At 40.5% G+C, this 144,179-nt stretch overlaps 1 protein-coding gene across 2 annotated transcripts; it reads left to right on the top strand.

Annotated features, from left to right (window-relative positions):
* The first annotated feature begins 77,658 nt into the window (after positions 1 to 77,658).
* PTPRO (protein tyrosine phosphatase receptor type O) lies at positions 77,659 to 143,032 on the top strand. Of its 2 annotated transcripts, XM_066319537.1 has the most exons (26): positions 77,659 to 77,926; positions 86,938 to 87,096; positions 88,903 to 89,055; positions 90,673 to 91,122; positions 92,160 to 92,321; positions 97,065 to 97,264; positions 99,982 to 100,102; positions 101,963 to 102,156; positions 104,607 to 104,718; positions 109,990 to 110,141; positions 112,501 to 112,621; positions 116,086 to 116,225; positions 118,888 to 119,020; positions 119,939 to 120,059; positions 121,640 to 121,708; positions 125,196 to 125,279; positions 128,470 to 128,505; positions 129,482 to 129,563; positions 130,590 to 130,680; positions 131,186 to 131,262; positions 133,979 to 134,113; positions 135,527 to 135,649; positions 136,806 to 136,960; positions 138,429 to 138,564; positions 140,471 to 140,591; positions 141,595 to 143,032. In XM_066319537.1, exons 1-25 carry the CDS (start codon positions 77,887 to 77,889, stop codon positions 140,573 to 140,575), a joined length of 3,351 nt encoding a protein of 1,116 aa, XP_066175634.1. In that variant the 5' UTR covers positions 77,659 to 77,886; the 3' UTR covers positions 140,576 to 140,591; positions 141,595 to 143,032. The 2 variants fall into 2 exon arrangements, with proteins under 2 accessions (XP_066175634.1, XP_066175633.1); XM_066319536.1 differs by lacking the exon at positions 125,196 to 125,279 and having other exon boundaries at positions 77,825 to 77,926.
* Positions 143,033 to 144,179: the final 1,147 nt, after the last annotated feature.

Below are 144,179 nucleotides of genomic sequence, written 5' to 3'. Positions count from 1 at the left end.
AAGATTTGTGTAATTTTTTTCAGTGACAAGTAACTGAAAAAAACTCATTTCAAGACACGGCATTTCCTCAGTTTAGCACTGTTTAATTTTACCAACTTTTTGAAGCAATACTAAGACTAACCAGGCTTGATTTTTTTAAATTGGTGCTTCACCTGGAAGTTAATCTTGTTGAGAAAGCAGTGGCATTGAACTGATGAGTCTGAAGACAGGCAAAGCTGATGGCTATGTGCTTGCTGTTTCACTGTTAGCAGCCCAAATGTCACTTGCTAAGCTGAATTTGCTTGATGTGGTCTCTATGCCCATCTGGCAATTTGTAAAATCATCACCAGACTTTGCAAAGCGATAAAGCTGCTCAAAGCACATTTTTCTCTTGTCTTCCAATTGTCATTATTTTGTGGTGTGAAGTAATAGTGCCAACTTTTTCCAACTCCTGATGCTCTCTGAGGCTGCTGGAAGGGTCGGTGACAAGAGGAGGTCAAAAAGGGATATTGCCCACTGCCCGTCATCTGCCTGATATGGTTGCCCGTGGGCTAGTAAGGTTTAGTTCCTTCTTTCACAGGGTGATGGCAATGCTTTCTGCTCTAGGGTAGGAGCACAGTATTATTTTTAGAAATACAGCAACTTGATCTTGAACCTTTACCATTCTCCTTCTTTTGCAGTTTGTTTGGTTTTTTTTGTTTGTTTTTTTTTATGTGATGCCTAATTTAGAATTTAGCAGAAGAAAGGCATTGTATGCGAGCTCAGACACCAGGATGGATTCACAGTACTTGTGAGAGGGGCAGGGCTGTGTGTTTTGCTTCAGAAAAGGCATCAACCACTCTGCTGTAGGAATCTCTTAAAATATTGCCATTTTGCAGTGGGTCTGCGTTCTCTCTTAGCTTGTTTCAGTCAGAATGGCTGGAAGGCAGAGTCTTCAGCAGCTTGCTCTGTAGTCATCTCATTTTGGCATGGCAAAGACAGGGCCTAGCACAGCCCAAAGGAAAAGCTGTACTTCAGCTAAATAAATAAGAATAAAAAGTAGACACATTCCCTCATTTCAGTGCTTGGTGATATGTTTCCTATCTTTTCTAACTGCAACCCAGAAACCTTCCCTTAGTCATGACTGAACTGAGCTTTGGCCAGCTGAAGTTCTTCTCTGGATGATATGCCTGATGTGTCAGATGTTCCATGCTCTTGGTAGCTTGCACCTGGGAGATTTAAGGTTGCTTTGTTGTATTATCTCTGGGGAAGAAGGTGAAGCTTAATTAGAAGACAAAAGCATCTTGAAGAAGCCAAACCTGATGCTGGGACATTGTTTACAACCTGTTACACCTCCAAGATGTTCTGAGCAAGGCTCTCAGTAGGAAAATAATGAGAAAACTAGTTATCACAGTGCTTCCATGTCTGAGCTAAATAGAAGCAATGACACTCTTCAGGAAAATTTTTCACTTATTTTCAGGAGACTGAGGTCTTTGTATATTAGCCTCTTTATATATGCTCTTCATTTAATGCATCTCCATCCTATTTCTTTCTCTTAGCAAGGACAACATTTTGTGTCTAGCAGAGTAGAATTTTGTCCAATGCTACATCAGTGTTTGTAGTTTGGCATCGTAATGAAGCCTCAATTCAGCTTTACATGGACCAAGGCATTCAAAGAGACTGAGGTTCTGTAAGACTTTATTCAGCCTGATCCAACAAAGGAAATGTGTTTCTGCTGGTGTAATTTTCAAGAATATCTACATCTTCAGATACTTCAGTACCCACTAGGGTACTAGGAAAGGTTTTTGTGAGGGAAAAACCTTTTTGAGAGAGAGACTGATTTCACAGCTGACAGCCCCAATGTGTCACTGCTGTTTTCTCCTGCTGGGAAAAGCAATGAATGCATAATTTGAATTTTGTTATGTAGTCCTTTTGAGATGGTGGCTGAAGCTCTTATTGAGAAAAGTTTTGTTTTCTTTACTCATGGTCCTGTTCTACTAGTGTCAAAATAAAATAAAGAAAGACCCAAACCTTACTTGCTAGCTTAGTTTTGTTTGCAAAACAAACAAGTGGGACGTGAGTGGGAGTTCCTCATAGTGGGACAGGCCCAGAGGTAAAAATCTTTTCTTCCTACCTACTCTGGGACTGTCCAGCCTGTATTGGAGAGAAAAGCATCCTCCCAGGAAAAGCAGGAACTTCTCTTTTTTAAAAAAGCTAGTTACGAATAGTCACCCTATGCTCAAAACTTCTTCGAGTCATGTTCTCCCTCATGTCTTCATTTTCATGGATGATACCTAGATCAGGATGATTCTGGAGGGCAAAGCCAAAGAAGAGGATGCTCATGCCAAGTCATGTTTAGAGAACTGCAATAGGCACTTGCAAAGCCCTCTCTGGCAGTGAAATAAGAGTCTTCCATTACCCTTTGGCAAGTGTCCTTGTGATGAAATGACAGGGGACCACTGAGAAGATATTTCGTGCCTGTAGGAGTTATGAGCCCCAGACTCAAAGTGCACAAGGTCAGTCAGGCAATTTCTAGGCTGTATCACCTCGGTCAGAAGCTGCGCTCAGGGGTAATCCCTCATCCAGGTTGAGATGGGCTGTGCTGAATACAGACTTACCTGTGGTGATCCTGTGGCAATTCATTAAAGGGCTCTTGGGCAGGCTGGCTCAACTTGAGAATCCCACTAATCTCTGCATTTCTGCTGTCACCACACAGAGCAATCCAGGCAGATCATTAAATGACCTTACAGAGCTTCAGAATGAATGCTAAACTGAACAGAGTCTTCTGTAAATCCATCTTGAGACTTATTTTACCAGACAGTCTCTGCTCTGGGGAAGGGAGCTTTTTTTTTACTTAGGCATGAGTCAGGAAAATAAATGTCAAAAAATAAACCTTTGAAAACAGGTCTGTTTGCTGAAGAACTTAAAAGACTCATAGCTAACTTTGATTCTAAGTATTCTTAAAAATTATTTGCCTTTGCCATTGGAGAAGTATGCATTTGTCATCCTGAACACTCTTATCTTCTGGTAAATTAGTGATTCCATTTTTGTTACTTAAAGTTTTAAAGATTCTCTTATTGAGACAAACTGAATTGGCTGCAACATGAAGAAAAAAAGAAAACTCTAATAAATATTAAGAATATTCTGAAATTTAAATCTTTACTCAGTTGAATACCTATGAGTGCACTAACATAAATTAAGAAACTGGTTTATTAAATGTCTTGCACATGAAAGTTGTAACTTCTTTTCCTTATTAAATTTCTATCAATGTAGAGTTGAAAAGGGGAAAATCTTTGAGAAAAATGTGGTAACATATGCTAGCTGCCACATATGGAGTATAACAGATGAACAGAAAATGGGAAATACTCAAAACAGAAAGGTTACCTTGCTTTTCATAGCACTCTGTAATCTCAAATGAATAGCAGCCAGTGAAGGGAGCAACTCTTAAGGAAGGAGTTTGCCATCATTACAGCAAGCCAAACGTGATGCATTCCATTTTTTGAACCCCCTCGTTCTTATGCTGGGAAATTTCAGGGGCTTTTAGAGGGAGTTCCAGAAATAAACTGATCTGCATGGTGTCTGGCTTGCCGTGAAGATAGCACATTGTATCAAGGCTGTGCTGGAATGAGTGTGGCAAGCTCTGCAGTCTCCCTTCTTGTTGAATGAATGTTTTTAGGGAAGAAATGCTGTACAGTAAATGTGGGTGATGGGAAAGATGGCTACACAGCTGACAGTAACAGGGAAGAGAGTTAGCAGGAGAAGTTTGAAGTATGTTGGTCTTGAGGTGGTAGCATGGACATGAGAAGAGAATATGTGGGATATTTGAATAGAAAACGTAATTTGGGGACAGCAAAATGGGAGCATGGTATTTAAACACAAGCACTGAGTGTTTCAGAGATAACTGAAGTAAACAACTCTGAGCTATTATTCTATGTCAGCCCAGAGATTTAACATGAGGTAGCTGTTTGGTAGATATGAACCTCTTGGGGGATGAAAATCCTAAATTCTTTTCTAAGCTCTCTGTAAAAACAGATAAGGTTGCCTGTCAATCTACATAGTTGTGATTTTGAAATGATTTGGCCTCAGCACTTTACTCAGCTGTTGAGACAAGGGCCTTGTCTTGTCACAAGGGCTTGAACAACTGTAGCTCCTTTGTGTCCTATAAACCTGCAGGTCCACAGGGTAGTTGTGTTGATTTCCAGCTATATCACAGGAAGGCCAAGTCTTTGGGTTAAAAGAGGTAGGTCCCAGTCTTGAATTTGTCAGTCTGATCAGCAACTCCTTTCAATAATTTCCTTGTCACATCCCCTAGAACCAGCTTGGAGGGGCTGTTCTTCAATGCTGAGAGGAGCCCCCAGAGCAGGCAGGCAGTCCCAATTGTCTTATTCCCTTTGCGTCATTTGCCTTTTGTCTTTTATCTGTACCACAGCTCTTCTGGATCATTTCCTATTTGTTCATATGGAAGTCATTTGGGCATGGGAAGTCTCCTGTCCTCACTGATCTATTAAATGAGAAGGAATTGTTTCATTCTGCTTACAAACAGCAAAGAAATGTAAAATTTGAACAAGGGAAAAAAGCCAACAAAACACTAGAAAAATCCCCATACACCCAAAACCCCAACATCTATTAAATGTGGTGAAGAACAGTACAGGGAATTGGGGAAAGGAAAAAAAAAAAAAAGCGAACACATGGAGCAAATGCTAATCGGTGTTTTCCTAAAATACTGCAAGGCAGATTTAAGGGGAAAAAATTAACATTTTCCGAGAGCAATGAAATTAATTTATTTATTATTTGCTTAGCGCTGCTGTGCCTAGCTTTGTTCTGTACGCAAAATACCTGCAGACTCTGCCTGGAGTCTGGAAGATAGACACATCAAAATAAGGATGCTCTAGATAACTTAGAAATGATTATCATATATGCCAGTTGCTGGTATTCTCCAAGAGCTGTTGTACCTTCCAAACAGAAGTCACAATTGTTTCCCCCCCAGGAGCTGAGGGTTTTTTATTGTTGTTGCTGTTTGTTACTTTTTCTTTTTTAAAATTCGGTATTGATTTCTACAGAATGTTGTTCTTCAGAGCTTCTGGACATTTACATCAGTTTAAAGCATCAAAAATAATTAATAATCAATGTGACTTTAATCCCTTCAAAGAGAACCCATTAACCTACAAAAAATGCTCTAACTCACAATAGTTTAATGAAAGTGAGTGCAAGCAGGGCAAGAGATGAAAGAAAGAAACATCACTCAGATATTTTCCTTTTTCAAAGGGAACTTGTATTTGAAACAGAGAACATAGCTAATATTTCACTGTACTCAACTTACTGTAAATTAGGAGGTTTGGGGGTTTTAAAATAATTTTCTTTCTCTAACTTGCCGGCCTAATCTTGTACTGGTATTTTCTTGAGTCATCAGTGTCTGCTTCTGAGGAAAAGATGATGATGTCACAAAATCAATATCAGAGGATCCTATACTGTAATCCCTTTTCAGGGAAGTCCATTAAATCAATGCCTCTCTTCTGTGAGTAATGACTGTAGAATGAAGCCCTCTAATTTTGCTGTGTGAAGGAATAAGCAGATGGGATGGGATTTTACATAATTAACTAGCAGTTATTAAATACAACAAGAAAAAATATGATGTTTTCTGAAGGAGAAATGAATGCCTAGTGAATATCTAAGTGTGTTTCAAAATGATCTCTGGTATAAAATTACTTCTCAGTTGCGTTGCAGAACAACATGTTAAACCAAAAAGGCTTTTTTATTTCCAAACCTTTTGAAAACTTACTCAGGACTCCATGGGCTTCGAAACCCCATCAGGTTTCCTTTAGCAGCATCAGGGGAAATAATGAAAACTAGAGAATGGCAGCATCATATGATGTCACCAGCATTTCACTGAAATTGGGGCACTCTGGGAGTAGAGACAGTAACTTTGCCATCTCACCTGTTGTTTATGTGCAGAATCAATGTCTGTTTGCTGGAACTAGAACTGACAGATTCCCTCTAATTCTTAGGAGCTATCAGAGAGTCTACTGTGCTTCTGGGAACGGCTCCAAAGCCCAAGTGAAGTCAATGGATGCTTTTATGTAGCTTTAAATGGGCTTTGGAGCGGGCTGCAGTGGGCAGAGCTGCAGTCTCAGCCGGGGGTTGCTCTGGGGGCTGATGTGCAGCACTGAGCCAGCAGTGACCAGCAGGGTGGTGGCCCTGGGCTCACTGCAGTGCAGCAGCACAAACTGCAGGCTGTGGCATGGGTTTGATTTTTAGGATCTGAAAGTCTGATAGCTTAAAGACACTCCCCATCAGATAAATCATGAGCAATCTTCTTGTTTAAGGGGTAGTTGAATTGGCAAGTGTTGGGGTGTTGTCATCCACAGCTGAAGCCAGTGTAGGAACTAACTCGAGTGCTTCTACTCTTTTCCTCCAGACAGAGCCATCAGTCTCCTCTTTCTCTTCCTCTGTTTGTTTCAAGGATGCTCAAATCACATTTCAACCTACAGCTCCTGTTGCTGGCATTGCAGCATTAACACAGACCTGTGGATGGATGGAAACCAAATTCCGCGTCAATATCAGGTTCTTGTATCTGGATCTGAAAAATCTGGCTGGTCTCTGCTTCTTTAACCATGGTACCAAAACCCAGTGACCGTCTGAGGCCTTTGAATTTCAGAACATAAACTCTCACCCTGCTCAGCTCAGGTGCAATCAGAACACAGCTGTTATTTCCTAGACTCTTCCACTTATATCTGTGCAGCTAACTAGAGACCAGCAGACTGCCATAGGTGTGATAATAGAGATGGAAATAACAGTTCAAAACATACTTATTTGACATGCAGAAATGAACCAAAATTTGAGAATTAATTTAAGGTCTGTGTCTGGAGTAATTCTTCTCTAATGAGCAAATGCAGAGCCAGTGATTATAAGTTACACATTGAGTAGGAGAAATGCTCTTGCTTGGAGGAACTCATGGTGAAGTCAAAGCTTTTGAATTCTTTCCATGAAGAAAACTGGATGTGTTCTTAGATGTCCATGCAGAGTAAATGTAGAGATTAACTAAGTACTGTCTGTTTCTTGTTTCTGCATGGACATATTTCTGTTTGAAACTTAAGAATTAGAGGGCTGCATTGTCAAAAGGAATTGACAATAGCGGTAAATAAATAGACTTTTGGCCCTTTGACTATAGTGCTTCACAACACCTTTAAATGGGATCTATATCATTATTTACTCCATATTGTAAATATTCCTTGAAGTATGATATTTAAGTTTGGGTGGTCTTTAAAAAATATTTAGTCATTGATGAACTGAAATTTGTAGGATCATTTTTGCAGTGTTGTGGCAACAAAATACCATGCAGTCGCTGTCACCCTGTCTGGTGGGATGGAGAGGATAATCAGAAAAAAAAAACAAAAAAGTGTGGGTTGACATAAGAAAAGTTGATATATGGGCCCCAAGCTCTGTGCATTGAGTCACAGCCTAATTGACCGACAGCAGCTTTTCCTGGTAGGCATTACTACACAAGGTGATGGGCAGCCCAAGTCAGGATGCCAGTAAGTGTCCAGGAAACAAATTCTGGAGTATCTGTTGCATGAATGTTCAGCTTAGAGCAGAGCCACAGTGCCTTCCCCATGGCCTCACCAGAAGGGCTGGTGTGACTGGAATAGTTGCAGATGACATTCTTTCAAGCACAAATAAAAGATGTTCGTGGACATTATGAGGTTAGGAGATAAAATGGGAAAGAAGCAGAAGCATTTTGGAACGTGCCACAGCATATCTAGCCAGCTTTGTCTGTTCCAGTTATGTGCAAGGATATTTTTGCATCCCTTCTGCATTTGATAGATAGTCTTTAACAAAGATGTGACTTGTTTGGAGACTGGCTTTTAGTAATGATATCCTGTAATGATTGTATGGGAACAGCTGATTGTTGCCAATATGTACTGTGAGTAAGAGTCATCTCCTGATCTGAGCATTTTCCATTTTTATCTGAAGCACTTTTATTTCTTTCTCCCCTCCCTGGAGGGAGGGATTTATTTCCATTACGAGTGCTGGTTATGTGATTAAAGCATATGAGAGCTGCTGGACTATCCCAGGTCCTGTCCATCCTTCTAGCTGGCTTTAAGCTGACAGCAAGGCTGGTATTGCTCACCACATTGCACAGCTGGATGGGTGTAGAGGGCAACTGCAGCACATGAGGAAAGGGGGAGGCAATGAGTGGCACTGGGGGTGTTGAGAAGCTGGCTCTTCAGGATTGTCCTTTGGTTGTCCTCAAATGGGCAAAGAATGTGGTGTGAAGGAGGGGCTCTGTGCCTCTCAGAGGGTCAGGGACAGTGTAACAGTTTGAGGTTGTACAGTAATTTAGGATGTCTGCAGAGCATCTGGTCTGAGCCTCTGCTCAGAGTGAGGCCAAGGAGGTCAGGGGCTCAGGGCCGTGTCCAGATGAGTTCTGAGCATCTGTGAGGATGGATATCCCACAACTTCTTAGGACCCTGCAGGAGAGGAATGACAGCCAATTAAATCCTTTGAAAGATCATGAATTGGGACACAAGTATGAAATTTTTATCAGCCTGACTGTTCCGTTGTTTTGCAAATACATTTTTAAATAATTTGGGCTATCCTTCTCTGTAGAATTTCAAACTCTGGGTTACAGTCTGGTTACAGCTTTTTGCTGAACTCTGCTTGTTTTCCTGCATTTATTAGTGCCTTGAAGCTTGAGCTTTAAATATTATATCAAGGATAAAATTCTTAGAGCTGCCAGTGTAAGAACACACCTTAATTATCACTTAAGCTTTCTGCAGAGTCAGGCAGGTATCTGCCATCACTGCACATTCTCTTCACAGGTTCAGAATTCTCAAGGAGGCTTTTTGATTTATTTTTTCCCTTTAATTTTTTTTTCTCCTCCATTTTTTTTTCCCTGCCTCTTCTGAGTTACAGTTCTGGGAGGAGAACTATGAGTTCATATATTTTACAAGGTTAGGTCTTAGGCATGCAGGAAAGCATTAAAACCTCACCAAGGGGATATTTGGGAGCAATATGAATTAAATGCTCTTGGTGTAGGGCTGGCCTCTGTCCTGGCAGGCTTAGTGCTGGAGCAGAGGAGTCTGTCATCACTGCACTCAGTTACCAAAATTTGTATAAATCAAGGTGGTGAAATGCATGTCTTGAGTTAATATGTGGAATCTTTTTTAAAAATCTCTTACACTTTTTGTATTGATAACCAAAGCACTGCTCCTGAAATCAATATAAGATTACAGGGACTCAATATATTTAATGAGCTCCAAAGGAACACTTTGGACTGTGATTACAGCTTCTGTTGCCTGACTCTGCATTATACTAGGATTTTATTCCTAATGATTTTATAATGTTGGAGGGGAGGATGAGTTCAGAATTCCTTTTTTTTTTTTTGTTCCTACACAGATTTTGCCTTGAAGTTATGTTAGCTCATACTTTTAAATGTTTACTTGTCCATGCTAGAATACAGATTTCTGGTATTTAAGTACAGAATACAGAAAAAAAACCCAAACTTACCTCTTCTCCCTTTCCCACCTCCAAAAAAATCAAACAAAACAAAACAAAAAAATCCACCACCACCCCCCCCCCAAAAAAAAACCCTCCCCAAGTTTAAAAATTTCCTAAGATGGTGAATTGTCCTGTGGCCCTTATATCTTCCAGTCTATTTTCCTGAATCCTGATTTGCAAGAAATATCACCCTAAAAAGACCTTATTCTTGTATCTTTATTAAAAGTCAGATCTTCCATTGAATGATACAAAAGCCTACCTTACAGTTCAAAAAGTTATTAAAAACAATCTCATAATTTCATCTGTTAGAGCAACAAAGCAATGCTTTCCCCCTGGAGGCCCTACAAGGCCAGTTTTAATTTGTTTTGGAAAGAAAGATTATTCTGCAGAGTGTGTTTACCATTTGTGACCTAAAAGGTGTCAGCAGAGAGTGTGAGGGTGTCTTGGAGAGCAGAGCTTGTACAGAAGCAGGTGAGTTTACAGAGGAAAAAGGAAAAAAAACTTCTGGACTACTTTCTATTTAACAGAAGAGAAGTGGAGAGATGGGATTTTGAGATGTCAGGCACGATTTATACAATATTATATTGTTCATTTATTTTATAATTATGTTATTTATGTATTATTTATATTATTTAAATGCATGATCTCAGTTGGTAGCAATATTTTGGAAGGCTCAGGGGTGATTAACACAGGGATTTCCTGACAGCTGTGTGGATATGGGAGCTTCATACACACTTCTGTTTTTCCAGGGCATGTTGGGGCTTTTTCTGGTGTTTGGCAAGCTTAAAGGACAAAATCTAGAGGTGCCAGAGGATGCCTGGGGTTGATCCTTTCTGGTTTTGTCCAGAACATCCTGGAGGTTAAACATCTTAGGAACTTTTTAAACTTGGGGGAGAGGGTTTTTTGGAGGAGTTTTTGTGAGGGTTTGGGTGGAGGGTTTTTTTGTTTGGATTTTTTTTAGGTGGGGGTGGTGGGGAAGAGAGAAGTTTGGGGGTTTATTCTGTATCCTGCAGTTAAAAACCAGGGACGGTCCCTTCAGCACTGTGTGAGAGATGGCTGGGAATTGCTGGATGCCCAGTGTGAATTTTTGCAAGGGCAATGGAATGCCTTTTTTGCATGAGGAGATGAGCCCTAGCCTGTGTGAGGGGAAGCAGATGGGCTGCAGAGATGTGCCTGCATCCTGCACCCAGGGATGCACGTGCTGTGTTAGGAAGGCTAATAGAGGGGAAGAGGAGTGTCCCCTTCTGGCCCCTGATAAATCCATCCCTGTGCTGTCACAAATGGCTGTGAAATGGGAGCGCTGTGATTTTTCTCTGCAGAATGCTCCAGTCACGTTTATCTCCTTTCCTCTTTGCACACTGGCATATTCTTTCTGTGTGCGTATTTATCCAAAGTCTCTACTTGGAGTGTCGGACTAAAGGTCATATCAGTTTTTTTCCTCTCCTTCTCTCTCTCTTTTTTTTTTCTCTAGTCCCTCTGTTTCTAAAGATGTCAAGCAAAATAACTGATGATTTCTTCTGATGCCAGAAGGCCTTTGTAATTTGCATATTAGGGTTTAGTGTGTTTTTCTTTTTCTGCATCTCAGTGCTCTCAATTTGTATGCAGAGCCATCCTCTTACCATGAGCTCCTATGCCCAGAGCTGAGGATTATGTTCTTATCCAACATATGTACACAGCCTGAAATGCTAAATCGCAGCTACTAGAGGAACAGAAAGATGTTATGGTTAAAGGAACTGTGTCAAAGCAACCAGTCAGATCAATCTATATATAATTTTTTTTTTTTTTTTTGAGAGGCAAGATCAAGATGCACTTTGAATGTGTGTTCCCTGACCAGTACTAATTCATAAATTTAAATATTGCTACTCTGACTGTGAGGGATTAAGCAAATACCAGTTCTTATTTAAAATAATAAACCCCAGTCTTGTGACAGTGATAGAGCAATCTTTGTGGCTGCTGTTTTATGCAGAAAGGGCCAAGTTTTGGTAACCTGTAGCATGGGGACAATGGAAACAGCATGGCAGTGGCATAGTGGGTTGTTCCCTCGCCCCTTCAGCCAGCCTTGCTGAGAGACCAGAAGCAGTTCCTGCAGGACTCGAGCTGCTGATGTCCGTGTTCCATCCTGTCCCTCCTGCCACAACTCGTGTAGGAGGAGAGGGCAGAATAGCTCACCTGGCCTTGTAGCTGCACCCATTTGTGCATCCATGGATATACTGTAGGCTAATCTGATTTCCTGTACTTGAGGGCGAGAGGAGGAACACCTCTGAGGCAGCATCTTGTTGGAGAGTTGAAAGAAATTTCTAGGGAAATGACAAGATTAATCTTCTCCTCTTCTTTTCCCTTGGGACTTTAATACTAGAATTTTTTTTTTTTTAATGGGCAGTGTGAGGATGTTTTATTTATTAATCCCGTGCAAAAAATACTGTAAAGTTTGGATATTCAGAAGGATTTAAAAGCAAAATAATAATTTGCTTTGGATGCCAAACATTCTTTTTATACTTTTTGCTATGATAGAGAGGCCTAAGAAGCTTCTCAGCAAATATTTCTATTCTCTAGAAAGAGCACTTCAGTCGTAGGCTTTCAGCTCTCTCTAAAGGAAAAATGAGGTAGGGGCAGTCAGTCAAGGAAAATTCAACAATTAACAACCATTTGAAGTTATCTGCAAATAGTTGCAATTGTCTGAGATCTGTATTCTTCCAAGAATAAAATGCTATCCCGTTTTTCACATTTATCCTCTCCAGTGTTGGTCCCCTTGCTGTTGTTTCCTTGGCCTCTTTCCTCTCCAGCCCGTTTCTTCCCTTTCTGCTTCACTTGTCATCCCCGAATCTCCTCCATCTGCGCTGACGGGTCCCTTTGGCTCACACCCTCCTCACCTACACTGAGGAACCTCATCGCTCGAGTATTTTGCGTTTAGCTCCCCTGTGAAGTCGAGTTTCTCCAGTAAACATTTTGGGATTGTTGTTCTGTAACAATCAGAGAAAAGGCTCCTCTGCACGCTCCATTTGCAGCCATTTAGCTCCACTGTTAACTTCTAGAGGAATGCTAAATAGTCACAAAAAAAGGCTGTGATTACATGAAAAGACTATTTTAGTGAAGCTAGCTGTTATTCAAATAGCGATCATATTTCTCGGGGAAAAAAAAAAGGCCAATTACTGAGCTTTGTCACCTACACTGTGAATTCAAATGAACTTCATCTAAAGCAGTGTTGTTACACCGATTTTTACCAAACTAAACCCAGCATTAGTCCCTGTGACTTTCAGCTCAGCTGGCTGTAGCTGTGCTGGATTCCAGAACCTTGTCTTGGTTACAGTTCACAGAATCTCGACACCGTTGAGGCTGGAAAGGACCCCTGGAGGTCCAGCACCTGGTTCAGGCAGGGTCACCAGAGCTGGATGCCCAGGACTGCTTGCAGGCAGCTTTTGAAAGTCCTTTAGCAGGAATCTCCATAACCTCTTTATCCCAGAACCACCTCCAGCTGGTTCTGGAATACCAGCACAGAATCAACACACAGCTTGAGATACACTACTGTAAAATACAAATAAATTAATTCATCTATTAATGAACTTCCCCCCCCCCCCCCCAAATTAAAAATTATTACTTCCTTAGAAATATGTGGTCAATTGTCTTTAAAATATTGTGCTATAATCTTAGAAGACTAGGAGCTCCAAGTCTTTGTGAAGAGCTTAAAATTGATTTTTATTCCTCCCCCCCGCCACTACCTTCACCTTTTCATGTGAAACATTTAATGCAAGTTTGTTTGGGTACTTTTGTCTGTCTGAATTATATGTGTTTCTTCCATTTATCATACTCTAAGCTTTCTGGTAGATAAATTGGTCCTACTCTACGTCAGGACAGGTTGATGGCCCATAAAATAGATTTTCTAGGACTATTGCTGTGGTTATGTGATTTATACCAAGGCCCTCCCTGAGTTCTAAACCCACCATCGCTAACAACAGTGGGGGTCCCACATAGAGGAATTTAATCCATCCCATTTTTAACAAGCTGGGATGCTTTCCCTGGAAGGGAAATTACTTTGCTTGTGAATATCCCTGTTTTAAGTTCATACAGTTTTTGCTAGAAAACCCCAGTCACTCTGCCAGTTTGTGAAGGCAAATAAGTAGTAGACTAAAGCCACAGAGGCACATTTTGTGCAGGTCACCTTCAGAGTTCCATCCATGGGCAGAAAATGGCAGCTCTGACAGCCAAGAAATTGAGCAGTGGCTGTGAGCTGCAGCTGGGGATGGTGATGAAGGACACCCCCTTCAAGAGAGGTGTCCTTTTAAGGGCACAATTCCTGTGGCCTCTGGTGTTCTGCTTCTGGAGCAGGTGGTGCAGCTGGGCAGGTGGCTCTGGAAGGGTGATGAGTGGCACGTCATGGAGCAAGTGGCACGTCAAGGGTCATGGAGCAGCAGAGAGGGTGAAGCTGTGCAGGTGAAGCAGGGACATGTGCTAGGGCCAAATGAGCAAGCCTCAGGTGGCTCTGCAGATGTCTCCTCTTCTTCCTTGCAGAAATTCTGTCAGGGCACATTTGACTTCAGAAGTCTTCCTCAATTTCTGGATATCTGATGGCCAGAGCATGTTGGAGGCTGCTCATAGGGGCTGCTAAGCCATAGGGCCAGCCTGCTGAGAGTGCTAAAATTGCTGTGCATGTGCAGAATTACTTGGAGCTGAGAGAAAAGTGTTGCCTTTATGCTTCTGAACGTGTTAGGAAGAATTGCAAATGCCTTCAGAGACATCTGCCTGTGTGTTTCTATACAAACCCAGCAGTTTGGTTTCCTTTATGTCACACTAACATAATCAGAGGTGGAGCAGCGAGGCAGGAACCTAGAGATTTGTGAGGGAAGGATGCTGGGTCTGCTGCCTTTCAGGTCTCCTAACACATTTCCTGGATCACCTCTGTTAATGAGGACAAGGACAGTCAGCAAAGAATGGCCAAAATTTTGATGAAGACCAGATCACTTTGAACCATAGGAGTTCAGTTGCCTTCTGGCCACCTCGAGAAATGATTGATCATTAAGTAAGGCTGTACATCTCAGCTGTCACCTGAAATAGGGTCTGGAATTGAAGTACATTCAAAGTATTTTCCCATTATTAAGCAGATAAAGTGACCTGAAATGGAAGCATTCACTTGGTCAGCAAACCAATTACTAACATAAAATCTTGCTTGTCTTTGTTTTGGTAGACTGCAGTTCTGCACTGCAGGTGGTGAGTTTTAAGTTTTTATTTCAATAAAGACAGATAGGAGTTTCTGCTGAAGTGGAAACATCTTTGGAGATTAGCATTGGACAAAGAATAATTAAATCCTGGCACCTAAAGAAGCTGAGGGGTAGAGAGTATTTGCACTGGTGTTCATATACTTGTTCGTGTCTGTCTCATTTCCAAAGAAAACTGAAAATTAATGATGCAGTATTTTATATTTTAATGATTCCATATCTATGTTTAATTGCAGTTTGTAAGCCTGCAGGTTGAAAACCTGTCATGATTACACAATTAATATTCTGAGTTTATTCTCTATTTTGCTGTATTTTTCTAATTGTAGGTTAACATGTCCTTTTCAGACAGCTTACAGCTGGGTATCCTGCTGCCCATGACACACCTAATGCACTTGCAGGAAAGGGAATAAGGTCCAGGAGAGGAAATTGCTGCCTGTTCTGATCACAGGAATGGGCAATTTACTGAATACAGACTAAATTTCAGTCATAAGTAATGCATTAACATCGGTATTACACCATCAGCATTGCCCTTCTGACCTTAGTAAAACTAAAGAAAGTTCACCTTTTAAATTGTATTCAGATTTATAATTGAGCACTTTGAGTGATGGGTTCATCTAATGCAAGCAAAAGGAAGTGATTTACAATGTCTGTCAGTAGAACACTGCTATGTGAGGAGAGATTAACAGTCGTAATTTCAGACTCAACAGTATTTAGAATTCTGAATTGTCTGTTTCAATGCAAATGTTCTGTCTTTAAATACTGTGCTCTGTCTTAATTATGTGAAATAACCCTTCCTTGCTTGGCTAGTCCCCTAAATTAGGGACCAGCCTAACACCCTCAGGATCGTGCTTTTGCATTGTTTAATCTACTCTGATCACACAAAGTGAAAGAAAAAAAAGCATAAACCGGTCTCTTACATATGGAGCCCAAGAGGCATGCCTTCAGATCTAAACTCCTCTGGATTCATTTCCAGTTTTGTTTTTTTATTTTAAGAGGAAACTGATAGGCATCAGCGGGCTCAGATCAGACTTTGCCCAGCTGAGCAGCTTCCTCTGTGTGCTCTTTGGGAATTTCTGCCCTGAAGAAGTGGTGTCAGCGGAGTTAAGCACAGCAGCAGCAGTGTGAGCCAGTGCACTGCTGACAGAAAGAGCAGAGGAGGGAGTAAGAACAGGCAAGGCAGTGAGATCTGGGACTGCTCCCCTGTGCTGGCAGCAGGAACTCACCGGCCCTCTGGCTGGATGGCTCTGCAGTGCACTGATTCCATCTCAGGTGCTTGTGCATAAACTGCCTTGAATCGAATCAGGTCAGCTGCCGTCAGCAGCAGAGCTGTGGGGATGTGGGGCTGCAGCTGCTGAGTTTGCAGCCCAGGTGTGGCCTTTGCCCACATTTCCATGGGCACGGGGCCAAACTCCCTGCCGTGTGTAATCCTGTTGGGCTGAGTGGGACCACTTCCACCAGGGCAGAGCAGCAGAAGCTGACTGGGAAACAGAACCACATGAAAAGGACTTGGCAGGGGAGTGCAGCTGTATTTGCAGCAAGAGCAATGGATAACCAGCCCACACTGGCACTGTACTCCCCTCACAGAAGCACAAACTGCTTTTGGGGCTTGGCCATTGCAGCTGGGCCTGTGTCTGGGATGACATTTACCTCCCATTAGCCATTAAAAAGATGGGTAGAGCCTGGGCATGAGCTGTGTATTTTGCTCAGTGGAGGGCAGTGGGTTATTTCATCCCAGGTGCTTCATTTTGGTGCTAAGGTGTGATAACTTACCCTCCACTCTTGGTCACCTCCATCCAGACAACATGATTCCAACTTGCTCAGAGCAGGTGCCCCAATATGAAGAGTTTCAGCTGAGGATGAAAGAAACCCAGTGAGGAATCTCCAGGTTTCCTGGCAGCAGCCAGCTCCCATGCCCAGGAGTCTCTTCCTGCATGGCTTGGGTTGTCCTGTGATGGTTTTTCTTTGTGTGACAGCACAGGCAGAGGGATTTGAAGATAGTAGATACCAAACAAAATGTAACATTGAAAATTACCTAGCACCCTTGATTGAATATTCAGATTCAAATGAAATTTCATTTAGAAGCTGTTTGTAAATGATATGGAAAAGTGAGGGGTACAGTCTTTCTAGCAGTGCATGGCTTGCTAACATTTGTGGGGGTTTTGTGCTTCAAGAAATCATGATGTTTTGTGAACTGACAACTTTAAACTTTCACAGATATTACAAGCAGTATTTCTAATAATGATCAGACATCACAGTGAAACCTGCTTGGCCTCTGGTTCTACTCTAATTTTGAAATACCCGTTAGGCTCTTTGGATGCTATAACTGGAGTTCATATCTCTTAAATGCACCTTTCAGGCTGCATACGATTTTATGGTGCAGAAATCAGAGGAATTTCAGTATTTCTTGTTCGTGAAAGCTCCTGGGTAATTTCAGCAGTTTTGAATAAAGTAATTTGGATTACGGTTTTCAGAGCTCTGAGAGAGATTTAGAAGACCATTATTGGGAGATGAATATTAAAGCATCAATCCTATGTTTTAAGTCCATAATTGATTTCAGCTGCCATCACAGATTTCACCCTGAAGTCTTAGTGATGAAACTAGCCTGAAGCCTAGACAGTCTTCTTTCCCTTTATCTTGGTACAGGCTAAGCCAAGAAAGCATGGATGAAAAAAAGAAATATTTATGAGAGACCTTCCACTTGCTGGTTGGAGATAGAATTTGGCTTTTAGGGTGCATACAAAGCCATGTGATCGTTCAGCTCTGACTAGAGGAAATATCACCTGTGTTGAATCCTCAGTGTCACAGACAAATTCAAAAGGCTTGGAGCACAGTCCATAATTACCTTACCTAATGAGGTAATTTATTCCATCATCATCCAGCCTTTGGGTCTCCTGGGACCATAGAGGTTTCCAAATTATTTATGTTGGTTATTGTATTTCTGTTTGTAGACTCCCTCTTCTTGTGTTAACCTCTATACAGGTCGCTAAGAAAATGTCACTAATTTTGGCAAGCACTTGGTTATATTTCTTGGAAAATACTTTAATTTGTGTTATCCAATCCATGAAAAGTGCTGCAGGAAATGGCACAGAGATCTCATGTTAAGCTGAGGGAGAAACAATAACATTGTTTCCTTTTATGCTTAATTACTTATTAAAAATTATTTGAACTCGTACAAGATTGATTTGCAAAACATCTTCCCCACAAGGTGAAATATTAACACCACAAGTAAAATTAGCCTAAAAGTGCTTTCTTTTTCATTGATGTATCTACCTAGATGCTTCATACAGTACACAGTGAACCCACTTTGTTTCACTTTGTATTCTTTGCTGGGTTCCATTTAGTTGTTGGGATACTTTTACTTGATTCGGATGGTCTAACACAGTGCTGTGGTTGTTCTTTCAAACAGAAGAAAAAGGTGGGGGTTTAGAGATTTCTTTGGTTATTTGAGTATATTTTTTCTGATTTTATTTTTTTTCCTTTTTATCATGTTTATTGTGCGTTCTTTAAATGTAATATTCCTAAAATATTTGTGTTCACATCAGGCTCCATAGTATTTTTCCTATTCTCTTTGTTATTGTTACTGATGTTTTTACAAAAAACCAAATTGGTATGCACCTTTGAAAGGCTGAAATTTGTGTTTGAAGTGTAGTGTGATATAGACTTGACAGCTCTTTGAAAGAAGCAAGGCTGGAGATGTAGTTTACAGAAATCCTCCTGGATACAACCCATTTCTGGTGCCTGAGTTTCAGAGAAGTGGGTCAGCAGATTGTGCTGGTGGATGAAATATGTGGTTAGGATTGTTTGCTTGCTTAGGTTTTTGAGGGTGGCTCAGATTTGTGTTTCTTCTCTGTGTTTTTTTCACAGGCAATTTTATAATCTAGATTTTTGGTTCAGGTGTCCTATTCCTTTTCAAATCAGGATAATAGATTGCTTTTATTTCAAGTTGTTCTTAAAATAAATGCAATGTATTATCCTGATTTGAAATGTGCGTATTCAGAATTATCTGTATGTATTTCTGTTATTCACAATGTGGTATAAGTCTTATACATAAAATAATAGGAGTAAAGGGGAAAAGAGCTCACACACTGATAATTTGGCATACATCAAAACCCATGAGCTGTGGAATTTCTTAAAGTAATAGCTGAATCCTGTGGTAATATGATTTTAAACAACTATTTATTGAATAAACTGGGTGTCTAGGAGTGGTTTTATCTCTTTGCAAAACTGAATAATACCAGCAGTACATGACAATAGTTAATACCCATGTGAATATTTCCATTTCAGCTGCCAATCTCCCCCTGCTTTACACAGAAGTGTGAGTAGCTTTTCTCACTGGGTTTATGGGAGGGAGTTTGCTGCACCACATACACCTCACAGATGGATCTGATTTCCAGAGCCATCACTCAATTGAGCTTGATTGTCATTTAGCCCATGGGAATCCTTCTCACTCATGTTGTTCTTCCCTTTGTTAACATTGAAAAAGAAAACCAAGAAATGGGTAATGAACACGAAAGTCTCTTTTCCTAATTACAATACATTATAAGGGTTTTTAGCTTATCAGCTTTTGCCACATGACGCTGCTACTGCTTTTAAGCAATCTGTTACCTCATATGAGTCCTACTACGATACATCTTTCATAGTTCTATTTCTCTAAAATACCTAATCTATTTGCAAAGTCATAATTTAAAACTTATTTCTAGCTCAATTTCTCTCTCAACAATGTCTGTCCTATTCCATAACCTTTCAAATCAGCATATTTTATCTCAAAGTTTACATACAAATATACAAAACTATGTAAACTTGTCAGTCCTTAAAAATGCTCTACAAAACCATTTCCCACATCTCTTTTCTATGAAAAAGCAGAATTTCCCTCCTGCATTATGCCTCCGCCCTGGACCATCAACACATCTCTGTGCAGACACAACTTTATTTGGTTCTTTTGGGCCAGTGAGCCCTGGGCTTTTCCATAGAAGGTATGGGTGAAAAACTTCCTCTGATCTTCTCTCAGCTCCTCTGCTGGGGCTGCTCCTCTTGCAGCACCCCTGGTTTTTAGGGGGGAGCCTCACAGCCTGGCTTATCTCCTGCCACAAGAAGGCAGCAACATTTGCTCTCTAATGCCCTTGGAGCTGGATTAAGTAGGAACCTATAAAAGAGGCTGTATATCCCTTTCCACTACCTTGAAGCCATTTATTCCCATTAGCATAACTTTTTTTGGCGTCACATTATTTTCACCCGCTAAGATCATTATCAAAACGCAGCAAAATTAATTCAGAAAAGAATATGCAAAGGAAATGAAAATATGCTAATCCCGGGGAATTACTTTTTCATGGCTCAAATAAAAGCAGCTTCCTTCTCTTCCTTTCTCTGCCTTTCTGCTTTTTATTTCACTTTTATGGCTGCAATTTGAAATCTTAGGCCCTCATTTTTGCTGAGCGTGAGAAGAGCTTACACGTTTCACTGGCACATGCAGAGGTCTTAATGTGACTATATCTTCACCTTGTCAGAGGGGTATTAAGAGGCTTGTGACAGATGTTCTGGTTCTACCAGAACGAAATTTTAAGCAGCCTGCAAGTGAACATGACATGGATATTGTAACTGGTTTATTCCTGGTTTATACCCCTCCTTTTTTTTATTTTTTTTTTCTCTACTTCTCCCTAAAGTTCTTTCCCCTCTTTCTTCAGAAGTCAGAAAAGATTTGCAATTAGCTGGGCAAGTGAATGTTTAGTCTCCTGATTTCCACCAGATATACGTGCTGGGGTTTCTAAATACAAGCAGAGCTTTGGACCAGTAACACTTTCTGAATTAAAAAAAATTAAGAAAAATCAAGGACATACCTCAGATTGTAATCTGAATAAAGTATGGGGGTCCTATAGTATCTCAGGGTAGATAATTGGTGTTTCATGACTTTTAAGACTGCTGATGTATTTAGAACACTTTATTGCTTTGTGCAGCACCAACAAAATTTTATTTCAGCTTCAGGAGAGAGGCATCTGTGGATTCCTATTTTGCAAAACCCAAAGCCCCTTTACTGTGAGGGATCATAATGTAAGTCAGTGCCAAATTAATTTCATTCCCCTTGGGTTTACGTGTTGAGTGAGTGAGAGCAAACATTTCAGCACCTTGGAATTCTTCTAGTTACTTGCCGTTTAATGCTCTTATCAGACAAACTGTAAATAAAAGTGTAATTAATTATTCTCTACTTACATGACAAGTTGGATATAAGTTCCATCCCCCTGGGAGTCTGTTATTTACTTGATAGTGAGGGGAAATTACTGCAGGGTTATCTGGAGACTACCTGGAAGATGAACATGACTTTTGTGTTCAGCTATTTGTACATCCTTCCCAACCTGAGAGCCAATTTCACTTAGGACCCCCACAAAGAAAGAAGAATTTGGGAGGCACCAGTTCTTATAATTACAGCTGGCTCATTTTCACTTGCCTGGAAGAATCACCATATGGCAAATTCTTTATTCCTAACTAAATTTTCTGCCTAAGGAAGCTGCCAAATTGTTAATTCTGGAGGTAAAATTGCAGTCCTTACCCGCACTAAAGGTGCCACTGAAAGCAATGCCAGCTTCACTGTTGCAATTCTTTCTCAGAGGCAAGTTTTTGGGGTGAATCTGTACTTTGTGTCCATGGTAAGATCATCTGCTTTCTGCTGCTGTAACCACATGTGGAGGGTCAGGGACTACATTATGTTGCTGAATGTAGATAAGTCATGATGTAGATAAGAAAAATCAGTAAGTCTCTTTGTCTTTCCCAATAGTAGTTGAACTGCAGTCTTATGTTTTCAGTTCCCTGGTTTTGGCCTCTCTCTTCTTTCTGATGTCTTAAAAAAAAAATTAGGCAGAAAATTGAAACATTGTTAAGTGTGAAAAGTCCTCCAAAATGTGAGACGGGAGAGGAGTGAAGACATTTGCAGAAGAGAAAAAGAGGGAAGGGTCTAATTAACCTTTCACTTTGTCATTTTCATGCTTTTGCCTTGAAATTTTTATGCACCTTCCAAATTTCAAAGCAAAGATCTAATGCATGAATAGCTACAAAAATATCTCTCCCCTCCCAGCCCCAACTGTAATTTGGGAGCTGGGAAATAATATTTTTAAGTGAATTTCTCCTGCACTCCTCTAAATTAGAAAGGGTTATATAGACACCATAGAAACCTTAATTAGAAAACCTCATTAATAACTATTGTAACATTAACAAATGCTGTAGGGTAACCCAAGTGTGAAATAAGTAAACCTTTGTACAAAACTCTTCCCAAGTGCAGTTGGTGACAGCATTAGCACTGGCCTCACAAGAGGTAGGACTGAGTGCTGTAGCGTTTCAGTATGCAATCAATGTAATTCAAGGTTGTGTGACATAATGATTTTTCTTATCTTCCTCCAGCTATTCTGTCTGTCTTGTAATTACCTGCTGCTTCTCCAGGCACTGGAAACAAGATCGTACTTCTAATAGATGTTGAGAGATTTGGGGCTTTTCTTAACAGAATACAGAATGACACTTAACATGTTAATAGTACGCCGTGATCTGAAAACACTCTTTTTTTAGAGATTGAGTTCACAGTTAAATCTCTTAAAGTGTTTCCATTTTGTTCAACTGGGCTTCATTTCAAAAAAGAAATCTTGCAAAGAATAAGACTGGCTCCTGAGTGGAATTGACAGTTTGGGTTTCATCTGTAAAGGAAGGAGATTCATTGACCTTAGTGATTCATTGACATTAGTGATGTCAAATGTGCCCTGTTGGGGATGGTCTCTGAGACTGAAAGATGATTATTGTGCATCCTCCCAACTAGCTCTGGCCACTTCTGCTCTTCCTGATTATCCATAATTTACAGCACCAATATGGCTTGGTGGAGCAGGCTGTCTCAAGACCAACTGGTGTACTAAAAGCACCTTCTCAACCCCAGCATTATCAGATTTTTAGCTCTTTGTCTTCATGTAAATTGAATGTTCACATAAGTGTAGGAACCAACTTTCTGTGGTCTTCTGTCTGGGGAAATTTTTTCCTTGCTGGTTGTCTCAGTAGTGTTGCAATATTAGCCATTCCAAAGGAGAAAAAAAAGGACAAAAAAAGGTAAATGTCTAAATCTGAATGCTGCTTGAAAGGGAAGAGGTAAATGAAGTAGAAGAAAGGCTTTACAGATTAGAAATAGGCTAAAGTAAAGCAGCTTAATTCAGTAACCAATTGCCCAGAGCCAATTTTAACCATGAAGAGGTTTGTCATTTCAGCTTAGAATAAAATTGGGGGGGGGGGGGAAACCCCAAAACAAACCCAAAATTGAAACGTTTTAGCCTTTCAAGGTGAGAAGAGAGCTGTGAGACAGTGGCAAACCAACACATTTGCACACCACTGGGTAGCAGGAAGCAGCCAGAATAGCATTTCTAATTTACCTGTATGCCTGGCATGATTCTGACTACAGCTTACCAGGTTCATGGGAAATTGGTCCTCAAATCTCATTGCAATTCAGTTGGAGACAGCTGTCTAATTTCCTCCTCTGCAAATCTCATTTTCTAGGAAGGACACAGCCAGAGAGGGCCAAAAGCAACATCCCTCAGGTAAAAGCGCTGTGTTCAGCATGCTGAGCTCTCTGCTCAGGAGTTTACCCTAAGAGAAACTGTGGTTTAAACCAACAGCACCAACAGGGATATAACAAGGGCCTTTATTATTATTTAAGGATGTGATTTTTATAGTAATTCCACAAAATGAAATTTTGGAAGGGAGAAAGTAATGCTTTACACACGGGAAAGGGAAAGCTGCTGAATGGAAATGCTAAATTCCCATCAACCCTTTGGCTGTGAAAGGACATCTTAGAAGCTTCAAAGTTCTCTGGTATTGTGTATGAATTTGCATAAATCTCTCATCCCAGAAATGAAAATACCAAATGCCTCCAGCCACAAAATACTCTGTGTGTTTCTGATTTCACTGTGACAAAGAAGCGTTGGAAATCTCAAGGAGATGAGTGCTCGCCAGGGACTCCACTCTGATTTCCTTTAGAAGTTGGCACAGCAAAGGTGTAAAATGGCTTCAGATGAAATGATCCATGAAATAATTAAAAAAAAAAACCAAATCAGCCTGGTGAATGAGGTATCATCAAACCATAGTCCTATATGTAGATAAGAATTTCATCAGTATTCAGAAGTGAATTTTATGTCTTGCATTTTTCTGGGGTTAGGTCATGGGCTCCTTGACCTCCACTCTCATACTTCAGGGGCTGAGTACTCCCTTTCTCTTTACACTGCAGTTGGTTCTTTGAGTTACACCAATTTGTCCTTTCTCAGTCCACTAAACAGCCTCAGCTTCTTCTGAAGGTCAGGAATATGGAGAAGATTGCAATAAAACTGCATTGTTCCAAAATGTGCTTTTTTATTAGCATTCAATCTGGCAGCAGCTGCGAAGGGGAAAGGATCATAAACATTATTGGGCACTTTTAATTACAGTAAAAGACAGTTCCAGGTTGTGTTATCCTATCTCTTTTGTATTCAGCTTGAGTCTTTCTAGGGTAGAACTATGATATTAAGTTCTGTCAATATAGTATTCCTGAAATCATATACCTATGGAGGACAGATGCTCTTTGCTTTCAAAGCCAGGTAGACCTATCAACAGAAATATCAGGTGAGTTAAGTGAGAGGAATGTGACACTTGCTTTTTTTGGCATGAAGTGAACAGTGCCAATGACTATAATTTACAGCCTGTAAATATTCATGGGGAAAAGCTTAGTTTCTGTAACACATACTGAAATTGGGTTGTTCTGTTGAATTGTTGAATTTTTGCATCAAACTCTGGGGAAATTCAGATAAAATAAGAAAAGAAAAAAGTAAATAAACTCAGCCAAAGTGGGTTTGTCTGTGATTTCTCTCAGTATGACATCTGTTCACATTCCTTGAGTTAGAGCCTGGGGTTTAAACACTTTAAACACTAACTTGACTTGTGTTTAAATTACTGGAGTGACAAGCCTGGACTTCAGTTCTACTGACCCAGTTCTCTCTTCAGAAAATCTCTTTTCCCTGCAGAGTGAGTGATATGTTTGCAACAGGGCAAGGCTGTGCTCCACTCCTTACATGATCAGAATTAGCCAGTATGTTTTGTATATTTTAATTTTCAAGCCACTTGCAAAGTGTTGTGGTGGATTTGTTTTTTATTGTTTGGGGGTTTTTGCTCTCTGTTTTGTACATTTATCTTAGACTGACGTATTTCTCAGCATCGCCAGTACTTACCTGCCACTGCCCAAACTGATTTCTCACGCACAAACAAACAGAAAACCAACTCGGTGGGGTTTCTAATGAAGTGAAATCAGGCAGCTGAAAATTAGCAGTTACATGCCAGTCCTGGGATGTGAGATTGTGAGACAGGTAAAGAGAATTGGCCCCTGAGTTATTCCTAAGAAGGAATAGTCCACAATTGTGTTGGTTGCCTTGCTGCCTTGGGCCCTGCTCACTTCACCTCTGCCCAAAGGGTCACAGCAATCACCAACCTGTGCAGCAGCAGACCTGGGTCTGTGTGGGGTATTTGTACCCCATTCAGGGGTTCTGCTGCAGAGTTTTATTTTCTCTCTTGGAGGCAGACAGCATATCCAGATGCAGATGTAACAACCCACACACAAGTGGCCCCATTGTCTGTTACCATGGCACACGTGCAGTGCAATCCCACCTCACTGTCAGAAGTACCAAAGTGCAAATCCTGGTCCCCAGCTTGGCTTCCTCTGATCAGTCCTGTATGACATGTGAATGACTTTTTCCAAATGGAAAATGTGATGGTTTTACTGAAGGATGCTCATGGAAAAACTGGAGCAGAGGTGGTGACCTTGACTGTTGAATGTCATTCTGTTTTCCCCACAGTTAGTACCTTCCCACTTCCAAAGAGGTGATGGAAAGGGGCCTTAGCAGTGTTTAATAACTTGCAAATTCATCAGTTTGAAGGCATATTTTGGAAAAGATCTGGTTGCAACTTATCAAAGCTTTTTCTCTATCTTGATTAAAAGCATTTTCAAGGACAGCTATAGGAAAAGGAAAACCACTATTTGCCTGGCACTAATTCGAATTTACGAGAAAAAAAGAGGAAAAGTCAAGTAGTTAGGAAGAGAAGCTCTTGTCTAATCATGCCCATGTCTACAGAGCATTGGCACTGCTGCTTACAAGAGATCCTCTTCTGACAACCCCATGCTGCCCTGGCTGTCTGCAAACTTTTGGATCTTTTTTATCGAGATACTAGATAATCTCAGGTGTGCTCAGTCCAGTTCCCAACTGCCTGGTTATTCTGCAGCTCTGCATATCCTGCAAGCCAAGCCACATCCCTGCTGCCCAGTGCCTTTTCTTTGGTGAGGTGGGAACACTGCACTTTTTTAAAATTTAATTATGGAATTCAGCAGGAACCTAGAACAAACATTTCTCCTATAAATCACCAGTAATGTAACCACTGGCATGGTGTAGTTAGGATTTAAAGACATATTCTCAGTGTTTGTTGGTTGGTTTGCCAAAATCACTTACTCTTTGTTAGATTCTGGCTTTCAGAAGGAACTTGTGTGGATCCTAGAGCAGGGACAGCTGTAGGAACTGGTGATGTGGTTGACAATCATGACAAGATCTACAAATTATAGACATTTTTTATTTCTCAGAAAACATTACATCTTGATGAAATTAGCAAGAAGAAGAGGGAATGACTGAGAGAGAATTACTCTTGGACACACCAGAAAATAGACAAACTTTGGCATTATTTTTTGGTTTTGTTCATTTTTACTTTCCATGGGACTGGTCATATTACCTCACTTGTTGAGCACAGGGGCATTTTTGTTTCAAAGTAGTTCATCAGAGCATGGCAGAATCTGGCTGACAGTTCTACTGCATCAAACATAGGAATTTTAGGATGTTAAATTTAAATATTACCAGCTGTCTTCCACGCACTCCCAAATGAGTGTTACAAATTTAAAGACAGTCTTTTAGCTCTTGTGCCTCTTGGCAAGAATTAGCTGGGGAATTTCCTAGGGGGAGTGACACGGGGAAGGTGACCCAGGAGGGAAAGTGGATCTTCGTGCTAATCCTAAGTTAAAATCTGCTGAAGTAAATAAAAGCTCTCTATGGACTTTAAAGCATTCAGTCAGGAAGTGCAAGTGCATTTGTACATGCAGAAGCAAAAAAGAGGTGAACAATCTGCTTGTGTCAGCTCTGCTCATCCTGAAGATACATGCATGGCTTTGGCTTCCTCTTTGTTATTTCTTTTTCCTTCCCTCTAACAAGAATATATATCCTGGGAGTGACACAAAGAAAAGATTATTGTTTCATCTGGAAATTTTTGTTACAGGTTTGTTTTCCTGCTCCTTCAAAAGCCCATTGAAATGTAAAAAATTCATCCATCTCCTTTCATTTCTCTATTAGCATCCAGATTCCACGCTGAGGTCATTAGGCTCTCAGGTGTATTACCTCACCACAGTCTGTTGCTATGGAAATAGCTCCAAGCATTTTCAGTGTCTTGGCTGTACACTGCCTGTGCATCTTGGCAGGAGAGGCTGCATGCAGGGGAGCAAAGAGTAATTTTAAAACATAGCCAGCAAAATTTAAATATTTACAGGTATTTCAAAATCTTTACCTACCTGTAAATCTACCCATGCTTGGTGGTGATTTTATGCAGACATATTTCCTTCTTACCTGCCTGATTTTTATCCCTTACTTTTGTATGAAAGTGATTTCTGAAGAAAAGGAATGGCCTCTGCAGAAAATAATCACATAAAGAAGTTTTTCCCCCATCTGTCACTCAGTTTTCTAGGTGCTCCTATGCACATAACTTCTATAACTATAGAAGCATTATATCTAAAATGCCACGGTATTTAATAACAGACCAAGTAGCAGATAGTGTCATGTTCTCCCTGAACTTAATGGTTTGGCTTATTCTCTTTATCCTGTGCTGGTAATTATTGTCTGGCTTAGATACAGCTGTTTTACACCTTTCATTTAAGGATCTTCTTGGGCTTTATGCAAGTTAGGACTGAATTGAGCTGCTCTTATCTCTCTGAGGGAATATGGAAGAATTATCATGATATTTTCTCTGTTGCAGCCTCAGGCTGTAGGTGCTGACTCTGTGGCTTACAGAAATAACCCTTGGCATAAAGGAGAGGGGACATTTTGTGTGGGGGCCGTGTGAGTGGTGCTGTGCCCCAGTGAGCTGGGAAAGGTGACAGATCAGGGAGGCTGATGATCCCTGACATGGCCAGGATTCCCTTGGAGAACTATTTGCTGTTGCAGCCAAGTTAAAGGCACTTGTGAAGGCTGATCTTAAATTTCTTGTAGACTGTAGTGGTCTTCTTTCCTTCACAAGCTTCAGGGTTGGGACAGCCTAAAGGCAAAATGAAGCAGAAAGAGAGAAATTTGTCTTTTTTTTGTTGTTTATTTGTTTTATTTTCCCACCCAAGCTCCTTCCTTTAACTATGACTCCTTCCTATAACTATAACTTCTGATTAGCCCAGTGGAGAAGTTTTGGATATTTTCAGTAGAGAGAGTCAGCCAATACTTATACATAGGAAGGCAGCCAAGGCATTAGCAGGAGCATCTCCTCTGTGGGAGATGCTCAGTAAATGTCTCTTGCCTGGTATGCTGGCTTTGCCTTTCTGCTCCTGTGCTGTTCCCTGCTGCCACTAAAACTTTGAAGCTTTTATTAATTTTTTTTTCTTCTTGTCCCTCTCTAGAATGCCTTTCCAAAAAGCCCAGACAGTGCAATGAGCAGGACTTATGTTTTTAATCTGTTTGGTTTGAGACGCACAGCGAGCAGTCCTCTTGTCCTTCCCGCTCATTTGATTGTGCTGTAAGCCTATAAACTTCTGTTGGGTACAGTGCTCCGGAGATTTTGCTAGTAGCTAATAATTTCTATAATCCTATCTCCCAGACCCAGGAGTCTGGGTTATATTCTGTTTCCACCTCTTTTCTCTCACTTCCAGTGGCGTCAGACAGATGTAACAGGGAGAAAATTCAATTTGCACAGTTTTGGAGACCTTGTGAGGTGTTTCAGCATGAAACCTGTTTATCAGTGATTATCAGTGGGTTGAATTAGTATTACAAATGGTTTCCTAGTCCTCTTTCCTGGCTGCTGGTGTATGTAATTGGCCCATTTAGGGCAGCAGGCTGGCTCAAGCAGCAGCCATGAAGCCTGAGATGATGCAAAACCCCAGAAAAGCCCCTAGAGCACAGGTTTGTTTGAACCATAGCAGGCAGAGCAGAAATGTCTGCAGGATTTCTTGCTAACCCTTGTTAATGATAGACTCAGGCTTTGAAGCTGTGAGATTTGATTACCTTGTTTCCCCTCCTCTTCACCTAACACACACAAACACACAAATTTTCTTCAGCTTCTCCTCAGCATAACAGGCTTGGAGGGGGCAGGAGGGATGAAGGGGCAGCAGTAGCACACAATACTTTTCCTTATGAACATGCAATTCCCCATCTTGCTGTTATCCAAGCATGTATTTGATGCTTGCACTTGAAAGGGAAGACTTTTTCAAGCTCTAAAATTCCCTAGAGACGAAAATGCTGGGGTTTTTTATTGCCTGTTCTTTCATGTGTCGTTTTTAAGATGTGCAGAAATGGAGAGATCCTGGCCTGAAAGGGCTGGTAGTACTCTTAACTATGAGGAATCTGCCAAATAACACCAAATATGATCTGGATCATTTTGGAAGGAACTCTGCTAACAAATGATCATGGAGTGAGACGGTGGAGTTTGTGACAATATAGAATGTTGTACCTAATATTTAGCAGTGGAATTTGGCTTGATTTGCAGTGTTCTTGCAGAGTGAGGTCGCTGGCATGATGGAAGCTTATGGCCATTTTGTAATGTTTAAGGAAAAGCATTATCAAATTAATTCTCATGGCTGCTACCTTCAGTTCCTGACGTGGTTGGTGGGATGCAGGGATTTTCCCGGGATTATAAAGACAAGGCATTGCTCTCATGCTTTTTGCAGCTGATGATCTGTCTGTGGCCCCAAGGGTCACTTAAGGTCACAAAAAAGAGTGGAGAGGTGGGCAGAGAGCCCTGTTGCTCCCAGAATGTTGACTGTAAAGCATCACCTGCAAATATTTGTTGCAGACCAGAACTATGCAATAATAGGAATTCCTTCTCTGAAGGAGCATATCCATCCTGGGACAGTCTTTTTTCTCTTTTTTCTTTTTTTTTTTTTTTTTTATTTGGAGAGAGGAAATGCTGACTACTATAGGTATCACTAATGCTGATTATTGGCAGTAATAGATGTGTGAAGCCCAAGCAAAAAGACTAACACCTTAGTAAAATCTTCATCATTGTTTCATATAACTTTAGATAATTATAGCAGGTACCTGCAGGAGATTGTCATGCCAAGCTCCTGCTGATCTTGCTGTCATTGGAGCTGTGCCATTACAGGAAAAAGTGGGCAGTCCTTTACAAAATAAAGCTCTTGCAAAGGAATATGCTATTTGTGGAGATCATTGAGGGGATAAAATTGCATTTAGAGCAGACTAGAATGGGAAAGGTGCAGTTTGGTGGTAGGGATTCAGGAAGTCCATGTATTTCTGGGTTTTTTGACGAAGATACTAGAAAGTGACTTCAGGCAAAATAATTTTGGATCCTCAAACAGAGATGAGTTAAACATGCAAGTATTAGGCACTGAACACCTTATAATAGTGTGGGCACATATATTTTTCTATTTATAGCTTACTACACCCTTGGCACTTTCCAGTGATACAGGTCAATGCCGTGCAAACCCAGATCCGAGAAAAACTATGTGTAAGAGAAAAAAATAACAGAGTGACTGTGCTGTCTCTAATGTCAAAAGCCTTGGAAAAGGATCCCACCTGATTCTCTTTAAATTTCTATGTCTAAAATCAGAGTCACATTTATTTATAGAACTGTGCTGCATTTTCCTTTCTTTTTGACACAGAAGAAAATTCAAAATCTAAGCAAGAGTTTGAAGGAGGTGAAAAAAACCTCAAAAGCCACTTCCCTCCTATACCAATACTAAATTTCCATCACAGAAATGCAGCCAGATCAAGTGCAAGGCCATTTATTTCCTTCAGCTGTCAGTTCTGTAGCTTTTTGTTTATTCTTGCAGGGGATGAAGAGTGCATACATTTTTAAAGCACTCTATATAAACCACTAGTCTACCAGTTCTGATCCTGTGGGATTGTTTTTACATTAAAATTTTTACTAAAGACATGAGGACAAAGAAGAACCCAGAATCAGGACCTTAGCCAGAAATATGTGAAAACTTAAAAGCCAAGCAGAATAATTGGATTTTCACTAACAAACTGACAGAAACTGTCATAGATAATCAGATTAACATGGCAGAGAGCCCTGAAAACAGTGACAGAGTAATGTTCATTTCTTACCCACAGGAAACTTGGGAGTTTTACAAGCCAAAGAACAGGCTAACTAAGCATAATGTCTTTATAAAAAACAGAGTGATGTTTGATGTCACACCTATAGCTCTCTCTTAAGCCTTTTGGAGAAAGGCAACACCTGCAGGTGCTCTTCAAAGGATCCTGGTTATTTGTCTACCCCAGTGCCACCCTTCACTGCCACCTCATTTTGCATCGTGGCCACAGCCAGAGCTGGACCCCCACAAGGGACAGTGACCATCTGAACCTTTTCTCAGAGTGATGTATCCTGAAATAACTGCAAAAACAGGAATGTATTTTTAGCACAGCCGAGCATGTTGGAAAAGCTCTCCCAGAGCTGCTGTCTGCTGATAAGATATGTGTGCAAAAGTCTTGTGTGACTTATTTGATTGGGCCTTTCAGAGGCAAAATTAAGATAGGCTAGGGAGGAAGAAAAGGGTAAAAAAAGCAGCTAAAAGACAAACATAAGCCTATTTCCAAATCCTTCCCCTTTAGATATCCAATATGGTGATAGCAAAATCCTAATTTGTATTTGGGGGCGCTTAATGTGTGAAGAGACTTCTCTTTAAGCCTGAGCTTTGTGGAAACCTGCATTCAATTCCTTCAAACTGCGTCTGTTGTCTTAGGCAAATCACTTTAATCTTCCCCTGCCTCAAATCTCTGTAGTGTAGCACAGATAGATTAAGTTTACTGCAGATATCCAAATTATCAATGTTACAAACCCTCCAGGAAAAGACTGCTTTGATCTTGCAGTAAGCAGAGCACTAGTGAAGCTAATGAGACTGAAAACGCTGGATAAGTGTTGCTGTAGGTGTAATAAAGCTGCTGGCAAGCTGGGAAGGACAGTAATTTTTCCTCTGCTTTAAGATTGCATTTTGTTGGTGGAAGGATGGTGGAAATCCAGGTTGGGTCTGTGTTTGTGTCTCTAAAATGCCAAGTTGGTGGTTTTTGGTTTTTTTTGACAGCCCGCTTACAGATGCGTTCAGCTGTCCCTGTGTTCCTCATGAGTTTGTAACCCACCCTCCTCCATCCTCCTGACTCACCCTCAGTGATGAATTACCTCTCCTCCACATGGTTTCATCACACTGGTATTTCACATGGCACAGCTGTGTCGCTCTGGCTGCTGCTGGAATGAAACAAATGTGCTGCTGCTGGCTTTCTCCTGCCAAAGGGCTGACCTGCAGCCTGCCCACTCCCCGAGAGGTGAGGGAGGGCAGAGAGGAGCAGGGCTGCTGCAGGAGCACTTCAGTCACAGCACCATGGCCTTGGAGCTTCTCCACTGGCTGCTTTGTCTAAGCTGGACTCTGCACAGCTTTTCCTTTGCTGCTGGTGAGAACCATGCCAGAAATGGAGCCCCTCTTGTACCTGCTGTGCCCTTCACCTGCTCATTCCTGCCTCTGCTATCCTGTCCCTGTGCCTTCATTTGTGTGGCTACACAGAGAAGGAGACTGGAGGAGAGTTTTGGCTTGAAAACAACCCACCACTCTGAGCGAAACAATGCAGTGTGTGAGTACTGTGCCTCCCAGCAATGGCACAGGCTTCTTACTTATCATTATTCCTGGAATAATTGTAATTTGTGCCACAAGAGAGAGCGTGTCATTGTTATCCAACCTCTGTCCTTCTCCAAGTGGCTGAGTAGCACATCCCTAGAGCTACCACCTGGCTCAGAATTCAAAGGGCTCCGTAACAAGGTTTCTAACTGAACATTTCTTCAGAGAAGAATATTAGATTTCTTTCCAGGAGTGTCTGGCTGTATCTTTACCCTGAAACATCAGATACACCCAGTAACTGACCCTGCAGCCTGCCCTGCTCCCCAAGAGGTGCTCTGGGTGACACCTCCCAACTCAGCTGCAGCTTACCAGGGCCAGAAGTTGGTGGGTTGAAACCTGTGGTTTGTGTTGTGAGGGATGTTAGCTGAGGAGGTCAGAGTGCCTCCAAGATGTGCAGTCTGTGCAGTCCTGACACTGAGGTGCTCAGATTGCCCAGGCTAAAGCTCTTAGCAAAGCTTATTCCTCTGAAAGGGTGCTTGAAGAGTGGAGAGCACTACAATGTCACAGGCTGTTATTTGATGTATTTATTTTGCTAACTCTACTGTCACTCCGCCTATGTAATTTTGATGGAGCTTTGTTAAGTGCTGCCTCTGTCATGCTTTCTTTATATTTTGAGTGCTGTGGCAAAGACACACAGTGTTTGGCCATATCCTTTTGTGGTGGTCAGGCACGCTGTTCAAAGACAATTCCTGAGAACAGAGATGATGGAAAATAAATTTATTTTTTAGTTTTTGCTATACACTTTTTGCTGTGCACTTACTTTTATTCTTGATTGACAGGGAGATCTCTTATTATTCATCAATGGAGTTAGAGGGCTACAGAATAATTAAAACAGGAAGGGATTTCTGGTGATCATCAGCAAAACCCCATTTAAAGTGGTGAATCTATTTTGTAAAAATAATGAACTTTTAGTTAAAAACCAGAAAGAGAATTTTGAAGATGTGCACTGACTTTTCTTTTCATCCTTAGGCTTCTTTCAACAATCTCTGTTATATTATTTCTAGTAAAAAATCCTACAAATATTTTATTGTTCAGATCTTTTTATACTGTTCTTGCTACTTTGCTCAGCTAGTGCTTCCTTTTCCTTCACTTTGTCTATTTTTTGGCAATATTCATAGTCCTTTAAGGAAAGGACTAGTTGTTACTCAGTCCAACATCTAGTACATATGAATTTTGATTGTGGTTAGATTATAGTAACAATACTCCTAAAAAAATTATGACACCACCACCTGCAGGCAGGCTTTTCATAGGGATGCTAGATACTAATTTTCCGTGGCAGAACTGTAGGACATCCATCATAAAATGTTCTTTATTGAAGCAATGAACATTGGTGATGAATAGTCACCACTGTGTCTTGTGCATGAAAGAAAATGAGTGTTAATCAGAGTAGTGAATAATGACCCCAGGATGCATCTTATGGAAACAAACTTATGTTATTTTGTTAGCTTTGAAAATGGTAGTGTTTCCCTCAACAACAAAATACAAAATGCTACAAAATAATTCTTCTCTTAGCTTTGCTCTTAGAGGCTTGTCTGCCAAACATCAGAGGAGCATTACTGTGTTGTGGTGGTGTTACATGAAAAAAAAGAAGGTATACAGCATATTGGACCCCTGCCTATGTGGAACACTTAAATGAGAATCGTGTGCCAAGGCAACTGCAGGCAGCTTGTCAGGCTGAGGTAAAACCCCTTTAAACATGTACAAGTTGAAGCAAGCTTTTTTTTCTTTTTAATAAGCAAGTGCCTGTAATTGCAGTTTTCACCAGCTGCTGACCTGCTTCCTTTGCAAAGCAGGGACTCCCACAAATTTCTCCGTGGACCAGAAGGTGTCTTGGTCTAGGCTTGTCTTCCCTCCAGGAGAGAGAAGGGCATGCCAAGGCCCCTAGACACAAGAGGATTTGATGCTGCAGGTCTGCTGTGCTTCAGCCAGCATGTTCCAAATTTGGCAGAAATTGAGACATCAGGGCCCTGTGGGGTCACCCTCACATCCTGAAGTTCAGCTGGGCTGTTTACTGGGTTGGTCTTTTCTACATATTACAGCTTTACAGCATAAATTGACAATGCCAAGGGGGTTGCAAATGACCTTTTAAGCAGTCCTAACCATCAGAGCAGTCTGAAGGCTTAGGGTCAAGGACTGTGAACTATTTTGGTTGATTTTGGCTAGCATGGATTGCTGATGCCATATGTGAGCTTTTGATTTGGTGTAGTTTTATTTCTGTTCTCTGAAACAACTACTACATAGCTAGTGCAAAGCAGAACTACAGGTTAATACGTGAACTAGCTGGGCTAAGATCTCTTAAGGCTCTGCCTACAGCAGGAAAAGTACATTTCAACTTCCTAATTTGAAAAACAATCATTTGGAATCTCTTTCAGTGTTTCGTATTTTCAGACTTCGAGACGTTTTTCTGTGCACGCAGTTTGGGTGCTGCTCAAACACAAACAGACAGGCAAGCTCCACACCAGACACCCACCTAGGAAAGACAAATCCAGGCAGCTCGATCAGCAATCTTGCAGCTGCAGGTGGCTGAAGATGGAGAGACGCTGTGATAGGAGTTGACGGGACTAAGCAGATGTGCAGTATGGCTTAATTATTGGATACAGGGGGAGAACAGTACCTGCCACCAGCACAAACATCACGTTCAGAAAAACTGACTGGCAGCAAAAGAGGCTAGCCAAAAATAAAATACAGAAGCCAGAAATACAGAGCCACCACTGTGTGAGAGTGGGATTTGTTGGGTTTGTTTTTTGGTTCAGCTTCAAAGACACGGGGCAGTTCTTCATCTTCCTATACAAACATCTGTGTGTATATGTGCCTCAAATCTAGTTTTATTCTGAGAATAATCTCTTGGGCTAGCTTTTTGCTGATCAATCAGAACTTTACTTAGACCTGTATCAGTTTCAAGCAGACTTTCATGGAAAAAAAGTTACTAGACTCCAAATTACCCCAAATGATTTTACTTTTGAAGAAACACTGATTCTGGGAGAGAGAGTATTTTAAGAACCTGAGTGTTGATCTGAGGTGTGCAGCCCTGAGGTTGTCCACCTGTTTCAGCAAGCTGCCCCTTGACAAGAAAATGTCCCCAGTTATGGATGGTGTCATGATGGGGTCTCAGCCTTTCTGGCTGGAGCTGCCACAGTCTGTGTTTATAATGTTTTGTGCTCCAACATCAGAGTAACTGATGGAAATCAAGACTTTTGTGTGGGATGCAGTGAGCAGAGGGATCTGAACTCTAGTTTTCCACCACTTATCCTTATTCTTTTGAATCTTTCTTTCGACTATAAGCTCAGTTTTGGTAGGCCCTGTTGTACATGTTGTACATGTGTACATACAGAAAGTGATGACTCCAGGAGATGAAACACATGAAACCTACATCAAAACAACAAGTTCAGTTGCAGTTAAAGGCAACAAAACCTTTCAAAGGGGCATGTCTTACTTTTGCATCTTTTCCCTTTTCTTTTCCCATGGCTTTCCCTCCTTTTCCTGCTCCTCTCTTCACTTTTCTCCCACCTTGTGTTTCATGTCTTCCATGGAAAACTTTGCAAGCTCTGTGTCATCTTAGTGAAGAATAGGGGGAAAAAAATCTCAGTTTCTTTCTGCAAGGTGAAAGAACAATGTCTCACCACTTCAAATGATGTTCTAGTCAGGCAAGAACTAAAGAACCTGCATATTCAGAAAGCAAAACAGATCGTAATTAGTACTCCCACTAAAGACAATAATTTTTGACAGCTGCCAAGCAGATCTTAGGAAAGTGAGAAATTACTTATTAACACTAGTGAATGAAAAATGCAAGGAAATGTTTCTTGGCGTGGTCCAGCAATTTTGAGAAGAGGGGAGAGAAAACCAAGGATGAGAAACGGAAAAGGGCACAGAAAAAAAATACTCTCCTAGGAAGGAAGATAGGATTATGCTTTTTAGCAGTGCCAGTGCTGACATGATTAAGCTGGTGTAGAGCCTGATTTGTGAGTAGTTGCTACAGAAGCAGCAATGTTTTCTTTGTATCAAGTCTTATTCCTTACCAATGAGTTCTTACTGCTTCCACTCCCTTTGCAGAGGTGTGAGCAGCTGCACAAAGCCTCCACAGAAGAGCTGGGCGAAAAGCATGGAGAGGTACTGGTGAACAGTGAATGGAGTGGCAGAAAGAGTGAATTGTTTAAGCCAGCAAAATTTTTAACACCTTACTTTAAATTGGTGGGCAGGATTTGAATAGCTGGGGATGATTAATCCAGCAGACTGTCTGCAGAAGCAGGGGCCTTGGCAGCAGTGCAGGCTTTGGGTTCCCCCCACTTCCACTCCTTTTTTTCCCATCCCAGTGTCACAGCAAGGCCTGACCCTCCTGCTAGCCAGTCTTTGCTTTGGACAGCATCGTGGTTATCCTTTCCTCTTCAGGCTTTTTCTTCTTTTTCCATGTGGGTTTGTTTTTTTCTTTGTTGTTTTTTTGTTGTTGTGTTTTTTGTTTTTTTGTTTGGGGAGGGTTGTTTGTTTGTTTTTGTTTTTTGTTTTTTTCCCCTTAAAGCCAGATCAGTGTAATGGTTGGGTTCAGAGCAGGGCCTCAGAGTGCTGTTCCTTGGCAGGGCTGTGGGATGGAGGGCAGAGAGGAGCAGGGCTGCTGCAGGAGCACTTCAGTCACAGCACCATGGCCTTGGACCTTCTCCACTGGCTGCTTTGTCTAAGCTGGACTCTGCACAGCTTTTCCTTTACTGCTGGTGAGAACCATGCCAGGAAAGGAGCCCCTCTTGCACCTGCTGTGCCCTTCACCTGCTCATTCCTGCCTCTGCTATCCTGTCCTTGTGCCTTCATTTGTGTGGCTACACAGAGAAGGAGACTGGAGGAGAGTTTTGGCTTGAAAACAACCCACCACTCTGAGCGAAACAATGCAGTGTGTGAGTACTGTGCCTCCCAGCAATGGCACAGGCTTCTTACTTATCATTATTCCTGGAATAATTGTAATTTGTGCCACAAGAGAGAGTGTGTCATTGTTATCCAACCTCTGTCCTTCTCAAAGTGGCTGAGTAGCACATCCCTAGAGCTACCACCTGGCTCAGAATTCAAAGGGCTCCGTAACAAGGTTTCTAACTGAACATTTCTTCAGAGAAGAATATTAGATTTGTTTCCAGGAGTGTCTGGCTGTATCTTTACCCTGAAACATCAGATACACCCAGTAACTGACTGTTCAGAGATTAAATTCATAATTTCCAATTTCCATGCAGCTGGGAGTTTCTCCTCTCCAAGCAAATGCCTCAGTGAAGAAAGGGAGTCACATGGGACTGGGGAAGACTGACTTCTTCCCCGGTCCGAGGATGGTGAAAAGAACGAGCGGGTTGGCAGAGGGGCATCAGCATCATGGGTCCTCAGGAGGTTCCATATGTTGTCAATCAATACAAATGAGTAATAAAGAGGGTTTCAGAAAAATCAGGAGACAGAAAGATTGTCTCCTCCCTCTCCCCAAGCCAAAATTCCTCCTTGCCCCAGCAGCAGCTTTAGGAAGCCCCTGTCTTTCCTCTTACCTCTCAGAGCTGCAGTGGGTGCACAGCCTGTGAATTAGTGGCTGGTGTTCTCTGCTTTCCTGAGGCATAAAATGCATCAGCCCAGAATGCAGGCAGCCAGGGCCAGTGCAGAAATGCCAAAATTAGTTTGCAAAATGTGTCAGTTCGTGCATTTTTAAACAGGTGTCAGAAAGGGTGGCTGTTGTTTCAAGAGGCGTTTAATTGGCATTCCAGTTTGCCTTGTTTTAATTGCACAAAAATGCAGTGAAGAGAAAACCTGTGAGTGGGAGATTAAATAGGACAGTCTGTCTACAATAAAATGGAGTTTCCTTAATTAAATTTGCTCAGAAGTTGCTAAAATTTTGTCACTTGTTTTATTTCACCATTTCGTTTCTGGAAAGAGGGAAGGAAGCGGGTATGTTCACATAAAACAATTAATTATTATCATCTTCTGTAGGTGTCTAACAGGCTGATGTTGCAGGGTAGAGTTCCTGGCAGAGAAATGGTTGAGTCACAAAGGCTTTTACCTTCTTTTAGAACTTCTGCACAGTAAATCCAGGAATTCTTTGAATTCTCAGCATCTGCATGTGTCATATCTGAATCCATGTATGGACTTTGGAAATGCACTTGCTGTCCAACAGTATAAAGCAAGACTGTAAAAAACTAAGGAGCACGACCCTAATCCCTGGCTATTATAGTGATATATTCCCCACTGTTTGCAAGGAAATGCCATGAATCTGCCAAATTCCACCACTAAACCCTTGTCTGTAAGAGTTGCATCTACATATAGTTTTAAATGCTTCCAGGAATGGTGGTGGCTTAACCACTTCCTTGAGCAGCCTGATCCAATGCTTGACAAGCCTCTCTGGGAAGAAGTTTTTGAAAATATGCAATCAAATTCTCTCCTGGTGCAAATTGAGATCATTACCTCTTGTCCTGTTGTTTGTGAGAAGAGACTGAGCCCCACTTTTTTACAACCTTCTTCTGATTCTCTCTGTTGAGCTTTTCCCATGGGGAATGGGGTGGGTTTTTTTCACAGTATTTTATCCAGAATGCTGTGTTGATGCTTCCATAGAAGGAAACCAATAAATGCAGGTGAAATTTGCATAGGCCTCACCTGACAAGCAGCACATAATGAGTTGGGTTAATGATACCACTTCCTTGGGAGCAAATTGGACACTTTTGCTGCTGCAGTTGGTAATTAGGGATTTCAGCTGTTCTGTACAGAATGAGGTTGAGCTGACAAAAAGGTAATTACACTGCAGTGCATTAAAAAGCAGGTACTGCATGTACAATTACTCAAGAATTTGTGTGTGTGTTTTCTTAGCTTCACAGTCATACCCTAACAACAGAACCAGGGACGGCTGGTGCAGGGTGCTTGCCAAGAAAAGCAAATTAGGAGGGTTATTACAAACCAATGTTTTCCCATGTTCAAAGCCAAATTTAACAAATGCTCACTCCCTCTTGAGAGAAGGAGTAAGAAATGGAAAGAGAACCAGAGAGTTGAATTTCTGAAAGAAATTAAAGTACTTTGTTTATTGTCTGTATGGTTACGTTCTGCCTTTGCTTTGCCACTGCTAATGTAATAACACAACAGAATGGCAGTACATGGAGGAGTCTCAGAAAGCCTTCAGAATTTATTTTCATGTAGGGTTTTCTGGCATGCTGTGGCCATCTCTGTGGAGCACCAGTAGCCTCTGCCTTCGTTTCAAACTGCAGCAGCCAAGCTGTGCAGGGCTGGATGTCCCTTTCCTGGGGTCTCTGCTGCAGGGCTCGTCCTGTGAGGCAGAGAAACACCAGCATTTCAGTGATGGATGTTGTTAGTTACCAAAAGTACTCTTGTGTCTCTTGTGGCCTTTTGGCTTTGGCATTTCATCTGTTTTAGGTTTGAACTGGAGCTTACATTCTCATTTGGTATATGTCACGCGATGCCTTCATCTGTAACATCCCCAGCCCTTTTCCTTTTGCTTTATGGGCACAGCTCTGCTCCCACTGTCAGGAGGAGTGATTCCCTTTTCCTCCTCTCCTCCTTTCCAGCCTCTATCTCTTGAAAGGGTCAGGGACATGACAGTAGCTCAGTTCACTTCCAAGACCATTGATATGCAGGACATCTTTGCCCATGTGGAGCTGTTGACACTGCTGAGAGGAGAGGCCATCTGTGTCAGCAATGACAGCTGCTGTCTGTGAAGATTCATTTGGAAGTTCCCATTGCCAGGACCTCTCAGCTGTGTCCTGAGTGTCCCCTGGCAGTGGGGTGTTTTGATGGTGGTCTGGCAGGTCACCTCCTAGTGAGTGACTCCAGGGCACTGGGCTGCTCTGCCACACCATCTCCCCACTTCGCTCCAGCATGGGAGATTTGGCATAGCCTGTCCCTCAAGTGTTTGAATTACTGAGAGAGTCAAGGCAGAGATTGGTTGGATGGAGAAATTTGTGGTGCTTGTGAGCATGTGCAATGGATATTCCTTTTCCTGCAAAGCAAGGCAGTGTAGCCTCTCAGATTGTGTGGAAAGGTGAGAAGCTCTGGGCTGGGTTTTCTCACCAACTGTGATCACTGACCTGAAGTAACCTTCCTGATGTTTTGCATGGCAACTTTACAAATTCAGCAAATTAAATGCTGCTAAAAGAGACCAACTGCTTGTGAAAGGGTCCCCAGCAAGACACCAGGCAGTGTGCTCTGTCTCCCCAGGCCAGAGAACAAATGCTGCTTTCCTGAGTAGGAAGGGAGGATGCAGAAACATCCCCTGGAGCTCCACATGTTTTCAGTCTGCAAACAGAGATGATCAGGAGTGACTGCAACTAAATTAAAAGGGAAAGTGATAATAATGTGCTGGTACCATGATGGCTGCTTCATCTATACCTGGGTAGATCAAATTAGCCTTGCAAGGCATCACACAGCAAACCACTTCTAGGTAAATAGGAAATGAAGTTGTAGTTGCCTTCTGTAGATAAAGTTGAGGGCTTTAGATGCTGGAGATCACAACTTGTACACTTTTCTCACACAGAGGTGTAAAGGAAAAGGAGGGCTAGTCTTCAAAGACACTACATCTGACTGTGGACAAATTCCTAGAGGAATTATGCTTCTTAAGAATGTGCTCAAGGTATGACCAAAGAATGGAGATGGTGACATTCTACTTCTATATCTGAAAAGCTGCCAAAGGTCTTTTCACCAGGAATGCAGGGAGAACAGCAAATACTTCTGTGATTTTTTTTTCCCTTATGCAGGACACACATAAATGTAGAGAAAATAATAGACTAGTGAAACACTTGCTTTATGTATCTGTCAAACTACGCCCAAGACCTAAAACCCATTACTTAAATTTCCTAGGCTCAGGCAAAAGAATGCTGACTTGCATGCTGAAGCAAGAAAAAAAGGCAAAACTTTTTCATGATATAGATACAAGTGTACAGTAAAATTCTTTTCTCAGTAGCCAAATAAATCACAAAGAATGAAATATAATATTTTATTCTGTCTACATTAACTTTTCACAGAAAGTAATTTCCACCCAAGGAAAAGCGCTGCTTTATCATGACCAAAACAAGATTAACAATGAATGCAAAAAAAGTCATCTTTTTCCTGATGGTCCAAATTGTGAGTCTCTTGCTGTAGATGTGGCAGGGATGAGTATCCTGCCTGAGCAAGGAGGCCCAGCTGCATTCCGAGAAGGTGGCACTGAGGATAAGGAAAGTCTGCTCGTGCTTCATATCCTAAATTATTAATCTATCTCTGCTGCCATGCTGAAACTGTAGCATTATTTCTGAGGTCTTCAGGCAGGCAGATTTGCTCTACTACGTGAAAAACCTTAGTTTCTATAGTCTTCCACTCAACCTCCCCTTTAGAAAAAAAACCAAACCAAAACCAAAACAACAACCCCACAAAAAAAAAAAAAAAAAAAAAAAAAAAAACCAAGAAATTCCCCCCCCCAAACCAAAAAAAAAACCACTAAGAAAATCCCACAAAACACACAAACCACTAAACCCCGAACCTAACCTACAGCTCAAAACTGGGGAGGTTTTTATAACCAGCTCTAGTGAGCTACTCCCAGCTGTGTTTTCTTGGTCACAAAGCAGTTACCTGGTACTCCCCTGGCTTTTTTTGATGTAGAAAGTCTTTTCTCTACAAGTCTGCATCCTTTCCAATGTTGAATCTAATTGGAGTGTGCTCAGATACGAAGTTGTCCAAAAGCAAAACTGCTGGAAATTGGATTCTTAAGAGGGCAAAGCACTTGCAGCAGAATAACTAAGATTATATCTGCAGTTATCATGGTACACTTTACATCTTCGTAATAGAGGAATCTTTGCTGATAAAATAAGAATGCAGTTCTACATTCCATGATGAAAGGCTCATGGAAATGCTGTTTACTTGAGTCTGTCATATCTGAAAATTATCTAAAAGTTTTAGTGCAGTATAACATGATGTTTCCTGTGGCATCCTGACAGTCCTATTGTCATCCAGTAAGGCTAGCAGTGGTGTGGGGGGAGGAAATGCTTTGATTAGACAGAAGGGAACAAGATGATGCTGATGAAATTCCTCCAGATCAATAGGTCCTGGGTTAAATATTGCCAGGAGATTTGTCATTTCAGTGTCTCTGCAGACTCAGCTTGTACTGCACAAATGTTTGGGTTAGGTTTTTTGGTGGGTTTTTTTTGTTGTTGTTGTTTGTTTGTTTTGTTTTGTTTTTTTATTTGTTTGTTTTAATAGACACATTCTCAATTATTTCTTGATCAGGAGAGTTTATAAAATATTTCTTTTTTCTCTCTTTTTTTAGCAAAGGTTTAACTTTTAGTGCACTTACGTAACAGTAGCCAACATCTTGATGTGTCCTGGCCATAACAGCTGGCCATAGTCCATCTGGGAGTTTAGTTTAGAGGGTATAGTGGGGAAAAGGAGTTTTAAACAATTGTTTTAGTAAAAAGAATGAAATGTCACTTTAGATTCCTTCCCTCCTTCCTCCTTGCTCCTTCCTTTTTCCTTTTCCTTCTCCTCATACTTCCAGCCAACGAGCCTTGAATCATTGATGTGAGCAAGGCACATTTACATTTAACAGTTGTATAAAGAATGAAGGTTCCTCACCAAAGGCAGTGCAGAAAGAGGCAATTTTCCTTCTTCAACGAGAGTTGGTAAGTGGTTTAAACAAACCAACTCTTGCTAATTCTGAATATCTCTAGAGATGAATTTTCACCCTTCAGCAAAATGTGGAAAAAAAGATAATATTATACAGAATAAACTTTCTTTTCTTAATGTCTCTGCTTCTTCCTAGATCTCTTTCTTCTGTCTTTGGGTAGGTTAGGTTCATTTCAATCAGTTCTCCAATACATGTTACTTTATCACAAATATGCAATTTTTATTTTTTTTTCTGGACTAATAAGAACCAGCTTCTGCTGGATCTTCTAATGACATCCAACCAATTGGTCTTATTACTGTTCAGGCTGCTTTTAAGTTGTGTTTTTAATGCAACTTAAACCAGAATGCCACAAATTTGAAAAAAAAGCTTTGGGAAAAAGGTATGAGAGTGATGCTTGGGGAACATCACTTAGAGTGGGAGATTAAAGACACTTGGTCTATTTAGTTTATCCATGGGAAGGGAAGGAGTCACTTTGGTTATAGTCTAGAAGAACCAACATTGATAAGAGACTTCTGATACTCAATAGTGTTTTGATCTCCATATTTCTTATTCTGTTAGATCTAAGAATTTGATGCTGAGTTTAACATGCAAAAAAAATGCATTATGGATAATTAATCTCTGTAGATACTTGAGGGAAACATTCTTCCTCACTTTTAAGTCTTTAATTCAGTGATACCTACCTCTTTTATACATGTTTTTCTTTTATAAGGCAAGGGAAACTTTTTTACAGATGATGCCAGGAGTCTGTGTAAAACTGTTATGGTTCAAGCAGAGGTTTAGGCTTAGGAGAAATTGGACAGTGTTCTCTGACCTGAGCCGTGTAAAAGATCATTATAGATCATAACAGAGGACAGAATGCTGCCTTCTTTCCTTAAAAAAAATAAATCTGAGAATATGATCAGTAAGTAAAGTGAGCTGTTACAAATCAAGGGGTACTACTAAGCAAAGAAATACGCAGTAACCACATACACTGAGAGAGAAATGGCCAGCTAAGGATTTTCCTGCCTTATTTCCTTCTGCCTTAGCAAACCTTGTCAATTGGAATGACTGCTGTTATTGAACCAGTAATGGCCAGTTGTGCTTTATTGTCTCTGTTAACACCCAACAGCTGTTCAGGAGTGAAGCTCCCAGGCTGGGGCTGGTTACCCTGTCAGGGAAAGGCCAGTTAGCCCAATGACTCTGCAGGGATTGATTAAGCAATGCATCTTGACAAGCTTTGCAGCATCACTGCAAAATAATCAGGCCCCTGGGAACTTTTAAGTTTACCACCACAAGGCTTGGATTTCCCCGGTGTATTTATCACATGGGAGCCTCACCACAGAGTGGTTCTTTAAATAGAGCTGTTTGTGTTAGAAATATTTTGCTGGTACTGGTGTGGTCCCTTGGAACGTTCATCAGCTCTGTTTGACTTGCCATCAAAGGAGACAGTAAAGCCACACTGCTGGTTTTAAATCTCTGCTTCTTAAGCTTAGTGTTGCTTTCCATCAACACTCAGGTACAAGCAGAAGTCCCCAAGTCACCTATCTCATCACATTTACACTGCAAGTCAGAAACACTGGCTCCAGCAGCAGGGCTGTCAGGGATCAGTGGCCTAGCACTGACAACACATCCCTTGCTATAAAGCAGTCAGCAGGTGAGAAGCTCTCCTATAAATGACCTAAATAAACCGAGATAATGTGGTGGTTTGGCAAGGAAGTGCTTCTTTCTGAAGAAGTTATAGTAAAATTAATCAGTGATTAGGTATGAAAACTCACCAAGAGTTCTGAGTTTTGTCTCTTTATGTTGTCAGTGGGAAAGGGAACAGTTTATGGGGAGGGGAAGTTTTCATTGAAGGTTTCATTTTAATTCTCATTCTCTTCTGTTAGTGTTTGTTAATATATCTAGCTTTATACCCTTTAAGTTTGAGCCTGCTTTGCTTTTCTCACAGCAGAAAAGGCGTAAATAATTCCAGTAGACACTCAAACCACTGCACTAATTTTAGAAAACAAAAATTAGCAAACATGAAACCTCTACAGATGCCCTGTCAGTGTCAGCTTGTTTCCCACACTCTGCCAGAGACAAGAGTTTTACATGACTTCATGGTGCAAATCTGTTTCACAAACTCATTTCTGGTATGGCAGAGAAGAAAGGAAAGAGCCTTCCTTTCTTTCTTCATTCTGTGCAACGGCAGGAGGCTTTCCAGCAGTATGCCACAGCTGCAGGCTGCATGAGGGGGCAAAAAGGACTGCCTGCATGTCTGTCACCCCTGCAGCAAGGCTGCCTCCTGTGCTTTCTTTACCCTTTGCTTTCTACACACACTTCATGTGATCTTGTCTATGCTCTGGTCTGGCAGAAGGTGAGCATCAAGTCAGCTACTGAAAAGTTCATGTGCTGAAATCCCATTTCTCTGCTTGTTTTTACACCTTTTTAGAGCAGAAGGAAATAACAGAAGTGAAACCATCAGTCTTTGTGTGGGTTGATAAGGTGTCACATGAGGAAAGTTCTTGGCAGATCTTGATTAGCTTAAGCACAGGGTCGTGTCACTTGTGTGTCTGTGGCTCCTGGATGAAGAAAGGCTGCAGAAGCAGCCCAAAGCCTGGGCAAACCATTTTCCCATCCGTCTGCAAGAAACTTCTGTGGACAGCCACAGAGTAACTCAAGTTCTTTTGATTAAAAAAAAAAAAAAAAAAAAAAAAAAAGGTTAGCAATTATCCCATTGTTTCAGTGAGTTTTGCCTGGGGTTGGAGGCAAGTCCACGTGCAATACCTGGGAGATACCTGAAATAGATAGAAAAGAATAGATAGAAAAGAGCTGCTGCTCAGCAGCACTAATGAGGCTGTGCAAAGGTTGCTCTGGCATGGTTTCACTGCTGTGATTCCCAGGTGCCCTCCTGTCTTGTGTGGGTGTTCCTTGGAGCACAGTGAAGGAGATAAAACCCTGTGTAAGCAGTCCCCATTCATGCAGATAATGCTGCTGTCATCACTGAAATGATTTGTGTAGTGTGAGGCTTGAAGTTTGATCAGTCTTTTCTCCTAATTTAGGATTTCTGTTTGGCTCTTCTAGGAGAGTTTCCAGATTATGCATTAGGAGGAAAGAACAGGACAAAAGGCATCAGAATTTTCTAAAAGCTGGAATGAGCATCCTAGCTTAATAAGTGATTACTTTTGTATGTCAGGCTGTATGAAATTTCCCTAGTTGGACCAGGAAATTTCTGTAGACTCAAGATACAAACTTTTGGCTTGTGTAGATTCAAGATTTTACAGACAAAAGGTAAAAAAGCTTGAGAGTCAGATTTGAGATTGACTTTTCCTCACTTCATATACAGGAGTTTTTGGGGTGGTGGTGGGTGGGGGTTGGTTGGTTGGTTGGTTATTTAAAGTTCTACAGTAAAAAAACTGGGAAGAGAACTACCAAAACAGATTATAGAATACAGATATTATGGAGGCCAGCTTTGTAACTTAATCAGATTCAAATAATAGAATTTAGCACTGTTTTCCTCACTATTGCATTGACTGGATTTAAGATCATTTTACTGGAAGGGAGGGAATGTTAGAACTGGATGATGTAATCTTAAACTGTAATAAAATGTTAGTTCAGTAGCGCCCCATAAATGAGAATGGCCTTTGCAAAGCCAAGTTAAATTATTATCTATTGAATAATGATGCAGTGAGCAACTATTGCCTTCTTGCTCTTAGCATCCGTCAGGTTAAATAACTTCTGCATCAGTCATTCTGCAAAATGTCATTTTAATAGGGCAATGACATGGGATCAATAGTACCTTCTCTGAAAATGAATTGTATTTGTCTTGTGCTGCTTGCTGTGGATCTTCAGGAGGTCACAAATAAAGCAGGAAGTATTCAGGGTAATAAAAAAGTGAATAAAACTGTGTTTCAGTGATAGTATTGAAATATCTAACATTAGGGGATTTGGTGTCCTGAGACAATGTTCTAATTTTCTGAGACAGGCTTAAGTGTACATAAATGAATTATTTATGTGTTTGCTGGATATACATGCATGGAGAAAACTGAGGAAGAGTTGCAGGCAGTCAACAGAACTGATGTTGTTCTGGTGCAGGAACACGTGGTGAATCCTAATTCAGTGGGAAGAAACTCTCACATCATAGGAGAGAATTAGGTCCAGTGAATCCATAAATCAGCTGGTTGTTGCACAGAAAAATGTCTTTAGACTTCCACCACGGTGGCAACATCACTGCCAAGCAAGTAACTTCTTACAATCTTCTGTCTTCTCCCAGTTGTTCTCCACAAGTCAGTGTCTCGCTTAAGGCAAAACTTGCCAATAAAGTTAATGTCTGGGTGAGATGAAGTAATGAAAAAAATGTGGGGAAGGATGGCTTAGACTTTGCAGCAGGTACAGAAATATGGTAATTAAAAGAACTTACACTGCCCTAAATTGCTCCAAAGCAAGCTGCAGGGCACTGGAAGCAAACATGAAGTTTGGTAAAAGAGAGATTTAGGGAGCAGAGGAATAACACAGAAGAAAATAACCTGCAGGAGAAAGACCTGAATTACTGTTATTAAAGCATAATATATTCTATTTTCCATTATTTTTTTACTGATTTTCACAGTGTAGAAATTTTACTTTTATTCATCCCATAGTATAGCCTCAAATACTGAGATATGCTTTTATATCCTTACATTTCAATAGTATTTCATCTTCTTATCTTTTACTTACCGGTAATGAGCATTCATCAAGTTTGGATAGGACAGTGTGTGTATTTTGACCCATGACAATATCTGTGAATGCTCCTTCATGTCATCTTCATCATCAGATCCCATAACTTTTCCCACAAACAGAGTAAATTGGTCCATTTAAAAAAAAAAATAAAAAAAGGCAGAAATTGTTTATATCTTTAAAAAATCGACATGAAGTCTACAGTTCTTGAAAATGAGTAAATACAATAAATACAATAACAGAAGTTTGGGTGCAGAATTTCAGGAAGTCAATCAGGAACAGGTATATACATTTGAGCATGTGAAAAATGGTTCTAATTATGGAAGGATTGAGGGGTAACTTGCACTCAGGTGTGGTCAGTCTAAAACACCTTCACTAGTCTGACACTGTGCTTTGTGTGTCGAGTGTGTGTGGCTATCTGTATATACTGAGAGCTGGGCAAGGGGTGGAAAACATGGGCATTTCTCTGAAAGCAATGGAGATTAAGGCACCCTAAAATGCTGTGTGTGAGTGAAAGCACTTTTTGATGTTGTTTCATTTGTTTAAAAATAGATATTCTGGTATTGCATTTATCTAGGTATTGCATTCAAAGCAGAAATGAGCTCCAATGGAGCAGGCTAGCAGAGGTTTTTGGAACTTGGTGTTTGTTCTGAGAACCGGAATGGGAGATTTTAGTTAGAGGTAGAATTATTGTCTGAAAGGTACCTGAATGAGCAGAGGCAGGGCGTGCACTCAGCTTTCAGATTCAGGCTTTCTCTCCTCAGAAACCCAGTTCTAAATTGAGAAGAGGATGCCTGAAAAGGCTTCTTATGTTATTTCTGGGCTCATCATTGCTCTCAACATGTCAGTGTGATGAAAGCCAGCATAGAAATGTAAAATCATTATGATCATTCTTGTTTTCTTCAGTATGGAGTGAAAAAGAGGTCACGGAGAATAATGCTAACAAAAATGACTGGAGAAAGGCAAATGAAATGCAGCTATTTGACTTCTAATGAACATTTTGACAGATTAGATTGGAAGCAGGATATTTCCTTATTCTGACTGAAATCACTGCTGACCAGAACAGCACAAATAATAGGAGAGAAATGTCAATGCTGGGCCCACGTGCAGAATTGTTTTCCCTCATCTGCTCTGGAAACGTGATAATAAAACAGGTTTAAGATAAAAATCAAGAGTAGAGCCACCAGTGATTCCCCCCATCCTGTCCCACTTCCGTAGTTCTTACATGGCAGTGAGTTGCCTGGAGTCACATCTGCTTCCTGCTGCTGCCTGTGCAGAGCCTGGCACAAGGGGCACTTGGTTTGGGCTCTGTCCCCACCTTAGACCCTGGCTTGAGCCTTGACCTTGGAATGGCTCATCCTTCTCCCTTCCTGTTGTGAAAAATCTGTATTAGGATAATTCTGAATTACCTTGCAAGGCTGTTGGGAAGGGGGATCTTAATGAATATTTGTACAGCACTTAGAGACCCTTGAATGAAAGAAGCTATAAAAATGCAAGATGTTATTATTTATTTATGAAGGTCCTTTGGGTTTTGGCCAACAGCATGAATTGTTGACATTTAATTATTGAAACAGTATGCCTATCAGACCCCTTATGGTAGGAAGAGATAAATAATGCAGAGACTTCAGAAAACCTGGTCAATACCCTCTTGAGATCTGAAGCAAATATACCAGAGACATAGCTCTAGCCTAAAAAGAACTGAATAATTAAACCAAGGAATGAGATCAGTTGTTTGGAATGCTTTTTATAATTTGTGCACAATGTTCTACAAATTATTCATTGTTAGTCCATTACTTCCAAGCAGCTTTTTCTAAATAAATCCAGTTTTGCCTATATGAGTGTCTTCATTGGGTGATTGTATCAAGAACCACTGAAAATGTCTGAGTATTTTAAGTTATTTGAGCAATTACAATGTTTCTTCCTGATATCTTGGAAGTGTTAAGGGATTTTTTTAAAAAAACTTATCATAGAACCAATTAATACTTTTAAATATGCAATCAGTCATTTTCATATGAAAAGAAAAAAGGATTTAGATGCTTAGAATGCTTTTGAAGAAGTCGCTTAAAAAGAGGGAAGAGTCTGTGCAGTCACATTAATTATACAGTATACTTTAGATGATGTTTTCATCCAAGCGTGGCAAAGTTTTTACAACTGTGGAGGCTTAATGTCACTGCAAGGCAAAGTACATAATTTACAGTACTGATGGATAAAGTGAGACACTGCTGTCTTGTATAATTGCTCAAATAACTTAAAATGCTCAAATATTTTCACTGGTCCTTGATACATTCACCCAATTAAGAGACCCTTACAGAATTTCAGGTGTACAGCAAGGAAACCACAAGAAAATTCTGGTCTTCCTCTCCAGGGAATATTTCCTTCTCTCCAAACTGCAGAAAAGAGGTGGTATTAGCATTTACAGAGGATTACTGGAAGGGAGAGAGACTTCAGGAAACCAACACCTTTTGCCCCACCTTCTCATTTGCTTGCTCATTTTAATGCCTGGATTTGGAGGCACAAAGGTTTACAAATAGGTGCAGTTGAGTGGCTCCAGGGAGTTCTGGCTTATCTGATGCTGTGCTGCATGCAGGCTGAGTAAATTTGAGATTAGAGCTCCTCCATTCCACGGCAATGCAGTGATGTGTGGACATGGTGTTAAATGAAACCTCTGACTGAGCAGTGGGATTTTTGCTGTGATTTGAATGGACGGGCTTTTCTGCCAACTTTCTTGAAGGACATTAATTCAGGAATTTATCCATCACAATGGATCATGGCGATTTTGGCTAATTTAGAGCTGTTCATCAGATGATTACATTCTGCCTGTCTTTTCAGGCGGAAGCAGTGCTTCTCTTTGTTTCCAGCTGTGTCAGTGGTATCACAACTGGCCGTGCTGAGGGAATAATGCTCTGTGCAGAATCATGCAAAGTGTAATTTGCTGTCCATCGATTAACCAGCATCATCTCCATAGCATCTCTCCTCTCTCTGGCTGTCTCTTGTTAAAGTACTGACTGTGTCTGGCCCTGCCTCAGTTATCAGATATGACAAGCTCACAGCCCAAGGTAGTGTGACTCAGAAATAGTTGGGGAAAGGGAGAACAGCCAATTTCTGTGACAGCTGTAGAAGAGGATTAGTAAATTCCACAGATGTGGATGATTCCTTCCAGCAATGCAACTACTGGGCTAGACAATACTGGGGGAAACTAATAACTCAGGCTGAAAATCCTCTGGCTGGGACAAGTGGTGCTGCTGGATGTTGCTCCTTATCTGAGTGGGGGCTGAAAGAATGAAAAATCACATTCACCTTCACTTTTCTCTTTTTCTTTCTTTCTATTTTCTTGATCCTTGGATGCTGGAGTTCATGGTAACCATTATACATTTATACATTTGATATTTCCAATATATTTGTAAAGTTTTGGAAACAGAGCTGAAGGTTAGTATTTAATCGGACACCAAAAAAAAAAAAGAAAAAAGGGCACATGATTTTCTCAGACTGTTGAATGAGTTTCCTTTGCTTTATGTTATACAAAAGACTACAATGAATGAAAGACTTTTAAATTCTTACTGATGTGTTGCTCAGCTCAATTTTTGCAGTTAAGCTTTCAAAACATTTTCTCTGATACTTAAACAATAAGCATTTCATGTGCTGCAAGTATATGTCATTTCAGAAGAGTCTAGTTTACAGCACTGTTAAGTATGTGCCTGCCATTTGACTTTGTCACCAGTGAGCACTATGCTTAGTATGACGTCCAAAAATTAAATTGTGGAATATTGAAAAGAGAAACCATATCCCAAAATACATCCCATACTTAAAAATCCAATGTGTTCTGGGATCACTGACAGAATGCAAAATGTTCTCATGATCACCTTTCTCTAACGATTCTGCTTAATTGTCCCAAAGATTAATGACAATCTCAGGTAGGGAAAAACTGGGGGAAGGGACAAGCTTAAAACCATGAATGAGAAGGTCCGGAATCAATCTGTGGCATTGACTTAGCTTAGTGTGCCAAATAAATCAGATTCTCATCCTTTCCTTGCTGTATTCATTGAGAGGGAGGAATGAGAATGTACCTGCCTGAGTAGAAGGAATTCCTGGATGGGGAGAGAGTGTTTCCCCTACCTTGAATGATGCTGTGAATTTTACACAGACTTTAGGAGTGCTGTGGTGTGGGGTATAGCAGGGGAGGCACAAAGGGGATTGTGGATACTAAGATTACTGCAGGTTTTGAGAAACTCAGGTCTTGTATTAATTTCTTCCTGTCATTAACTTTGTCTGTCTCACCAGTATTTTCTGTAGGATGTGAAGTCATCTCTGATATTGATTGCTGTGTATTCCAAAGCCCAGATCAGTGTCAGCTTGTATTAAGCTGTAGTTAGACCTCTCCCCTCCTCCCCAGCCCTCCCCCTTCCCCTCAGTGCTTTAACGCTGTAAGTAGGTCATTGCAGAACTGGAAGCTGTATTTTTTCTTTCTCCCCCATGTGGTTGCTGGAATATATTTAATTGAAAGCAGAGCATCAAAGCTGGAGTAGCCCAGCTCACCTCCAAGGATAATTAGTGACTCTCTGCTAGTGCAGGGTGCTGCAGGGTGAGCTGCAAGTGGAGATGGATAAATAAGCTGGCATTTGGAATCCTCACGTTTTTAAAAACAATTCCACTTTGAGACTTCAATAGATGTGTGTTTTCCTGGGCCACAGCAATGCTTGGATTTCCAGCTCAGATGCTCTGATGAGTACACAGGGAAGTAATGGGGACGTGGCTGTCTTCAGTGCTGTATTTTGGAGGCCTGGCTAAAACAGAAAACAGAAGTAACAAACTCAGGCTGAAGAGGAGAAGAGAATTGAGGTTTTACTCAAAACTATGCCAGGTGAAGTGCAAAGTGCCAGCTTCCAGCAGACGTGTGCTGAGGCTGTGGTACAGCCAGTGATGCCTTGGCACCTGCCAAGGTGTTTGAAAACACTTGATTTCTGGATGTGTTTAACATAAGGACTAGTTTTGGAAGACTGAGGTGAAGAACTGATCAGAGTGGAGTTTGGCTGTAAAAGTTTAGACAAACTCCTAGGTTTAAATATAGAAAAAGAAATTAGGATATCGAGAGCGTCTTCAAAGCTCTGCTAGGAACTTCCTAAATTAACGCCCTGTATGAACTTATACAGTAATGTTGTTCCCCAAATAAGGATTATAGTATTATTTTAAATAATTTAGCAAATCATTCCACTTTAGTCATTATGAGATAAACTAGTAAGCATTGTCACAAAAATCACTATTTACAACCTAAATATAGTATCTCATTTTACATTTTAAGCACCTTACCAACATATTTTATGGGGTTTGGTTGAATTTGGTTTGGCTTGGGTTTTTTATGAGGGATAAACTTCCCCATCTTGGTCATGCAGATTGTCTTAATAATTGGACAGTTAAATGATGGAAGTTTTACCCGGAATTCTCCTCTCCTGTGGCCATAAATGCACATGTTGTCATTCATCACTGGAAAGGGCTATATCTGCAGGGACAACCTGTCACACATTAATACTGTTAATTAAGCCTCATTGGCAGCTGCAGCCAGAAGATTTTAATCCAGATGGCTTCCTTTCAGGTCAAGAAAAAAAATACACATGGTCCTAAAATTCAAAAAGTTAACTTTTACTTATGCACAGGATGATGAGCACTCAAGTTCCCATTAAATGAGAGGTTTGGACCTGAGAGGAGAGTTTGGCAGTGCCCATCAAAACTGAGAGGGTGAGTCAAGCTCAGAGCTGAGGTGAATCTCCCTTGAACTTGTGCCAAGCTGGAAGTGACCCTATGTGCTGTAATTCCTTGGAGCAATTATATTAAGGGTCTTTATATGGATCTTTATCAAGCTTTGGAATAATATACCTGCTGGCTCTTGGCTGCTACACTTTACCCATTTTCTGAAATAGGGTCATAATTTCATGTGGTGGGTTTTTTCTTGTGCTGGTCTGCCTTGTCAAAAGCAAGGCTGGTTTATTCACTTGCAGCTGAATACAGATTGAGAAAGGCAGGAAAGTTTTAGCCCAGAGTCAAAGACACCCTGCTCCACTGGAAAATGTTTTAAAATGTGTAGACTGTTCTCTCGTTTTACCATCAGACCAGCTTTGCTTTATTTGGGCATAAAGCTGCTCAGTTCCTGAGTTTTCTGAGCCATTTTTCTGTAGGTTTCCAATCTACCCTAAATCCTTGTGGATGTCTTTTTTTCTTGCCTTTTGAGAGCCTGTCCCTGGATTTGCTACTAGCTCTGCTGGCTGCATGTTCCTTTTTGTGCCTTAATTTGTGGAACAGGGTAATGCTGCTTTCTTCCTTTTTAAACCCATTGAAGAGTCACAGCTGAAGAGCGAACTTGCTGTCATTATTTTTTTCTTGCTGTGTGGCAAGCTCCTTTTCTGTGGCAGAAATAATAACATTCGTTCTTCATTAACTTAAATTACAGATGGAACATGGGCAGCTTCTGTGCAGAGAGAGCAGCGTGCAGACTCAGGCCCTGGGCTGGTACAGCTCAGCATATTCCACTGGAGGGGATGAAGCTGTGATCTACAGCAGATAAGCTTTTACAATATCTCTGAAAGCCCTCTCCACAGTCTGTCACCTGCTATTGCTGGCTCAGCAGCAGGATGAGATAACAGGAAGGATAAGGAATGATGGAAAGGCTTGTTTTCTCCAAAAAGAGGAAAAAAGAGTTTGGTCAGAAGAGCAAGGCATAGGTTAGTCCATCTGTGCTCCGAGGATCAGTGGCTCCAGACCCTGTCCAATATCTTTTCATTCTGGGCCTCTTGGGGTTTTCCCAGACTTTAGGGTCAGATTTCCAGGCCAACCTTCTAGGCACTGGTTAATGGGAAGAGCACATGGAACCAAGTGCACTAAAATGAGCTCCCTGAGTGTGCAGCATGGATATCCTTCCCTGTAGGCCAGGATAGCTCCGAGGTTTCCTAGGACAGCTCCTACCTTTTCTACCCTGTCCTGGTTTGGAAAGAGAGGTGTCTGCTAAAGAAGGCAGGAGCCTCCCTTGGAATGGAGAATGTAAACTCCTGCCCCCACCCCCCGAATTACTATAATTTTGAAATTAAGATGATTTCAGGCAAAGATATAGGGATAGGAATAACAGTTCTTTACTAGGAAAGTTAAAATTAAAATGTAGTTGTACAAAAAAGCGCAAACAAACAAGAAGAAAACAGTGACAGAGTCAGAATACAACCTGACACCTTGTTGGTCAGGGTGTTGGTAGAAGTCAAATCAAGTCCTTCTGGAGTCACAGATGTGGGTCTGTTGGAGCAATGATCTTGTATAAGGGCGTAGTTTTTCTCTGAAGTTCCAGTGGTAGTGAGATGGGTCTGGTCTTCCACTGGGAATCCAGTGAATAAGGGCTGACTGTGGCGGTCCAAATCACAGGTTTTATCCAGGTAGGAATACTTGGCTCCACCCCTTGGGTGGAGCATCTCCCAGTGGGATGATGTAATTGTATCAGCCATGCAGTGAGCCTCAATGGCCCATTAACAGCAGCTATCCCCTGGAGGGAAGATGGGTCATGGAAGAGATGAAGAACACTGCTCCTCCTGCTTTTAACAGTTGGTGGTAGAATACATACTCTAGGTTACACCTTTCATTGCAATCTAAAACACACCCACAGCATTCAAAGCCAACCACTCCTGGGGACAGCATTCCTATGTCCCAGTCCCTGGCTCCATCCCTAGATATGGTGGCAGCTGCAGGATGGGCAGAGGAAGCTGCCTGTGTTGCCTCTGAGCTAGCCAGAAAATCCTGCAATTTCCCTTGCCCTTTGCCCTGCTGGAGCAGCTCAAAAAGAGCAGATGGCTTTAAGTAATTTGGTCAATGCTGGTTTTATTATTCATTCTGCTGTAGAGGTTTCACATGGAATCCATGGTTTAGCCCTTGCTCTAAAGAGATTTTGAGAGGAATTGTTTTCACATAGCAAAAACAAACTATTGAAGAAACAAGGTTTTTTGTATTTCTAGCTGTCTTAGAGTTGAGATGTGTCACCTGCTGTACTTTTAGCTGAAACTTTCAAACTTTTGGTGTTAATTTTTACGTTGTGGTTTTTATTTTTTTTTTCTACATATATTTTTGAGAAAGAAAGTTCAACTATCAATAGCTTTTTGGTTTTCAACAATCACTTAGAGTTCAATAGCCTTAGAAAAATACAAATTTTGTTTATTTGAAGATAGTTGTTTTTTTTTTAAACAAGGCAAAAAATATGTGCTTTACCTTTAAAAGCAAAACTTTTTTTCCCTAAGGTCTGAAAACCTGCTCTTCCCTTGTCTTCAAAGACAAAAAAATGTTGAATGACATTATTTAGGATTAGTTTTTGAAGCTGTGTTTCTTTATTTTTTATTTCCATTGAGTGCCATGGAAAGGTAGTTATTATTTGCTTTTACTGGCTGAAATGTGTAAGATATCTCTGACAAGAAAGTGGTGCTCCCTTTTCAGTGGACATCAAAGAGATGCTTCATCATCTTAACACCTAATCTAACTAATTTCCTTCCAGACGTTGTATTTCTTTAATTTAAACTGCAAATATACCACAATTTTTCCATTTGCTTATTCTTTCAGACATCTCCTGCTCTTTCAAAAAACTAGAGATCATTTAAAAAGCTGCGAGTTTCAGATCTTCAGGGAACTGCCTCTTGGGCCATAAAGAAAAGACCTGAAAATTATGCTTTTCCTGTAGAGTATAATTATACCACTTTAAGGAAATTCTATCATGAAATAGGATCCTGAGTTAGTGTACAAAAGCACATTAGATGTTTTCTTAAACTGGCTTAGAGAGCACAGATAATTACTACTACTATTATTATTGTAGTTGTTATTATTATTATTGTTGTGGCAGTTGATGTAGCATTGATGTGTCTTTACTTTTTTTTCTGAGGTCCTATAATTAAGGCAGAGCTATGCACTTTCAAAAAAATTAAGATTTTTTTTCTCTGTAGTCCTTCAAATAATCTTTGCATCTTAAATCTGAACTTTTTCTAGACAGTGAATTTTTTAGCTATTTTGTACTCCATCCTTGATATCCATTCAGTACAGGAAGTGGAAGTACCAGAAAGCCAATGAGAAAATTGGATGAAGAAGTGTAATAGCAGAAAAAGTATCTGAGATTATCAGCTGAAAATTCTTTATTTACTATATTAAGCTCAGGTGGCATAAATTTGAGCCTGACTTTTGATCCTCAGCCTACTCAGATGTACAAAAATCTGTTTGAACAGACAGAATCTTTAAGTGCTTGTTATACGTATATATGGCACATTTAAAATTATGCATTTCCTTGACTCTAGGGGAGTTTTTTTGTGATCTCAACATATATATATATATATATATATATATATTAATACTAAAATTTGCATTTCTGAGTCATCTTGAGCTGTGCATCTCAGGTCTTGTTTTATGGATATTAAAAATGATAACAAATTCACAGTTTTTCCCCTCCCCAGAGTCTAAGGAACAGAAGCTCCTCTGAAGTCAGCTGGAGAGCCAGCAGAATGTCACTGGCAACTTTAAGTATCACCCTTGACCCTTAGAGGTGCACTGAGGTCCACTCTGAGACACACAGGGCTACATGTATCAAAACTCAATAGAAAATTCTGTCTGATTTTTGTACATGGTCAGACTTCCCCTGCAAAATAAATGTAATCTGTTGAGGCTGTGTAGATAAAGCTGGCACAGAGACCTGGCACTGAAGTAGAGAGTTTTATAATCATCTAGAGAAACTTTATTCTAAAGTTTTCTGCTTTTGGGACATAAACCACTTTAATGCTGTACTGGTGCTGCAAACTTCCTTTTGCTGTCTGCTGACTCAGCATCTTGATAGGGGTGTGGAATGAAAATGTTCCCCACCTGCATAAAATTTAAAGCATTTAAAAAGGAAACCCACCTACTCCTTCCTCCTGCTGGAGGGCTGGTAAGATCTTGAGGGAACAAGCAGTCTCTTGCTCAATTTTGGGAGAGGTAATATTTTCTCTGTAATAATTTTACTTGTTTGAAACTTTCTTTTGTATCTTAATTGATCTGCCGTGAGAAAGGAGCTGGTTTTTGAGGTTGTAGTTAGTGCTGATCTCTGACTGATCCATGGGGGGACTACTGACCCTTGATTCACTTTGTTGCCAAGTGCTGAACCTTCTTACCAAACAAATTTTGGTTGTCTCCTTTTTTAATCCTGTAAAAAGAAAAATACTGGACAAAATTTGCTGCAACCTGGTTGTATCTTGTTCTCCACAACAGCTGCAGAAATCTGAAGGGGTGAAATTGGTAGGGAGTTGCTGTTTTTAATGCTGTGAGGAGTATGACAGGAATGCAGCAGTCCCTGGCAGCAGTGATTTATGCTAACATCAATGCAGACAGTTAATTTAGGTCTTCCTGTTACTCCCAGCACAGAGTATAAAATGCTGTAGGCTCTGCAAAATGCACACTTGTTCAGGTTGCTTCACGTTCTGTATCATTGTTGGATGCCCTCATGATCATAAGGGGTTTGACTGTATTCTGGGGATTTATGTTCCCTTCTGAATACAGACTCTATTGCAGGGTATATATCCTCTATAAATGTCTAAAGAAAATTAGAATATTCTAAAGCCTATATGGACAAAGCCCTTTATTTAGCTAACCAAAAGGTTTGGGATCTGGAGACACACTGCTTTTTATTTTTTAAAGTTGTAACATGAGGGTGTGTAAGGATCAGGAACAAAAAGGTTCAGAAAGGCTGAGAGCAGTCACCAATAGATCCCAAAACCTGACCTAGATTGTCAGTTTATCCTTTTTAGTCTTCAAACTCACATTTTTAGCTGCTAAGACCTTCTTCTGTCAGATTTTTTGGGGCTTGGGGATTTGCATTTATTTTGAACTAGTCATCTGAATACTCTCTGTGGTTTTATGGGGATAGGCACACACACACACGCAAATATATAAGATGCTCTTGACAGATTTGCTGGGTTGTATCACATACACTGTTTCATGCTTTTCTTTTCCTTCTGTGGTACACGTTGTTTTGTGCTGTCTCACAAAGGATAAATTGGAGGTGACAGTAAACAAGAAGCCTGACTTAGTATCTTGTACGTGATCTGAGGGCAATGTCGATTCCATCTTTCACAGATTTCCCTCAAGATCTCTACCTCAGCCTCAGATGTGCCAGGGCTAAAAAATGCTTCCTGTCAGAACCCAATCCCCTTGCACAATAAAACTTACAGATAGGCTTGCAGCAAACTACATTAGGAATCTGTCAGGTTTCCAGTGGAAGTAGAATAAATTTGATCAGTTTAATGCAAAATGCAAAATTTGTTTCCAGCTGCAGAAATGCCTTCTCCCGCCTGTCCTGCAGAGGGAAGCTTCCTTTTCAGGGCAGAACATTACTACCCTGGTTTACCTCTCATTTTGGAATAATGATATGTGTGCAAAAACTCTATCTATTCTGATATGCCAGCACACACCACACCACGTGCCATGGTAGAACTTCAGTCATTGGATTGTTTTTAGTTTTGTTGTAATAACCTCATTGTTGTAGGGTTTTGTTTTTTTTTTAGTGCTCACCTTGCTGTGAATGGAATCCAGGTTCAGTCCAGCAATATATGCAATAGTGTGATTGAATATTCACTGAGACTGATGCATAATTATTATGGGGAGTAGACAGATAATTTCCATGGAGGAGCAGGACTGTGTGCAATTAAGTTGCTGAAGGAATTACATGGACAATTATCATATATTTTGGGTAATGAAGAAATGCCAGCTCACTAAATGGATGTCTTCTGAGTAAACAGTTATGTTCATTTCAAACCTCATTTATATAATGAATTATATGCAAACTGCATTTGGACCGTAATAGATACACTTCAGGTCACCAGCTAATTTAAAATACATGTAAATAATACAACTCCCTTGCAGATATAATTAGTGGAAAGCACCAAATTTGAGGCTTTTGGTCTTGGAAATGGGAGCCTTCACTTCAAAAACTGGTAAGAGTTATTTGGCAAATTGCTGCACAGCTTCACCCAACCTTCTGCTGGTCAAAGGAATAAGTTAGTCTGCATGAGATTTTTCACCTTGTTTCTTGACCTCCTTAACCCCAAACTGTCTTTTTCTTTCCTCCCCTGAAATACAGCAGGCTCTTAAGGTCATTTCCCCCCTCCTCAAAGTTATTAACTCTTGTGGATAGGGACCACTTCCATTTTAACTCCATCAGGTGTTTCACAAGAACACTGATTCTTCCAAATTGTGCCCTACGAGAAATGGTGATAAATCCTTTCAGGATCCTCTTCAGGCTGTGGAAGCTGCTGTTCCCCAGACAGTCCATGACTGACTGATCCCAGTGCACAGCAGTTTCTCTCAGGTTCTCTCTGGATGATTGCATGTGTCCTGTTACCAATTTTTTTCTTAGCTTTTTTGTGGATTGTTCATGTTTGGCAATTCAAAGGCCATTAGACTGAGGACATGCAAGCAGATGCGCTTGAATTTCCCCATGTTCCTCCCACTGTTTCAGACGAAATTCTTGGAATGTCAGAGCATTTTTGTTCTGACAAACAGAACACATCTATGTGCACTACTTGCAGTACAGGAGACCAGGCTGAGATAGAAATCTTTTAAGCAGCAAAGTTCTTAATTCAGTCTTTAATTACTAGAGGAAAGGTTTAAGCACATCACTTAAATAGGTTTAAGCTTCAGTGTGTTTTTTGAATTTACAAAGGCAGAGAATTGACATTTTTCCATTTAAATCTAAATTTGCAGGCTTGAATTCTAAACAATTGTAGCAATTACAGAATGAAACTCGTAGTGGATATGGGTGGCTTGGAGTTCAGAGGTGTACTCTAGCTACAGAATGGAGAGGAACCAATAACAAAGACAAGAAATGAGTATGGGTTTCAGTGTGGGAAGAGCTGCTGGGTTTGACTGACACCTAGGAAGCTGCTGTCTCTGTCCTTCCTCCTGTTTGGAGGACAGGAAGCATCTTCATTTCCACTTTCTCCTCATTTTTTTGCTGTGAGAAAGCAATACAGTTCCTGGGGGTTTCTCCTTTCCCTCCACCCTGTCTCAGTTCTCTCACCTCTGCGAATGCTGCTGGTGAAATCTGCCTGCCTTGTTTGTGTTGAATTGCACCACACCAGTCATCCTGTGTGCAGGAAAGACAGAAATCACCCTGAAATGGGTGGTTTGATCCACCTTCCTTGATTCCACTGAGACTGGGCAAAAGAAATCTAGTTATTGTAGTTTCAGGTCTGTTATTTACCCTCTGGGGGGGGGGGGGGGGGACTTTAACCATTTGTTAAATATGTGGTAGTTTACAGCCAGCCATTATTTTACCTTCCCATCCTCTAAGCCAGCAGGAAGCAACACTGGCTAGTACTAACCTGATGCTAATATACTTGACCTCTCATCAACCTGTATGAGCGCAGGGTCTTGTTAATCTCAATTAAAAAGCGTCTGTCTGGCTCACAGCTCCTGTAAAGTACCAAGCAAACAAATCCTTCATGTGTCTTCATCACTGCTCTGCCTGTGGAACCTCTTAATGGGGTAATTGCCAGAGGAGTAGAGTGAACACTTTGGAATTACAAAGGGCTCTTCTGGAACTCAGTGTTAATAGTTAATTAAGCTAAGTAAAAATGTCATTCAGTTAAGGGCATAGGTAAATTTAAGAGATTAAATGTTGCTTTTCCCTCCTCCCTTTTTTAATTAAAATTAAGTCCCATTGAGGATCTATGTCTTTTGGATCCATATCCATCCCTCAGAAAAGTTCCTGTTCTTCCTTGCATGCAGCTGTAGACCACTGGCATGGTATGGGATGTTTAACCTAGGATCTCTTATATATTGCTTTAGAATTTATTTTCTTATTAGAGAAATGCCCTAAATTTTTTTCAAGGGGACTGTACAGGGAGGGCTATAGTAAGCAGGGAACATTTCTCTCAGCCTGAATCTCACTAACTAGAATCAGCCTTGAGGCAGATTGACCCCTGAAGTCATAGGTACTGCTATTTTGGCTAAGTTCTCACAGAGGAATTTGCCTAAATGTTTCTCTGTCAGTCTTGCTCAAGCACCAGGGTAGGTGACATAAAATGAATAAGTCACATGAGTCATATACACATGATACTGTATTTATAGCAATCTTGTGAGGGCTCATTAACATGTATTAGAAAAGTATTTTGATGTTCTTCAGTGAAAGATACCATATCACAGAAATAGAGAGCATTTTCCAATCTTGGTATCAGCTTCAGTAAGTTCTTCAGTTTAAGATTGAAGTGCTCCCAGACTTCCTGGGTAACTGAGTGATGGCCCAAAAAGTCTATGGATTGAGCACTTCCCACGTTACATTTGTACCATAAACCACACAGATTTTCTCATCTTCCCCAGTCAGCTGCAAGAGCAACAGTAGAGCCACATAATTAACCAAAAATATTCTTTCATTGCTATTTGTTAACATAGTCCTTGGGAATGTAGGCTCAGCTAGTGAACCAAAACAAACTCCTTTGCTGCTGAATTGGGAGTGGGAGGAAGCGTGGTGGGGGAGATAACATGAGTACAAATTGCCTTTTTTCCTCCACTCTCATTTGTTTTCAGGACTGAGCTGCCTTCTGAAAGGGAGAGAGACAGAGTTAAGGAGCAAATTGGGATTAGTCACTGCAGCGGTCATGCGTAGAGGAACACACGATTATTTCAGGCTGACTTTTCCTGGTCTCTTGTCAAAAAAGCTCTGTTTCTGTGCACAAAATAAGAGGAAACTTAGAAGGATTTTTCTGGGCTGCCATGACTGACACTTGAAGATAGTTCACAACTGAAGGCTTTTCAAACAAAATTAGTGGTGGGGTTGTCACGTTGCTTCAGGTCAGGCTCTTGTGTTAAGGGCGATGACGTCCTTTGCACAGAACAGAGGAGATGCAAAACCCTTATCCCTTTGGGGAACAAAAAATGAAAATTAAAATGCGTTTATTATCCCATAGCTGTGCTGCATGGCTGCAATGCAGACTGAAGGAGCAGTGAGTGCTCCTGGTAGGGCTGGAAACCTTTTGGACTGGTTGCTGGATGAGGTAACCAGCCTAGTCTCCACAGCAGCATCATTCCACATCAGTCAGGAGCAAGTAAAAAAACCAACAAAACAAACAACCAATACAGAAGAAAGAGAGACTGAGGAATGCAACACAGATAAATTGGCTGGAGACACAAAACACTTCGGTATCATGCTTTTAAAAATTCATTTTAAAAGTGAGGAAGTAAGAGCAAACCATACGCAAGATTTATATGAAATATGCTTCCTATTTATGTAATTTTTAAATATATACATGAAGCAAATTGACAGAAGCTGTTGAAATTTATTACAAACAAATATTAAATTACAAAATATTAATATTATAATATATTAGACACTAATATTATGTATTAATATAGTCTATATTGTATTATCTCTACTATATATTATTAAATATCTATTATATATTATATTTTATATATTAATATTCTTGCAAAATATTCAATGTATTACAGATGTTATTAGACATTTATCTATTACAAAATTATTATAAAGGAAGAATTCTTGATTATTGATGGCAAGGCAATATCATTTACAGGGAGCAGTAGGGGAAGGAGCAGAAATAGATATTTGTGTTTCCTGCCATTGACAGAGTAGGAGGCAGATAATGGGAAAGTGGCATCAAATAATGGTAGCAAAAGTATTGAGTAGAAAAGGATAAAACCTTAGTCTGTGCAGTGAAGGGATTCAGTGTGAAAGCTGACATCATCAAAACACACCGGAAACGTGTTTAAAATATTAAGTGTTCACTTCAGCTCTTAATCATCTAAGCTAACAAGGGCTGGGCTAAACCAAAGTAGTGTTTACTTCAGGAGAAGTAAAACACTTATAAACAGAGCTCTAATAATGTAAGCAATGCCTCCACCTTGAAAACTGACAAGCAAATGAGTGGTGTTGAACTGGAGCCAGCAGAGGAGAGCAGGGCCAGAGTGGCTGGAGCTGGGCAAGCCCCAGATTTGATCAGCCAAGGTGCAACAACAGCTCTGGTGGCTCCAGGGGTTGTTATTCACAATAAATAATGCTGTGTCAAGCCCCTGCTGTTTCTCCAGTTTCTAACATGGCACACACTCACTAAAATAGACCTTTGCTGTTCCCAACCTGGTGCTGCTCCCACTGCAGAACAAGCCCTCTCTGTTAATTGAGACACAGAGAAATGTATTTAGCTTCTCAAATTACTGAATCAATTTTTTTTCCTCCTTCCTCCCCCAACTCCCTTGGTTTTTCATTCTGCCAGAGATCACTGTAGCAAGAAAGAAGGCACATTTAATGCAAATAATTACTTCCTGGATGGTATTGTTTTTTTCTTTTGGATATGATGCCTGATAGTTAAATTTTCAAAGAAAACAATAAAATCTGAGGGGTATTTAATTAAATCTCTCTTAAAAGAATGAATCTGTCTTACCAGTACAAAATCCTTCTTATCATTTTTTGTGTATGTAGAATCAAATCAATTAATTCTCACAGTTGTAGCTGCTTCTGCCCTTTGAGGAGTTTTGTTTGAATTATAATCATTATTCTATCTGTGTTCTTGGTCTTTTTCCCTAGCTCCTCATTCCTGAGCTGCTTTTGCTAAAGCATTCTGAAATTTCTAGGAATAGCTCACATGAAATACTTACAGTGAATCAAAGCAAAACTAACCATGTAAGATGTGGACATCAAATATATTCAAAATAATTTCTCAAAATGTATGTGTGAGTAAAATAACATGCAAGTTTTTCAGCTTCAGGTAAAATACTTGAGGTCTCTTAACAAATAAAAATCAACATTAGCATCAGGTATATTCAGGCCAGATTGGGCAACTGTGTTTTTCTGATCTGCATCTGAATGAGAGCTACTGGCTTTTCTAAGACAACTTAGTAAACCAGCACGGCTTTTTACCTTCCAGCTTCTGTTTTACCACATGCAGATGCAGACTGCTTTTTTTCCTGGCAGACCTTTTGTTGTGTGTGTTTGGAATTGATTATTTGTAATGTGATTGTAGCATATTTCAACCAAGAATTGAAAGTGCCTCAAAGCAGCTGCTTTTTTTTTTTTTTCTTTTTTTTTTTTTTTCTTTTTTTTTTTTTTTTTATTACTCAGTTTGGTGTGGAAGATGGAGCTGCTCTGCAAGCCCTAAAAATTCAGAGGCAGTACAATGGCTTGTGGGCTGAAGAGGCTCCAGTGTTCTGTGCTGAACTGGGCACATTACTGGACCTGGTTTTTGTGGTGGGTTTGGTTTTTTTTTACCCCTTAGCACTGCAAGAGGAAAAAAAACATTAGATTTGATATCATACCTGTGCCATTTCATAATCATTCTTTAGATCTCAAAAAATCTTCTGTTCCTCCACAAGCTTCTTGTCAGGTTAGGGAATGAGTAATGAGCAGCGTCTGAGATAAGAGTACCTGGTGTCTCGTAGCAGTGCGAAGAAGGAAATTTTGAGAGATTCAAACACATCAGTACGAGCCTCATCTGAGGGAATGAAACTGTTATGCGCTCATAAAGATCCCTCTGAACTGCAAAGCCATCCAGGGCTATAAAGATGTAGCTGTTTCATTCTGTTCCTGCCCTGCGCGCCTGGCGAACAGTCGGTGTGGTGCGACTTTTTGATTTCACACTTGTTAATTGCTGTAGGTTCCAGGAGCATGTGCCAGTTTTGTTTCACAGCAAGAGCCCTAATCATGAATAACTCCTCGGTGCTGCTGTGCACTTTCAAATCTATTCTAGGTTAGTCGAAAAAGTCACACTTTATGGCAGCGTGAGGCACTTGGAAAGAGGCCTTTTCCTGACAGAGGTTACAGCAAGACAGTGTGTTGAGAGAGTAATAGATCTCCCAAATCTGTATTCATCTGCACGTGTTGTTTCCTACATAATGGGACTTTCATCTGACTCAAGGAATACAGGATAAATTATTTCACAAGGATGATATGTCCTTGTACTGTTTCTCCAGTGAATTGGACACAAATAGGTTTTCCATTACCATCAGTCATGCATGTCTCCTTTTTCCCCTCTTTCAAGTAGAGACAAATGGGGGGAAATAATCCAAGATTTCCCCAGCTTCTCTTTTTACCGTGGCCAATACTAAGACATTGCTGCTCTTTGGAGCATGGCCTCTAGTCTTGGGGTCTAATTTTCTTATTTAATGTAGGTATTCTGTGCTTCTGTGCAACTTTACAAGGATGTCGATGTTCTTCTCTGCCTGCCTTTTTGGTATGCAAAGTGTGAGGACTGAATGAGGAGCTTACAGGGCTAATAAGCCGAGAAAGAAGAATACTGTCAAACTGATTACAGTTTATTCATAAACATGGAAATTCTTAATGCAAGCATGAATGTTCACTTTCACATGCATGCTATAAGTGTTTGTAGCAGCAGAGATAGGGACAGAATGACTAATTTTGTTGCCATAGGTAAACACATTTTTTTGTTTATAGACTGTGCTGTGCCAGCTGATTGTGTTTATGGTCCTAATCTTTGTGGTAATTTAAGTCAGTCAGTTTTGCCTGGTGCTTGAACTCAGAGAGTGCAGAGTCTATTACAGCTTGTGTTTCATTAAGCTGTGGAGAAGCTATTGCTTGCAAATGACTTTTGTTGCTGTGAATTGCAGGGAGCTCAGGGTGCTGTTTCTCCTCTGAAGTCTGGAGGGGTGGGTAGAAAACTCCACGAGCTCACCAAGCCTTAGGTTTCCTCTGTGTGCTCTCCCCACTTCTTTTATCACTTGAGAAATCATCACAGAGCCCTGGCCAGAGTTACAATACTTGATGTAACCTATTGCCAGCCACAGAAACAGAACCCCAAAAAAACACCACTGGCCTTCTTCCTTCTCTGATGCTTTAAATTTCTGCAGACTGACGGGAAACAGCTTGGTCAGAAGCACACTTCTGTCCATTGACTCTCCTGGCACCTGGGTTAGGTGGCAAAAATTGCATCCAGAGTAAACCTCAGCTGAGAAACAACATTGTAGAGTGATCCTGATAATAAATTAAGAGCTTCCACTGCTTTATGAGCACACTGGAGTGGAAGAGGAGGCAAAACTGAATGCTGTCAGTAGGGACCTGGCAGAGAATAAATAAATAAACTAATTAAAATTTAAGAAGGCTATAAATAACTAAGAGAAACCACTCATTTAGCTTGGAGATGAAGCTGCTTCTGCTACCAGAGGGGCTCAGTGTGCCTTTTCTTACATCTTTCTGTTGTACATGGACGTGAAGGACTGTGCTGTGGAGGTGGGGAGGTTTAAGGGTGCACATTTTCTAAACATAAAAAATACCTTGGTGCCCAGTTCTGGTTTTCTGAAGCATATTGTAGATATTTATCTGTGTTATAGGACACCATATACATTTAGAAAACTTTTCTGGGGACATTTTATGGTCACATTTAGGAAAAAAGAGCCATGTCAGTTTTGGCATGTTTGCTCCCAGGAGGATCATGAAATATATTTTGGTTCAGTCAAAGAGCTGGGTAAGACCATAGGCAATGTAGGTATTGCATTAATTTTAAGTGCAGGAGTTGATAAGAGAGATTTATATATTTATATTGCAGTTAGTGAGAAATTTCCACACTAAGACCTGCAAATGACAGTCAGACAAACAGGCTAAATGTATTTTTGCCTGGATTAGTATAATGCAAAATGACCAGTGCTTATATATGAAAGCACCACTTGCTGTGAGTTAAATAGAAAACCAAAGAAAAAAAATCCATGTCCTTATCCTTCATCCTTAACCTTCTCTTTCACTAGTAACAAAAATACTTCATAAAATGGAAGACGCAAAATACAGCATAAACAAATGCATTGTGAACTCACATCTAGAAGCTAACTAGGAAAGAAAGTCATTATAACTTTTAAACTGTGCGTGTTCCTAAATGTCGGAATGATAGGATTACATATCGCATTGTCTAGCAGCCTGAAAACTTTTTATATTAGCAATGAGTTAATGCCTATGAAATAAAGCTCAGTAAATATTTACCCCGGAGTATGTCTGGGAAAGGCCATGTTGACTCATTTAAGGTCATGCTGTTTATAAATTCATCCCTTTCAGAAGACACTACAGAGGTTTAGCATCCTGAGTTAAAATGAGGAAACAGCATTCCAAAGATTTATATTTTTGTTTTATACTCAATTCTACTGTAGGGAACAGACTTCTCATCCCTGATTTCCACACAGCCTTTTCTCAGCTGATTTCACCTCTCAGTTTATTGAGCCTTCTCTTGCCTGGCTAGCCATTGTCATGCCTGGGGAAATGCTCTGTCAGGTATTAAAAGAGAAATAGATAAAGTAAAGCTAATGGCAAAAGTTTAATTCTTTCAATTCTGCACTCGCAGGATATGTAGCTGCCAAACCAGACAGAAATTTAATGTGTATGATCCCCATACCATTACTGCTGATATTAGGCTGATGAAAGTATTTATAGTGATTTGATTGTGTCTGTGTTTGCCACTGAATAACCGCCAAGTGTAAAAACCACATCACCACAGCAAGGAATAATAATTTCTGTGTGAAGAACACTAAACCTGCAGAACATGAGGCTCAGCATCACCTAAGAGACCAAGACTTTTATTATTCTTTGAATGGCTTTTTAGCAACCTCACTTCATAAAAGACTCAAAAACAAATTAGAATGAAGTTTCAGGGGGTTATCACTCTTTGGCAGCTCCAGAAAAGAGACCTTGATCTCTTGATTGATTTTTTGTACTCAGGGCCTGCCTTTGTCACAGAGGCAAAGGAGTTATGGACATGCTTACATCTTTTGCTGAGTAGCACCTTCTGTGTGCTTAAAGTTATTTGCCCTGCTCAGTCATGGCCATCATGCAGTTTTATGCTGCTGAAAAAGAGAATAGCTAAACAAAATTTAAACCTTATCAGTTTGGACAAAAAAAAAAAATATATATATATATTAGGAGCCATAACACACAAAAATCGCTTTACAAATCTGAGTGGCAGCTGCCCTCGTACCATGCACAGCTGTTTCTGGTCTCATCTGGCTCTTGATGTTTAAATGGAAGGTGCACAGAGAGAGACAAGCACCTGCAGAAGGCAGCTTATTTAAGGATAAGTGTGTAAATCAAAGTCTTCAGATCTGTCTCTCCCTAAGGAATACAGAGAAAACCTAGATGATAAGATTTTACTTCACACCCAATTTTTATTGTGTTAAAATGAAGCCAAATTAATCTCACACTAAGCAAAGAAATCTCATCACAAAAGTTCTGGCCAGCAAGTCTCTGAGGTGTCCTCATTTAGGCAACAGCAGTCATTGTCCCCTGGCCAGTCTCTTCCTCTGGAGCAGGTTGGATGGCACTTTTACATCTGAAAGGACTTTCCAGCAGCTGAGGGTCCTGGCTTCATTTCCTGAGCTCTTTGTGTTCACTCCTCTCTTTTGCTTCCTTCAAGTCTACCTGTGGCAGTTGTGCTAAAAACCAAATGCTTCATACACCACGACCAGATAAATCCTGCTGGAGCTGTCCCTGCAGGGCAAGGTGGCCGTGACATGTTCTGAGCTTTTGCAGAATTGGGTTTGGGAGTGTTTATGGCTTCTGAGCAGCACGTTGCCAGTGTGACAGAGCATCCTTCTGTGGTTATGAACTTATCAGATTGGTACAAATGGCTGAACTGAGCCTAAAGCCACGCTAGGAATGAATTGAAAATCAGGCTGTAGCTACAATTGAAATGTTCTGTGTGGATTTGCAATTGACCCTGTGCTGTACAAAGAGTTACAGAGCTCATCTCTTGCCAGTAATCAGGGAAATGGCACTGTCAGCTTGCTTCCCTTTGAGCACAGGTTAGAGAAAAGCAAAAGAAAACCCTACCAAGCACAACAATCAATCACACACACACACACTTTACCACGGAAATACTTTAGCAAGAAAAAATACCATTCATCTACAGAAATTATATATAAATAACAAGAGAAAAATCTCAGCATCTTGTCTGTTCATCTCTTGCCAGTTTAGAGAGCACAGGGACACCACAAGGTAGTCAAAGTGCAGAACATCAGGCTCCATTTGGATCTGTAAACAAAATAAACCTGTTCTTGAACCTGAGTAAACAATCTTTCAGGGATAGCCATAGCCACATTACAGTTATGGCTCAGGGAAGAATGGTAGTAAGCATAGAATATGAAAACTGCTGATCTGGATTTAGACTCAGGTTTTCCAGACTATGCCATGACTCCTGTGACCATTGAGGAAAGGGTGGTGGGTGTTTGTAGCTTTGTTTTCTGGGGAGCCGAGGGGCAGGAAGTGGTAGAAAAATGACCAGCAATAAGGAAGACCACTTTTTTTTAAGGTGAGCACCAGACCAAAGTGAAGCCAGCAGACTTACATGGGGACAAAGTGTACCCCACATCTGCCACTGAGTTCTTTATGTCACAAAACCAGATTTGGAGCAGGGTGTATATAATTTTTTTTTTTTTTTGTGAATGCATCCCAAGTTCAAATTTCAAAATCTCTCTAGTAGTCTCAGGATTTTGAAGACACTTAAGGGTACTGTGGTGCTTAATCTCCTTTTAAAAACATTTGCAGATATGGAACAAAGTATTAGGATTCTGGAATAGCCCCCATCTACAAATAAATTCATTGTGTCTGATTTGTTCTCTTATTATAGATCAACATGGGGGGGAAGAGAGTCTTGTTCTCTTCCACCATTTCCCCTTAAATTGCTTTGTGATTACAAATTAATTTGATAACCACTTTGGTCTCAAATTTCTCTGACAAGTGAGAACTCTTAACTTCTTCCCAGCTGTACTCTCTATAGATGATGCAAGCAGCAAAGCATTTCATTCTGCCTTGCTAAGAGCTAGTTGCTTTGTGCACATATGAAGGGCATATATGCACCCTTGCCCTTCAAAACTGAGGCATTTCCCACTCTTGTAGCATCCACCAGGTGGGTATCTACCCCTTTGTCATACTCTCTGCCAAAGCATGTGGTCTGAAGTTCAGCTGACTCCAGTCCAGTTCATCTCAGCTGCACAACCCTGCTGGAATGGTTTCCTCATGATGCAGCATCAGTCTTCCCGTTCTGTTGAGCATCAGGAATTTTCTGTGTAACTTCTTCGTGTCACCTTTCAGCATCAGGAGCTGTTCAGGAGCTGTTTCAGCATCAGAAGCTTCTGTTACAGACTTCCATCACTGGCAGAGGTGAATTCACAATTTTGGAGCTGAAGGACTGTATAGCTTGAATGAATTTGTCCTTCAGCTCCAAAATCCACACCTGCAGTGTTCCTTCTCATCTTCCAGCAGGGCACTTTGCAATGTAGGACACCTCAGTGATTGTTTCTCACCAGGGAAGGAGAGACTTCTTTCTAATAATCAATTTCTCCAAAATCTACCTTAATTTATGGCTCATTTGTTCACTCTGCCTTCTCCTTCAGCCTTGTCACGAGGTGATCTGTTCCTCCTTCCTTCTGGGATGGACAGTGAAGTGTAATTGCAGGAGTTCTGCCCTGTGGATGCTCTGTTGTGAGAGCTCTTAATTGCTGGGGAGTGTGTATGTTCTTAGGGTAATGTGTACATGGAGTTTATCTTTCTCTTCCTTTCCCCCTACTTGTTCTTTTTGGGATTTAGCAGGGGATCCCACCAACACCTCCCACCTGGCATATGTTCAGCTCTGATCATTTTACCATTGGTTCAAGCAGAAATTTGCTATCATTCTTGTCCCAAAGAACAAGGATTGACTGGAGAAGGGCCTTTTTTGGTAGAATTAAGGGATTTGAGGTAATGCAATGCATTTCCTGTGTCCTTTTTAATTTTCTGTTATTCACATACAGGCTCAAGAGGGAAGATGTATTTTATTCTAATTAAAGCACAAGGTTCATCTGGCATGTGTTTGGCTACATCCACAAGGGATGGCTGAACTTTATTTGCAGAGGCTCTGTAAAGATCTGAGTTGGGGAAGGGAACCAAAATCATATTTTCTTTCAGAAGAATTATCCTTTTTGACATAATTTTAGTACTAGGGTAAAAGCTAAAAATCTAGAGTGGAGAGAAACCAAAGCTGTATCTGCCTGGGTGTGAATTCTTGTTTTATTTGGGGCGCACATGTGCAGTCAGGATCAATAACAGGGAAAAATGCCATCCTAGAAACCCTAACTTAGTTTTAAACTTTGTTAACATCAAGGCCTCTGAATCACTGTGCTTGGGTTTTGCCCTCTGCACTAAAAAAGATGGGCTAGAAGTATATTTAGCAATAATTTAGTAAGTATTGGACATGTTAGCAGTGGGATACATAAGGTATTATGCTTTACTGAAATTAGCATGCTGGAATCTGCTTAATGCTGTCGTAGTAGCAGTTGATTGCATGAAGAAATATTTCCTTCCAGGTTGTTAACTTCAAAATGGCAGCAAAATGTGGTGGGCTTGTGCACACCATAATGATGTTTGCTTAAAAAAACCCATTCCCATGTTCTGCATTTGTAGGCAGAGATGAGAAAAAATACTTGTCCCTTTAGAGCTGTCTCCCAGAGCAAAGAAATGTGGAAGCTCATTTATAAAATATGACCAGTGGGTTGTTATTACTTGGCTTTTTGAGGCTTAGAATAGCAACAGGGCTGAGGACACTATTCATAGAGCAGAATGCCAGAAATGATGTGTTAACCTGAATCACAAACCATAAATTATTGAGAACTGCAGCATTTGCTATCTTTTTACACATTAAAATATTCCTTTTTGCATGGAAAATCATAACTATAGAGATTTGCATTTTTTCCCATGGAGTATTTCTTCTGAAGAGTGCTTATTAAGGGATGATCTTTACACAACCTGTGGGAAAGTGTAGACAAAAACAAAAGCTTCAGAAATAAATATCCTTATTTTCCAAAAATCTTTACATCTTTGTCAGAAGTGGTAACATTTTTGTTCACACTTTTGAAGATCATGTCAAACAATCCTTTCCCCATGCACTCAGCACTCAAGTCTGGTCCAGAATTCACTGGAACATGTGGAAAGCTTAGCATGTACTTCCCTAAGTTCTTTAACGGTGTCTTCACCTGTTTTGTTTAAACTCTAGGAGCTAATAAAAATAGCTAGCAATTCCAAGGGAGCATGTTTTGCAACACTATTTATTTCTTATGTGCTTTCTGTGGTTGTACCACTGCAAGACTGTAGCCAGCGGGCCAAGATCCTGAAATCTGGATCCCAGAGCTGTCTTTTTTGTAAGGCTTAGACTGACTGCACCCAGTGACAGAGGACTGCAGGAATATTGCCAAGCTGGGACCATCAGCCCTTTGGCTGCTTAGTGCATTTTCAAAAGTAATTCCAGCCTTAGATGAATCCACAGGTATTCTGTCTGAAAAGGTCATTCTGGCTTAGTCATCCCATTTAAGAACCTAAGCTTAAGGAAGATGAGTCGTGGTGAGAATGAGTCATCATATGATTTAGAGTGAAATTAGCATTATTGGCCACCAGGACAAAATATATCTCAGTGCAGTAGAATCACTTACGAAATAGGCAGTATTTCATCCTAGAGGTCTGGATATAGTGTTCAATATTTTCTTGTATTTGCAAGGATGTTATTTTTGTCCAACATCATACAGTAGGTGTTGAGTATGGTACCTAAGAAGTAGATCCTCATGGCTTTAGAATTTGCTCATGTTTTGGGATTTCAGATGAGATCTGCCCACTTTGAAAATTCTGTGATGCTGCAGGATTTACTATGTAAAAGCTGCCAAAAGTCAGATTTGTTTGGGATTTTAGTTCCCCTTGTCTGGCATTTAATAATGAGATGCAGTTACCAGTACTTTAATTTTACAGAGCTGATGAGTGTCCACAGCTCATCTTCAAGTGAGCAGAACCTGTAACTACTTGCACTTCTGGTAATTGGGTTCTGGCACAATGTGTTTCAGAATGAAGCATTCAAAAGCTAGAGTACTTAAAATTAGTGGTTGTTTTGCAACTTTGGTATTTTCCTCATGTGTAAAACTCATTCTGTTATGTGGAAATAAACCGAGGACATAAGCTTCTGAGAAAAGGACTCTGAGCTCTGCTGCACACCATTTATTTTCCTATTACTCTTTGGATATTGTTTATTTGACATGTTGTATATCTCCTTGCCTCCTCTTCCTTTTTATTTTAATTGGGACCTGGTTATTGGCTGGAAATTCCACTAACATGACTCATCCCTGTGCTGGAAGTGACTGTGAACTGGCATCACATTGCAGGATTTACTTCCCACCCTCCTTTTTTTTTTTTTTTTTTTTTTTTTCCTTTTAAGTGTTTTATCGTGGCACGAGCTTGTAATAATAAACTAGGAAGGAAGTTGGAGCTAATCATTTGGTTCTGAATGCACAAGCCCTGCCAAATTTCCCCACAGGCATGAAACAGCCGCTCAAGCTGTGACACCAGCAAATTAAATCCTGGGGGTAGCTGACCAGAAGTAATGAAATGTGTATTTACCATACTGATGCTGTCAGTCTTAAGACACACTGGCTTTACAATCTAGTTAAGTGGGGCACGTTTGTCACTTCCAGTGGTGCTTAGAGAAAATACTCAGGTTTTTTCTTAGCCTTCTTTTCAAAATCACCAGCCCAGTGCTGCCTGGCAACTCTGACCTTGTACAGCTTGAAGAAAGGATGACCAGAATGGTCTGTTCTTTTAAAACACTGCCCAAGTGAAATCCATATTCCTAAGGAGATAAATGATTTTATCTCATGACATGTTAATTGTCAATTTTTATTATTGATCTCTTATCTGCCACTTTAGTCTTGGCAGATGAAACTAAAGGCTAAAAGTTATTTTAAGAGCCAGTGGGGAATAAACAACAGATGTCTCCCACAAGCCATGTGTCCCATGCATGCAGCAGTTGGAAAGCCTGTGAGCACACAGAGGTGTGGAGGAGGGACACAATCACTGGAAAGGGACCACTCAAGAGAGGGATGCATCCTGCAGATGGGCACGGTGATGGGTTGGATGGCTGCTAAAGAGAGATGGCCCTCAAAAATTGCATCATGGCAGCAGCACTTCCAAAGCAGCTAGACACAGGCACACAGATGAGGGATGCTTTCATTTCACATTCCCCATGTGCTTAAGGTGATAGAGGACTCAAAAAAAAAAAAAAAAAAAGCTATTCACTCCAGACAAGTGTCATAGGCAACAGCAAATGTCTGGGAGTTTATTTAGCTAGCAGAGGCATTCTATGCTAATTGTGTTGAAGAAGACTCATGAATCATTTGCTGAATGGTGCTTGCTGTGGATTCACAAAAACATTGAGGGGAAAAAAATAATAGTACAGTCTTCATCAATAATACAATACCCGTGGAAGAATGAAAGAGTAAAATCACAACCCTATGAGCATTCTCTGAAAGCATCTAATTATATCCAAGGAATGTCCATTACTCTGCAATTATATGCTTAATTTCTAGCAGTACTTGATTAGCGTAGCAAATAATTGCTAGTACAACCAGCTATGAGGAACTTACTTTGAACAGTTTGTTGGCATGTATAAATTCATTTGGCACTTTGGGCTGGTTCCTCATGGCAAGGTAGGCATGTGGAGTTAGTGCTGTGGAATTCAGTGCCAAGGCCAAGGGAAGGCCAGGATAATTTTAGAGACAACACCATCCTTTTTCCTTCAGTGAATCATTCAAATGAAAGTCTGTGGAAGGTCAAAACCCACAGACTTCTGTGGGATTATACATGAACTTCAAGCTTAGTGTGTAGAAATAACCTTGCTGACTCCTTGCTTGGTCTTGGAAGACAATCATTGCTTCTGTGATACAATAGTGTGTGTGGTTTTGGAAAGCCAGCTCATCTGTGCCTTCTTTCTTCTGTCTTCCCACAGCAGGAGGGCTGAGGTAGGATTGATTCCACATTTTCTTAGTGAAAAGAAAATAGAGAGGAAGAAGGATAAGAGAACCTCTTCTTGGTTTAGACCAGATCTAATCATAATCCCCAGTTAAATGTTTGAGTCTGTGTGAATCCAAATGCTAGACTAGGATTTAAGGCAAAATACAACCACTTGGAGGGTAGAATTTTGATCTACTCAAGGGTAAGCCTGTTGAATTCAGATCAGGCTGGGGAAAACACATGGAAGCTTTTATGTAGCTGTAGCCTTACATTATAAACCTTTTGGAACAATGGTTTTGCCATCTGAGAAAAATCACCCAGACCTCCACACCAAAATATTCTCCCTTTGATAACATTAATGGATAAAATTTTAACAACTTGGAAGTAATTTTTTAAAAGACTAGCTAAAGTAAACCTCAAATCAGCAGCTGAAGTTGCATTGCCTCTACTTTTAATCTCAGGTTTGGAGCTGTCTAGACAGGTTATCCTATTTGGGTTGGACTGATTATAAGCTTTGTGCCGCCTTCTCCTGTTGGATCAGAGGAGTGGGTTTGCTTAGGGCTTTTGTCTCCAGCCTCTGGCTTTGCCTCTAGGGTGATATAACCTTAGGTGCACTGTAAATGTCAAAGCCCAGTGATGATACCATGAATACATGTAAAGAAAGACTGCTGCTGTTTTAAATCTTATGCTCCTAGAACCAATTATTTATTGTTGGCCAGTTTATTTCTGTTGTTGTTTTTGTTGTGGGTGTTTTTTTTTGCTGGGTTGGTTTTTTTGTTTGTTTGGTTGGTTGTTGTTGTTTTTTTTGGTTGGTTGGTTGGTTTTTTCTTGGGTTTTTTGTGGGATTTTTGGTGGTAGTTTTTTATTGCCAGAAGTTGGCATCACCATATGTGTGAATTTGAAGTAGGGATCCTGGTTCTTGCAGAGCAAATCCCAGAAATATTCTTTTCATTGAAGTACTCCCACTAAACAAAACCATGAAAAAGTAGGAGGTAGTCAGGCTGCTAGAATTAATCTCTAAATGAGGTCTCTATCTCTCTCTGATAGAGGAACAACTTGATGCAAGCAGTAGCAAACTAACCTTATTTTTCCCTGAGAGCACTCAGCCTGTGAAATATGAAGGAAAAAAAAATTACCGTGGAGTTGGGAACTGAAAACACCAGATATTACAGTTTTTACCAGGGGTAAAAAAAATTATAAGCTATGGTGTGGTCTAATAAACAAAAAGTCAACATTCTAAAATAAGCTTGAACTTTTCCTTCTCATTAATTAGCATGAATGTGTGTTGAAATTCCTGTAGAGAACCAGCTCTCCTGACAGCTGGTTTGAAATTAATAAAAAGGAAAGTGTTTTCAGCTGACAATGGCTTAACATGCTCATGATACATGAAAACAAGGTTAAATTGCTTCTTTCTCTCTACTACTAATAAAAGAAATATTGAAAATTAAATGCTGTAGCTTAGGAAATTAAAAGTGCCAGTCAAAACTATGGACATAGTGGTGAAAGCTGCTTATCAGTTGGTGCTTGCTGAAATTGGCATATTTGGGCTTAGGCAGTACCAAAAATTATTCTTCAGTTGTAGGCTTTCAGAATATATTGCATTGAGAAGTATATGATCCTGCTTCTGCAAGATAAAAGAGTCTTGATTTAATCACCCTTTTTTGGGGGGGTTTAAATGACTTTGAGGCTTTACTGGAAATCTTCTTGCCCCTGATACCCTTTACAATCTCATCCTTCTGCTCTACTTCACCTTTCCTCATGAAAGGATGACAGAGACTTTATTCCTCAGGATGTAGGAAATGGAGTACCTGGAGTATCAGAAAACAGCAGGATCCAGCTCTGCTGCAGAGAGACTGGCCTCCCATAACCAGATACCTCTGGACTTTGGCTGACTGAACTGTAGCCTGAAATAATTGCTCTTATTTAATGTTAACACTCCTGTAGAATATAACTTTATTGCAAATATGAGTGTCTTATGAATAACAAGGGAAATAGCTGCAAATAAAATACTAAATTTTTCTTCAACAAACTCTTTATTCTTGCCTTGTAGAATGCAGAACCTTTCCAAGTCGCTGTCCGAGAAGACAATTGTATCATTGTCTCCCTGGAAGCATCAGATGTGGTGAGCTCATCATCTGTCTATGTTGTGAAGATAGCTGGAGAATCCAAGAACTACTTTTTCCAGTTCGACGAATTCAATAGCACTTTACCTGCCCCTGTGGTTTTTAATGCCAAATACCATGGCCTATATTACATAGTGACTCTGTTGGTAGTGAACTCAAATATGGTTTCCAAGTCAGCAAGATCAATCACTGTATTAACGAGTAAGTAACACCTTATTCTTCTTTTCTTCTGTTTCTTGTCTCTGTGTGTGGCTTTTTTCTTCCAGAAGTTCTTCTTGTGAAGAAGGTTGGGTGGTTGTTGGGTTTTTGGGGGTTTTTTTAATGGGTCCTGCGTGTAAGATGCACCCCTGTGTGAGAACAGTAGGGAAGAAGGCTTGACAAAGTGGGAGTGAAAATTCACAAGGTGTGGGCAAAAAGAAAGGGAAGGCTATAGGTTTCTCCTCAGTGACCCTTCCTGAACACTGAGGTGTAACATACTAAAACAGTGTGATGAATGAAACCGCTTTTCAAATGTTCATCCTAAACCCTTTGAACCAGGAGTTCCAAAAATCTAGTAAAGGGCATGACAAGTGTTGACTAACAATTCAGTGTAAGCACTCTTATATGACGAATTTTATTCTGTTTTAAATGCTGTAACATTGTTCTTTGGTTGCTAACATATAGAAGCACTGCTAAACTTGGAAGGCTGACACCAGTCACCAAAACTAGGTGTTTCTGCCAGTACAGCTGAAGGTGTTTGTGATGGAGAACACATTTGTAGTAGCCTGTCTCTTACTATTTCCAGGTGCATTGATCCTGGGGGAGAGGTGTGATTTTGTTTTCTCTGTCACCATACAAAGTAACACAGATTTCCAGCTGTGCTTCTGGCTCAGAGGTTGATCCAGGACTGGTTCAACGTGCCAACCTAGAAATTGAAAGCAATTTGTAGAATATATAAAAATTATTCTTTCATCTGGAAGATGACAAAAATCTGTTTGTATGGAGCCAGACTAATTTTCTGGTTTTTTTTTCTCCCCTAAATGGCACCTTGGATTGTATGGGTAGTTTTAGTTGTATTACATCTGAGGAATGGTTATGATTTTTTTGTACCTGTATTATTGTGTCAATGAGGAAACACCCTCCATGATAACAGCATTCAAAGCATGTTAAAGTAGATTCATGTGTTATTGAGTGAAGTGCCTAAAATTTAGGAGTTTGCATAATCTATGCAAACAAGATTTTGCATAATCTATACATTCTTCAGCCTTCCCTTGTGTGCTCAAGTTGATGAAGGAAAACCATGAAGGATGCCATGGCAAAAGTATCATGTTGTTGGGTAATGCAAGTACTGAACAATTTCAGGGTTCACAGGCAGCCTGAATTTCCTTTCCTTTGACTGCTTTAACCTCGTAAGCAAAGTAGTAATTTTAATCCCATTTTCTATTTTATGTTTGTTTCCTTCAAAGAAAATAATTAAAGCAACTGTTGTCATATACAACTGGAAAAAAATGCCTCACTATTATGCATTTTTAGCAGGTTTTGGGTACTGCATTTGCAGTTGTGCTGCAGGGCTCATTGCTCCTTGATTTCCAGAGCCCACAAGGGTCTCTGATAGCAGGGAAGGTGTGATCCAAACTGGCAGATGGTGCACATGCCCCTGTGCAGGGAAGCTCTGAAGGAAGAAGGAAGCCAGAGTCACTCAGTGTGATGTTTTCATCTTCTTTTCTTCTGTTAGGGCCAGGATTAAATGCTCGAGAGATGCAGTTTTCATGTTTGGACTAAATGTTTATTAATTCTTATCTATAGTAGAGTCTCACAATTTCTGAGTTCTAGCTAACAAGGTAGAAAATGGTTCTGTCTCTAACTCTTTCCAAAGTCTTTTAAGCATAATTTATCTAATAACAAGATGACACCTATATTATTTTTATTTTTAACCCAATAACCGACTACCCAGGGTCCACAATGCAGACCCTTTCACCTAATTAGAAAACACCACCCAAACCTATGAAGAAGAAGGTGAAAGAAGAACTTAGCCAACACCCAAAATCCTCCCTCTTGCCTTATATATATTACTATATACTAAAACCTGAAATCCTAAGTTTTGCACCCTGTGACATCACACACTTCTATCCAAACTACACACCCACAATCCCAGTGCTATCACTCAATTTTAGAAACCTGTTCCACGGATGGCCTCAGGTCAAATGCAGTGGGTTGCTTGAGGGTCAGTGCCTGTTAGCACAGAAAGCCTAAACCTCTCAGCTTTCAGGGTTCCAACAATTCAGCCCACCAGAGCCAGCCCAAACCTTCCCATTTCTGGCTCAGGGGGTTTCCACAAGGAAAAACAAGAGGCTGATGGCTCCAAGGGCATATCCTGTGTCACAGTCCCTCCTCCAAGGCTTGATGGGTTCACCACCTGGCTGATGGGGGTGTGCTGGCAGCACCTTGGGGTTTCCTGCTGCTGCCTCTGCTGCTCCCCCAGACCTTGGAAGGATCAGTGATCCTGGCACTCAGCCAGGGCTGCCAGTGGGAAACAAAGAGAGAACAATGGATTTCTCTGGTTTTGCCTCAACAGAGAGACAACCACATCCATGGAAAAGGGCAGTCCTGCAGGCAACACTGAAGGCTGCTGCACTGAACTCTAAAAGTGGGTTGCCAATTGGGACCTTTGGAAGGGAAAGGATCCAATCTCCTCTGTGATATTCCTGTCAGGCAGACTGATGAGTGAAGGCTCTCTTGTAGCAGCTTTTGCTCCAAAGTTCATCTTTTGGAGCACAAGGCTACAGAACTGAAAGTAAATTTGGAATGAAAAGACAGTGTGGCAGACTAGGCTTTTTAAGGTGTTTCAGTATCCTTCAGGTTTTGAGAAGAGATCTTAAAACTCCTGGTTTCTCCTACAAAAATGCATTAAATGGTATTTGGTTGGTTGTTGGGGTTTCCCCCCCTCTTATTGGTATTGTCTGCTACCTGTTTTACATAATTTTATGACTAACAATTGACTTGATTTTTTTTGGCAGACAATAATTAGGATAGATTTATATTTTCCTTTTTTGCCCTATGCTCTCTGGCTGCTTAATATTCTTGGTTTATTTAACCATGCAAAGATAGGTTACTATCTAAATTATTCCATCAGTATCTTACACATGAAAGAATGGCACATTGCAATTAGCTTCCACTACCAAATTAATTCCTGTTCTAACTCCACTGGTGTCAGGAGAGCTTTACCAGTGGCAGATTGACCCCGTTCATTAGGCTGCCACAAAATAAATCAAGCAGGATTGCCAGTGATGCCAGTGTAGTTATTCCCAAGGCAGTGCTCACAGGAGGTTTTTGGGATCTCCTGGAGTCTGCAAAGGAGATCCAGCCTTTCAATGTGTGCTGAGCTGTACCCAAAAAGTGCTCATCAAAACGAGACCAAGGTCCCTCAAAGACATTGCCTGCTTAGAAATTCAGTGAGAGTCATGAAAGGCCTCTGCTTTCTGATGGTATATTCTGATGACGTTTCCTTTCTCCTGTTCACATCTCCCATCAGTATGCTACATCTAAGGGAATTGGCAAGAAAAAGCAAGAGAAGACTCCATTTAAGAGAAGAATTTTTTTTTTTAACCTCTTAAGGTTTCTGTCCAGAAAAGAGTTGAAAAGCTAACAAAAAACATATATATTATACATTCTATGTAGGCATATATATGTCTAACATTCATACAAATGTATGGGCATAAATATGCACATATAAAAATACAATATCATGTCACCTTAAAATACTTAAAGCATAGAATCATTTAGGTTGGAAAAGACCTCTAAGATAATCAAATTCAGGCATTAACCCAACACTGTGAAGTTCACCATCAGGCCATGTCTCCAGTTGCGACCTCCATGTATTCTTTGAACACTTCCAGGGATGGAAACTCAACCACTTCCCTGGGCAACCTGTTCCAATGCCTGATCACCTTTTCAGTGAAGTTTTTCCTCATAACTTTGGGATTTGTCAGGCACAATTTGCCCTTAGTGAAGCCATTCTGGCTGTCTTGGATCATCTTCTTGTCTTGCATGTCATCCATGCACATCTGTGTATGTTCCTTTTGAGGTGTCCATTGTTAATTTGGTCCTTTTCTACAAGACTGCACAGTTCTGCTTGTCCCTGAATGGAATCATTTCAGGGTTTTCTCATGTTGATCAAAACACCACAAACTATAGAATTTCCTCGTTTAGGCTCTGTGGTCCAGATTGTTGTAACGAAAATGATGAGCTATTTGAAAACTCTTAGATAAGAAACCTGTAACATGGAATTTTAGCACAAAATAGCGCTTTTTGCTTCTGATTCTGTAGCAAAGTTGTGTTCAGCAAATTGGGTTCAGTACTTCACGGAAGGAGAAAAATGGAAACCTTGACTGCCAAAGATCCTTGCCATGGTTTTGACAAGAATAGTTGTGAGAATCTCACCCTCCTGGCTGGATTGTGTGCTGTGCCTGTCAAAGTGACCTTCCTTCCAGTCTTCAGTCTGGACAATGCTGGAGTAGCTCTGGCATCTGACACAACTGGTTCAGGCCTGCTTTCTTCTGCTCTTGGAGCTTTGGCTTTTCAATTGGGATGAAGTAACTCTGGAATTCATACGGTTTATTTAGTATTTTAAAATATTTGACTGAAAATTCTACCTTATTACTAATTGATTTTAAAGTAGTTTATGAAATAAATAAGGCGCACATCTGTAAAATCGGTGACTGATATTTTCGCTCACTCATCCTACATTTTCCCAGCTTGAAGCCTTATTTTATTCTTCCCAGAGTGAGTCATACCCATATAGCATCTTCTTCTTTCTTTTGTTTTTTCCCATATTTACTATCAACTTTATATTGTGAAGGAAAAAAATGTTTATACATTTGAAGGAATGGGTAAAGCAGTACGTTGCAGAGCTATTGTGTGCTGCAGGAAAAAATGTGTGTCTGCTGGGAATTAGAGAAATCCAGATCTGGGGATCTCTGATGGTAATTAAGAACAGCTCTGCCTGGCTTTTATTTCAACTGATGATTAGGAGTTTTTAGTGGTAAAATGTCACATTGTTTCAAAAGCTGGTGATTCCTTACATACATGACTGTGAAATATATTCCCTTTAGGGAGAGTTCTGCCTCTGTATTTCCCACAAAAATATTCTCCTGGAGAGGCCAGCAGGCTGCCTGGGACTCTGATCTCCAGCCCTCAGAAAGTAACTGGCATTAGACCCAGTTAATGCTCTGCTGTCATTGTGCCAGATGCTGCAGGAAGTGATTCAGCAGGTCCAGTCCTTTCCTCTGGCTTGTTAATGGATCAGAGTTCTTTAACTGAGAGCTTCAGAGGGTTTTTTTTTTCCCTAATGAAATGTGAAACTTTAGTCCTTCATGTTTTTCTTTCTTAAAGGATGATGTGAAACACCTTTAAAAAGGCTGATAATCTGTGGCAGCCCTAACTTTGAAATGTAACTCAGAACAACAACTAGGTCCTCTAGTGCTCATCTTTTCCCAGAAAATAAACCATGTTATCCTCTTTTTAGGGTGGAAACACTTCTCCATCTGAATCAAAGAAACAGAAAGAACTGCAACCATATGATTTCCTACTGTAATTTGCACTGTAAGGAGGATCTAAAAAATTGGCCCAAATCTGTTCAAGAACAACAGCTATGTCTTTGTTCTTGTGACAACATTATTTTTTAGGTTGTGTCATCTTCTTTTTTATCACCCTATGTGGCCGTGTAGAAATTGCACTATGTGTCATCATTTTCACTTATATTCTCCTTTTGTAAGCAATAGCACAATATCGCTATTACTAATCATAAACTTGAACTTTATGTTCTCAATGTATTGAATTCTCCTTTAATCTCAAAGATGGTTTCTTTTTAACAAGAGAAAAAACATCCTAAGGTTTACAGCTACATAAATAGTTCATCTTGGGGAGAAAATTACATAATTCACAACTTCTTCCTGTGAATAAAGGGAATTACCCATGGAGCTTAGGTCACTTCATTAATGGGACATCTTTTTTATAAAAGTCACAATATAGAGGTAAATATAGAGTCTGGGTTCCAATGTGAGAAGCAAGAGATTTCAGTCCCATATGTAATGCTGTATTCTAAGGTACAGCAATAATCAATCATTTATTCCATTTGTAGAGTGACCCAATCTACACACTTTACAAAGAAATTGACTTGGATTGAAATATGGTACTTATTTTCACAGCATTTTTTTCCCCCTGAATTGCAAATATTAATGCATCTGACACAAACTGAATGCATTAACGGAGGATTTATTATTCAGAATTTTCCAGGACATTGGAGGAAGATGTTAGGCTATTTATTGTGCTATCTTGATGCTTGTGTAATGCAAGTTATAACTAAACTCTAAATTCTAGAAAGCCCAGGATAAACAGGAAGTTTATCCTGTAAATAGATAAAATGGGAAAGCAGTTGCTACATAGCCAGAGGATTCTGACACACTGAGAAAAATAGCAAAATTAGTATTTGATCCTGCAATCTTGCCTATGTGTGTGTAGTATAATCTCCAAGTCTAAAAATAAAGAGATTGTGAGTGAAGAGGTACTTTAAATTCTTAGAGCGATATTGAAATGCTCTGAGTCTCTTCAGTAATATGACTTCAATGTAGTACAGAGCTTTTATAAAGCTCTAAGTATTATATTTCTGTGATTCCACTTTATTTAGGCTATTTCTTGACAGCCACTGAAATCTGTGGTAAGCTGGATCCTAAACACTGAAAATAGTAAAATTAAAAAGACCAGACTGTTTATGCTCTGAATTATAAATATAGATAGTAAAGAGTGGCATTTTACATATTCTTCAGTTTTAATAACCCTCGGAGCAGTTAGTAAAAGTGAAAGACAGAACATGATGGTTATCTGCTGAGCGTTCTTTTAATTTCACAGTGTGCAAATAGCTTTTGATGTGAAGATTTGGTGCTGAAGGAAGTATGATAATGGAAGAATCTTTAAATTGCATTATGTCACTCATGCAGCTCTGCTAATATCAGCCATGAGCAAGGAGAGGATAGTGACACGAAAGAGAGTCTGTGGTGATTACCGCTTAATTCAATTGTTGGTTAATTAAATCAAAGCATCAGGAGGAAAAATCATTTGGATTAAAAAATGAATATAGCTTCCATCCTTTATTTGATTTCTTGTAGGAAGGAATAAATGGGGTAATTGAATTTCAGTGGCATAAGAAAGCTTCAGTAATTCTTTCAGAAATGAGGAGACCTCAGATGTGAATGAGATAGCAGGAGAAAGCCCAGGGCACACCCGCTAACGTGAGAGATGACTGCACATAAGCACTGTGCTATTTAGAGAATGTTATTGACATTTAAACTACTCTGGTGTGCTGTGGGAGCTGTTGATATGAACCCTCTGGTCATGTGGGTAGTCATTTCCACTATTTATTTCTGAATAAACGATGGGAAGAGCATTGGCAGAAAGAAGAGTGTAGGCTTTGTTTCCTGTGCTCTGCTTTACTCCTCTTTATTTCTAGGCTATCATGAAATGTCAGCAGAATTTTCACAGATCCCATCACTGAAGTGCCTGTTAGTATCTGTGAGGTGGGGAGTTTCTCTTTGTAAGTGTTTAATATACAAATATACTGATATATATCTGATGGAGATTATGAAGTACCTTTGCCATGAGGAGTAGTTTAATAATCCCATGCTATTACACTATTTCCATGCTCTGGCAAAGCTAGAAATGATGACACATTGGTGTTGGTGAGAGATTCTGTTTGCACCTAGGGTTTTATTCCCGGTTGTCTCTTCCTCTCTGTTTCTCTTCACATCTTAAAGCTGTAGTGAAAATAATCTGCTAGTCATTGGGATTTAGTTTTCTCTTTCACTGTAGTCTTGCTTTTCCATCTTTGATTAACCCACTCCACCTCCTGTGGGATAATTCCACTTTTGATACTGATCTTGTAATTTCATCTAGTCTTTCTCTTGCCCATTGTGACTGCATGCTCTTTGGAGGAAAATATTTTATTAGTTTTTCTCCAGGGCCTATGGTAGCAGAATTTTGCACTCAAATGAGTCCTCTAAGGCCACACTAATCAACAGCCTGAATTTTGCAATCTGATCCCTATAGTGTGCAAGAACTGTATCAACATGCTAATCTTTATAAGGATGTAGGAATAATTGCATTATCTCTATTAAAATCCGTTACTATGACAAATTTCAGCTAACAGTTTAACATTGCTTGGACCTCTTAAGCACAGGATAATTGGGTTGCTGTCATTTTTTTTCTTGCTGAGGAGAGCATTGAAGGCGTTCTTTCTTTTAGTTTTTCTTGGGTTTATTTGTGAATAGAGAAGGCTGAATAAAAATGTGACTCTCTGGTTGTCAACGACTATCCAGACTCCCAGCAGCAGTGAACTGACATGGCTTTCCTCAGCTGATGGAGCCACACTGGTCTAGATTTCAGATTTTTCTTACTTTTTTTTCTTACTTTTTGTGGCCTCCCTGTACCTGGGTTCAGAGCACCAGTTCCTGACTTAACCTCCTTCCTATGCACAGTCTTTCCCTGTGCCCTCCACAAACCATTTTACTACTCTGTACCTCATCTCTTCATCTGTAAAATAATGGTAGTGTCACTGTTTATTTTGTAGAAATTTGATGTGGATAAACAGGTAAAGATGGTGGCCCTCTCCCGTGGTAGGAATGGGGACGGTATAACTACCCATGAAATAAACAAATATATAGATAACAAAATAGAAAGTCTTTATTCTTTAGTCTTTATTATGTAGCTCCCTTTGACCATTACACAGATAATTTTCTCAGCTCATCTTAAAAGTTCTACATTTATGCTGAAGTCACAAGCAGTTTCAAGTGTTGTGTTGATTTTGTCTGGGCACTTTGACATGACTGACAAGTATTAAAGATGAAAATGTTTCTGAGGTGATGACTGTGAGTGTTTAAATAATAACTTTTTTTTTAATGTCAAATATGGAAATTTTTCTGTTAAAGGATGATTGTTAAGAGGATAGATACCTTCTTTGAAGGGAGAGGAATATAGAAATACTGGCTTTGACAATGTCCCAGGTAGCTTTGCTCCACACCTCAGTGAAGCCTCCAATGTCACCTGGTAGATTTAAGAGTGCCTGTGCCATACCTACAAACCCATTTATTTTCATTGGTATTATATATGTGCAAAGAACTCAGTTTGTCTATTAATCTGCCCCTTTCTTCCTTTTTTTCCCCTTTTGTTTGTATGTCCTTTAGAACCACTTCCTGTGAGCAATGTTTCTATCTATGATTACAAACCATCTCCAGAAACAGGAGTGTTGTTTGAAATTCAGTACCCAGAGAAGTACAATGTTTTTACCAGGGTAAATATAAGCTATTGGGAAGGAAAAGACTACCGAACAATGCTGTACAAAGGTAGGAGGAAACTGTTTCACCAAACTTTGATACTAACTCCTCTGGAAGCATTTTAAACAGTGGCTTTAGATGAGGTTTTGACATGTATTAATATAATGATTTGTGTTTCTGGTAATGTGCTTATATAATAGCTTTTATGTCATGAAGTAAGGGATGGGTCTTTGAATTGAGATGATTGGGATTTTTAAATTGCTAAAATCCTAGTTCTAGTGATATTCCCTTTCTTTTGTATTTTGGAGGAAAACTTGGTGGACTGGATTTTTGTATTCAGTCGGAAATCAGCCTGGGAAGGTATCCCTAGTCACTGGTGCTTCTGTGTCAGTTCAAAGCAATACAAAAGCTCCCAGGCTCTTCCCTCTGGCCAATGTTTCCTCTTTGGTGTGTAGCTGATAGGAAAGCTCTGGGATGTCCCAGAGGAGGGAAACCCATTCAATAAACCTGATTGCTGGCACAGAATCAAGGCTGGTGGTTCTGTATCACCATGCAGTGACACAGTGCTAGGCTGTAGAGTACATTAGTGTAGCATTCAGTGTTGTCCTCGAGCTAATAAACCCTGCTGCATAATAGAAATTTCAATGTTCTTAAAATAATCTAATCAAGGGCAATCAATCTAACAGTCTAGACAGTTAGCCTAAGCAAACAACTAACCTAAGCACCTGAATGATCTAAACAATAGCAAATTCTGCTTTCTTTTTTATTTGTTCATAACTGAACCCTTTCATCTATTTGGTTATAACTTTTGCCCTGCAGTATAGCTTAAGCACAGCATCTGTCTCAGAGGTATAAATGGGACTATAAATGTCCTGTGGGAAGCACCCTAAGAGGTGAGGAAGGCACCCACATGTCCGGTGGTTTAACATCCCATAGTGGCAGTAGAATGCCTTTGGGCAATCCAGTAGGTGCTGAAATGAATTTTAGCCACTGAATTTAGGATCCCAGAACAGAAGACTGGTCACTAGAATCTCTCTTTAAAGTCAGCAGAGGGAGAGATACACACCTCCAGAAGGAGGTCAGGGAATTTGTGAGTTTCTTTTTGCTTCAATACAAAGTGGGGTTAGAAATCCCATTTTCAGTGCTGTAAAGTGCCAGAAGTTAGGAAGGGTAAAGTCTGGATCATAGCAGAAAATATAGGTGACCTCTTTGCAGAGAACAAAAGGGACACTAGCAGTAATTTTTTTTATCTTCTACAGCTAATAGATGGCTCAGGGGACTGTAACACTAGATCTGCTGATAAATAAAAGAGTCAGCCTAAATTAGGAGATTCACTAATCATCTTGCACACTCCTTCCCACAGCCTGATAGCCCTAAGCAAGTTCTCTTCAGCCCTCACGTGTGGTGGACGTGAGCTGAGCCCCTTGGTTGTTGTTCCTTTGAACATCTCCCACAAATGCTGTGCCTCAGTCAGCAAAAGACCAGAGAGGCTTTTGCGTGCAGCAGTTAAAGGTCTGCAGGAGCTGTCAGATGCTCTTTGAGATATCCACTGTCATCTGGAGCAGGTTGCCAGGTTCAGTTCCCTTGCCAGTGAAAAGCAGCTCATGTTTCTTGTGCTGGGCCTTTTTTTTTTTTTTTTTTTTTTTTTTCTGGTAGCAAAGTGGCTTTGACAGCCAGGAAAAGTGTTGGCAAAATGAATTATTACAATTTCATATCTCAGAGCAGGCTGAAAAATGTTTAAACATCTAAAACATTGCCCATTCACCATGTGAAGTCACATTGTCAGAAAGTGAACGTTTGATGCATTATCCTCTCTTTTGTTTTTTTTTTTTTTTTCCTTTTTCCCTTCTTCTTTTCTCTTCAAACCTTCTGCAGATTTCTTTAAAGGTAAAACAGTTTTCAACCACTGGCTGCCAGGCATATGCTACAGTAACATCACATTTCAGTTGGTGTCAGAAGCAACCTTCAACAAGAGCACGCTCGTGGAATACAGCGGGGTCCAGCATGAGCCCAAACAGCACAGAACAGGTGAAGAGAATTCTTACACACCATTTCCAAGTCTAGATTGCTGCTTCTCTTGCTGCTGTGGGGAGGGGATTCACCCCACAGAGAGCAGGGTCTGTGTGGGAGCAGTCCGGGGAGCATAGGAGGGGGATGTTGTGGCTGTTCCATAGGCTTGTGTGTGCAACCAGTGCAGAGGGAAATTTGTGTGAGAGCGTTTCTCTCATAAAGCTTGCTTCTTAGAAAATAACTTCTGCTTCACATGAGATATCCTAGGCCTCATGGGTAGGAATTAATTTTTCAGCCACAGGAATAACTGCACTGAGCAGACTATTGATCTATCTCTGTCAGTCTGTCTCCTTGTGCAGTGAATCATAGCTGAGCTGCTCGAGAGGACCTTCCTCATTGTGCTCTTTTCCATCATGGAGAAGAATGTAATAGTTGCCCGACTTGGCGGCCAGTTTGTGCCCTGAAGCATGAACTTTTAATTTCCAAGACGGCAATGTTGCAAAGGCTGAAAATTGCATTTGTTCAAGGTCCAGAACTAATTTAATTTCATCCTGGGACGGTGCCCAAAACTTTTTCGTTAATCTCTTGGACCAAGGACATTTATCAGGGTCCAAAGTGAAATGAACCAGCGATAAAATCGAAAGGCCAAATCTTCAGATGAATACACTGGTGTTGGTCCATTGCCTTGGACAGAACACAGCCAACTGATGCCAGCTGAGTCCTGTCTTCAAGATCCTAAATATAGTTGTTGGGATATTGAACCATAACCATCAAGATCATGTGTTTTTGGTTTTTTTTCTTGCTGCCCTCCCATCCCTTATTTTTCATATGAACTGCAGTGAAAATGTAGAGTCTGGTTTTCTATTAGTGGGATGCGAGTTGAACAAATTAGTGTTCTGTAAAGTGCCATCTTTAAAGGTGCCAGGCAAAATTATTTGCAGAGGCAACTTGCACTTAGAGTGTGTAAAGAGAGGCAGACAAGCAATTACAGTGAGACAGACAAAATGCTGTGTGTTCACCTCCTGGCATCAGCTGAAGTAACTTCTTTGCGTGCCAGAATCTTGTATTGTGGAGACTCAAATCTTAAGATCAAGCTTTCACAAATATTAAAATTTAAACTGATGTTTAATGCTTGTGAAAAGGTAGCTGCTAAAAGCATATGAAAAGCCCTACAGCAATGTGAAGGTTATTTTTTTTTTAAATATGAGCTATGCCATATATTAGTTTTGCATATATATTTAAATTCATTTCTACAGGAGGTATTCGTTTTTTCTATGGTTGAGCTCTTCTGGAAGACACAATAAAATAAATGTAGATTCACTGTTAAAAATTCACACTAGGGTAGCTTTGCTGTTAGAATAGCACTGAGGTTTGATTTACTATGACTTCACATCTACTTTACTTCCTGACATTCTTTAATTGTGATTATGCTGTGAATTTATACTCATCTTAATCCCGCTAGAATCACTTCTAGTATATCTATAAGAATATGTAAGAGAAAGGAGGATCTCAGTTAGAGCAAGTTATTTCAGACAATCCCTAGAAGAATTATATTCGTCGGGGCGGGGGGGATTAAAACATTTAAAGGTGCACAGAACATATCTATTAAAAGACTATCCCTTGCCTCTCTTTTAGTTCCTTACCCACCTCGAAACATTTCTGTCCAGATCATACCAATCAACAGAAACAACTGGGAAGAGCACAGTGGGAATTTCGCAGAGGAATCCTTCATGGGACCGCAAGAAATCATAAGGAAAGAGAAAGTCAGCCACGCCTCTGACAGCCCCACTGCAATCCCAGCAGCAAACACATCTGCAGCCTGGCTGGATGATCCCTCCAACAGCACTGAGTATGAAACCACCTCACAGCCATCCTGGTGGTCCAATGAGGCCGAGTCGTCCGAGGGGGAAGAGGAGTTTGTCAGTGCAGTTTCCAGTGCTTATGAGGCCAGTGATGCCAACACTGGGTCTGGCAGACCCACAGCAGAGCCCCCTCCCTTCCTCCCTGTGCAGATGGTGCTGACCTGGCTGCCTCCAAAGCCTCCGACTGCCTTTGATGGTTTCCACATCAATATTGAACGGGAAGGTAAACCAGAGCCTCGTGCCCCTCTCATCCTTCTTGTCTAAAATTCCATTGGTGGTTGTCTCCTCCACAAATTGTTAATTATCTAGTACTGTGTTGGAACCCTGGTCACTGAGAATGTTAGACTTTCTGTGCTGACAAGAACTAACCCCTCCAAAACCCCACTACATTTAACCTGTAAAGAAAGAGACCGTAAAGAAAGCTTCCAAAATTGGATAGAACTGAAATTATGAGTGTACAGTTTAAATAGAAGTGTGTAAGATCATATAGTGGAAAACTTGGAGTTGAAAGTTTTAAAATATAGTAATATATATAACAAAATAGAAGTTTTAAAAAAAGAAACAAGTCCTTTTTCACTTTCTTCATAAGTCTAAGTAGTATTGTATAATTAAATAGAAAAGTTCACATTACAGACCACAAGTATTAGTTATTGACAATTTTATTGTCAATTTTATTATTTTAATTTAATTATTAACTAACAATTAGTTATTAGTTATTGACATAAAAATAAAAATAATTTAATTATCATTACTTAATTAGACAGTTTATCCTTAAAAAAAACTTATAAAAAGAGAGATACAACTTCATTTTTAGTTTGTTAACTTAAAGTGCTATAGAACTTAGAGTTTGTAAAACTGTAATGTAGATAAGAATTAATAAACATCTAAGTCTGAACAAAAAATACCATCTCACACATTTAATCCCAACCCTAACAAAAAAAAAGATACAACACTATTGTGCTTCAGAGGGCTTTGTTAGATCCCATGTACTTCTTGAGGAGTTTTTGCATTGAGTAGCATCTACTTCTGCCTTGGCAACATAAAAGTAAGGAAGGAGGAGTAAATTTTTCTGTTCTCTTTTGTTAAATGAGATTTATACTGTTATACATATCTCCACACCGTTTGAATGCAGTCCTTTTGGATACCTTTTAATCCCACAGCTGAAACAAGATTTGCATTTCTGATGTAAATAATTTTCTTGTTGGTGGAGTCATTTCAAACTTTGATTAATCCACACTCTTTTTCCCCTCCCTGATTTAGAGAACTCCACAGAATTTTTGACTGTGAGTGAGGACACTCACAAATTTGTTGCTGAACTGAAAGAACCAGGAAAATATAGGTTGTCTGTAACAACATTTAGCTCCTCTGGCTCTTGTCAAGTTCGAGGAAGTCAATCAGCAAAAACACTTAGCTTTTACATCAGTAAGTATCTCATCAAACTCTTCTTTTTCTCCCTGAGCAACATAGCTGTAATGTACAGAGTTTTCCCATTGTGGCATTTCTGGCATCTGCTGATGGATCACAAGGGTCTGGCCTTCTGGAATTCCCTGTGCCAGAGAAGGAAATATAGTGCAAAAATGTTAATATATTGCAACCTGCCTGGATAGGCGTTTGTTGTGCCATCTTGGCAGTCTTAAAAACTGAAAGCAAATAATGGGATGGAGTCATTGTCAGTGTTCACAAGTGAAATGAGTTTCCCTTTTGCATCTCTCAGAGTGAGGATTTCATTCCAAAAATTAATTTGGTGGTTATAGAGAGCCTTGGAAATATTTAACTTCTTTACTCCTGGAGTATGGGCTGTGTTAGGGATGAAGGGCAGCGGCAGGCTGACAGTGTGGGAATTGCACAATTAAACACTGAGCTCTGAAATTGCATGGTCTCTGAGAGAACACAGAGCAAATTACAGTAGATGAAGTGGTTCAGCCTGCTAAATCCGAAGGAGAAAAAGTAATTTATTATTTCCCTGTAGAACCCCAGACTTTCTTAACTGGAGATTTAGTAAAAGACAAAGTAATAATACACTACTGTGTAAACTAATACCATGACTGACAATTAGATCAGCAAGCGAGACAGGTGTTGGTGAATTCTGATCATTATCCTTCTAATGGCTGTGGTCACCTTTGTACCTTTTTCTGCAAAAGGAAATAGATATACTCTACAGAATGCCCATAGAATGAGACAGGGGAATACCTGCAGCACTGCACAATTTTGCATGTGGAAAGATAATGCCTTCCCAAACCATGTGTCATGGTTTGAAACAGCTTCTCCCTGCTAGGACCTCAGAATTCTCTGGAAAGGACAGGGACCTATGGCGGGGGGAACAGGTTTTTGGATTGACATGCAGTTCTGAGCACTCAGATAAACAGAAGACGACTTTTGGTAATACCCATAAAAAAGCTGAAGCTGGGTTGGAGACTTCCCCTTTCCCTCCTGTCCAGCGAGGTAACACATGGGCTGACTGAGGAGATCCCGGCTTAGGATCTCTCACCCTGGCTGCCCTCAGGGTGGCCGGGAACAGCCGGGGCTCCGGGAGCCGCTGTCCCAGAGGAGGCCGGGCTGCAGTCTGGCAGATTGTCCAGGACTCCAGAGCCCCTGTCCCAGGAGAGGCCAGGCTGCAGTCCAGCAGGGTGTCCAGGACTCCAGAGCCCACAGAGGAGGCCAGGCATGGCAGGGCCAGCCATGGGTCTGGGGTCGTGGCAGGACCATTCTCCGGGCCCCCCTGGCTGCCAGCACCCCTGGCCCGGGGGGAGGGCAGGATCTCTCCCCCTCACACTCTACTCTGGGCCTTACGGAGCAGCTGCGAGCAGCTCACGCCCTCAGTTGGAGGGATGGAAGGCAAGGTTTCCATCAGCCTTCCCTCCACTGCCATGGCTTTGGAACATTTGCAGCTGCCGCCACAGAGATCCCCTGACCACCGCAGGCCTGGGCAAGCTTTAACTCTTTTCTGACACACACTGAGACTTTAAAACTAACCCTCGGAGATGAAAGAAAAGGCCAAATTGGACGCATGTAAAGGGACAATATGGCGATCCCAAAGTCAGTAAAGGAAGAGTGACTTTTAAGTGATAGAGATGATGAGTTGCCTTGGTTCTAGGCTGAAAATCTCATATGGATTATGGTAACAGGATAATCTTTTACATCGTGGACAATATAAACTGGGGAGATGATTTGTGGATTTGAGCAAAGGTATCTGTGATGAACTGAGTGAATATTTTTGTGACCCCCATGAGAGGCTGAACAGAGACAGGTGAGAAGAAACCCTCTGCCAGTGAAGAAGTGAGAAGACCATCCCTGTTCCCTGAGTTGAAAAATGATCCTTTGTTTTTTGAAACAGCTCATTTTTAAAAGGTACCACCCCAATTTATGAAATCCACGACCCATAGATAGTCATGGGAAAGGCTACATGAGATGGGATTTTCCTGGGCGGGCTCCTTTTGTGTGAAAGTTACCAAAAAGAAAAGCAGGAGTGATTTCTCTGTCTCAAAGACTGAATGAAAGACTGTTTTATAAGTGGTACTGACATGGAGTTCTGAGTTTTGCCTCTTTACACTGCAGAAAATTAAAAATTTGTAGTGAGAGAACGGGTTGGTTTTAGAAATCAATTTGTGGGATTTTTTTTATTTTCTTATTTTCTTAGTGTATGTTAATGAAATCTATTTGTTTTTACTTGTAAATTGAACTTGCTTTTGCATTTTTCTCCCAAAGTCCTATCTCCCAGTTAGCAAATGAATTTGGCAAATGTAAAACCTCCACATAAATGGTGCTGTGACTTGGGTAAGCTAGCCTAAACCATAACACCATGAATCTGCAACAAGGCACAGTGGCCCAAGCTGGCAGAAAAAAATCATATTAAAAAGAAATGTAGTCAAGTACTTCAATACATTAGGAAAAAAAATTGTGCCTTTAGTAGCTCATAACATTTACAAATACTAAACATTTAGACTTGAATTCATCATAATGCTGGACTGCATGTAGCAATTCCACAATTGCTCCCTATTTATACAACTTTATAGCTGAAAGAAACAATAATTGGAAAACAGTACATGAGAGAGAGAGTCTCTGCTGTTGTAATTTCACTGTCTTCTGTTTTTCGTTAGGAATAGTTAGACAGCTTCATTATATGAAAAGCATTAAAGTAGATAAAGGTATGTGTAAAAATGCTATTAGTACCAAATGTTGTTCCATTTTGTAAGGTGTGATATATTTTATTTTCCTTAAGCAGTATTTAATGCAGTGTCCTCCATGAAGTGCGCAAACTATGGACCTGAGAGAGAAATGAGGACATGTTAATCCAAAGTACAGGGGTGTGGTGGCCAGATTAGGGATGAGCAATTGTGGATAAAGTATTAAGGAGTTTCAGGAAGGCAATGATATTTTAATTTTACATGTAACACACAAGAACCTTTGGTTTTTTGGGTTTTGTTGGTTAGTTTTGCAACCTTTTACAACAATATGAAGTTTTTTGGCAGTTGTCTTATTTATTTGGTCAAATGCAAGGTCCTCAGTATTTTAGATTGATTTTTTATGTATTTCTGGTAGAATGCCAAATTTGAGATATGAGCAAATATTCTTAGGTTGAAATTGCTTTTCCATTCCTCTTCCTGAGTCTGATGAAACAGGCTTTTTTTCTGGGGACTACGACTCTGCATCATGATGTGAGTTGTTTCTGCTTCCTTAAAGCCAATCTGAAACAGTTTCTGGATAGTGAGAGCTGCATGTACATCCTTTGTCTTCCAGAGAATAATCTAATGATCAAATTCCTCTTTTTTACCTGCGTGGGTGGGGGTCCGTGGCTTTGAATAAATTTTGCCCACAGTGTCAGTCTTATCTTTTCCTAGTAACGCTGGGTTGGTGAATCATCCTGTCAAATTACTGGCTTGTGTTAAATATTTTTGTTACATCCAGATAGCAGTCAAATCTTATAGGCTAATCTTAAACCACATTCTTGCTCTGGCATGTGTTTTATTTTATCAATAAATGTAAATTACCATTAGAGTTGAATGGAGGAAGAATGTCAAGGAGAGACTGGTCACAAGTATTGCTTGAAAGTGACAAGAAAAATGGGCTATTTTCATGAAACACAAAATTTTGACCAAGTTTAGCTGAAGTTATTTTCCAAACTGTTATCTATCTTTAAAGCTGTGCTTTCAACCAAGTGCTCCAAAAATTTTGATGCAGAATGAGATTCTCCACTGTAGTGATCTCTGTGAACTTGATTTTCATGCTTTGAGGCCGTGGTGCGCTTGGAGGATGTGTTAGCATGTGGAGAAGCAAAAAAATGTCTGGGCTTATCCTTTAATATTGGTCAATGATCTGTACATTATTGGCTGCCAGTGCTTTTTAAGCATTCCCTTGGAGCAAATCTGATCCTGCTGCGTGGTTTCTGGTAAGCAAGCAGAGAATACTGCAATCTGAATTTTCAGACAGTCACGTTTCTCTTGTCGTGGGCTGTGCTGCAGGTGAAACAGCCCCTGGCTCAGACTGCTTCCCAGGGGCTGCCACCTCTGCTGCCTGAGGGCTGCGGGGGTGGACAGCTGCCAGTCCAGCCTCCCTCACCAATAATCTCTGAAAGAAGGGTGTTTTAACATATGTGCCTCGAATGCGTGAAAAACAAGATTTGTTTTCCTGGTAAAATTTAAAAAGTTTAATGAGAAGACAATAGGAGACAGAAATAAACCAAAGAGTTAAAAATGGGCCTTGGAAGTTCCCTTTAAATACTTTTTCTATGACATGAGCCTGTTGCATACTTATAGACCATTATGCATATCCATGTTTTTCTAGGTACTGTTTAACATGGCCACTCCTTGGGTCCACTTTGTTTAGAGCATGCAGGTTTCTTGGCTGTGGTTTTATTATCACCTTCAGTTTGAGCCTTGGTCCATACTTTCTTCAGATGGCAGATGCTAATAGTTAGCATATCAATAGCAAGGTCTTCATCACATATTCACTGGATGTTATCCTGACCAAACAGACAGTTCACTCATAATTGCACTAGCTACCACTACTACCATGTATAAGTTTTTGTTGATAGCAGAAATAAAACTAAAGCTATTTTGACATTATACATTCATTTTAATATCTGCAGAAAGCTGACTTTATAATATTATATTTATAACAAATGGATAGAGTGGCTTGCTCACCTGTGCTTTTTGGGCCATGTGCCAGGCCCCACAGGTGAGTGGATAGAGGAGCTCACTGAGAAGCCCCAGCATGTGACCGTGACGGTGCTGAGCTCCACGACTGCCCTGACATCCTGGACGGCATCCCACGAGAGCAGTGGCAACAGCACCATCGTGTCTGTGCTCTCCCTCACCTGCCAGAAACAAAAGGAAAGTCAAAGGCTTGAGAAGCACTACTGCACTGAGGTAAGGAGCAGAAGCTGGAGCATTTTCCACTCTAGTAAGAAGTCATGCTGCTGTTTAGAACCCGTGTGCCCCCAGGGCTCTCTCAGGCTGCAGAGGACAGGAGCAGCTGCAGCCCAAAGGGAGGGACATGGCTGGCACAGAGTGGAGGGGAGAGCACAGCAGTCAGGAATGAGAATGGAATTGTTAAAATGGGATTTCTGCTGGACTTGCTGTGACTTCACTCAGGCATGTGCTGCAATGCATTTGCAGTAAGCAAAGTGCTCACGTGCATCACCAAAGTAGCACAAATTATTTCTTAGCTATCCCACACTTGAATACAGAACCTGATTGTAAATTTTCTGGAAGTTTTGAGATGATCAGAAGCCAGGTTTTATTTTCATCCATAGAAAAAGGTGTCAGCACTGGGAAACAGACAGCAATTCAGACCATCCATGATTTGTATGGACAAGTCCTTTAGTTTATGGGATATATTTATAATCATCAAGAATCCTGAAGCCCAAAACTTGACAGTTTTCTGTTACTTGAAATCCTTAGTGAGTTCAACCCCACATCAAACTCTGTGCCCATGATAGGTCAGTGGTGTGTGGCTTCAATTAGAAAGATTTCAGCCAACATCTCAGTAACCTCAACAAGATGCTAATACAGCCTTTTTCTGAGCAAGGCCATGGCTTCTGTCTGGCTCCCTAAATGTGTGTGTGATGGAGGAGTCTGCAAAGGACTGCAGTGCTGCCCTGCTGCACTCTCAGCCCACCCAGGGGACTGCTGGCACCCTGTATAAATCATCTCCTTCCACTTCGTGATCAGTCCTGCAAGTTAATTAGTACACAGAATTTGTGACTCTTAAAATGCCTTTTAAAATTAATCTCTGTAGAAATTTTGAGTTTTAGTTCAAGAATGGCTGTGAACTTAAATGTTTGGAAGTGTTTTGTCATGACAATTTGAGACTTGGTTTTCAGAATCAGCTTGTTATCTTATTGTTACTTACATTTCTTAGAAGTGCAGTCATTTAAATGGGAAGCAAAGTACAGGTGGTGATTATAAACACAGATCACAAACATAGGCATTTATGATTTCTGTAAATACTCCAGGATTCATCTACAAACTCAAAACCAAGTACCTAAAGTTAATCTGTGAATAAACAAGATATCTGTAGAAGTAAATGTGTATTTACTGCAAGTAGGTCGAGAGGTCTAAATACAGTTATTTGTTTCTTTCTGTCATTACCTATATTTGTATCAAATTTAATCAACTTACTATACCTGGAATTGTTATTAGCTGTTGGTTCGACTTCTCCATGAGGAGCTGAAAAGAGCAAAATTCATTGCAAAGTTCTAGCCATTTCTAACATAATGCATGATTTAAAAGTGATTTAGTTTTCCAGAGCAGCTGGCAAAGACAAATTCTGTTCCTTACTAAATCTGTGCTTGGCACTGATACATTCGTGTGCATTGCAATAAACCACCAGTGCAGAGGTGGCTGTGATACAGACTTGGAGAAGGTTGTGAAGAAAATATTGGTAGGAAATACCAGGCTGCAGCTCTAGAAAGGATGTGTGAAAGCTTTCCCTCAAAGCTGCTCTATGCATTTGCTGTTTGTGGAGTCTTCAGGAGATGAGCCTCTTTGTGTTGTATCAGACCAGGAATCACTTGGAGAAGAATTCTGCCTCGAGCTCTGGCTGAAACCCTGGTGTGGCACAGCAGAAATTTGAACAGTGATGTTTTCAAACTGAAGAGAAAAATCACAGTGCCCCTTAGTTACAGTTCATAGTGCTGTTGGAGGAGAGGTGATAAAGAATATTTCTGATGCCTTAAGTTTTAGCTTTCATGGTTTTCACATTCTGTGCTGCCCAGTGGTGCTGTTCTGAGCCTCACATTAAGTGCCAGTCAGCTCTCTTCACAGAGTAGGTAGAAAAAGCAAATCCTTTTCCTGACAAAGACCAAGGACAACTTTCAGGCTCAAAAGCACAAACAATGGTGGGCTGAAGGGAGGAACAAGAAGGATGGGACCTCACAGCCTGAAGCTGTAATTAGACAATTAAACCCCAATATGCAATGGACCAAAGCTTATAAAGTGTGAGACCTCATGACTGGTCGTCCAGTTTGTGACCTTTTTGCATCCACTTTGGGTGTAACCCTGGTCAGACCCTGTCCTGCCCAAGGTGTATCCTGGAGGTCTTTCAATAAATACCTACTTTATTCTCTAGCTCTGTCCAGTCTCTGTTCCAGGTCTGCCTTCCCAAGGCATTAGATTCTCTCTGATTTCACTGTGGAGTCACTCAGTGCATGCAGCCAGAAGACAGCTCCCCCCAAATGCTGCTATCAGCTCACAGAGCTGCATCAATGACGGATGGAAAGCCTCAGGCTCTAACTGAAAACACATGGTCTGGATGCTCCAGCCTGAATAACACCACCTGAAAATGAATAGTGTAGCCTGAATATTTTAATAAATTTTGACAGTAGGAGAGAGTGGGTCTGCAGCGAGGTAGCTGACCTTATGCAGCCAGGCAAGTGCAATTCTCTGAGTCAGATCATTTGTGAAGTCAGTCCTGACCACTTCCACAGTTTGGTCATGTGAGGCTTAATGAATGATGTTCTTGCTGTCAATGCCAATGTGTTTGGATCCAGGCCTTTTGTAACTGGAGTCATTGAAGTACAGTCTCAACATTCTTTTAATAATCAAGTAAATGCTTTATATCTGACGAGTTCCTCTCCTCCTAGGTGAATTCAAGCAGCAGCCTCATTGAAAATCTTGTTCCTGGTGCCCAGTACCAAGTTGTGGTTTACCTACGGAAAGGACCATTGGTTGGACCTCCTTCTGATCCTGTCACATTTTCCATTGGTAACCCCTGAACCTACTGATTGAAATGCATTTATTTGTTTTTAGGGTGTTTTTGTTTTAAAATATGTGTAGTATGTTCATTAAGTCCTGTAGACCATGCCTTGATTTTCTCAAGATTTACTCTCATTGAGTAGATCTCAATGTTCTCTGCTTTACGATTTGGAAATGAGAAGAACCCTCTGAGACTGACAATAACATTTTCAAGAATTAGGATTCCACCAGGTCATTTAGGAGAGAATTCAGTAACTTACAGTTTCAGTGTAATTTACTTTGTTAAGATTACCACTTAAATAAAATATATTAAAGTGAGAGAGAGGGAAAATAGAAAGAGATTCAGTGTAGAGAGTTACATTTGCAGAGAAATATTAAACCTGTGTCACCCAGCTTCTCCTTTTGACAAAACGTCTGCTCAGTGGGACAGCAGGTGGCTGAAAGTTAGAGATCTTCAGTATTTTAAATGCTGCTTCTTCTCTGTGATATAGGGAAGAAAGTGAAACAGAAAAAATGTTATCCTGTTAAGAATTTATTCTTTAAATGAAAGCCAATATGTGGCCTAGTGATTATGGTGAGAGACTTACCATTCTAGTCAATCTCCTTGTATATTTTCGTACACATTTGATCTGAAGAAAAATTTGTAAAGTATGCTATATTTCAGGAAAGGAAAAATTAGTAAGTCAATATATCTATACTTCAATGTTAAAATTTCAATTATTGGACAGTTTTTACAAATGCTTTTGATCTTTCTCACTGCAGTTCAGAAATCTGAAAAATGCTACTTTTATTTGCAAAAGTAAAATCATATATAGCCAAAGTAAATAAGTTCCTCAATTTTCTCCACTTTTTTATGGCTTTACAACCATAAAAGTTTCTTAGAAAACTGAAAATGGCAATCAGTTTCTATCTAAAACATCTCATAACTTTCTTATTATACAGTGGCTGTTTTTATGCAGTTAAACAACAATTGCATGAGTTTTCATAACAGTTTATTGAATATGATACTAAAATAATAGAACTGAAAAACAAATTGTTCTGTGAACTTATTAGTGGTGGCTAACTATGAATGAAACTCAAATAAAATAAAATGCACTTTAAAGAGTTCCATTCTCCCCACATTTATCCTAAGGCTCATTTTCACAGGGTGAGTATTAGCAGTTTAGAGAAAGCAAAGCAAAGATGTGGTAAGTGATTTATAAAGGTAAAGGCAATCGTGCTAACATGGGCTGAAGTAATCTGGGTGCTGGTCTGAGTTCTGACCCAGTGTGCAATAGCTGGGGCTCTGCAACCCTTGCAAATGTTAGTTCTAAGTCCTTATTTAAGTACCCTCAATGAAGTCACGAAGAATAATTGCTTTCCAGGCCATACAGGTTGCAGAAGTTGACCCTTATATGACATTCTTCAAATCACTTGACTCTCTCTCAGTGTCACTGTCTGTGAGGCAAGAATAGCAATACTTGACAGAACCTTTGGGTTCCCGAGGGAAGGAGGGCTAGGGATGAAAACATTCCTTTCTCAGAGTGCTCTGGCTTTTGATGTTTTTGTTTTTGAGTTTCTTGAAATATCTCCTAAACCTCCTGATTTTCAAAGTAGAATTGAACCCTCCATTTACGAGAAATCAAGCCCCTGTGCTTCATCTCAAGCTAAGCAGCCAACACCAAGTGGTCTGCAGCCACTTTTGAAAAAGTAGTTTTAAACTGGAGAACAAATGCTTAAAATATGGCATTTTGTCCAGGAAGTTCTTGGGGTTTAAAGTCACGAAAAAAAACAGAAATAGGTAGAACTCAATTGATGAAAGGTATAATTTTAAAATAAAGTGAACCTGATAACACATGCACATTACTAACCATAATTTCTGGTTTACAGTGCCCACTGGAATAAAGGATCTGACACTTTACCCTTTGGGACCTACTGCTGTGGTTCTGAGCTGGAACCGACCTTTCCTTGGGGTTTTCAGGAAATACGTGGTGGAAATGTTTTACTTCAACCCATCAACGATGACCTCAGAGTGGACAACCTACTATGAAATAGCAGCAACTGTCTCCTTGACTGCCTCCGTGGTAAGTGACCATTCCTGCCTTGCTTTCCCATGCCTGGGTGGCCCTGGCACCTTGTGACACTCCCTTTCCCAGCCTTTCCCCCAGGAATATGCATATTTGCATTTAAACCTGGCACTTTTTTCCCCAGCAAAGCAGAGGAAATGGCCAAGGGTGCTGGAGGCATTTTCTGGTCTAAAGGCACTGCCAGCTGAACCATGCTAAATTTTAAGCAGAGCAATGAGACAGGAGATTAGCCTCCTTTTTTTGTTGTTGCTGTTGTTCAGCAAATCCAGAGGCAGCTTCAGTTTGTGGGTCAGTTTGTCAGTCAAGGCTTTAAAAGTTCCATCATCTCCTCAGGGGGTGTAGTCCAAAGGCTTATCTACATAATTAATATTGATGGTATGGATTTGGGGCTTGCAGGCTGGTCTTGCAGTGTGCCATGTGGAAGGCTTAGCTGTGGTTTTTTGTGGGAAAAAAAAAAAAAAAAAAAAAAAAAAAAAAAAAAAAAAAAAAAAAAAAAAAAAAAAAAAAAAAACCCTCCATGTTTCTGAAGACACAAAATCCAAAATCTTAGGCCAGGACTTTATCTAGGTGAACACTGGTCTCTATAAGAACACGCTCACACGTGTTCACAGGTGTCTTTGCAGACATAAAGTGAAATTTTCCTCCTCTTTCCCATTATTTCCTGGAGAAGGTGAAAAGATTTTACTCAGACTTCACTGTAGTGCAAGATAGAAAGCAATTCCAGCTGAAATTAGTTGTTCGGAAAGTTATGAGTATGCAAAAAAGATAGCAATAACTTCTTCTGCTGGTGAGAGCCACAGTGATTTACTGTAATTGATTTGCATAATACCATTTGTGGAGTCATTTTGGCTCCAGCAGCTTTACTGTAATTGGGTATGTGACTATAAATCTAACACATAAATCTCCAGGGAAATTAAAAACAAAAAATAACTTACCAAACTGGTAATTAATATCTTGTAATCATGACGCAGCACAAATAGATTAATAGCTGAGTGATCTAAGTCATCCAAGAAATAAAGCTATCATGCAGAGTTAATGTGGTTCATTAGAAAAGGAGATGATGTTGTCCCTTACTGTTGCAAAACCTGCAGAAGGAAGCCAAGTTGGAATTCCTTTGTCTGGATTTCAATCTGAAATTCAAGTGCTGTATTGCAGCTAAAGTGAGCACTTCTTCAAGGATTATTTTAAAGACTAACCCTGAATTAGGAAAAGAATATTTCCCTCTTCTTCCCTTGTGGCATTTAATGTACAGGTAGGGACTGGTGAACTTTTGTTTGGGTTCTCTGGTGGTGCTGCAGAATCCCTCTGATCCCTATGATCTGCTGGCACCTCTGAGTGGTGTATTCTGAAGCAACCATGAGAAGAATCAAAAAATCAATGTCTCTAACAGCATGAAACAATCAAGTATTATTTCCTGGAGGCTTAACATTTGATAAGAACCTTTGGAACTGGATTTGTCTTTTCACACTGTTTAGTTTCTTCATTCATTTTGTGCTCTGCAACTTACTTGAAAATTGTCAAAGCGATGTTGGTATTTTCAGTATGACGCCAGGGGCATGTCAGAAGAAGTCCAAGCATCTTCAAGGCTTTGGTGTCAATGTGGATACAACTTCTTCCAAAAATCATGAAAAGAACAGGTCACGCCACCTATATTGGCATTGCCTTGTAGTATCTGGAGAAAAAAGATCTGTAAAAGTAGCAATTTCTACATTGTTGAAATTGTTCATCATTTTCAATATGCTTTTATTTTGAATTTTTAATATATCAGGAGGCTTTTCATTTAAATATGAATGAATATCTTAAATGTTCTGTGCTGTCAGTGGAAGAATTAGAATTTTAACTTAAATATTATGTGCAATACTATAATATAAAACATATTGCTTTTTATACTTAATTTATATCTCATTTATATTTACATATATAATTTATGTCTCATAAGTCATTTATGTTTCATTCCCATTCCATTTATAATAAATGATAATAGAAAGTGAAATACACTTGAAAAATTGGGAAAAAATACAGCTTTTAAAGTGACAAAAACATCACTTCTGATTTATCCTCCAGGCCCAGTTAATCAAACTAGAAACATCTACATTTTCCAGTTAAATATTTTGCCTTCGTCACACTGAAATTGTGATGGAAGCTTGCTCTGTGTGAATGGTTCTTTCCACCTTGGAAATCTTTTGAGATCTCCGTGGTGGACAGAACCTGCCACCAGGTGGATGTGGATGAGCAGCAGAGCCATCCCAACTGTGCTTGCTCCCCTTGTACAGACTTTTTAGTAAATTGAAAGGCCAAATTTCAGAGATTTCCACTGAAGGAAGGAATGAGAGCTCAGAAAAATGAGTGTGGGCACAGGGTTTATAAATGCTGTTGTGTTTCAGAAGTCCTGCCTCGTGCTGCTGAGTTCTCTCCTGAGCTGCTCTTTGTGTTTTGTCCCTTTACAGAGAATAGCCAACCTGCTGCCTGCTTGGTATTACAATTTCCGGGTCACCATGGTGACCTGGGGGGAGCCAGAGCTGAGCTGCTGTGACAGCTCCACCATCAGCTTCATAACAGGTAACCAGCCAGCTGAAAACATTGTGGGTGTGCTCCCGGGGGCAGAAGCACTGACAAAGTCTGACCTGGGCACTGTGTTTCATCTACAGAGAGTTGCAAGTTAGGATATTTATCAGCTAAGTGGTTTTTTTGGTTGTTGTTTTTGTTTGGTTTGGTTTTGGTGTTTGGTTTTTTTACTGTTTTGTTTTTAAGTCTCTGAGGACTGCTTTAAATGACCATATAAATAAAATTTTCCTATGCCAAGCACAGTGCTTGACTGCTCTGTTGCAGTCCACCATCAGCTGAGTGCACGGCTCCAGTGAGGGCTCCTGCTCAACTTTTACCACAACCATACATTTGACACATTGAGAAGTTAATAGGTAAATCAGTAAACCCGAATTTCTAGGTTTCTCCATATTATGAAACACTTTTTCATTTCTCTGCAATATTTCCAAGTGGTTTTTTCCTCCTTTTTCACCCTCCCAGTAATCCCCAGGTCAGAGCATGACCTGTGATAGCACCAAGAGAAGTGAGCTGATATTGATATCCACATGGATTTCCCTCTTCTACTTGGAGCCAGCCATGGATTAAACACACTCTGGCATCTCTTGGCAGATTCTTTGGATTTGGATCTTCAGTATGTCCAACAGATCAGCCACAGAGGGAGCAGCATGAAAGAGGCCCTGTTAGCACCTTGCCATGAATCATTTTGCTTTTAAGTGTCCCTGTTTAATTCATCTTGTTGAAGCTTAGCTGATTGAAAGCAGTAAATAATTCAATTTTACTGTGGGGCGAAATGAAGTACGACCTGCTCTTCTTCGCCATCTGTAGGAATCAAAATACAAGGAAAATCAGGGTATAATGTCCCAGCCACTCACTCCAAAGCAGACACTAGCCTAGTCCCAGATTTTCTGTTTGGTGAGAGTTGGAGAATGTAGCTGAAAAAGTCACGCAATAAGACCCGTTTTTGGTGATGATTTATATAGACTCTGTGCCCCAGAGAGCCGCAGCAGAAAAGTCATCAGCAGCTAAAGTTGTAGCTCCACTGAAATCAACAGAAGCCTTCCCATGCTGAGATACCTGATCCCAGACTACTCTGCTGACAAATTCTGGCACTTTTCAGTGTTTCAGAACTGCAGCCTGGTGGAGGGTCTCCAGGGATATTCGTCGTCCTTTGGCATCAATCAGCTTTTCTGTAGCACTGTAAGGAAGCAATTTTCCAGCTGGTTGGTTGCTGTATGAGGGAAAAAATGTCTTTTCCAACTGATTTGGGTACCAGGTTCAGCATTTTAGAGTGGAAATATTCCAGTGGGATATTCACTTCAGTATTGTATCTCCAGACACCTGCAGCAGGAATGAGGGAGATTCTGGGTCTTCTAAAATATAATCTGTCATCAATACCAATCTAGATCTCTGTATGATGACAGGAAAGACTGTTACTGCTCTTAAATGAAAAATGAAGTAACTTCTTGACGAGCAGATGCAGACAAAATCAGATATGGATGAATCTCTAAACATCATCCATTTGTGGTTGGCAAAACACAATGTTTGTATCAATGGTTAATATCTCTTATTATCAAGGGTTTATACCCTGTGTTTCTGATCTGATTTTTTCTGGTTTTAATATCCAGTCCAAAATACTTGTTGCACTTCCATCTTACTGATTGAAGAGACACAAACCTGCATTTTTTTTTTAATAGATTCCATTGAACTCTTCAGATGCTCTCACTTTTAGGTGTTTTCCCATGTTAGGTTTTTTTCCTCATTCTGCCTCTCTAATTTTTTATTGTCTTTACTAAAGTACATAAAACATGCAAGTATGATACCAGCCTGCTCAATGCTCCTAATAGAGGCACAATCATCTCCCTATTCAAAGCCCTCCTGTGTGTGCATCTAGATGATTGCATTTCCTGCATCATCACACTGGAGGTCTGTGTTGATTTACTTCTGTTTTATTCTAACAGAATTTATCGCTTGTTGTCTACATGCTCTTTTCCAACAGACCCAACTGCACACCTGGCACATTGAAATTCACTTTGTTTGAGCAGGGCCAGCACAGGGAGCAATATTTCACAGCTCAGCCCTGACCAAACCCTGCCCTCCTCTGCCAGTTGCCACGTTACTTGCATGGTTCATCAATGCTGCTTTTACTTTCAGGGTGTTGATGAAAATGTTGAATAGCAATGAGGTATTGAAATCACACCGTGATTTTAAGTGAAGAGTCCTAACAAAGAAAGCTGATTTGGTCAAATTGCAAGCACTTACCTGTAGATGGTCAGTGCTGAATGTGAGCATTAAATGCACTCCTGTCCTCTGATTGCCTTATTACTTGCAATCTCTCAGCTTTGCCCAGGAACTGCAGTAAGGCTAACTTGTGAGTCTTGCCAGTTTGTCATGTCCGCAGGTTTGAAATGTTTGTTCTCAGTTAGGTGCTGTCTTTTCATGGCTTTAAGTTACCAGGGGACTGAGAGTTCTTTCTCATCTTTAGCCTCTTTCCTCCCAGACAGCAGATGGTTTTATGGGGCACTTGGTCCCTTTCTGCGTCGTTTTGAACAGTGCAACCTCCCCTGCACAGGTTGCCAGGAACTAAAACAAACCAAAAAAAAAAAAAAAAAAAAAAAAAAAAAAAAAGCGCACCAAAACCCCCTAAATTTTAAAAATACTGCAGTGGAGGTTTTGCAGGCTTGACAGTACACCATCTGCCAGTTCTGTGTGCAATTGGAGAGCCAACCTCCACACCTGGAGGGTAAGCTGTGAGCTTGAGATTCAAAACCAGAGTAGAAGGATCAGCTGGGAGTGTGAGGATGCAGCTTGCAGAAAGCTCAGAGCGGACATCTCCTGATGCAGGATCCCACTGCTCCTGTGGGGCTGGGGCTGTGCTGAACTGCAGGACTTGTGATGATGAGATGTAGCTCTCTCCCACAGCAACTGGGGAGATGTCCCCAGCAGCATGGGTGAGGTTTGGGGATCCAAGAGACTTATCAGAAGCAGCATTTGTTCTCCCAGCTCCTCCAGCAGCAGCTGCATGCCGTTGTTTTACTCAGGGAGACATCCTGGCGCTGCCAGGGTTGCTGTGGTGACTAATGAGCTTTTAATGCCACCTGCTGTAAACAGCTGGATTTAAAACAACCACGAGCAAAGGCTCTTTGGACCACCAGCATTTGCTTTTTACAAGGAGAATGCCTTTATCTTTGGAGAAGCAAAAGGAGTGAGAAAGACAGACTCTTGGTGCTGATGACTGCCACCACATGTGCTGCCTCTTGGTCCCCTGGGTGTTTCCAGATGTGGCTTCAGGTCAGGTCAACAGCAGGGTGTGACTCCCCACAGCCTCTCTGTGCTCCCCAGAACCTCGTGCTAGGGGAGTGGCTCACACCAGCCCTGGCCCTTGGTCTCATTTGACATGTCCTGGACATTCACTGTCATGAAAGCATACCATCAATAATAAGGTGCAGGGGGAGATCATTATTCGTGGATAAAGATTCATGTCAGTCATGGCTTTAAACTGCAAGGAATACAGGATCCATGCCCAGGAATGGGCTGAGGACTTTAAAAATTAAAAGAAGCACTGCTTTAAGGGTTCTATATTAAATCAGGTTGCTTCTCCTCAACGGCATAAAAGGACATTTTCAAGATTAATTTGGGAGAATAGTCTCACTAAACATTTCTAAATGGCTCTAAACTGTCTGTGCATTGCTGCCTTCCTCAGCGATTCCTTCAGTAAATCTGTTCCCTAATAATGTCAAAGTCGAAGGAGCCTCCGTGAAAGCAGCAGTGACATCTTGTGGCCCCTTCCAGAAAGCCCGAGCTCCGAGGCCATCCTGCATTCCCTGTCACCCACAGCTGAGCTGGCACCCAGGGCTCTGCTCCTCTGACCTGCCCTGGCATGAACACCCTGCAGGGATTGTGCAGAGGAAGACCAGGCAGTTCACACTGTAATGGTTTCAGTTTATAACTGGGTAGAAATACTGGTTATGTAGTGGGTTTACATTTGTTGAATTTTGTTTGTTAAATTTAGTGTAGTGGTTTAAGTGTGGGGGTTTTTTTTTGTCGTGAGATTAGGAGAAAAATGTAAGTTTAAGTTAAAGGTATAAAGATGGTTTTATTGACACACATTAAAGGAAGGAAAAATGAGAAATAAAATTAAATTTTTAAAACACTTTTTTTCTTTTACAAACTGTCAACTTTTTAATAAGCAACACAAAGAGACAACACTTGCAATTTTTAGTTAGTTTTTTGACATTTTCCCTACTGTGCTCCTCAAGAATGGGCCAAGCACAGAGATTATACCTTTCCTTGTTGTACCCAGGTTATCTCCTGGGAAGGGATCTTCAATTTTGGGTCTCCCCTCACTATTAATTTAACTCTTCTCTGGGGTCCTGTACCTTTGAATTGGGCATTCAAGGTGAGCTGGCCAGCTCTGCTCCCTCCACAGGTGAGAGGCACCTCCCAGAGGGAATCCTCATCTTAAACACCGATTTTAGGAGGAAACGAGTCATGCTGGTGGTTGCTGTCTTTCTGCATGTCACAGCTGATGAGAGAGCTAGCTAGGGAGGGTGGCTGAGTCCCAGTCCCTGGGGGTGTTTGAAGGACATGTGGTTGTGGTGCTGATGGGGACATGGTTTGGTGCTGGGTTAACAATTGGTCTCAGTCTTAAAGGTCTTTTCCAGCATGAGTGACTCTATGTTACATGGGCTGCAGAGAGAGCCAAGGACTTGCTGGCAGCTCCAGAACAAAAAATTCCCTCCCAACAGGCTGAATGGGTTGTGATGGGGCCCTTTTTCACTCCCTTCCACCCTGGGGAAGGTGGTCATAATTTCTCATGCAAAAGTTGTTCTTTGTACATCTGAAGGGTTTGGACTTGTCCTCCTAGGAAGGTGCAAGTTCAGTGAAAAGATTTTTTTTTTCCTATAGAAAGCCTATCAATGTAGGCTTTTTCCTATAGAAAGCCTATCAATCAGTTCAGTAACACAGTGAAGCAACATCTGAGGCTCTTAACTTGAATTTCAGTTTGACTTACAAATGTGACTCAAAAAATTATTTTCATCTGCTGTGATTATTTTTAACTGAAAAATTGCAAAAAGAAATGTTTTTTTGTTCTGATTATCTCCCAGGTTAAACAGTGGCTTTCATATCTTTCAGCTAGTGCTTAAATGCAGTAGCTTTTAATGATCCTTTCCTGCTAGCTTTGTGATATTCTTTTCACAACAACATTCTTTGGCAGAAGTTTATCACTGGATTTGCTAATCAGCCGTGTTAGACCCTGTCTGTAACATGCTTGCCTTCTTCCTTCAGCACCAGTGGCACCCAAAATTACCTCTGTAGAATATTACAACCACCTTTTGTACGTCACCTGGACCTATGGAGGAGATGGTCCTGACCTTTCTCATTCCAGGATGCTGCACTGGATGGTCGTTGCAGAAGGAAAGAAAAAAATCAAGAAGAGTGTAAGTATTAGTATGGAAGGTGGATGGTGTTCTTTTTTTTGTTGTTGAAGGGGGGTGGGCTTTTGCTTGGTTGGTTTGTTTTTCTGAGTTGATAACTCAGAAAAACTTTGACAACTCTGATAATTTTGTATTACTAAGTTCCAGCAAGTTTGGTAGAAGCCAGAAAAACTATTTCCCAGCATTGGCATGCACTTCCAGAGACTTGAGCTCTCAAAACAGCCAGTGGACAAAGTGTTTCTGTAGTGATCCAGTGAAGAGGTTGATAATTTATGTAATTTAAAAAGAGCTTAAAAACTTCTCAGCTTCAGACAGTTAAACATATAAAGTATTATTGTATACAGGTATGGTATTTTCTATTTTTATTTTATTAATAAACAGAGTAAACTACTGGCTGAGTTTTTTTAGTTCATTCAGGTGCTGTTTCTTCCAATTTTCTGACCTTATCCTCATAAATTCTGTGTTCTTCATTTATGTTTGAATACTTAGAGTATTAATAAGAATAGTTAGTTAGTATTTGAATACTTCGAGAATTAGTTAGAGTTCCACTAATTGATGGGATGAGGATTTCACCCAGAATGAGTGCACTTAGAAAACTTGCTAGATGCTAAGGTGTGCTCTTGGAACCTTCTCTTGAACATTTGGAAAATTAGAAGTGTATTTTCAGCAGAAGTGCAAATTGACCAGCAGTTTTCATTTAGATTTTTGTGCAACATCCTAGCTTTCATTAGATTCCTTGTGGCTGCAAAAGCTCACCTATCTGGAGCTTGCTGCCGCATGAATGCAATTATATGACTAGGAGAACCGATAACCTTTCTGAGCAGCAGGAACCTTCAGGATTTGGATCCTTACTTCAAACAAGGAAGAAAACTAGATTTTAATTTTTATCCTACAAATAAAATATTCTATCAATTGAATTTAAAAAAAAAATCACAATTATATCCCTCTCTTCACTTCCTTCAAAAAAATCACGTTTTTTGTAAGCTTATTATTCTTTCAGGAAAAATCTGATTACCATCCAACTTCACTGAATATGAAAATTGCATATTAGATAAATATAAACATTTAATATAAAAATATAAATAAATTTAAACCAAAATTGAATATGTAATTTCAGATTAAACAAAAGTTTGAAGGTTGAGGGTATCTACAATATAGTGTATCTATAAGTAAAACTTTAAAGCTTTAGGGATGTCTTTACAGATGTTTGTCTTTATATTCCTTGTAAGACAAGGGAACCCAGAGGGTATTCTTTAGGAAAACCTTGCAAAAACCTACCTATTTACAGCTAACTTCTATGGTTCTGTTCAAATGGATAATACAGGTACATGCTTGCAGGCATCAGACCTGTTCTCCCAAGCTCTGTTAGTCACTTTCAGAAACTGTTTCCTTTAAAACTTGTACTATATTGTAATATCATAATATAATTTTTTTTACTATTGTTAATATTATTGTCTTTCTTGTGGCGTTATTGAAATAAATAGGTAACATAGTCAGACAGTGTTGACTTTTTCTTCCTGCTCCCTGTGTATTTCCCAAGACTCCACAGAAGTTGGTCAGTTTTTAGAGAAGTGATGAAAATTATTTATGAAATAAAGCCCTATTGGTCTTTATTCAGAACCATCAGTTTCTCTTGCATCTGGAAGCTTCAGCCTGAGAATTAAATGACTGAAAACCAGCATGAAATTCCTGAGTGGGCCCTTTTTAGATAGTCCAGAAATGCCCTCAAAACAGCATGTTCTGAGTTCTGTATCCTTCTCCATGACTCTGGGAAAATGGGAACACCACCTTAAAATAAAAGGAAGACGTTCTGAGACTCAGCTCAGTTTTGGATCTGGCTGCAAACTTGCAGATGATTGAAGTCAGACCCTGAGATCTATTGTCAAATCAACAGGTCTCCAAGAGGTGTTGGACTTGCCCAGATGGAGTTAATTTTCAGCTCTGTAGGATATACAAAGGATTGCCTACACATGACTTGTGTGCTCTTCTTTGAGCTGTCTGACTTGATTTAAATTCCTCTAAAGTTGCAATAGACTCAAGTTCATGGCTTGTTTAGCATTTTGCAAAACTTTAGAAATCTAGATGCTCTCAGTGGTGTGAGGGAGAATTTCTTTTTTTCCTTAAATTTTCACTGGTCACATAGAAAGCACAGCCTAAAATTGTCTTCCTTTTGCCTTGTGCTCTTCTGGTTTCATGGTTGGTATCAGTGGGAACTGGTTGATGTCACGAGCCTGGGGCACACAGATGACATCTGCTGTGACGCACAGGACTCTCTCTGCAGTATTTTGAGTGACCAGGTTAATTTTGTGAGGCAGTTGTGTGGCTTGTATCACGTTTAAGCTGGTGTCCCTTGATTGTTCAGGTAACACGCAACGTGATGACTGCAGTGCTGAGCTTGCCTCCAGGAGACATTTACAATCTGTCAGTGACTGCTTGTACTGAGAGAGGCAGCAATACTTCCATGCCCCAGCTTGTGAAATTAGGTAAGAAATGCTTGTTCTTAAATTATTAACTCACCCCACTCATTTGACTGTAAAGTAACTCTGTCAGCAGATGCAGCACCTTCCTTATTTCAGTCATGTACCTGTGAGCCCTTTTCTTTTGCAAAACTGTAATTTTCACCTCGCCTTGCTGTGAAGATTGTCTCTTGCCTGGGTGTGTGAAGCTACTCTCCTAAAATGGTTTTGCTCAAGAGGAGCAAGAGCGGCAAAATTTGACTGTAAGTGGAAGTAGGAGCTGGGAAATCACTTAGTGTCTTGCTGAGAGAACAAGCCAACTTCATAGCTGCTTGCCTAAGATCTTGAACACATATAGGTTTTGAGAATGGCAATCCAGGATTCACAGATGAACTTTTCACTAAAAAAACAGAACCTTCCTTTCTACCTTTCTGTTTCTGACAAGCTTATTTCTACATCTCTCTGCCACTTGGTCTGCTTTCCTGTCTCCCCTCCTCTTTCCCTGGACATCTGCAAAGTCTTTCAACAGCAAAATATTACCTTTAAATGCAAATTAATGATAGCACTCTTTATAAAAGTAGTCAGATTCGTGAATGTGGAACCCAGCTTCATTTTAAGATAAATATGTGTAATATACTCATAGAAACAAAAGAAAACTCGAGAGCTTGATCCTTAATGTAAGAGTTTCAAATATAACTTTCTATCTAATATCTTTACCTGGGAGGAAGACTGGATACTGCACTGTTGCACCTTAAGAAATTTTAGTTATCTTTCGAATGTATGTGGAGGTTTTGAGCCCTAGGTACTAAACCACTGAAATTTCCAAGTGCACCAAACTGCTTTTGCAGGCATTAGCTCCACTGAGAAGGTGGGTAAGGAAGAGTTTGTAATTTCAGAGTGGATTATCTTCTCTACGTGAATAATAATCCTTTTGTGAGTCACCATGAGAGAAGTGAATTTAAAAGACTCTGTAATTTCTAATTGGATTAGAGCTCTTGAAACAACTATTGTCCATTTATGTTTCTCAGAATTCTTACTCACAGCGCTGAGGCAAACAGTATAGACATAACAATCTGAAGTTCTTGCAGGTCCTAATACCAACGGCAATATTTGAAAGATGTAGACAAATTCCATGAGTTTTCTTTTCCCTGTGCAAATCATCTCCATTTTTTTCCCCACGCTGTACCTGCGCAGTTACATGTATGTATTTGCTCCTGTGACTGAGTGGGTGAATGTTTTGGGGTGAGTATCACCCCCTGCTAGCATTGTCCAGATATTTTAGGGTGGTATTTCAAAAGACCAGCTAGCTTTGTCTTTCAGGCAGACCCACAAGCCTTATTCCTGTTGTCCACACTGCCACAGGGTTGTATCTTCCTGTTCTTTCTTATAGATGGGCACTCTTATTGAACTTGGATGGGTACTTTGCCCTTCAGTGGCAACAAAGAGAAGGTGGAATGAATTCCGTTCCAATGAACCCCTTCTAAACTTTTGGGTGTGGAGTTTTGTGTTGGATTGAGTTTGACTTTTTTTTTCCTTTATGATGTTTGAACTTTGAAAAGACAAAGGTGGGGACATTTTGCCAGAGGTTTTCCCTCTCTCTGTTTCTGAGGGCAGCAATGGGAGTTGTAATTAGCAGTAGTGGAAACTGACTCCAAGTGATAGACGACTCAGCACTTGGCAGTCACTTAAGCATTCCTGCCAAATGTTCTTCCCTCCATGATGTTTGCTTCATTCTGGCAGCATTCCACCTGCAGAAAAATCGAGCCATTTGCTGGAAGCAAAAGGAGGATTTGCTTGGGACGCTGCCCAAATGCAAAGCTTGTATTTTAATTGAGGCCATTTTTTTTTTACCTGGAGCAAGGGATGGAATGTGTTTCTGAGTCCAAGAGCAGATACATGTGTGTAATTATGAGAGAGGGACACTGTCTCGGGTAGCACTGGGACAATATGTGCACTGCAAGCCTCATGACACACGTGAATGTGCCTCAGTCCCTGTGCAATTTTTTACAAAATGGCAATATGGCTTGGGCAGACTCCAACCCCAGAACACAGATCTGATTGTTTCAGGATCAGATACATCTCCAAAATGTCTATAACTACTTGAGCAAGTCCCTTGTGCCAAGGTCCTTATGACAGCATCTCACAGACTGAGGATAACAAATTATTTGTGGAAGGAAAAAAAAAATTCAACCCAGAATGTTCTTGTGCATCACATATTGTATGCAGTGTGTCAGAATCCCAAAATCGGGTCATTGTTTGAGAATTACAGCTTTAATTAAACCTCCACAGAATAGGAGATCTAAAAACTGCACAGAACAACTCAGAAATGTACAACCCAAATTTTACAGTTTGTGAAGGCAAAGCAGAAGAGCCCAGGAGGCCTGAGGGGTGGAAAGCTAGGGGGTTGCCAGTATCCATCACGAGAAGTCATCAGGATGAAAATTAGGATTAAGCACTGGTGTTTAAATAATACTGAGGAGAAAAAGTATCTTTTATATCAGCACTATTGTTGGTTTTCCAGGATTCTAACACATTATGCTTAGGCTGTTTGCTCCTCTCCTGGTCCTCAAGATTTTCCCCACTGTTCAGTGCTTTCCATTCCCCAAGTTGGTCTGGGTGTGGTTACAGTGAGGGGTAATTTCCACAGGGGTTATGGGGCAGGGACATGGCCCTGGAGGCAGCAGCCAAGGCCACTGGACATGGGAACAGAGGTGCTGAGTGCACCATCCATGTTTCACAACATTTCTAATGCAGTCATTTCCAGGACACCCTCCATCTAGCACTATTGTTATAGGGTTGTCCCCTGCTTCACAGACTCTTGTATTTGTTTGCCTATTGTTGCTTCATCCAGTGCAAAAGCAATGAAAATCAAAATAATTAATTGAGGACCTCTGGAGATCTGGATTTCTTTGCAATCCTACAAGTCATGGAAGTCAACACAGTTCCAGTAGCCCTTAAATGTTAGCCAGAGGTAAAAAAAAAGGCTAGAGGTTTGAGGTTTTTTAACTGGTAATTGGCTAAATATTTCGTCTGCTGCAGTTAAAGGAACCAAGGCAGCCTTTAAAGAAGCAGCTTCCCACAAGTATAGTCTCCTGGGCAGGCCTTGTGAAGAAAAGCCTTCTCAGGCCAAGTATGTTGCTAACAGGTGGACAGGGATCTTTTCTGAAAGAGCTCCTGCTAACATTGTTCTATGAATAGAATCCACTGATCATCCTTAAACAAGGGCTCTGCTGAGAAGGGAAGTGAAGTAATTATCCAGCTGTCCAAATATAGAATGGTTTAAATAGAGAAGAAAAACCAACACACTTCATCATCTTCCCATTTTACAGTGGTAGTTTGTCATCATGAGAGGATTTACATTGGTGGACTTTATCTGAAGGAAATGAAAGATAGAAGGGCATCAGGCATTGCTTTTGATTTTTTTCATTTTTCTCAGTTGTCTAGAAACTTAAAGATAAGCTTAATGAAAGGAGATTTTTCTCTTATACCAGAACCAGCTCCTCCAAAATCTCTTTTTGCTGTCAACAAGACTCAGACCTCCGTCACTCTGCTGTGGGTGGAAGAAGGAGTGGCTGACTTCTTTGAAGTCTACTGCCAACAGGCCGGATCTGGCCAGGAAACAAAAGTCCAGGTATGTGTCTCTTCTTTGGTGTCCACTCTTCATCCCAGAATTAAACCTTTAAAAGCTAAACTACCAAAGCTGCATTTCAAATCCTAAAATATTTTTGTTGTTTTGCAATATTAAGGTTGACCTCTGCCTAATTGATGAGATTATAGAACTGGTTGGAGAGAAACTATGTGCATCCAGCAGTGTCAGTGGAATTAGCCCTGATACACTGTCCAAAATCTAACATAAAACAAAGGGAATGCCAATGAGCAAGAAGGGGGAAATGGTCAGGTAGCTTCATAAGGAATGGGGAAAATAGACATAGTTAGATGCCACAAGATTTCTGATACAGTATTTAATTATTTCTGGAATACTTTATTCGTGGTTTTTTGAGGTCTGTTAACTGAAGTTCAGTAGGAGCTTCCTTGGTATTCAAAGAGTACCTTTATGCAAATGTAGCTGCTCCTCATGCATTTTATCTCAGGGTATTTTCTTCAAGATCCACTTCCTGAGCCTCACATATGAACCTCCATTTCTTTCTGTCCAGTCAGGTGCCTGTGCTCAGCAGCCAGTGTAAATATATGGTATTTAAATGGGTAATGCTGTTCAGTGAAAAAATAAGAGAGCAGTAGTAGTTTTAATTCCTTGACATTCAATGCTGTGCAACATGTGAGGTTTACTTTGTGTTTTAGCTGATGATATAATGAATCACTCTGATTATATGCCACAAAACATTATTCTCTCATGGGCACTGTGACATTTAATGGGTAATCATTCAGAAAGAAGTGAAAAATTACCTACTTAAACCACTGATTACCACAAAAGACTCGCACACTCTTTAATCCTATGGAAGATCAAGATCAGTCTGAATTATTTAATATTCTTTTTTAATTGAGACAGACAATAACTAAAGGAAGAAAAAAATAAAATAAAAAAAAAGCTTAAATGCACTTTAATCTTTTGGATAGTTTAGATTCCGTGTCTAGATTCCTGCTTTTTCACACTGAATAGCAAAGGTTGTGAAGTCACTATCATCACTTACCAGAGATTCAAAATAGCGATGAGATCAGGCAAGGAAAATACCAGAGGATTTGCAACTTCAGTTCAGAGCAGATCTGTTTTAAGAAGATCAGGAAAGGACTGCTTCATTTGGCAGATGCTGCAGTGGGAGCCTCATTTGTTGATGGGAACATCTGGCACTGGATAATGCATAGAGATTGTCAGCTCGCTCCTCATTAGATTCATCACTATCTTTTCTGTTTCCATTAAAAACTGGGAAGGGCTCCTTTCTGAGCTGCAGGAAGGGATACTTTCCAAGTAGAGTGGTGAAAATTCTTGGTGATTCTCCAGGCTAATTACATGAACATTTTTGTCCCTTTCCTGCATCTTTAAATCAGTGAAATGAAAAGCAACAGCTTTCCAATTTCGAACATCTTGGATTTGAGCTGACTAATTTAAATTTCCCAGAGGGGAAAATGGAAACACCCAACCAAGTCCAATTGCCAAAGAGTGGCTCCTCAGCTCAGGCAATAAAAATCTCCCTCCCACTCATGTGCATGTGATTTCATCTGTATCATGTACCTCAGATTTGCTCTGCAACAGGAGCTTAGAATTGGGCTGTGACTGACAACAGGCTCTTGCAAATATCCAGTGCTTGGGAATTGTTACAGCACCTTGCATTCCCCATCTGGAGTGGGTTCATTCATAAAACTTCTCCTTCTTTCCCTTCTAAACCACTGGCTCAGCATCCCTGTTTTTACAACTGTAACCCACCCCAGGTTCTGCTGGACAGTCCGGAAAACCAAGAGCCTTAAGGATCTTTAAGTCAGTGCATATGTTGTTCTTGCTGTGTTTGTTTTCTATTGCCCTATCAGCATTTAAAATCCACAAAACTGTTCACAGGTTTCATAGCAATTAAGACATTGTATAAATACATTATGTAGTTTCTGCCAGCCAGAAAAACTGAGGTGTAGGGTGTTTGATCATCATTATTACCAAAAAAACTTTGCTCTAGCTTTGTTTTTCACCTTGACCACTCGAAAGGGCTCACAGGTCTCCACACCCAGAGGAGCTGCTTCAGAGGCAAAGATGACATGCATTCAAATCAGAATTGTCATTTCATTCATGGCAGAGGTTGTGACTGCCTTGGCTGTTCTTTGAATAAAAATAATATGGTTTTCCTGCTACCTCTGTGGCTTAGAAACCAGAGCTAATGAGCTGTGCCCACCTCTGGCATGTTCTGGAGGTCACAGTGGGAAGCTCTTCCCTACCAAGCATGTGCCTGACCAACCCACCCTGGGGCATATGTCCCTTTCCTTTTCCCTTTTCCCTTTCCTTTTCCATTTTCCCTTTTCTCCTTTTCTCCTTTTGCCTCTTCCCCTTTTCCCCTTTTCCCTTTTCCCTTTTCCCCTTTTCCCTTTTCCCTTTTCCCTTCCCTTCCCTCTCTGGAGTTCCTGGAGTGCTCTGAGACATTCTTGCAGCTGCATTCACTCCTGTTCCTCTCCCCTTTTCTGCCAGACTATCTGCCTGCTGTCAAGGGCAGGCCCTGGTTACTTTTCCTGTGTTTCAAAGTGCTGATTTCTTTCACCAGATCTGCCTTTACGTGCCAGATACATGGAGCACTGATTTGTGCTCTTGCATTTACGGGACAGACAAACTCCTCTGTGTGTTTTCCCCATGTCTGCAGGAACCTGTCACTGTCTCTTCACACGTCGTGACCATTTCCAGCCTGACCCCTGCCACTGCCTACAACTGCAGCGTGACCACCTTCAGCCACAACAGCCCAAGCATCCCCACCTTCATTGCAGTCTCCACCATGGGTGAGCAGCACTTCCCTGCTTTCTTCTTCTTCCTCATCCAGCCACATCTGTTTCCTTTTGCTTTCTAAAGCTGCACTCTGTAGTGCTGGCCCCAGGGGTTGTTTGTATCATGAAAAGGCTGCCAGATGTGGATGGGATGGGGGAGCAGCTTTGGAAAGCCCTTAGAAAAGGCCCTTCCCACTTGACTTGGAAAAATGTCAACTAGGGGCTCAGTTCTGCTCTGGGTTATAGAAATCAAGGGATGCAGTTTGTGGTGTCAGTACTAAACACCAGGGTATGGCTTGATGATATTTATGGAGAAAAATGTTTTCTCAGCCAAGCACAAACAAGAGCAAAATCACATTCAGAAGCTGTTAAGGCTTCTGCATTCAGCAAAGAAGTAAGAGAGAAGAAAGACCCTCTGCGGGATCTTCAGCCAAAAGGCTCCTGATGAGGGATCCTTGGGCATGTCATTTTCCAGAGTAATTAAGCAGTTTCAACCCAGTCTATTACAAAGCCCCCGCTTATTATTTTGCTTCTGGGTCAGAAAAAGCATTGATTATTGTTGAGGAGCAACTTCAGAGTGGAAATGTGCTTTAGAGACATAGATGATGATGAATATTTGTATTTTGTATTACTTTCACCATTTTTCCTTGTGTTATAAATGTCAGCTAAAAAAGAAAAAAAAATAAATCAGAACATGTTAAAGCTTAACAAAAATGCCAGAATGAAATAATTTCCCCAAAGAAATTTTCTGAGAGTAATAGCTACTCAAACTCTCCCTTTATCTCCTGTGGCAGATTTTTCTCTCTAACACTTCAGGATTTTTGAGATAAGTTTAAAAAAATAGTATTACCAACACTCAGGGAAAACCAAAACAAAATAAAAATGTCAGTGCTCCTGAACTGAATAACTGAGAGTCCTTTCCTGTGTGTACAGTCACAGAGATGAACCCAAATGTCGTGGTAATCTCCGTGCTGGCCATCCTCAGTATCCTCCTGATTGGACTGCTGCTGGTCACTCTGGTTGTACTCAGGAGAAAACACCTACAAATGGCCAGGTGAGTCCAGATTCATGCTAATTACACACACAAAAAAAAAAAAAGGAAAAAAAAATCAGACACCAACAAACATACAATGGCAATAGTTCAAGCTGAGAATGCTTTTGTGTGTGGGTGCTGCTTGAGGTGCTTGTGAACAGGGTGTCTTTGAAGGAGTTGTTTTGCTGCTGTTGAGCTCATCTCCTTCTATCTGCTTTCACTCTTGACCTGACTGACAAGCCTCAACCTTTGTCTCATTCTGAGTTTTGCAGGATTGAGTCCATAAGTGCAATCACTTATTGCAAAAGGATTGTGTCAGGAACACAAATGTTAATTAGGATCTGAGGCAAATGGGCATGAGCAGGACATTGAGTTTCTTTTTAAGTCTTTGATATGGTTTGGAACAGGAGATTTTTCCATATAAGCAGATAACATTTTCTAGAGAGTGTTTCTCTCACCATTTGCCCATCTTCACCAATCATTTGTACCTTGTGAATATTGAAATTCAGTTTCATTTTCTAGGTGATCTTACCTGCAACATTTCACTTTGATGTGAGTTATGACCTGTGTGAGCTGTGGAAATTTCCCCAAACCATAGATAATTTGCTTTACCTACTGCCTTTGAAGGTGTCACAGAGTCTTTGTCCTTTTTTAATACATGCAATGTATTTTATATTAATTTACTGTACTGTGACAAGGAAGGAAATTGTTTCATGTAAAAACAAATTTACATTAAAAAATCTTTTACTTAGCAGCCTAGCAGATGCTGCATTTTGTGCGTCTTGTCCAGGTACTCCATGCAACAGATGTCCACATCACACATATTTTTCAGGTTATCTTTTTAAGAAAACATTATGTGGTTTGTTCCTTTTACTTGTAAATGGCTCTGTGAAAATCCCAGCTAAATTAATTCTCTTTCCTATTTAATTATTGTGCAGCCAGCCCAGAGCTTTTTCTCTTCATCACTGCTTCTAGCCACAGAAGATAAACACCCCAGAAAGAAATTTAAAAAATAAATCCAGTAAGAAGCTGCAAGCAATTGTTTGGTTAAATCAAGAAAATAGTCAAGTTAGTTTATAATTCATAGCTGAAAATAATGTACTTGTGATAAAGACACTACTAGAATGTTATTCAGAACTTTTTTTTTTCTTTTCCCTGCAGCTATTTTTGTGACTCAAAATTACCTATAATTATCCTGTAAAAAGGACACAATTAAACAACTTCTCCTTAGAGTGGGAACAGTGAATATTTAGCATAGAAGGGTAAATATTTAACCTGTGTACTGAGGGCAGAAACCGTTGCTAGTGCCAGGCTGTGGAAAGCACAAATCTGAACAGAAGATAAGGTTAATTTGAGAATTTCATTGTTTTAAGCAATTTTTAGGCAATTTGATCTCATGTGGTATTGAACATTTATTGGTTTTGGACAACCAGGTTAAGGGGTTTTAGTTATGTTCATTACATATTATCTCAGACTTGGTCACAGATGTGAGTGTTCAGCACTTCCCTGCAGCTCCAAGAGTTCTGTTAAATCAAGCTCTTTGCAAGTGTTGTGAATCCAAATATAGTAACTTTTTTTACTTAATGCTCTTCCTGGAACAGGGAGTGCGGGGCTGGGACCTTTGTGAATTTTGCATCTTTAGAAAGAGATGGAAAGCTCCCCTATAACTGGTGAGTGTTTGAAGCAAAGCTTATGGTTTTTCCCCATCTCTGCTTTTTGGCAAATGTTATCTGTAATCTTAAAGTGCTTATTCTCTCTGTTACTGCTGTCCCTCTTTAGGACAGAACTACTAGGCTTGTTAATCTTGTATTTTATTCCTCAAATGTATTTTATTTCTTGAATGATGACTGAAGGCATGCATTCTGTCACCTTCAAGTTTTAGTAGGCAATGATGTATTTGTATGTCAACCAAGTTGCATAGATGTGGTTTGGGAGGATTTTTTTTTTTTTTTGCCTGTCTGTTACAGACTTATTTCCTAAAATAACACAACTGTACAAACTTGATCTATAAGTTCATTATCACTTTCATATATTTGCATCCAGGACTAAGCTTATTTGTAGATGACTAATTACCAACTATCTTCATACTGTGCCTTTAATTAATATTTCCTTATGTTACAAGACAAGAACAAGCCAACTCAAATATATGCTGTAACTTAATGTTCAATGCTGTTGAAAAAAATAACAAAAAAAAACCCTAAATACATCTTGCTAGTCTAGAAAATCACCTGCAAGGGTTGCAGGCACTAATATGGCTCTAAATCATCAGCTGAGGAGAAGTATTTGAACAAAGAAAATCCGTAGGATTAGCTTTTATAGAAGTAAAAGGCTCTGAGAGCTACCTGACTGGCACCAGTGTGGTCATTTCCATCCCTATTTTGATAATCAAACGAGTGGTAATGACAGACTCCCAAGGTTTACTGCTCTGCTGTTAACAGTCAATGCAAAAACCTCTTCTCTTTCAAGGCAAGTCCAAACACCGACATTTACAAGCATGACATCAGCCCATTCCAGTAGGTCAGAAGAAAATACGTGCCTTTACACCCATACTCAGCTTTGCTGACAGCTAAGAAGGTGGAAAGAAAAGTTGGTGCAGAGGGAACTGCTTCCAAGATCTCACAGGACACAGCCTGCCAGCCAGGCTGGCATTAAATGGATTGACTCTGTACCACCACAAGCCTTTTGCTAAGAAGGATGCAAAGGGAACTAACAAGCCCAGCAAATCTTGTCAGTATCTCACTGTGCTGCTAATTAACTGGATATTAAACAAGCTTCACTTGCTTGGTTTAGCTTTAATAGCAGCCAGCTGTATGCAGTACAAATGAAACCATCCCTCAGCTTCTCTTGCTTGGGCTATATTAATGGCAAAAAAAAAAGGCAGAAGATCAAACACTGGTGTTAATTAAAGGGCCAAGCTTGAATGAAATTATTAAACTAGCAACAGACATTATTAAAATCATAAAAGGGTAGGGGTTTTCTTTTTTTTTTTTTTTTACTGGGAAGGGAATTAATAGGTTTGGATGCGAAAGTGAAGGTTCTTGTTGCTTGATTTAGTGTATATATATATATTTATGTGTGTGTTAATTTATGTACACATACATAAATTAAGTTAGAAAAATATAAACAGAGGAAAGCAATCCTGCTTAGTATCTCCACAATTTTTTGTAACTGAAGGCAGTTATCTTATGGTCCTTTTTTCTTATGGTCCTTTTTTCTTATGGTCCTTTTTTCTCTGAGAGTTGTTTTGTGTGCCTCTGGTGTCCAATGTCAAGACCAGATCCACAATCCATCAAGGCAGCCAGGTGGGAAATACAGACCTAAAACCAGAGAGAAGGATTGGCTCATTCCAGGGATCTAGTCAGGGAGCTATGAGCATACCCACTAATTCCTAAGGGAGGCTCAGCAGAGTTTTCAGGATTTGAGCAATCTCTGCATCTTTCTTTTAATTAAATTGTTCCATATGCCCAAGCAGGGTGTGAAAGACTACATGATTGAAAAAAAAAACAAAACAAACAAAAAAAAAAACAGTATTGTATTTATTAGGCAATTACATATTTTTTCATATGTCAAATAAAATCAATTGTTTTAGCTGTCAAGGCTCCTAGTCTGTGAATATAAATCAGTTTGCAAGTATGTTAGCCAGTGATAAAGAGTGGAAAATTCTCATGAGGATTGACAATGAAAGAAGCCCAGGCTTGAATAATTCCTTCTGCCTCTGCAGGCAAGAGGAAATAAAAGCCTCATGTAGAGTTTCTCAAAGGAAAGAGAAGTACTCCAGCAACATCATCACTTCTCTGTCCCAAGCCTAACAGAAACCTCTGTGGCAGAGATCTGTTTATGGAAAACCAAATTTCATCCTCAGTCCAGCCCCATAGAAACTTAGACAACAAATGAGCCTTAAGGGTCTCACTGTGCAGTGGTCGTGGTATGTGATTAACCAGAAAGGGCTCTGGCCTCTGGCTGAGCCACACAATTCCTACCAAAGCCTGGGGAAGGTGCCCTGCAGAAAATGCACTGCCCATTTCCTCTACAGCAGCAAAACTCATTGAAGCATAACTTGGAGTTTTCACTGCATGGACAGAAGATTTCCTCCCTGGTTGGAAGTTTGAGATTAGAGATGATTAATTATTTGACATGACTTGTTTATCAGGGAAAACACAGTGTCTACCAACTTCATAATAGCCAAGGGACATACTGAACAAGGAAATTTAATTTTGTGTTTCCTCTTAAAGAACAGCTGCAGAAGGATGGCATCACTTTTAGGCAGCAGATTTTCTGATAGGGAAAAAAACACACTGAGGGTGTATCTGACTAAAAAAACCCCAAACCTTCTACCGGAGTGAAGTTTGATTCATTTTCATAAGATTTTTTATGTTTGTGAAGTACCTGGAGCCCATTTCACTAATAGGTAGAACGGGCCTTATTGAGTTTCATGAATTAATGCAGAGCAGAATCAGGTAAACAGCTTGCAAATATGGAATTTTAGAATCGTTTTGTACTCATATTTACTTTAGCCACAGTAAAATCTGGTAGTGGATAGTTATTCACAGAAACCACAGTTAGAATGACTGCTCAAGCAATGTTTAGATGAAAACCTAAGAAAGAATTTGAGACACTCTGCAAAATGTTTTATGGATGCCTTGAGGAATCTGACTCAATAAGAGGGTATTAGGAGACATTGGAAGTATCTGAATTTATCTCCAGTATAGATCTTCTGATATCCACAGGATCACTTGCAGGAACAAATATGGGAGATTATTGTAGCTGTATGTGAGAAGAACAAACCATATCAGTACTGAATATCTCAAAACATTGGAAATAGGCTTAATGCCACCAATGCAATGACTGGAAATCTGTCAATGAAATTTCCCACCCACTTTACTCTCTGAAAATAAGGAAGAACAGGCCTGAATCAATATGATAAGACATATTTATTTTGATCAAATAGAATTTTGTGTTGGATAACTGAAAATTCTGCAGGTTGAGGAGTAAAAAATCTAGGGATGCTAATAACATTCTCAGGAAGTAAGGAAGAAGTAGGATTTATGGGTTTAGCTGGTTTTTAAAATAGAATTTGCTGATCTCCTGATTTCTGTTTGTCTTACTAACTCTCCTCACTTTTTCATCTTTATGTGTGTTATTTATTAATGCTCACAGGCGTAGAAGTGTATTTGCTTTCCTAACTCTGCTACCCTCATGCCTTTGGACTGATTATCTTTTGGCATTTTATGTTAATCCTTGGTAAGTGATTTACTTGTTTTTCCATATGCAATGTGTAAACAGTGTGAATTTCTATGACATGAGAAATGTGTGGTACCTTTGTTCTCAAATGGGTCAAAGCTTTTGAAGATATAATTTTCTTGTACTGGAACATGGACTGGCAAGGATGTGGGTATCAAAGTAGTTGCTACCCTGCTTCATCTGGTTTGTCTGTTTATGCTCCAACCCATTCTGGTATTAAAAAGCTAATCTTACAGTGGTCATCAAATCCATCTCATTGCTGTCTTTGCAATTTTTGCTGCTTCATTCTAAGTCCTGGCTTCTTCTGTCCTGGTTATTTATATGTTCATTGCCTGGCACTGACTTCTGCTGCTGCTGTTCTATTACTAAAATTGCCTGATTGTGCCCCACCTGTTTGGTGTGTGATGTCAAATACATTTGTTTTTCAAAGGTGCTCTTATGCTCTCTTGACGTCAGTGAGTTTTGCACTTGAGAAAAACGGTTTGATAAGAATGGATATAACCAGGAGTCCCAAAGAGTAAAAATAGGGTCACTGTGTGCACATCTCATTGTGTATGTGTGTATATTTAATGCTTTAGTCTGTAAATAATTTCTAAAGATTTAGTAAAGACTTGATTGTTTTCTTGAAAGTATCTAACAAAGCCACTTACCTACCGAGAACCAGAATTGTTTTACAAACCACTTAACGAATAATTATAATTGGCTACGACCCACAAAATTCCTAATTCATATAAAGAAACTTAAGTTCCTGATGGTCTTGGGTCCAAGTTTTAGAGTTTTACAAAGAAGGTGGTACTGAGGTTAAGATTTTATTTCCCAAGAATTTTCCCTGAACTTACCATGAGGCGCCAAAGCCCTGGCAGGCAGACATCAACATCTTCAGCACAGGGATTTTTGAGACTGATTTTCCTTGGGTTACAGTGAGTCTGTAGAAAAACCCATCCAAATTTTCAGTAGGCCTAGAAATGAGAGTGTGTATGTAAGCAAAGAAAGGTCCATTTATTCTGTCAGGAAAACAAAAGCCAGTTCTCCACACATACCCTGCTGAGTAGCATAAGGGGGTCTTCCCCATCCATCCAAGGTTGATGTTAAATTTGGAACTTGTCTGGTGCAAACTCAGTTAACTCTCAAGCTGCACAGAGGTGGAAGGTCAGGCAAGTAGGTGATTATTTTGTAGATCTCTTAGCTGGTCAACAAGCCCAAAGTGGCCACTGTCAATGGCACTGCTGCAAAAATGTCATCTTTTGTCCCTCTGCCTTTTTTTCTTCTGTTATGCATAACTCACCTTTCTAGATGTGTATCTTTGTTCAGAGGTTTCCTCTTCAATCAATCTACCTGGTTTAGTCTAGATGATTAAGTGCACAGGAGCTGAAGTGGAATGAGATGAGATTAATCCCTATCTTTGTATTTTAATCTGTAGAGTAAATGGAATAACAGATGACACACCAGCTAATGTTTCAAATGCTTTTGTTTTGCACACAAGTTGGTTTCAAATATTTATGAACATTCAGGAAACAATTGCAATGCTAAGAAACAAAGGCCTCTTGAGACTATCAAAGCACATGAAATTCTTGCTGAGAAATGTATGCCAATCATTTGTTTTACTGCCTCTTGAAGTGTTCCTTGGAGAAGCATTCTTAGAAGCATTCCCATCATTAAGAGTATTTAGGGTTTTGGTTTTTTTTCTTTTCAAATTAATTCTTATGTGCTTGACATTAAAAGGTTTATCATAGTCACAGGGGATAGAGGTGTATTGAATAATTTAGTGGAATTAACTTTAAGATTTCAGTGGAAAAAAATATTTGAAGATAGAAAATAAATACTAATCGTTTAGGGGTACAGTACCTATGAATGTACAAATAACAAACTGAAAAGGTTTGTAATATTTAATCTCCACATTAATATAAAGCTGATATTGTCATAGCTCTTGTTAATTCTGCAGGCAAAGCTCCTGATCTATATGGAAATGTACTTTGACAAAATAACAAAATTACTACAGGTTGTGGCTGCTCCAGAAAGTGAATATTTTGTAAAATTTAATTTTGGAAAGTAGTCCCTTATTATTTTTTTAATAATAAAGTTTTAACTTCTAAACTTAACAAGGTAGAAAAATAAAAATGCTCCACTTTTTCATTTTTTTCTGTATGTTTTCATTATTTAGAATTTAAAAGTCGTCTCCTTTAATTTACTAATTGAAGCTGTGAACCAAGTGATCTAGACATAATTTTCGTATAACCATGAAATTAAAAATAGCATCATTATAATGTGAAAAATGAACAGATTTTTTTAATGCCCAGGAATTAAAAACTGACACTACTAGAATTCCTTCTGAGAAAGCAAGAATCTATTTGAGTTTTGTGGCAGATGGAACAGAGGAGATCAGTATTTTTAGACCGCTAACCAAGTGATTCCAGCGTGCTTGCTTTGTATATTTATTCTTATTGTTGCTTAACTTCTTTGTGACAACAACAAAATGAGCACACACACCCCTCCAAAAAACTACCTGGTGGTAGCTGATGTAGGGCAGTTCTTAAGTCCAAAACTTTGGGTTTTACTGCTGAACACGCTCAGAAACCTGCTCACAACTGTTGCTGGTGAATTACATCACTGATAAATCATTGTTTTACATGACTGGCACAATTATCTCCAGCTGTTAAAAGTCAATTAAATGATCTAAAGTTTAAGCTTGAGTCCTGCTGAGGTTAGTAGGATATTTGCCATTGTCTTCATTTATCATCATAAGCAGGTTCTGAGACAGGCCCTTTCTTTTGTCCTTCACCTTTTCTTCAATTTGCAAGTAGTGCTATTGTTCCTTTACCCAAGAGATGCTTCTCATTCCCACTTGCTCTCCAGTGTTGATGTCCAATTTCCAAGCTCAACTGGGACTCAGCCCCAGCCCACTCAAAGCCAATGGGTCAGGATTTATAGGGCACCCATGGTTTTTTTCTGGGCACAGGTTTTCCTTTTCAGTGGCAGGTCATTCTCAGAGCCACAGAATGGGATATGCATCCTACTGGGGTCAACAGAAATGCTGCTATCAACTTAAAATTGTCCAAGTTATTATCACCAATCTCCTCCTGAGTATGATGAAAAAATATACATCCTTAAATCAGCATTGTCTTAGAATATAGGTCGTACAAATGTTCAGTGTATGAAAAACACTTCCCTTTTTTTTTCTTTTTTTTTACAGGAGTAAAAATGGATTAAAGAAGAGAAAGCTGACCAAGTATGTAGCTTCTTTGATACTTAAAGGAATATGCCTTAAACTAAATAGGCATTATGGAATACGTGGCATAGTGGTATTTCAGCTACCAATATAGAAAACTTCTTGATAGACATATCCCAAGAGAGCTACCTGAAAGCAGAAAACAAACAAAAACCAAAAAGCAATTCTGCTCAACAGATTGTAGTAAAACATACAAAATCAGTCATCAGGGAAAAGATGAATTATCCAACTTAGTGATTTCAACAGAGCTTATCCTTAGTTAAAAATTGCAAATGGTGAAAAAACTGGGATGCATTTGTGTGTAGTGATATTTCCCTATTGACATGGGGCTCTCATTACAGTTGTTGCTAGAACATTATATCATTAATGCTAGCGGGTAAACAGGAGTAATTAAGTGGTGATAAGACAGGTTCCTTTGGGCATATTGCCTCAAAGTAAATGAGAAGATTACTGTGTACATGCTTCAGTAGCTTGTAAATTAGAGTACAATAATTAGGTGAGGGAAGCTGTTTACCTGTGTTTCCTTTCTCAGAGCACCAGCCTAATTATTCCTGTGTTATGTTCAGGGGCTGTGCCTGACTAACAGATAGATCTCACCTGGCAAAAAAAAAGTGTGGAGAGATGGCAGTCATTAAATCAAGGCTGATTCGTACCTACTGAAGCTCTCCATGGTTTTGTATAGTTATATACCACCTTGTTTTAGCCACCATCTCTCTGGGAAGAGAGTTTGACTTATAATTGCAAAGATGTACAGTTCTCGAAGCCAGCAGAGTAAGCAGTCAGGGCAGTGGCATCCAAAATGTAATACACCCACCATTTGGTGGCCCTGAACCACAAGGTTTGTCCTTATTTCTTTTTAGCATTAACAGTTGAAAATAGATATTTATGACTTGAGAGTATTCTGAGGGAAAGAAATGAAAGGTGCTACAATAATTAGGGTTTTTTAACCTAATTTCTCTGTATTTTTCTTTTAAAGCCCTGTCCAGTTGGACGATTTTGATGGATACATCAAGGATATGGCCAAAGATTCAGATTATAAATTTTCTCTGCAATTTGAGGTAAATATCTGAGGATTCTGCCCTCTGCCATGCCCAGATCAGATTTTTCAAGGTATTAAGGCTGCATGGCATGCTCCTGTGTGCTCTGTGTTGGTCCACCTGTGGTGTTGCTGAGCGGGCCAATTTCCCTTCCTTTTCTGCAGAATTTAGAAGTGGAGCTTGGTGTTGTTAAATCCTGCATTTAGTAAGCTGATTGGAGTGGCCTGTCACATCCAATTTAACTGTCAGAAAAACACACTTGCTGTAAGTTTAGGACATTCTGGCAACCTGAATTAAAATTGGCATTTTAATGGCTTTATTTTATATGTTTAATGTCCTTAATCTGGGAGGAAGCACTGAAATCAGGAAGTAGCATCAGAAATCTCTATAAGAGTAAGGAGCAATTTTTCTAAGAGAAGCTCAGGTGCATTCTGTTAAATACCCAAAGTTTTAAGTCAGTTTAGCAGTATAACACTAAATCCCATCCCTATCCTGGGGCTATTTTCCAAAGATTTAAATATGGGAAGGCAGTGGGGGAGGACTCTCAGGGTGTTTCCATGATCCCTTCCTGACAGCAAATTCCCCTGAGGCACCACATATAACATGTAACTCCTGAAGACGATGACTAGAAAGACCTTCCAAGCATTTCCCCAAGACTGAAAGCCACTTGAGGGCTTGAAGAAACCCCTTTAGGGGGAGCAGAGACGACCACCGCAGAAATAACTTGGCAAGCCCCGGGTTTGTTAATGTTCTGGCAGAGTGTGGGGAGAGAGGAGCAATTCTGAGTCACGGCTGGGATGGCAGCAGTGTGTTGGCAACATCAGGAGGAGAAACCCCACACTGCTCTCCAGCTGCTTGGAGCCCAACTCAGAGGCATCAAACAAGGAAAATCAGTGTCATCCTGCTGCCAGTTTGTGATTTATGAGCATTTTCTGCCTGCTACCTGCCATGAGTAATCACAAATAATTTTTCTCTGGGTGGTTTGTTGTTTTGTTTTTTTTTTTTTTTTTGAGGCTGACCTCAGCATTTTCCTTTCTGTTGTCTCAGGAGCTAAAACTGATTGGGCTGGATATCCCCCACTTTGCTGCTGACCTCCCCATGAATCGCTGTAAAAATCGCTACACAAATATCCTGCCATGTGAGTACAACACGCACTAAATCCTGCTAAAATCCCTAGAGAGGGAAAGAAGAGTTCTAATAAGAAAACTGGAGAATCAAGAGATTTTCTAAGATGGATAAAAGCCTATTCTACAATCCTGCTCTTACAGAGAACCAAGCAAGGGATGTTTTTTGTTAGCTTTGAGTAGATGTAGCTTCCTGGAAATGTTTATCATGGCAAGAGTTTGGAGTTGAGAAACACAAAGTCTTTCATGCTACTGAGAAGTATTACTGTGTTTCTCTTAGGATTTTAATGAAACCTAAGGGAGTCCAAAGGGACAGCATTTGGAAGGGTGTTTGCAGAACACTAATGATGGCGTGTCCATGCAGCATTTGCTGAAGCAAACACTGCTTTCTTAGTCAACACGAGAATTTTCTATTTTTTTAATAGATTACATTTGGCCATTCCCTATAGGGCTAATTTAAATTTTGCCTAGTTGGAGATGAGTGCCATATTTGAGAAGTGATTTTTTTTCCTTTCACAGATGATTTCAGTCGTGTCCGGTTAGTCTCGATGAATGAAGAAGAGGGATCTGACTACATTAATGCCAACTACATCCCTGTGAGTACAGAGGTCTGGTCAGTGTGCAGTTCAGAGACCTGCACACCAGGCACCGCTTGAAAACACCACAATATTTCCTGGAAGCTTTGTCATGTTCTCAGCATCTCCTTTAGCTTCCAAATATTTTGCCTACGGGGAACAGACCACCAAAAAAGAAAGAAAAAAAATTTAAAAAGAGGTGGAGGAGAGAAGGGTTTTTTGGCGAATTTTGCTATTGTAGATGTGAATCTTTGTGAAATTGTGATTGGACTGGTAGGGAAATGAGCAGGAAATGTTAAAATGATTCAGCGGCCCTTTAAGATAGCGAGGTAAAACATAAATGTTCAAATGAGAAATCTGAATTCTTGAATGAGAAATCTTTCTAGATTTCTACTACACATGGGGGAAAAAGGGCTAAGCCAGACACTCCAAATGCACAAAATGCACATAGCCCAGATGGTGCGTGGAGAGAACTTCTGCTTTCTGCCTCCTCTTTGGTGCTTCCCCTGAGCCTCCCTCCACCTGGCACAGAGCAGCCATTTACTGGGGGTAGCACCCACGGATTCAGGGTAATTAAAGTGTACACAGAGCTGTAGGCAAATATTTTGACACTGGGGGTTGGCTGAAAGCTCATCAGCTCTCTCCGTTCTCCCCTGAGCTCGTGCAGTCACTTGAGCTTATCCCTGTGGTGCCTTCAGAGACTACCTGAAACAGAGGCTAGACATTGTTAAAGGAATAAAACAGGTATTTATTAAAGGCCTTCAAAAGGTGGACCTTGGGCAGCACAAGAGCCTGGCCAAGGCTACACCCAAGATGGACAACTGGTCATGAGTTTTCACACTTTTGTAAGTTTTGGTCCATTTCCATATTGGGGTTAATTGTCCAAATACAGCCTCAGGACTGTGAGCCCATCCTCCCAGATTGCTCTCCTCAATTTGCTGTTTTTTATCATTTTTGAGCCTGAAACTGCAATGGAGTCCTTGGTTCTGGGGCAGTAAAAGGATTTTCTCTGACTGAACTGTGAGGAGAACTTGGCAACACTTAAAATTAAGTTCAGAGTTGCATAGTAATGTGTTACAGAATCTGGAAAACATGAAAACTAAAATTTCCCTGCCACAAGGGTTTGCCCCTCTGGTAGCCTCTGTGCTGTGGCTCAGTATGGTCTGGAGAGAAATATCCACTGGGCTGCTCTGCATGGACAGCAGGCAGCGCACCACTGCAGCCCTTGAGGAAGAGGCCTTTCACTTGGGGACTAAAGACAAAGCAGCATTTTTGCAATCTTGCTGTAGATAGAGCTGAGCCTGGCTGTGCTGAGTCAGTGCTTTGGAGCAAGGAGGAGCCCTTGGATGAGTCAATGGAGCCACTTCCCTGTCACTGTGGCATTGCCCAAGTGTGCAGTGCTGAGCCACGTGTCTGTGCTTGGCCTCTCTGTGTCCAGAGCATGAACCTGAGAACTCACACTGCAAGAGCCTGAGGTCACGGAGAATCAGGAAAGAAAAACATCCCAGGATTCACAACTCAGGAAACTTCTGTCACATGGGAGTGTGGATAACAGGATCTCAAATCTCAAGCAGAAATCCCTTTCAGTTGTTCAGTTCTGCTTTGCATCTCTTTAGTTCTGCTTATAGCACAGTGCTGACCATGGAAACTAGGACAAACACGTGATGTTGACGCTGGGGTTTTTTTCTGATAATCAGTTCTTCACTGAGTCCCTGCCTCCAAACACAGAAACCAGGAGTGATCTATCCTTCTGCTAAAAGTGATTTGTCACTTAAGTGAGACAGAGCCCACACAGAGCAGGCAGCAAATTCTCTGTAGTGCAAAAAACTGGGATTGAGCTGACTTGCAGAGATGTCTGGAGGAAGCCACTTGTGGAATGTGCTCCTAAATCACAAATAATTTTATGATCCACATACTGTGGTGGCACAGGAATTGCCCAATTTGCACGGGATCATGCTGTGTGTTGGATGTATTTTTTGCTCTTGCTAGGAATGTAAAATAACTTTCCAAATGCAATTTTGATGATACAATCTCAGCAAATATGGTTATAACAGATGTCAAAAGGGGCATTCTGTGGTCTTCTATTATAGCCTAAATAAAGTCTTAATATTACAGTCTTTTGGTTTTGAAAAGGAGAAAGGAGACTTTCCAACTAAAATCCTGTTCACAGGTATAGGAAAGGGAATATGTGCATATAAAGCATCTTAGCTTCTACTAAGAGCATTGACTCAGCATCTTCTCTATTATTTTAAGCAGAAATCTATTTTTTTTTTTTATTTAAGGCTTTATGATATAAACATGTGCATATAATCCTGTTCCATTGACACCAGTGAGTGAAAATCACCACAGGCACTGCTTGGGATGAGCAGACTGGGTATCTGTAATTGATTTTAAGCCTATAGCTAAACAAACCCTAAAATAACATTGTCTGGAAGGAGTTTTAACTTTCTTTTGGGGTTCTTATTACTTGCTTCTTTAATGTTGCCTATCCTGCTCTCTAGGCAAATTATTTGTGTGGTAACAGCTTCATTTTCTTCATTTTAGATTTCTTATGCTTTGGGAGCATCAAAGCTTAGCAAAAGTTGTCATTACAAAATAAATTTTAAAAAAATTCTTTATATTAGAAATCACTTTTAGAAATACAAATTGAACTTGAGCAAGCTAAAAAATTATGAGAAATACATGTTCTGAAGCAGTAAGCATGTTGGTAACCAGGACTTATCTATTTGTCTTTTAGGGTTATAATTCACCCCAGGAATACATTGCAACCCAAGGACCACTGCCAGAAACTAGGAATGATTTTTGGAAGATGGTTCTCCAGCAAAAATCACAAATCATTGTTATGCTCACTCAGTGCAATGAAAAAAGACGGGTATGTAACAAAAGCTTGCATGTGGGGTAAAAGAAACCACTCTGAAAAAGAGCTCTCTAATGCTGAGTCAATGTCTTTGCGTTAGTTCTGATCACGAGGCAGCATCACAACCAACCCTGGAATGGCAACTACCTTCCCATTTAAGGACCTTCTTCAATCTTCCCTGATGTTCCCTGACCTCCTTTGACCTTTCCTGAGCTTCTTTGTCCTTTCTCGACCTTCTTGGACCTTCCCTGACTTGCTGCACCTTCTTAGATGTTTCCTGATTGTCTCTGACCATCTCTGACCTTCCTTGACCTTCTTTGACCCCTTCTTACCTTTTCTGACCTTCTTTCAACTCCCTTGACCTGCTTTGACATTTCCAGAACTTAGACATTATTTGACTTTCCCTGACCTTCTTCAACCTTCCCTGATTTTCATTGACCTCTGACTTTCCCTGACCTGCTTTGATGTTAACTTTCCCCAACTTTCTTTAGCCTTCCTGAACCCCCTTTGAATTTCTTTGGCAATCCCAGACTTTCTCTGACCTTTTCTGACCTTTTACCTCCCCTGACCTTATTTTGAAGCCTCTCCTCTTACATGAGGAGAGACAGAGGGAGCTGGGACTCTTCATCCTGGAAAAGAGATGTCTCCAGGGATCTTGTTCCTGTGTACAAATACTGATGGGAGGGAATGGAAACTATGGACTCCTTCAGTGGTAACTTGCCCAGTGACAGGTCAAGAGGTGATGTGCACAAATTTGAAAACCACATTAAATTCCTTCTGAGGTCAGGAAACATTTTTTACTGTGAGGGGGACTGAGCACTGGGGCAGGTTGCCCAGAGCTTGTGGAGTCTCCATCTTTGCAGCTATTTCAAAGTCAGCTGGACATGGTCCAGAGCTGGCTCCAGGTGACACTGCTTGAGAGGAGAGGGGCTCGAACAGGATGACCTCCAGGGGTCCCTGCCAGCCTCAGGCCTTCTGGGATTCTGCACTTTTAAGTTTAAGTAATTACAAAATACAAGTTCTATCTTTACATTTACCCTTAATATTTTAATAGAAATATTTGGAATATAATTTGGAGGGGAAGGGGGCTTATATGGACATTCTCTTTCCCAGGGGTTTGCTCCATTTAGACCTATTATATCAGGAAGAATAACAAAAGGCACTCGTTTTCTATTCTTCACTGTAGTCAAGCTTCCCTTCAGAGAACTAACACATAGCTGATGGCCCCAATAAAACGGGAATGGTCAGACTGGAAGTCATAGCAGGATAAATTACCTTTTATTGCAGCAGCAAGTGAACAGTGGTGTAGTCACTGCTAACCCTGAGGTCCTCCGTCCTTTTGTGTGTGCTTCTTTCTACAGATGTGTATCTTTACGTAAATGTATCTTGATATAAATACAAATATGCCTGAATTTCCCTCGTTTTCAGGTGAAATGTGACCATTACTGGCCTTTCACAGAAGATCCTGTTGCATATGGGGATATCACAGTGGAGATGCTGAGCGAGGAGGAGCATACGGACTGGGTGTACCGCAGCTTCCGCATCAGCTACGTGAGTGAAACGCTTTGCCAAAGGAGGGGGAGGGATTTCAGTCTGATTTCAGTCCAACCTTTTCTTCAGCTTTGGCCCATTTCTGGCATTCAGTGCAAAACACCGAAGAGAGATCACAGGCAAATGTTGAAATCACAAAACTTCCTCCAAAAATTGTTGTCTCCGAATTTCTCATCAAGGTGCAAGGCTGAAACAAAAGCAGTACCAGAGCTCTGGAGACTTCTGTGGTACCAATAATTACTGATTTGAATAATTAAATGTGTGAATTTCTTTTTTTCTGTACCTCAGGCACACCTTCTTGCTATAAATTATTCAAAACTTGAAAATACTAATGGAAGAATTGCAAATATTTTTCAAAAGGGCAATTCTGCAATAATCGTGTCTACCTGTAAAGTACTGAAATGTGAGAGTATGTGGTGTCCAAATGAAAGCTCCCCAGACTTTCAGGCATTTCCTTCCACCTTTGTTTCCGGCATCAGCTCATTGCCACCACCATCTCATGAAGGAAAGTTTAGGGATATGGAGGGGATGTGGAAAAAGCTGTACACTGGCAATTCACCACTGACCCAGGACCTTATGAGTTGTGTTCAGGATCTTACTTCATCTAAAGCTAGTAGAATTTTTAGTATTGTAAATGTTTTTCTTTTTTATAATGAGCTTTTTCCCTAAGTGTTTCCTCTGCTCTGGTAATGTTTTTTCTTCTCTTTGTTGTTTGTTTGTTTGTTTTGTTTCAGTTTTGTTTTTCTTCTTTAAAACTTGAAAAGAAAATCTCTCAAGAGTACAGGCTTGACTGTTTGCCAACAGTGTTCTTTATCTGTGGCAAAATGAAAAAAGAAGAGGGAATGGAATTAGAGGAGGAAAAAAGCCCAGAGTTGGAAAATGCAACAGTTTTTGATTTAAAAGCAAAATCAGATGGAATTACCACAGGGACAAAAGCAAAAAGCAAATCCCAAACCCAGAAACGGGAAGTTTGTACAATTCTGATAATTATGGCCTGATATCCCCCCCGCTTTGTAATCAAATACCATGTTTGTTCTTTACCAATTTTTTAGGCTGTATGTGGGGAAAAACTGAAAAGCACTAAATGACAAAAAAGCCCTCAGTGTGACTGAGTGTGATGGCACTGCTCAAACTCCTGTTCTGCTTCTCCCACCAGGCTGATGAGGTGCAGGACGTGATGCATTTTAACTACACTGCCTGGCCAGACCACGGCGTCCCCACCACCAACGCTGCTGAGAGCATCCTCCAGTTTGTACAGATGGTCAGGCAGAAATCAGCAAAGACTAAAGGCCCCATGGTCATACACTGCAGGTAAATGCTTCAAGGAAAAGGTGACAGAACCAGGTGTGACATTAAATAGATTGGGAAACCATGAGAAGGAGAGATTTTGGGGTTCTGCTCAGCTGGTGGTTGAAGATGGTTCTCTCTGGTGTTATGCAGCTCTCCCCTGAAACCTCATGGAGAAATTCATAGAGTATATTGTTCCTTGATGCTCAGCATCAAAAAAAGTGCTCAATAAGCCAGGAAAGAGATTTATATACAATATTAGGAAATCAAATCCTGTATTTAATGCTTAATTGTTCTGGGAAGGAGCAGAAGCAAGTATCAGAGAGCTGGGCAACAGCGGTAGTGTTTTCTTTTTCTCAATGAAGATTCTTCTAGCAGCAAAGAGGGATATTTTCAGTTAGGATTGTTAGACTATACTGTGCATCTTAGACCACATTGATTAAAAGTAACAATGCTACCAAATAAGCAGGGGGAGGCAAAGAAAGACTGTATCGATCAACCTCTGCAGCAATTGTTCACAGGCTTTAAAGAAGGCAGAGAATTAATTTATCAGTTTATCTCCCCAATTAACACATCAGGAGTTCCATTGTATTCATCAATATTTCCATCGTATTTCTCAATATTTGAGAAATTAACACAACAATTAACAAAAGCCAAAATAAAGCCCTGTTTTGTGAAAGTTATGTTGAACTGTGTTGAGATGAACTGTTAAACATTATTGAAACACTTTCAAGGCTTTTCAGGACAAAACAGAAGCAAGAACTTTTGCTAAGATACGAATCCTTAGTAGTAGGGAAGGTGTTGGGATGCTGTGTGAAACTCTGTAGAACCTCTAACACTGCATTCATTGAAATACGACTTTAACATCACATGTGAAATTACAATGCAAAGAATCGTACACACATGAGAATCTCTAAATTAAAGCAGCGTGTATTTCTTCTGGTTGCTAAGCTTCCCTTTGGGGAAAATGATGATTTTTCAGCTGAGTGATAGCTATTTGTGTCTCATGCTCCTAAGGCAGAAGTCCTGGAGTGCAGACTCTTCTGAGTGGCTTGTCCTTTGAGGACAAACTGCAGTACTGCCAAGAGCTTTGCAGTGTGGAGAGCTGTGGAGCTGAGTCCTGCAGGTGTGACCCTCCTGTCTCTGGGTGTCCCTTGCTCCTGAGCAGGTCTCTGCAGTTCTGCCTCAAGCCCCTGGAGTTACAGGGCTCTCATGAAGTCTGTGAGGGGAGCAGTGACAGCAGGAAGAGCAGAGAGCCAAGGGTGGGTGAGGGTGTGTGTACACGTTCTGTGTGTGAGTGCATCCACTCTGCCCAACCAATTGACCATGGGTGTGGCAGTAAATCCCACAGACCCACCAGCCTGCCTGACCTCAGATTACTTCTGACCGTTACAGCTGCAGGACTCCTGCCTTTTGCAGTTTTGCCACTGCTTTTGCTGTGCGTCCCCTTCAGAAGAGCCTGGTTTGAGGTGCATGTCTGTGTGTGTTGCAGTGCTGGCGTGGGACGGACGGGAACGTTCATAGCCCTGGACCGGCTCCTGCAGCACATCCGTGACCATGAGTTTGTGGATATTTTGGGCCTGGTGTCGGACATGAGGTCCTACAGAATGTCCATGGTGCAGACAGAGGTAGGACCTGTTCACTTCAGCACTGTGACAGTGGTCCTGTGCCATTGCTGTGCCCATTTCATATCCCTCTTCAGCATGTCCCTGTCTAATGACTGTTGTTCCCCCTGAGCATTTGGCAAAATCACTATGAATCAATAGAATCAAGTTTTTGTCTCCATCGTGATAGTGTCACATTGATCTGCAGCATAGGGTTTGGGTTTGGTGATACATCTGCAATCTCATTGTCTGCCAGAGGAAATGAGTTATTCTCACCTTCTGTGAAATGAATGTGCAGACAACTCATTAGAAGAGATTAACATATGAAATTCCCAAACCACACTGTAAAGAGCTGGGCTTGCTGAGGGGATTAATGGCTCATGAAATGGTATCAGTATCGGGTAGCCTTGTTCATGTATCCTGTTGGTATCATCCAGCCGAGTGTAGGAGCTCATTACACAATGGAATTTCAAACAAAACAGACAAAAGAATTGTGACTCTGCCAGACACCCTCCTTGCCCCTCTCCCTACCCAAATATCTACTGGGCAGTTCTTTTTCTGTTTTTAAGATGAAAATATATAGACAGTATACACTAGGGGATAAAATCAGGGATAAAACCAATATATATCTGGGGGAAAACAACAATGTATATCGGGGGTGGGAAATCACAAACTCTTTCTTCAAAGCAGAAGACTTTATGCATATAAACCTTCCCAGTTCCTTCCTAGTAATGAAGGAAAGATTTCATATTTCATGCCTGTTATACTCTTCCTTGGTTAGACACACAGTGGCAACCTCCATGCAGTTGGAAGTGCCATCATCACTGTTTTCAGGCTAGGTTGTTTTTTGCCAAAGTTTGTTGAATTGAGAGCAAAGCAAAAAACTTTGCAGCAGGGAGAGGAGAGGAGGAAATAAACCTGCAGTGACAACAATCAGCATCTGGAAATGAAAAAAAAACCAAGTCATTTTCAGTCCATTCTGGATCATTCCTATCAAACTGCCACTTTTCATCCCAATTCACTGTATTAATCCAAAGGCAGATCCTTATGTAAACACCAGAGGAAAAAAAATCCTGATGGTTGATTGATTTCAGCTGCAACTGTTACGATTACAGAAGCGATGTGGAGTTTTGCAGGGTTGTTTCTTGGGGTTTTTTTAGATTTTTTTTTCATGTAGAACCTCATTGTCTGCCTGGGGCTGATGTTAAGAGCAGTTATGGAGCTCCTGCTGCTACAGGCAGTGGCCAAGTGACACTGACACTCAGTCACAGAGGCCACCGAACAGTTTTTCCTTACAAAATCTGAAAGCACTGACAGCTCACCTGAGTTCACACTGTCTTGTATGCTGGAAACTTGGCAGTGTCTCAGTGAACACTTTAAAAAAACAAATGGAATGGGCCCAAAAAGAGGTTTAGAATGGAGAATATCCTAAATTGAAATCAGTCTCTCCAAATTAACTACTCCCTAAACAAAACTGGCGTTTTCTTTTCATTGATAAAGAAGTCAAACACTGAGGAACATACGCCTCATTGAAATATTTCAGTTGCATACGTGGCATGGGTGCAACTTGTGGCACATAAAGCATTCAGATACCTTTCTTGGAATTGATTTCTTTTTAGGCAATATAAAGTAGACCCACTTTAACTCAGATTCAACTCTTCTGTCATCATTCAGGTTATTAACAGGTGATTATAGTGCCAGGTGGATTTCATCCATTCAGAAGGGATTTTCCCTTCTGCTATCTGTAAACAATTGTGGGCTATCATTTTCGGAGCTGATAGCTCCCTTGTGCATTGTGAGGGGCTGAGGTGGGAGACGTGGAGCTGTGCAGGCTGTTACTGTGAACTATCAAACTGTTTCACTGGTTGGGTTTTTTGCCATGCTTTCTGAGGTGCAAAAAAATGCCTATTGATTTGGTCTTTTCTTCTAGGAACAGTACATTTTTATTCACCAGTGCGTGCAGCTGATGTGGCAGAAGAAGAAGCAGCAGTTCTGCATCAGTGATGTCATATATGAGAACGTCAGCAAGTCCTAGTTCAGAGCCACAGGTGGTAAGTCAGGCAGGCCTGGCCCTGTGCCATGCCCACAGCCCCACAACCCCTTTCCAGGAGCTTTGCTGGCAGGTTGGGGCTTTTCTTATCCCTCCCTCTTCCATGTTCACATGGAGAGTGAGGGGAAAATCCATCTAGCCTCTCGCAGTAAATAATCCACTAGTCTTTGCATGGTACTGTAAGGAAATATGGGCTCACTGATGTTTAAAGAGAATCCAGAACGCCTGATGAGCCATCTAACCATTCCCTGCCACTTGTCCTAACATGCCTTGCAAAGCTTAAAGGGAGGGAGAACTTCAATCATCCTCAAAAAGAATTTTGCCTGGTTACCAAGGCCCCAGCAGAGGCTTGGGGATGCTTTCTGGGAGGGTGAGTTGGTAACCAAAAAGCTGTGACATGAAACAGTGGGAAGTTTTTTCCTCAATCTAAAATCATAGAACCAGAGAACCAGCAGGCTTCTCAAACTGGTACCACCAGCATAAGTGAAGGCTTGCTCTTACTTTCCCACTGACCCCTATGCCTGAGCAAAACAAGTGGTTGTAACCACGAGGTTTGCTGGTGGGGCTGTGTGTCACTGCTCTTTAAGCTTCTTTGGTTCATTAGGTGGCAGCAATAATCCAGCCATAACCTTAAATAGTCCCTTTTGGGTGGAGCAGGAAGCTGCAGGCTTTGACACAAACTGCTGCTCAAGCAGCTGAGGGAGAGCTGGGCTGAGGGCAGCACCTCTAGTGCTGTGTCAGCAGACAGTTCTGTGTCTGCTGTGTGTCTGTGGTGCTGCACATGTGCTTTATTAACCCCGTGTGCATCATCCCCCTGCCTGTAAAGGCACCCCAGTTTGCCTGTGCCCCTCAGTGTAGGTGAGTCACTGTCTAATCTGAGTCCCAGCACCCTGCTGCCTGTACTGGTGAGTGCCAGTCTGTGTGGAGGGTCAGTCAGATAAATGCTAAAAACTATATTTATTTCCTTTCCTTCTCTCTAAAGCATTCTGTTTATTGTGTTGCAGGTGAGACCATGAAGCACACCCATCTTCCCTTGCTTCTGATTTATTTTCTGTTGATGGTTTGAATGGGCAGGTGTTGTGCCACCAGAGATCACTGCTTTGCAGTGCATGGACAATGCTGGAAAGAAACTTTTACCTTTCTGAAGCACTGGGGAGACAAAGCCTTAACGAGCCTGCGGTGTCTTTTGAACTGTTTAATTTCTGGACATTTTTTTTAAATACTGGACCAAATTCAGCTAAACAACATGAAGGAAAAGACACTATATGTGCATAAGATAGATTGCTCCAGAGTGTTGGGGTTTCGTTTGGTACTTTTGGTTAATTACTTTCATGATTGTTTTGGGTTTTTTTGTCTGTGCAGGTTGGGCTTAAGGTTGAAGTAAGTGCAATATTTTTTTAATGGTTGACTGAAGAGCTTTCTTCATGTGTCACTGGTCTGTCCCTAGGAGAGCAGGCATTGTTAGTATCTAATAATACCTCATTAGTGAATAGCGAGGCATGAACATCCATGAAGAAATCTGGAGATTGTGAAAAGGGGCTGGGAGGGCGGGGGGGTTGCTGGGACCGTGGATTTGACTGTTTCCTTTCAGCACTGATGTACGTGGGGCCTGGGGGGAGCACAAGACCCGAGGAATGGACTGACCAGAAAATTTCTGACGAGCAGAAATCCCAGCTGGGAAGCCCAAAGCTGGAACAGGCAGCTGACACAAAGGGTGGGTTTGGTTCTTGACTGGGTTGCCACTAATTAAGCAGGATTGCTCTTTATGCCAACCTTTTTTCAGTAATGCCACTGATCAGGCTCTTGTTTTAGATGGATCTAATCACAGGGCAATTCAGTTTCAAGCTGGGATATCTTAGCATATATACTATAGCATTTCACTGTCTGAGCAGTCTATGGTGCCTATACCCCTCACTCATTTATTATTTTTTATAATTATTAACCCTGTGTAAAAAAATGTGAAGCTGGTTCAGGTTGGAGGGGTGGAAAGAAAAAGAAAAAAACACAAAAAGTGCTTTAATAGACATAACTAATTTTTTCCTGAACCAGGAATTTATGATGTCATAAATACAAGGTTTTGGCATGTGAAGGGCTGGTTATCAATTTGTTGCTACCAGGCTGCCAAAGTGTCAGTATGGATTCCTGCAGGGCCTTTGGGGGCAGGGCGGGGGGCTCTTTTCTTTTTTGCTGTCTGTTTCAGTTCTAGTCAAAATAATTAGATATATATATATATTAAATTTTTCTTTTTCTTTTTTTTTTTTTTTTGGTCTTTGTATAATTCCGGGACATCATTGTGTATTGTGACATGGATGCTGTCAGAATGGATGTTTGATGGCATTTTTGTAACCTGTTGCTTTGTGTCACCTCATTGGAAAGTTAGCAGCAATGGTACTCAATGTAAACAAAGCAGACTTGAACTGGAAGTAAACACACTGGATTGCTTACCTGTGGAGAAGTCACTGTCAGCAAAACAGCAAACACACCTGCACACGCTTTTTATTTCATTCCCCCTGGGTCTGCTGTCCCCTGGCAGGGTGCTGGGCAGGAGCTCAGCTGCTCTCAGCAGAATATTCTTCAGCTGATACTCTTTTTCCTTTTTTTTTCTTCCAAAGTTATTCCACTGGCAGGTAAGTTGGTGCACTTATATATGATAACTTCTTCATCGTGGTGTTTGTTACAGTGGAAAATTTCCTTCAAACTGCCCCATGTATATTATGCAAAACTGCATAGACTTAATACAATTCCCAGATGAAACCGCGCCTTTTGAGGGGTTCTAAGCAAACAGGACCCCACCTCTGATTACCAAATGGGTGTGAGATACATTTGCCCTCCCTTCTGTTTCCAGGCATCTAATATTGTTTCCACTAATCCCGGCCCTGGAGCAGCGATGCTGTTTCTCCAAGCACCAGGTGGATCCAAAAGGGAAGTGCACCGTTATTACAGGGAGCCAGGTGGTAACAAGAAAGGCTTCAGTGTGCACTTTTCTCCCTCATTTCACTGGAGGGCCTGCCATTCGAGTAAGAACAGCAAAGAGTTGTCTGGCCCAAACTGAACAGAAAGCAGAATTATAAATGAGCACTGGAGTATTTAGACCTTGCCTCCATGCTTTTTTTAAAAATGTATTTCAGAGTTTTATTATTTGTTTACTCAGCAAATGTGTTCATACCCCTCTAGAAAACTGGCTGGGGGAAGAAAACAACCCACAAATGTGAAATTCTTTCTCCCTACTGCCTGCTCCCTCCTGCTGGGCATTGCTCATTGAGTCTATATTCTGTATCACAGACCCGAGTAAGCAGGTTACCTCTAAACCATTCACTGTGCCCGCAAAGCGTCACAGTGCGAGCTGGCTGTAAAGCTTGGCTGAACCCGACAGGGTACAAAATTACTGTAAAGATGCCAAATTCCCACTGTTGCAAAAGACGCTGCCTGAGTGGCCTGAATTTACTGTACAGTTTTTGAATGTGTGTCAAAAATTATTCCATGTGCACAGTAGCAGGTGTGTTCTTGTTCTTTAAGAGCTACTTCATCACAAAGTCAATGACAATGAAAACTCCATCAGAACAACAGGATTTTACACGGTGTGCAAAAT

Source organism: Sylvia atricapilla, chromosome 5 (genome assembly GCF_009819655.1).
Source record: "Sylvia atricapilla isolate bSylAtr1 chromosome 5, bSylAtr1.pri, whole genome shotgun sequence".
Taxonomy (NCBI): Eukaryota; Metazoa; Chordata; class Aves; order Passeriformes; family Sylviidae; genus Sylvia; species Sylvia atricapilla.
The sequence above is the reverse complement of the archived record's forward strand: the minus strand, read 5'-3'. Positions and strand labels throughout refer to the sequence as shown.

Excerpts from the sequence above, each read along its gene's own strand:
- PTPRO (XM_066319537.1), top strand. The coding sequence starts at position 77,887 with ATGGTTTCCAAGTCAGCAAGATCAATCACTGTATTAACGA. Across the intron at positions 102,157-104,606 it reads TCTCCTTGACTGCCTCCGTG|AGAATAGCCAACCTGCTGCC; the intron begins GTAAGTGACCAT and ends GTCCCTTTACAG. Across the intron at positions 136,961-138,428 it reads CCCATGGTCATACACTGCAG|TGCTGGCGTGGGACGGACGG; the intron begins GTAAATGCTTCA and ends TGTGTGTTGCAG.